The 144,179-nt window shown below is 38.6% G+C and overlaps 5 protein-coding genes across 5 annotated transcripts in view; 1 reads left to right on the forward strand and 4 right to left on the reverse strand.

The window, feature by feature from the left end:
• The window catches only part of cox4i1l (cytochrome c oxidase subunit 4I1, like), a 17,905-nt gene extending 13,558 nt beyond the window's left edge, over positions 1 to 4,347 (reverse strand). The window contains exon 1 of the mRNA XM_079806596.1: positions 4,223 to 4,347. The gene's annotated coding sequence lies outside the window, so the exon portion shown is untranslated. The remainder of the gene's footprint in view (positions 1 to 4,222) is intronic.
• Positions 4,348 to 12,242: 7,895 nt separating this feature from the next.
• prkag2a (protein kinase, AMP-activated, gamma 2 non-catalytic subunit a) lies at positions 12,243 to 72,467 on the reverse strand. Its single transcript, XM_079806522.1, has 14 exons — positions 72,006 to 72,467; positions 57,524 to 57,720; positions 50,768 to 50,819; positions 41,698 to 41,807; positions 35,504 to 35,585; positions 29,311 to 29,369; positions 23,618 to 23,663; positions 23,477 to 23,531; positions 23,008 to 23,134; positions 20,664 to 20,829; positions 19,944 to 19,981; positions 19,718 to 19,864; positions 16,447 to 16,540; positions 12,243 to 13,702 (listed from the first exon to the last, which is right to left on the reverse strand). Exons 1-14 carry the CDS (start codon positions 72,103 to 72,105, stop codon positions 13,665 to 13,667), a joined length of 1,311 nt encoding a protein of 436 aa, XP_079662648.1. The 5' UTR covers positions 72,106 to 72,467; the 3' UTR covers positions 12,243 to 13,664.
• Positions 72,468 to 78,012: 5,545 nt separating this feature from the next.
• On the reverse strand, positions 78,013 to 104,445 carry LOC307119550 (5'-AMP-activated protein kinase subunit gamma-2-like; the record flags this gene model as incomplete). Its single annotated transcript, XM_079805892.1, has 4 exons — positions 104,387 to 104,445; positions 103,476 to 103,547; positions 96,276 to 96,546; positions 78,013 to 78,035 (listed from the first exon to the last, which is right to left on the reverse strand). The coding sequence occupies exons 1-4, from the start codon at positions 104,411 to 104,413 to the stop codon at positions 78,013 to 78,015; spliced, it is 393 nt and encodes a 130-aa protein (XP_079662018.1). The 5' UTR covers positions 104,414 to 104,445.
• A 9,323-nt stretch (positions 104,446 to 113,768) lies between these two features.
• Positions 113,769 to 127,961, forward strand: sh3glb1a (SH3-domain GRB2-like endophilin B1a). Its single transcript, XM_079805530.1, has 9 exons — positions 113,769 to 114,254; positions 116,612 to 116,753; positions 119,467 to 119,595; positions 119,857 to 119,990; positions 120,938 to 121,030; positions 125,920 to 126,009; positions 126,131 to 126,231; positions 126,613 to 126,835; positions 126,919 to 127,961. The coding sequence occupies exons 1-9, from the start codon at positions 114,192 to 114,194 to the stop codon at positions 127,024 to 127,026; spliced, it is 1,083 nt and encodes a 360-aa protein (XP_079661656.1). The 5' UTR covers positions 113,769 to 114,191; the 3' UTR covers positions 127,027 to 127,961.
• Positions 127,962 to 138,174: 10,213 nt separating this feature from the next.
• nrros (negative regulator of reactive oxygen species) overlaps positions 138,175 to 144,179 on the reverse strand; it is a 6,467-nt gene continuing 462 nt past the window's right edge. The window contains exons 2-4 of the mRNA XM_079806519.1: positions 143,510 to 143,643; positions 140,894 to 141,014; positions 138,175 to 140,376 (exon numbers count right to left, since the gene is read on the reverse strand). Coding sequence (XP_079662645.1) covers positions 138,430 to 140,376; positions 140,894 to 141,001 — 2,055 coding nt within the window. The 5' untranslated portion in view covers positions 141,002 to 141,014; positions 143,510 to 143,643 and the 3' untranslated portion in view covers positions 138,175 to 138,429. The remainder of the gene's footprint in view (positions 140,377 to 140,893; positions 141,015 to 143,509; positions 143,644 to 144,179) is intronic.

The following is a 144,179-nucleotide window of genomic DNA, read 5'->3' on the forward strand; positions in this document are numbered from 1 at the left end:
CACGCCCCTCGGACACTTTGAATATCGCGTCCTTCCCTTCGGGTTAGTCAACGCCCCCGCGGTTTTTCAGGCCTTAGTCAATGACGTCCTACGGGACATGCTCAACGTTTTCGTTTTTGTCTATTTAGACGATATTTTGATTTTTTCACCGTCTCTCCAGGTACACGTCCAACATGTTCGCTGCGTCCTTCAGCGGCTATTAGAGAATCGACTGTTTGTCAAGGCTGAGAAGTGCTCGTTCCACGCCTCCTCCGTTACTTTTCTGGGTTCGGTCATCTCGGCAGAGGGGATTAGTATGGACCCGGCTAAGGTACAGGCAGTCACTGATTGGCCCGTTCCCGAGTCTCGTTTGGCGCTTCAACGTTTTCTGGGTTTTGCCAATTTTTATCGCCGTTTTATACCTGGTTTTAGTCAAGTGGCCGCTCCTCTTACCGCTCTTACGTCAGTTAAGTCTCAATTCAAGTGGACAGAGGCAGCGCAGTCAGCTTTTGACGTTCTGAAATCCCGTTTCACTACCGCGCCGATTCTTCTGACTCCCGACCCTGCTATGCAGTTTATTATCGAGGTCGACGCCTCCGAGGTGGGAGTTGGAGCTGTTCTGTCCCAGCGGTCCGCCGCTGACGGTAAGATACATCCCTGCGCTTTCTTTTCGCACCGTCTCTCCCCCGCTGAGCGAAACTATGACGTCGGTAATCGTGAATTGCTTGCCATTCGGCTAGCGCTTGGCGAGTGGCGTCAGTGGTTGGAGGGTTCTTCCGTTCCTTTTCTGGTCTGGACTGACCATCGTAACCTCGAATACATCCGTGGGGCTAAGAGACTCAGCGCTCGTCAAGCGCGCTGGGCTCTGTTCTTCACCCGGTTCGATTTCACTATCTCGTTTCGCCCGGGGTCCAAGAACGTCAAGCCGGACGCGTTGTCTCGTCTTTTCGAGTCAGCTCCTCTTTCTGAACCGGAGGAGATTATTCCCTCGGGTCGGGTAATTGGCGCGTCTATTTGGGGAATAGAGAGGTTGGTTAAGCGTTCTCTCGGTCGAGCCACCGTTCCGCGTAATGTTCCTAAGGGACTTCTTTTTGTCCCCGTTTCTTCGCGACAGGCAGTCCTTCGATGGGGACACACTTCTAAATTGACTGCTCACCCTGGCGCTCGGGGCACACTCGCGTTCATCCGCCAGCGCTTCTGGTGGCCCTCGTTGGAGCGTGATGTGCGTAGATTTGTTTCTTCATGCGTTACGTGCGCGCAGACTAAGGCTGGAAATTCTCCTCCAGCCGGTCTGCTTCGGCCGTTACCGGTGCCTTCGCGTCCGTGGTCCCACTTGGCTCTCGATTTCATCACTGGGCTTCCTCCGTCGGCAGGTAATACCGTTATTCTTACCGTAGTAGACCGCTTTTCTAAAGCAGCCCATTTCATTCCTCTCGCTAAACTCCCCTCTGCCAAGGAGACCGCCCAGATCATGGTCGATCAGGTTTTCAGGTTACATGGTCTTCCCTTTGACATAGTTTCAGATAGGGGTCCTCAATTTTCGTCTCAGTTTTGGAAAGTTTTGTCGTCTGATTGGGGCATCCGTTAGTCTCTCGTCCGGTTATCATCCCCAGACTAACGGTCAGGCTGAACGAACCAATCAGATCATCGCCCGCATGCTGCGCAGTTTCACTCACCAGAGTCCTGCGTCCTGGTCCCAGCATCTTTCCTGGGCCGAGTACGCCCATAATTCGCTTCCATCCTCCGTCACCGGACTGTCCCCTTTCCATTGTTGCCTCGGTTACCAGCCGCCGCTGTTTGCTTCCCAGGACTCTGAATCGAACGTTCCTTCCGTACAGTCCTTTATTAGTCGTTGTAAGCGTACCTGGAGAAGAGTGCGGTCCGCCCTTTGTCGAGCTAGAAAGCGCATGACCATTGCCGTTAATAAACGCAGGATTAAGAGCCCTCGCTACGTTTGCGGTCAGAGAGTGTGGTTATCCACTACAAATGTACCTCTCCAGTCCGATTCACGCAAGTTGTCGCCCCGTTTTATCGGACCTTTTCGCATTTCTAAGGTGATTAATCCTGTCGTTGTTAAGCTTCACCTCCCGCCTAAATTACGTCGGATTCATCCTGTGTTTCACGTCTCTTGCGTTAAGCCTGCCATTCGCCCTCCCTCCCGCCCTGTTCAGGGTCCTAGTATGGTTAAGGATATCCCCGTTTTTAGGGTTCGCCGTATTCTGGACATGCGCCGTCGGGGACGCGGTCATCAGTATCTGGTTGACTGGGAGGGATACGGTCCAGAGGAGAGAAGCTGGGTTCCCTCCCGGGACGTCCTGGATCCTTCCCTCATCTCTGATTTCCTCCGGTCTCGGCAGGTGCCCCTAGGAGCGCCGGGTGGCGCTCGTTGAGAGAGGGGTACTGTTATGATCCTGGGTTTTCCTTTCTCTGTCTCCCTCTTGTGGTCATTCACGCACGCACTCACTCATCACGCTCATCCTTACGCTTCGCTCATTATCTCTCTCACCTGTGTCTCCTTGTCCAATTCGTTTCCCCACCTGTTCTCTCTGTTCCCTTGATTGTACTGCTTCTTATTCCCTCCCCTTCTAGGACTTGTTGTCGGATTATTCCTTCACTGAGTGTTAGAGACTTCTACGTATCTCCTGTCTTGTCCTGTCCGTTCTACGTGGTTATACGTTAAAGCGCTGTGAGTACGTGTACTTTAAAGACTGTGAATTATCGAGCTGTGCCTGTTTGCAGAGAGACCCGTTCTGACCTGATCTACCCCAACCCACGGCTTGTACCCGCTCAACGGCCTGATCTATCTCTGCCTGGCTATAGGCAGCTCTGGGTACCAGACCTTCGGTCCTCGTGGGACTTGTGTTTCCGTTTTCCAGTTTGCTGGCTGATTCTGTTTTGGCGCTGACTGTTGCCTACATTTACGTTGATGTTTTTCCTTGGACGAGGTCATACCCATTAAAGACTATTGATTGCTATAACCCTGGTTTCCCCTCATCCTTACCTTATAACATATATATATATATATATTTTTTTTTTGTAATTATATATATATATATATATATATATATATATATATATATATATATATATATATATATATATATATATATATATATATATATAATAATAATTTGAGATATATATATATAAATGTAATGCATGTTTCTTACTAACCCAAAACCTTTGAAATGTAATAGATGTGTCAATGGCACTTCCTTGACTCTTTTTTTATTCATTTCCATGATGTGCCAAAATCTCACTTAGTCTCTAATTTTTCACTGTTCACAGATTGCCACAGTATTATTGCAGTCAGGGATGCCTAAAGAACATAAATGACCACTGACTGGACAACATTCGCTTGTGATGCCCATATATGCAATGTATCCAGTTCACTGGAGACTAATGACCTTGAATGTAGCTTTTTCGAGATCCAGTCTGCAAGGTTAATAAATGCAAATGAACAACTTGGAATGCCGTTGCTCATGACATTGGTGACATATTAGAGATATAAAAAAGCAGCGACATGCTACTGATTGTAAAATATCACATTTCATATCCATGCACCTGTCAGATATTCTTGTTTTGAATATAAACGAGCAGCAGGTAGCCTATCAGATAGAGTCGGAGGTTTGGACGATGTGCTGTCTGTCACGTAGTGGAATATCCTGCAGCCGCTAAAATTACTTCACTGGGGGCGTGACATCAATATCGAGCAAAGTGAAACAATAGAAATCTAAATATAAATTCATCATTCGCGCATTCTTTCAATATTACAAACGACAGATATTGTTATAGTGATTTACTGATCATGCAAACATACTTTGAGATGTTATCATAGCCTATTTATATAGGCAATTACATTTGATTACATTAATTTATGCACAACATGGCTTCAAGTTCAACATTTTGTAAATAGACCTATTTTAGGAAAATGTAGGCTACATATTATCCAAAAGTGAAGATTATCATTTAGCAGTAGCCTATAATTTTAATATGGCTATAGGCTAGGGCTATATAAGTAAACAAATATAAGCATAGGCCTAATTGCGTAGTCCCAGTTAAGGAATAATTAGCATGTTTTACTCTCATTCGAGAGGAACTTTTTTTAACTCTAAATAATCTCACAAGCACATCTGGAATAAAACGTTTGCTAATTGAATTCTGCAACACGTATGCTTCCATACATAATTGAGTAGGCTATTTATACATTTACTCTGTTTGGTACTCAAAAACATGGATTTACCTTGAGATATGAAGTCTGAGCTTGTCGATAAGAAGTCGCCTACGTGCTCTCTCTATGGTTTAATGGATCAGAGTTAGAGAAGCGGGTGTGGATTGTGAGTCAGGTGCTATCAGCCAAAATGAACCAATGAGCGCGAGTCAGGAACAGGCTCGTCAGAGGCGCACAGAGCGCGCACTAACCAAGCCATTTAAGATTAATGCTGCTTTCACGTGCTATCGGAATGACCGCAAATACTGGTTTCCTAGTTAAAAAATGGACACATTTGAACAAAATGAGCTCGTAATCACGACTTCAGAAGTGGGTATTATATAATACCCACTTCTGCCTTCACGTGCAATCTGAAATTTGACAATTCCCACTTTAGAAGTCGTGATTACGAGCTTGTTGCATTCAAGTGCTTTGTTGTCGGAGTGAACAGGAATCATGGTGGACACCAGGTTTATTCTTGCCTATTTATTGGGAAAATCTTATTAAAACCAACATCATATAGTGTCCCATGCACCGACAACCATGCACATTCCAGATAGTCCGCTTTCTGCTGATTCTGTCAAATGCAGGCTGTTTTCACTGTTCCAACATACAATACGCTTCATATGATTACTCTTACATGTAAATATGTACTAGCCTACATTAATGTCAAGACAAGACGACCTAGCTGTTTTATTGTTAAAAAACAATAACCACAGCAGTAGTTCTATGTTTAAAGCTTATGACACGCCCATCTCGGGAATTGGGGTAGCCTATCAAAATTATTTCCGAACTTCCCAGTGGTAAACACGACATCAGAGGGCGTGCGATTTTTACCTAGGAAACTATTATTATCGTATTTACGGTAATTCCTATAGCACGTGAAGGCAGCCTACAAAATATCCGATAGCACGTGAAGGGAGCAAGCTACAGGTTGATTCTGACTTTTTTTTAAAGGAGAGAAACTTATTTCATCTAGGACTAGGATTCACATCTAGGAATGTGGCACATCATTTTGTCCTTTTGGCGTCTGTTTATTGTTAGCTATGTTTCTACCCAGCATTAGCCGTCATTTCCCCGTCGAGATGAATAGACCCGGCCATATTCCGGCTTAACCCACTTCTAGCCAAAATAACCTTGAATTTGGTTACATACATGTCATTTTTTTGGCTAAATAACTTGCGAGATGTAGCTATGATATTCCATCATATGTAAGCAAAGTCAACAGTGATTAGCTACAAGGTGTTTGGCTTCATTTCCTTGTTTTAGACGTCAGGGCTGTGTGGATGATTATACATCGCAAAATTGCTTGTCGGGTTACAGGGAAATAACATCAGGGATTTGGGCTATAACTCTATAAAGTTCATATTTAAAAAAAATAAAAATAAAATCATATTACGTGATACGTGGATTTCTATGGCCAAATTATCGAAATTTAGCTAAACAAGTCTGTTGTAGCTTACACAATCCCTATACACGTCTTCCCTCTAGTTATTTTCTCTCTCTTTCTGCAAATAAAAGGCTTTTTAGTATAATTCTAAAAATGTAAGTAGTCGGATTGATTTACATTACAAGGTACAAACAGCAAACTTCAAATAATAGCATTTGCTCAGAGTGTGAGTGAGCTCTATATTCATATCATATGAGCCATAAGCATGGTGTATCAAATAAAACATTCAACACATTTGCAAACTTTTTTTACATTGAAAAAAGTTTGTCTAAAAGTTCAATAAATTGATCCATTTAAAAAAAGTATTGACTTCTACTTTTAGGCGCAACTGGTAGGTCACGTGACCTGCCATGCCTCCAACTGCCAGTTGTTGAATCCTGTCCCCGGCTTTACCCGCCCGCCACTGCTGCATATTACAGTTAAAATTATTCTCCTGTTGCCTTAATTATTCGGATTGGAATACTTTGTTATTTTTTAAGGCTATATAATGATTTATTTATATTTATAAACAAACAGTAGGCTACTTTGGAATAAACTGTGACATATTATACTGCCGCGATCCATCTGAGGTAAATCGACACAATCTGTCAAGTTCATGGAGGAAATTATTGAACATATTTATATAAGGTTACAGCCGCGGCTCGTCTGTAGGGCCAAAATATTAATCCCAAACAACTATAAACTGAATCATTAATGAATTGTGAATGTGTTCAGCATTCTGTAACAAATATTCTCGGATGTTCTAGACTATTTTTAATCGTAAAGTGAGTAGTAGGCTATATTAAAATTTAGCCGAGTTTAATTATTAATTAAACATTATGATACTAAAAGGGGAAGCTGGTGCCCTGCCCTTCCCAGCGTCCGTTCCCTTTCGAGGGAACTCGCACTGCATCGGGACGACGCTTTGGGGATGCTCCCTTAGCATCAGCGAATCTGAAACCAGAATGCCAACTAGGCCAATCCGATTGGCGTGCGTGATGACGTCATTGTGACGGCATACCCGGAAGTATAAAAGGGGAGCTGGAACGTAATGGCGGTAGTTATTGCTCTTCAGCAAGCGCTATCTGTCAAACTGTCTGTCTATTTACTGTTGTATGTCAGTGAAAGTGTGTGATTGAAATGAAGTGTGAAAAAGTGAGAGAGTTCAAGCAGTGTGTGCATCCTTGCCCTCGCTACATGTCGGGCTCGGATACACACCTGCTGTGTGTGCACTGCCTGGGCGTTCAGCATGCTCGAGCGGCTCTCGAGGGAGCCGCTTGTGAGCATTATGAAAGCTGACGCTCAGAGTGCTCCGCTCTCGGCGTGAGCCCCGTGGATCGGTCCCGCATCCGCCGAGGCGGTGCGGCGAGGCTGGTCATGGGGCTCACGGATGGACTGTCAGCGGGACTGGGACTGCTGAGGCATTTTCCCAGTCTTTATCTGACAGTTCAGATGTTCTCCTTCCCCGTGTGGAAGCCCGCGCTGCGGCTTCTTCCCCCGGGGCGGAGGACGCGATGTGTGAGAGGTCTGATTCTGAGGAATTAGACGTACTCAGCATCGAGGCAGTCAAAGTCATAAGCACTTCTTAAATATGCAAGATTCCATCCACGCGATTGCTGGGAAAAAAGAAAAAAAAGGCAGCGCGCAGGTTATGGGTCTGCAATTAATGTGAACACACGCGATCGGTGTGCATGAGATACTGGTTGGCTTAACGGACGAGTCCGTATAGTAAAATAAATCAGTATTTGTCTGATATGGCTGCATTTAAGTCTGAGGATTTAAATGAGATATTATCTGACTCTGAGGAGTTAGATATTCAGTCATTTCAGACCATGTTTCACTGTATTGTGTGACACTGTTTGGCTTTTTTTCTCGAGGGATGAAAGCCAATTGTATTATGACGGCTTGAACCACGTTGCTGAGGCAACGCGGGGTCTATGAGTCCGTATAAATACAAATAAAACAGTGTCGTCTGATTAATTACGGCTACATTTAATTTTAAGGAATTAAAATTAAATATAATCTAACTTTGAGGAGTTAGATATTCAGCCTATCATTCAGACTATGTTTCACCTTATTGTGGCTGCATTTAATTCTGAGGAATTAAATTAAAATATTATCTGACTTTGAGGAGTTAGATATATTTTTTATTCAGCCTGTTATTCAGATCAGGTTGCACGGGTTTGGTGATTATGATGGCATTTAATTCCGAGGAATTGAGTGTCATGTTATCCGACTTTGATAAGTTGGATACTTTAAATTCTGTCACCCAAGCGTGTTTAACTTGTGAACTGGATATTCATCTAAGATGGAGCCCTCCTGAAGTTGATGTCGTTCTCGCCGCCTTGTGGCCTGCGGGACACATCAGTTTCAGGCAATTGCTAATCGCAGTGTCCGCTCTAGGGTTGTGGCCCTGTTGAGCTGCTCCCTTAGATGAGGCCCCCTGCTGGCCAGCCCCCTCTCCCGGGTAGGAGCGATCGAGGTCGCCTCCCCTGTGGAGTTTTCGGGAATCGACGCTGTGTTCCCGCCGTCTAGTACGCTTCGGGCCACATCGTTTCCCCGTGCACGCGTGCTGCACCAGCCGCCTCTAGCAAGACTTGCGGTGGTCCAGCAAACGCGTACGCACACCGAAAATCTTCCTCGATTTCGCCCTGCCGGTAAGCCGCTTCAGGGGGTCGGGGAGGAGGCTCGGTTGACACCCAAGACCGGCCTCGAGAGGCTGGTTCCCTTAGCAGATTATCTCGGCGCATGGTTATGCCTCCGAATATATCAGCTTGGGGCCTGCGACTGTAGGAAGGGGCATACAGACTGCAGTCCGGTTACCTTCCCCTGAAGTTCAGTGGGGTGGTCTGGACGGCAGTGGTCCCTGGGCAGGTTCGGGTAATGGAACAGGAAGTTCACTCCCTGTTGGTAAGGAGGCCACAGAATGTGCTCCTCCGCCAGACAGGGAGTCCGGGTTCTACAGCCAGTACTTCATAGTTCCTAAGAGGGATGGCGAGTTGCATCCAACTTTAGACCGGAGGTACTTGAATCGTTCTCTGAGGAGATTCAGATTCAAGATGCTTAGCATTTCCTCCATTGTGATTCAGATCCAGTCTGAGGACTGGTCTGTCACGATGGGTCTGAAGAGGACGCATACTTCCCTGTATCCATCCTTCTGTGTCACAGGAAGTTCCTGAGGTTCGCTTTTTGGGGCAAAGCGTACCAATATCGGGTTCTTCCAGGCGGCCTGGTCTCTAAAATGAAGCTAGGCCACAGCATCACTGTGAAGCAGTTTAAGGTCTGCTGGGGCTCATTGCGGCTGCGTCCAACAGAATATCTCTTGGCCTGCTGCATGAGACCCTTACAGTGGTAGCTGGGAATCAAGGGGTTTTCCTCTGGGGGAAAACCATTCTGTATGATCAGGGTAACGCGCAGATGCCTTCGTTCCCTAGTCATATGGAAGAAACCTTGGTTTCTGTCCCAGGGGCCAGTGTTGGGAGCGTTCTGTTGCCGGGAATCCGTTTCAACAGACGCCTCCCTCACTGGCTGGGACGTGGTTATGGGAAGTAAACCAGGTGGCTTTCCTTGAGGGGAAATCCATTCTGTATGATCAGGGTAACGCGCAGTGGCCTTCGTTCCCTAGTCATATGGAAGAAACCTTGGTTTCTGTCCCAAGGGCCAGTGTTGGGAGCGTTCTGTTGCCGGGAATCCGTTTCAACAGACGCCTCCCTCACTGGCTGGGACGTGGTCATGGCGGCCGCTTTGCGAGAGGTCTGTGGGAGACCAGGCATTTCTCCTGGCACATCTACTGCCTGGAAATGCTGGCGGTCTACAAAGCTCTGAGGAGCTTTTTCCCGGACCTCCGCAGCCACCATGTCCTGATATGGAAGTAAACCAGGTGGCTTTCCTTGAGGGGAAATCCATTCTGTATGATCAGGGTAACGCGCAGTGGCCTTCGTTCCCTAGTCATATGGAAGAAACCTTGGTTTCTGTCCCAAGGGCCAGTGTTGGGAGCGTCCTGTTGCCGGAAATCCGTTTCAACAGACGCCTCCCTCACTGGCTGGGACGTGGTCATGGCGGCCGCTTTGCGAGGGGCCCATGGGAGGGCCGTCATTCCTCCTGGCACATAAATTGCCTGGAGATGATGGCGGTCTACAAAGCTCTCAGGAGCTTTCTCCCGCACCTCCGCGGCCAGCATGTCCTGGTACGGACAGACAATACGTCTGTCGTAGCGTACATCAACCGCCAGGGGGGACTGAGGTCGCGCTTTCTGTACAGGATAGCACGCCGAGTCCTCCTGTGGACCCAAGGGAAACTGTTGTCCATCAGGGCAATGTATGTCCCGGGGGTCCAAAATCAGGGAGCAGATATCCTGTCGAGGCAGGGGCTGAGGCCCGGGGAGTGGCGACTCCACCCAGAGGTGGTGGAGGCCATATGCAAGAGGTTCGGCCCAGTGGAAGTGGATCTGTTTGCGTCTCGAGAGACGTCCCACTGTCCACTGTGGTTTTCCCTCACGCATCCAGCTCCGCTGGGGCTGGATGCCATGGTGCAGACGTGGCCGAGGCTGCGTCTGTACGCATTTCCCCCGATTGCTCTGCTCCCGGGAGTCCTGGAAAGGGTCCGTCGACAGGGGGTCAGTCTACTTCTGGTAGCACCCCGTTGGCCGACTCGAGTTTGGTTCTCGGATATCATAGCTCTGCTAGCAGGTCAGCCGTGGGAGATTCCTCTGAGGAGGGATCTCCTATCTCAGGCGGCGGGTACGATATTTTACCCCCGCCCGGAGATTTGGAACCTGTGGGTCTGGCCCCTGAGGGGACCAGGTTCATAGAGGCTGGCCTATCGGCAGACGTGATAGAGACCTTACTCAGCTCCAGGGCTCCGTCTACGAGGAGACTGTACAGCTTCAAGTGGAATGTATTTTCCACTTGGTGCAGAGAACGTGAGTGGACCCAGTTAACTGCCCAGTGGCTTCAGTGCTGGAGTTCCTCCAAGATCGTTTCTCTGCAGGGCTTACCCCGTCCACACTCAAGGTGTACGTGGCTGCCATTGCGGCTTTCCACACTCCTTTGGGTGATGGGCCTCTGGGTAGGCACCAGCTGGTTGTACAATTCCTCCGTGGGGCTCGGAGGATGAGGCCTGCGGCTCGGTCCAGAGTTCCAACCTGGGACCTGGCAGTGGTTCTCGAAGGATTGGCTGAGGCCCCCTTCGAACCATTGGAGTCGGCTGGACCAAAGGATCTGACCCTTAAGGTGGCTTTTCTCCTTGCCAATACCTCTCTCAGGAGAGTGGGAGATCTCCAGGCCTTGGCGGTAACGCCGACCTGCCTGGAGTTTGCCCCGGGAGGAGTAAAAGCCATCTTACACCCTAGGCCGGGCTACGTGCCTAAGGTGCCATCAAGGGTGGTCAGGTCATTGGTCCTGCAGGCATTTCATCCTCCGCCTCATGTGACGGCGGAAGAGGGGAGACTTCACCTACTCTGCCCGGTTAGGGCGCTCAGAGTTTATTTGGCGAAGTCTGCACAGTGGAGGAGATCACAACAACTGTTGGTGTGTTTTGGCTCACCTAAGAAGGGATTGCCTGCGTCTACTCAGACAATCAGTAATTGGATTGTCCAGGCGATTACCATGGCCTATCAGGTGCGCAGTTTGCCTTCACCTGTGGCCGTGAGGGCTCATTCCACCAGAGGCATGGCCTCTTCGGTGGCCCTTCTTTCTGGGGTCCCCTTGCAGGATATCTGCGAGGCGGCCGGGTGGGCTACCCCACACACTTTTATCAGGTTTTATAGCCTGGATCTCCCTACGACGCCTGGTGCTAGGGTGCTCCAGTCCTAGCTGTGCCCGGTTTTCCGGCTTCACACTAGGGCAGGCGCTACCCTTCGGTGTGGCCTAGTGGGTACTCGTTCCCCAAAGCGTCGTCCCGATGCAGTGCGAGTTCCCTCGAAAGGGAACTGCTCGGGTTATGTATATAACCCTTGTTCCCTGAGAAGGGGAACGAGCACTGCATCCCGACGCCACACCTCGGCGCGCCTGGAGCGCATGCTTCAGAGCAATTACTACCGCCATTACGTTCCAGCTCCCCTTTTATACTTCCGGGTATGCCGTCACAATGACGTCATCACGCACGCCAATCGGATTGGCCTAGTTGGCATTCTGGTTTCAGATTCGCTGATGCTAAGGGAGCATCCCCAAAGCGTCGTCCCGATGCAGTGCTCGTTCCCCTTCTCAGGGAACAAGGGTTATATACATAACCCGAGCAGTTTTCCAATGTGACTCTGTGGTGAAAAATGGAACTGCAGCGCGCGCCCGCTTTATATTCACGTTCCTCGCACCAGTCCAATATGAATGACGATATGAATCCGCTTCAGGTACGTGAATATTAATCTGCAAGCGTCAGGTAACAAGTTGGCATGTCTGCTCTTCGTGTCAAATTTAAGTTTAAACGGGCTAATGTGAATAGCGTTAATAGTTATTTTGTGTATGTTTGTTCTGAGAATAAGAATGACTTTCTTTTCCTCACTGGAATTTCTCCACAACTTGTAACATTCTAAAACAACATTCAGAGGCAATAAATACTGTTTCTATATGGGAAACCCCGGCACAAAAAAAAAAAAAGAATAGGCACAATTTTTTGTTTGTTTTTGTTATAATTGGTAGGCCTCCAACAAACTCGTTGCACGTGAGCAGCATCTCCAAATGTCTTTTTTTTGGGGTTACATTTTTACTAATCATCTAAGTACAACAAAAGTTTCAAAGACTTTTTTATTACTTAACAGTGAAATAAAAAATGAATCTAAAGTATGATTATCCATTAGCATACTCATGCCAGTGATGTGCATTTATCTCTTGACATTACCCTCTCATGACAACAGCACTAACATATCTGCAAAACAAATAACGAGAACTTAAAATGATAATGTGAAGTATTACAAACAACATTGAATACACAGAAAAATATACCTTTCTCTGGCACTTGTAGATTCTTCAGACAGAAGCTCTGTGTGCATGTACAGTACAATCGATACAAACAAGAATCAGTCGCCTCGTGGACAGAAAAAAAAGTGGGATTTTAAGGTTGAATTGCTTTTCAGCACAAGTTTTACTGCATAGGGGCTTAATAGTTCTTTCCATCTCACACTTAGATATCACTTTCAAAATTACAAAAGTGTTAAATATAAATAAATAAACATTTCAATTATCATTTACAGCATCATTTCAAAAACATCAAGATAATAATGAACACCCAAAGTGAGGAAATGTAGAGCTCTTCAGTAAATACATTTAGTGACACACTAAAACAGCAAAAAGGGGCTTTTGGTTTTTGTAACAACTGCGACATTCGCTTTGATATATTTAAACATTCAATTAATCTTGTTCTGTTGGCAACCAGTAGTGGGCGATAACTGCTGGACAGAAGGCACCATAGACAGAGAGAGAGAGAGGAAACCATTTCTGTCTGCATTTACAAAGGGATTGTGGTGGAGAAAGGGAGCTGGAGGCCAAACGAAATAAACAACAGTTCCTAAATTTAGGAGGTGTAGTCAAAAGTAGAAATATGTGAGCTGGGCTCATACGGCACAAGCTGAAAATTGTATATACACACAAGGAGCAAACAGTCCTAACATGCACTGAATACTGAGATTATTACTGAACGCCCTCCAAACGCAGATACCCCCCCTCCCAAAAGAGGTGATTATGGTACAGTCCATAGTCTGTGCGCAGATCACTGTTCAGAAACCAGATGGCGTAGTTTTAGCTCTAGCTAAAAGTATAGTTATCATAGTGTGCGTGCAGAAGCTTAATGTGATATAATAGGCAGAGTTCACAGTATCCTTCTGAATAAGAGATGATCCACCTTAATCGCCCTACTACGTTCATCCATATATTAAATAATATACCAATTAACCAGTCTGTGCACTCTTAAACATCTTCTTTTGCCATCCAACAGCACACATCAAGGTCAAGTTCCTTGGTCTCTCCTCTTTCTTTCTGAGATGTGGCTCAAACTTGTGGTCTCCACTCCAGTCTCTGCCAGCAACGTCACATGACCCAGCAATCTCAGCACACATCACTCTGTCTCTGCTCCGCTGTCCTTCCTGGTCATACCTGCAAAGGTAAGAGAGCAGACAATTGGGTAAACGAAAGGTCTCTTTTTGGTTGCAGTACTGCTTATAACCACCAGTAGGCAGCTCATGAACATGTATCTTCAACCAGGGCTGTTCTGAGATCTGCCTTCCTGCCACATTTAGTTCCAACGTCCTTGCAGGTTCAGAGTGTTTTACCTAAGCTGAAACTTGACTCTGCAGCAGGGTCAGAACTTTTCCATTAAAGGGATAGTTCACCCAAAAATGAAAATCCTGCCATTAATGTGGTTCCAAACCCATAGAAATAGACTTTCATTCATCTTCAAAACTCAAATGAAGATATATTAAATGAGTTTTCAGTCCCTCGACTGAAAGACTATTCACCCAAAATTCTGAAATCCACATGAATCGAGCAGTTTAATCCAAGTCTTCTAAAAAGACATGATCTTTTTATATGAACAGATTGAATTTAGGCTTTTATTCACACAGAGCACTCAAATATGTCTGTTCAACCATACTTGCTTAATATGTGAGAACAAACCTCATTGGTTCTTGCGGAAGCTCAAACGTGCTGCGTAACACGAGAATGAACCTCATTGGTTCTTGCGGAAGCTCAAACGTGCTGCGTAACACGAGAATGAACCTCATTGGTTCTTGTGGAAGCTCAAACGTGCTGCGTAACACGAGAATGAACCTCATTGGTTCTTGCGGAAGCTCAAACGTGCTGTGTAACACGAGAATGAACCTCATTGGTTCTTGCGGAAGCTCAAACGTGCTGCGTAACACGAGAATGAACCTCATTGGTTCTTGCGGAAGCTCAAACGTGCTGCGTAACACGAGAATGAACATCATTGGTTCTTGAGGAAGCTCAAACGTGCTGCGTAACACGAGAATGAACCTCATTGGTTCTTGCAGAACCTCAAAAGTGCTGCGTAACACGAGAATGAACCTCATTGGTTCTTGTGGAAGCTCAAACGTGCTACGTAACACGAGAATGGACCTCATTGGTTCTTGCAGAACCTCAAATGTGCTGATGTAACACGAGAATACACCTCATTGGTTCTTGCTGAAGATCAAACGTGCAGTGTGACATGAGATGGTTCTTGCACATCAAGCAATCACGTATGAGCTCCCGTTTAACAAGTTTGAGTGCTGTACGTCTATCACGTAATAAACTGAGTTTAATTGTTCTGCCTTTTTTGCACCTCATCTTGAATTTGTTCATTTTGGTGTCATTTTTGCCCCAAGCTTCCGTTTCGGTTTCCATTTCTGACCCTGCTCTGCAGGAAGGGCCATCTCCAGGAGCAGGACTGTACAACAGGCCAGAATATCTTTTGATCCATGCATACTATTTGCAATATTAGCAGCATCACAGCAGCAATTAATATTCAGTGTTATAAATTCACAGCCAACAAAGCAAGCACCCAGCACACAGTGACCTCTCAGAAGGAAATTCAGAAAGTTTGAGTTTTCCGACAAAATAGAGAGAAGTGTATTATATCCCACCATGTGATTTTGATTTAGATGAGTCATCTACATGTGTAACATATTCCATTGGTTAAACAGTTCTGCTCCTACAGTTCTGTTCATCTGTCATATTTTTGTCATAAGTTTACATACCCCTTGCAGAATATAAAATAAAAGGGATCATAAATTTTTTAAATTTAAACACTGATCGGCGACATGCGAGAACCAATGAGGTGCATGTTACACCAGCACGTTGGTAGCCTGGCTCCGCCCTCCTACGTACTTCTGCTCAATTTTCATTTTCCTTCAGTACACCGTCTGGGATTGCGGTATATTCTCTGGTTTTCTCCGGTCAAATTTTAACCGGTCCAATCAGCGAATTGAGGGAGTGGCCGAGAAAGATGACGTTGATGTCGATGACGTTTGAGATGACATGCGTCACGACCAAACGTTAGTGATTGGTTATGGCAAATACAGAGTGGCTCTGGGCAGATCCAATAGTTTTAAACTTCAACAGAGTACCCGCCTTCAAGGAAGTTAACGCTTGTCAATGGAGAGTGGCCAGACTCTCTGTACAAATGAAATGTACGAGAGTCTGGTAGGACCAGGCTAGCACGTTTGAACATCTTCAAGAACCAAAGTGGTTTGTTCTCTCATTTCAAGCAAGTATGGTTGAGCTTCCGTCTACCATATTTGAGTGCTCTATATACGTTCCCTGATCAATATTATTATATTTATATCGTAATTAAATCTGTTCATCATATAAAGAGATCCTGTCTTTTCAAAATGCTTGATTCATATGGATTTCTTTTATGATGTCTTTATGACATCAGAGTTTTGGGTGAATAGACTTTCAATGGAGGGACAGAAACCTCTCTCTTAAAAAATAAGACCTACGACATTATGTGTTGAGAGGACAGAGTGTGGTTGAGTTGAAATACTGCAGGACACTATCCATCAGCAGATGGGCAGCCCTGCAGTGGGAGGGGCTCTGATGTACTGCAAGTGTCATTAATCAAAATCATATGTGGTGAAATGTGGGCGTGCACACACAAACACACACACTGTGGACATCCTTTGTCAACTGCCCTCTGGAATAAAAGCCGTTTGGTTCTGTGTTGGAAACAGTAAGAGCATGCCATCCTCGCACACATCATGAGCCAGGCAGCGGTCATGCATCGTCTCCATGACCCCAGCAGCGGCGGCGTGTTGTATGTTGTACCTGTGGCTCGGGCAAGAGAGGTTGGGATGAGGAGGGTCCTACTGGAAATGAGCTTTAGGAATGCTGAGCATTTATACCTGTGGGGTTAAGAACGAGTGCCTGGAGGATGTCCGACAGAGAGACGATGCCCACGATGCTGCCGTCCTCATCTACCACCACCAGCCTGTGCACCTGATTGAAAACAGAGACATCAGCATCAAGAGCAGCCCTAGAGTTTCTACGACACCGAATAGATCTAGAAAATCTCTACCTAGAGTAGCTCTAAAACTTGCATAGCAGCTCTAAAATATTAAGAAGCAAGAGTGAAAACCAATAAAATCTCTCAAATATTTTCTCTATAGTGAATTAGAGCAGCTGGATAGGCATCTAATATCCAGTAGCTCTAGAATCTCTCTTCTATAAGTGATCTAAAGCAAGAGTTTCTCTTACTGCCAAGAGCAACTGTAAAATATTTCCTCTAAAAAGAACAAGTCCTAATAATAATAATAAACAGAGCAATTCCAAGATCTAAATATTCCACTACAAGGAGCTAGAGCAGGGGTCGGGAACCATTTTTTCATTTTTTGGTTAATGCATTTTTCCAAAAGAGCCACAGTAAAAAATAATATTAAATTATTATTAAAAAACATGCTTTTTTTCCCCAATAAAATTTCAACAATAGTAATTATTAGGTCCATAACAAACACAAACAAAAAACAAACACATATGCAGCAAACAATAAATAAGTTGCAATATGGAATTAAGTGTGCAGGGCTTTGTGAGGTTGAGTTATAAATCCTCTTAGCCGCGTTTCCACCAAAATTACCCGGTACAATTTGTACCAGGAACTGTTTTTACAGGAACTTTTTTCCCCCGAGATCTGCTACTGTCTGCGTTTCCACTGCAGTCTAAAGTACCAGGAAGATTAGGAAAATTAGTCCGGTGATGTAGGACTGTGCGCGGCTGCTGCTCCTCCCAGTCAGCGACGGACAGGAATAATTTTTGCGCGACACTGTCTGCAACAATAACAAGGAGATGCAAGCAGCGCTGCTTTTGGTAGTTATGTATTGTTTTAATAAAGAGGTCATTAACAAAACGGTGGAAAAGAGACGAGCACTGATACTAAAGCGTATTCTGAAAGCTCGTAAAGCTAGATTTAAAATAAGACAACGTATGTTGTCAGCTATTATTACGGACATTGACCGTGAGATTGCTGAGACGAACGCGCGCCATCGGACAGATCAAGAGCAAGACTGATATTTACTGAACGCAGAACGAACCTCGCAAAAGACTTTTAAAAATGCCGGTTGAAATAAAATACTGCGTGAGTTCAACCAATCCAAATGTTCAGCGCCCAAGTCCCACCCCCGAAAGTTCCCGAACTTTGAATAAGTACTACCCCGGGAGCAGGGCCGTTTGGAGGGGGAAATATTTACCCGGAACTTCATTTAGACCCCAGTTCCTGCGGTCGAAACACACCGAGTACCACCCCAAAGTTCCTAGTTCCTGGGGAAAGTTCCTGCGGTGGAAACGCAGCTAAATTTGTGTGTGTGAACATCTACTGTGTTTACGTGAATACTCGAATACTCAAAGCTGTGCTTGTCCGTGTTGTGCTCGGAGCGCGTGCACAACATCCTGTCAGTAATTCAGTTGCATTCGCGACTTATCACGCTTTTATCATTTATTTTCGTCAACTGAAATCTGAGTGGATTATCATAAATACACATTTATTTATCGCCCCGCGCCCGCGGGTGAAATGTTTCAAAATGTCTCTTTCCACAGCAGAGCACCAGTTTCAATAAAAGGATATATTAAAGTTTGTATAGCCTACTTTTACATTTTCGCTGCTGTTCTAAAAAACGGTTTTCTGTTACCTTAAACAAGCTACAGCTGCTTGAATCCCAGTGCAGAAGCTGTTACCACAGAAACGTAAGTGGGCATTGATTGCTGTCACGACTCGTGACACTCGCGAACAGCACTGAACACGCGCGGCCGGTACAACTTGAATATTAGCTATTATCATACGTTTCATTAACTTCGGCAGGCTGTACAACAAGGGAATTGTAATTGGCTGCTTTTTTCTGCAGAGAGCGGATCTCTGTTGATGTGTCTAATTTTTTTTATCGATCATTTGTTGGTAAAGGGTGAGAGACCTGAGCCACATTATTTTTGTCAAAGAGCCAGGTGTGGCTCGCGAGCCATAGGTTCCCGACCACTGAGCTAGGGCAACTATTGAATGTTACCAGAGCAGATGTATAATATCTATTACAAAGAGCAGCTCTGGAATAGGGCTGCCACTAACGACTATTTTTATATCGATTAATCTATCGATTAATCTATCGACTAATTTATCACAATAATTTTCAACAATTTTACTTAAAAACATTTAATTTAACTTGCAACTTTGGCATTCAGTAGTGTACTATAAAAACATTATAAATGTAAACAAGCCCTTGACAAAATGTAAAACCAAAAGAGTAAAAATTTAAAAAGGTACAAATTTGTAAACCAACATAAAAAAAAAGAGATCAGCAAATACTTCTTATGTAGAATAGTGTTGTCACGATACCAAAATTATGACTTCGATACGATACCAGACTAAAATACCTTAATATCGATATTGAATCGATACCGCGGCAAATTTTTTTTACATATTTTTTACCATTCAAACTCAATAATCCGCCTGTCTGAGTGAAAGACTACATCCCGGCCGTGCTGCACTTTTCTGTTGCTTTCTTTTTCCTGAGCTGCATGAATATATTTGACTGTTCTGCTTCCATTGTTAAGTGAACGGTGGAAGCAGAGCTCACACACACGTCCTCACTCCTGCTGTCACACATCAACGCAAATTAAGAAATACTGCTCTTATTAGAGTGCTGTCATTTTTAAAGTACCGGTACTAATACAATTTCATATCGTACCCAACTTACCCAGTCGACTAAAAATATTGACGTCGACTAATTAACAGCGTCAACGCAGTCGATTGTATCGACCAATCGCGACAGGCCTACTGTAGAATATATATTATCAAGAGTGACTCCCTCCCAAATATTTTCTCAACAACTCAACGTTTCACCTATAAGGACAAAGAGTAGCTGTAGAATATCTATAGTGAACAAAAGCCGCTAAAGAATAGAAAAGAGCCACACTAGAATGAGGAGCTAGAGCAACTTTTGAAAATCTGTTTGATTGCCAAGAGCAAGGGTAACTGTTGAATTTCTGTTTCCAAGAGAAGCTATATAATATCTATTGACCAAGAGTGACTGTAGAACTAACTAGAGCAGCTCTAGAATACCTCAAACTAAGCAGGTCATAATATCAATGTTGCAGATAGATGAAGACACAAAGAAAGAGAGTAGGAAAGCTCACCTCAGCCTTGACTATCCGATCTACAATCGTTTCCAGTGTCTCTAATCTGTTGCACTTCATGACCCCTTCAAAGTACTGTGACCTGTGCATCAGCGCCTGTGTCACGCTAATGTCCAGGTTGTTGTACGTCTTTTCAGCAGCAAGATTCTACAAACACACACAAAGATAATGAATGTCTGGTGTATAGGTCAAGCGCAAAAAACAATAAAATACATAATATACTTACAATGACATCAAATTTGGAATAAATATCTACAACTTTTCCTGAAAGTCAAAAATAGAAAAAAGCCATTAAGTTTTAAATAACACAATTTCATGACTGTAATATAATATATAGTGTACAACAGTTGGGTTCCTGAAGTAAAAATTTATTTTCTCCATAGGGAAATTTATTTTTAACTAATAAACCTTTAAAGACTTTGAGACTCCATGAAGCAATGGGAATGTGTATAAAAAAATATAATAATAAAATAATTATTATAAATATATATAATTATATAAAATAAATCTAAAATGTAAAATGTGTACCTTGAATGCAAGGTAAGTCGCTTTGGATAAAAGCGTCTGCCAAATGCATAAATGTAAATATATAAATAATCAACATTTATAAATGATTATTTTGTATTTCTCGCATCATTTTTAATTTGATGCTGCTGCTCGTGAAGCTTTGTAGGATTGTAGTTCTTTCTTACCCATTAAGTACACTGTTTTGTTCCTTTTTGCCCTATTTTCAAATGCTTTTTTTGCTTCAAATCAAAGTTTTTAATGTTCTGATTCACCTCATAGCTGGTTGACTTGGTTCATGGCTTATAACGCTTTGACAAAGACTTTTTTTAAATATGGAGAAATGAATGGAAAAAATACTTTTGGAACCAACTCAGCTGAAAAAGTGGGTGGACACTTGCACTCAACAATATCTGTTTTTTTTCTTTCTCTTGAATCATACCTGACTCATCCACCACAGGCAGTGCTGACACTCTCCTCTCCACAAAGATGCTGAGTGCTTTGATGATTGGCGTGTCGGGGTGAATGAAGGCGATGTTGCTGTAGGTCCCGATGCTGAGCTCCTCCAGCGTCTGCTTCATAAAGGCAGGCTTTGGCATCTCACAGACCTGAAACACACAAACCAAAGATACTGTGTCTAATTTTGAATATTTCATAATTCACACTACATAAAAACATAAAGGGCCCTATTTTAACGATCCGAGTGCATGGTCTGAAGCGCATGGCACAGGTGTACTTAGGGTGTGTCCGAATCCACTTTTGCTAGTTTAACGACCAGGAGCATGGTCCAAAAGGGTTGTACTTAGTCTCTTAATGAGTCATGGGTGTGTTTTGGGCGTAACGTGCAATAAACCAATCAGAGTCTCATCTCCCATTCCCTTTAAAAGCCAGTTGCGCTTGCACCATGACAGATTTGCTATTTATATGGCGGAATTTGTGAGCAGAAAGACTGAACACTTCTCCAGAGAGGAATTCTTTTAGAGCTGTTAAACGATTAATCGCGACTAATCGCATCCAAAATAAAAGTTTGTATTTACATAATATATCCATGTGTGCTGTGTATAATTATTATGTATATATATATAAATACACACACATGCATGTTTATATTTAAGGGAAAAAAATATTTATATATAAAATATTTATATTTATATATAATTTACATGATATAAATATATATACAGTATATACATGCAGCTATTTCTTAAAATATATACATGTATGCGTATGTATTCAAATATACATAATAATTATACACAGCACACATAGATATATTATGTAAATACAAACTTTTATTTTGGATGCGATTAGTCACGATTAATCGTTAAACAGCCCTAAATTCTTTTATTTTTAATATTTAAAAATGTTTGTGTGCTGCTGTGCGTCCCTGAGTGTGTAATAAGCAGAGTGTACACACATTGTGCACTTGTCTATAGGTGCATATTACTAACACACCCTTTAAATAACACAAAAAATTCGGCGCAGTCGTTTTTAGTTGCCTCAAAATAGCAATGTGCCAACAATGCACCTGATCACACCTTGTTTTCAGACCAGCACGCCCATGGGCGAAGAGATGGCCGCGAGTGCATTTGCTATTTAAACAACGTGGCGCTGGACGTAAAAATGAGAACTGCGTCGCATCTGCCGTCGCATTGCACCGGGTGTATGATAAGGCCCATAGGAATTTTATTGGCTGCATGGCCTTTGTCATACAAAACACTTTCAGACAATTCTTTCCCTTGCGACGTAAAAGCTGTATTGCTCAGACATCAATGTCTCTCTTTCAAAGTCTTTATGTGACATTTTCCTGAGAGATGGAAGCAGTTTACATTGTTGAAACTTATAAAAGCCCATGCAAATGTGATCAGATCGATTCCATAAATCTAGAGGCTATTCTCTGCCTCTTCGTCTGTTCTACCCCTCCCTTTCCTCTGCACTTTTTCATTCCTTCCTCATTCACTCTAGAGGAAATGACTGGGCATTTTATTACAGCATCGGTTAAAGGTGAACTATGTAGGATTTTTGCAGTAAAATATCCAGAAACCACTAGGCCAGTGTTATATATTTTGTTCAGTTGAGTACTTAGAATATCCCAAATGTTTTCAACTATTTGTAAATCGTGAGAAAATTGCTATTTTAACCAAGGAACCGGGACGTGTGAGCTTTGCGTGTGAGGGAGTCGCCTGTCGATTGCGTCATATCTGCGTCACCCTCGGTTTCCGGTTTTATTCAGTGAAACACTTTACTCTCACTGCATTGTGAACAAGTGTCATAGCAGCCGCCGAGCGAACGTCATAACTTCCTTTTCAACACACTCAGATATATCTAATACGATAAACAGAGTTGCGTTACCTCATACTCATGACTGGAAAAGAGGAAGTGGCGCCGGCAACCGTGTCATAATAAAAGTCCCGCCAGCGACTATGCCATAATAACAGTCCCGCTCTTCAATCGCTCCTGCGGCCTTGCTCAGCTCCACAACACTCGGGCCTGCTCTGTTTCAGACTACAGTAATGTTAATAATCACATCCATGAACATGATTTCTGCCCGAGTCCTATCCTGACTGTTTCCCACCGGCTGTGAGGTGAAGACCACATGTCCCGAGATTCTGCGCTCAAACGTGCGGTCATCAAACTACGCCTTTGTTTTGAACAGGCGACCTCTAGTGGACGGAAAAGTTACATAGTGTAGCTTTAAACCCCAAACCCCGCCCCAAAAAACTGTCACCATAAAATCGTACTAAATGCACAATTTAAACACCGAATAAATATATTGATGAACTTACAAACAGCTGAAGGAATTTCAGGATCCTTTTGTGCGTCAAAATGTAAAGTGCATTTCCAGTGACGGGGTCGATGACGGGCAACCGGTGGATCTTGTTTTTGATCAGTGAATACACTGCATCAAATATGCTGAAACACACGATATAGAGACAGAGAAAGTCAATTTCACCGCCATGACCCGAGGAATAGAAGGGCGACTTCAGAGGACCCTGATGGTTTGCTCTTCCAAGGCGACGTGCACTGAATAATTTAACACACTGAAAATATGAGCAAACAGCACAATACTTATAGGAAAGTGCAATATATGAGAGGAAAAGGGTTTGTGGTTTACTAAAGGAACTCTAGCGGTTCAATACACTAATGTACTGTCAAAAAGCTGCAGGGAAAAGACAAGTCCTATTCAATATATACGATTAACCCACTGAAAGGGTAAGAGTAACATGCATGTCAACACAAAAGAACTGCTCTTACCTTGCATCTGGAGATATGTTCACTAAAGGCTTAAATGTTTCTTGTAGATAGAGCTCTGTTGTAAAAAATAAATAAATAATTAAACATCTAGAAAACAAACCAGAAAACACTGGGGAAAAAACACCTGTGAAAATGTCTTACCTCTCCACGTCTCAATTTTATGCTCCTCAAGCTCATAGATTTGTACCTGAACCAAAACAAGAGACCATTACTCAAATTACAAACATTCACATAATAATGAAATTCTCACAGTATAATAATCATAATAATAATGATAAATGTATCAATTGTCAAATTATAATATTACTATTATTATTATTATATTTAAATATAATTTTTTAGTAGCGCTATTATAAATTAGTATACAATTATTAAAATGCATATAAATATCTGAATTATAGGTTACATATAATAGAAATATTTAACTGTTAATACATATAATCTTTATAATAATAATAACTGTTGTCATTATTATAATTATTATTATATTTAAATATTATTATTATTACATTGAAATATTATAAATTATTAATATACAATTATTAAAAAGCATATACAATTCTGAATTATAGGCTAATATGATAGCAATATGTAACTGTTAATACATATTTATTTATAATTATTATTATTATTATTGTCATTAATATTATTATTACATAAAAATGTTATAAATTATTTGCATACAATTATTAAAAACATTTAAATGTCTGAATTATAGGTTACATATAAAAGCAATGTGACTGTTAATACATATTTATTTATAATAAATATTATTGTTATTATTTATATTTAAATATTACATACAATTATTATACATGATTAGTATACAATTATTGAAAAGCATATACAATTCTGAATTACAGGCCAATATGATAGCAATATGTAACTGTTAATACATATTTATTTATTTATAATAATAATAATAATTATTATTATTATTGTCATTAATATTATTATTACATAAAAATGTTATAAATTATTTGTATACAATTATTAAAAACATTTACATGTCTGAATTATAGGTTACATATAATAGCAATGTGACTGTTAATACATATTTATTTATAATAAATATTATTGTTATTATTTATATTTAAATATTACATACAATTATTATACATGATTAGTATACAATTATTGGAAAGCATATACAATTCTGAATTAAAGGATAATATAATAGTAATATGTAACTGATAACTATTATTATTATTATTATTATTACTACGTAGATGAGCATATTTTGTGATAAATAATGGTAACACTTTACAGCAAGGTCAATTTAAAATATTAGATAAAGTATCAACTACCATGAACTAACGATGAGCAATACATTTGTACAGTATTATTAATCTTTGTTTAAGTTAGTTAAAATACAGCTGTCCACTGTTCATGTTAGTTCACAGTGCATTAAATAAAGTTAATGAGTAAATGTTGACATTAAAGGGATAGTTCACCCAAAAATGAAAATTCTGTCGTCATTTACTCACCCTCAAGTTGTTCCAAACCTGTGTGAGTTTCTTTGTTCTGCTGAACACAAAAGAAGATATTTTGAAGAATTTTGTAACAAAGCAGATGGAGCAACCATTGACTACCATAGTTTTTTCCCCCTACTATGGTAGTCAATGGTTGCTCTATCTGCTTGGTTACAAACATTCTTAAAAATATATTATTTTGTTTTCAGCAGAACAAAGAAACTCATACAGGTTTGGAACAACTTGAGGGTGAGTAAATGACGACAGAATTTAAATTTTTGGGTGAACTATCTCTTTAAAATTAACTAAGATAAATACATGCTGTAGAAATATTGTTTATTCTTAGTTCATGTTAATTAATGAAACCTTATTGTAAAGTGTTAACTAAATAGGTTAAAAACTCATTGCGTTAACACCCTTCATTGGACCAACTTCATTTTCAAAGAAAATTTGAACTTTTCCTGCAACACAATCAGACATGAGCATGTGTTGACCAATGAGACAGATGAGAAAGACAGACGAGGTCCAAGTTTCGTAAAACCCAAAAAATCCTGAAACTGGGAAAAAGAGATATAGCAGTGTAGTCCTGACCCTTAAGAGCGAAAACACTGACTGAGTGAAAGTGAGACACAGATCACCTAAACAGCAGGATTCCCACAGGAGCATCAATTAAAGATTCAGGGTAACGTCTAAACCCACATGACGAATCATAAAAGCACGGCTGATCAGAGGATGCACAGGCTCCTGGTTCCATATGTTAGCTAATGATTACCGTGTGCACGAGTGCCTGCATGCGTGTGTGCACCTTTCAGTGCGTGATAATGACCGATGGGAGATGAAAATGGGTTAATGCTGAAGCTCACGATTTCTTGGAGGCTCTGGGGAGAAATGCTGGGAAGAGAGTGTTAGCGAGTGTGTGCCAGTAATTAAAGGGGGCATATTCTTCCATTAGATATAAAGTCCACTGCAAAAGAGACTTTTTTTGAAAAATATCTTACTGACCCCAAACTTTTGAACTGTAAAGTATAACTGTAAATGGTTTCATGGTAAAAATCATGGTGCGTCCCTAAAAACAGCTCACTCTTCAAAACACACCCTGCCAATTGACAAACACATGGACGTGTGGAGTTAGAGTCTATTAGAGATCGTCGTCAGTATGTAGCATACACACACGATGATAAATAATTAAGCCACAGCTGTGCTTTCCCTCGAAGCGCAGGAAGAAGCTTTACAGCATTCTCAACTACTTCCTGTCCCTGCAGAATAAAACTGATGGGGCGTTTAGATTCGAAAATAAATGAGAGAGGATGTTACATTTATTCAAAGCGATTAAGTGGTTTCTTTGACTCTGAATATGAATACTGATGAGCAGGAAGAGAAGTTGTACGGCGGATTTGAGGCTATGAATTATATAGTAAGCAACTCTTTGCGGGAGCAATTATTGGCACAAAAGGCAACAACAAACACTGAGGTGTTTCTGGGGCCATGTCTGTGTTCAGGATCACACTGAGCTCAGGAGCCAAAGTGCTGTAGGTTATTTTAAAATGACGTGAGGTTCACAAAAAGCTCATGGCTATACAAGGCCCATTTGCCAGCCGGCAAAGCTAAATGCAGCACTTTTACTGTACACATGTACACTTGCTATCAGGGAAGTACTAAGGAACCCCCCAAAAAAGTCACTTAAAGGTACAGTGTGTAATATTTATGAGGATCTATTGACAGAAATGTTTTCTGTGGTGTATAAAGACCTTACATAATGAACCGTAATGTTTTTATTACCTTAGAATGAGCAATTTATATCTAAATACACAGCGGGTCCCCTTACAGTGAAATCGCCATTTTGTGCCGCCATGTTTCTACAGTAGCCATGAACGGACAAACTTCTCTACAGAGCGCTAGTCACTCTCTGCTGTCTCAGACGACAACATCTTTGTCCTGTGTCGGCCACCGTAGCTTCCCTATGTGCTTCGAAAGGAGGGGTGAGCGGTTGCAATTCGCAACCTCATCCCTAGATACAGCTAAAATGTACACAGTGCACCTTTAAGAGAGTTACATATACATATATATTTATATATATATATATATATATATAAGATATATATGATATAACTTTCATCTTGTAGCCAAACACAATTGACCATTCGCAATAACCCGCCCCCTTTAGTTACTGTTGCTATGTCCGACAAGCCGCGCTCTCACACCACACACATTCTCACGCAATGAAAAACACATCGCAGTGCAAAAACAACGCACTGACAGACAGGACAGAGCAAGTTACTTTTAATATCAGGGCTCGACATTACCGCTTGTCCGGGACAAGTGGATTTTTTGAAGGGGCAAGTGAAAGAGAATTTTACTTGCCCGACGGACAAGTAGCCTGATAAAACGTCAAAACAAAAATAACTAGGGAATCACCCAAATGCAAGAATGATTCTGCATTCATTACTGTAAGTGGCGATTGACAGTGAATGATAACAATGTATAATGAACTGACGGTAACTAACGTTGCACTGTTTACGCTCGCGCAGCCTCTCGAGGAGAAATCAAAAGAAATGTGCACCGCTCACACAGAGAAACTCAGTTAACACACTGCCGTAAAAATGTAGAAATGTGGAGTTTATTTATACTTATAACATGATACAGTTGCAATGTCACATTACCAAGAGTGCTGTTTTCCTGAATAACATCACGACTGAAAATGACAGTTCCATAAACAATTATTAACATTAAGTCACTTACATTTTGATGCAATATTGAGTGTTTTTGTTCTATTTCAGCAGTGAAAATAGTTCCAAAAGATCACAGCAGAACGAGTGTCACAGCAACAACGTGTTAGTAAATGATCCAGCGTTTTGAATTAATCGAATCGATAGAATCAAAGATTGAATGGCCTATTCGTAAACGACCGCCTCATTCTTGAATGAATCAGCGTTTGAACAAATCGACTCAATGACTCACTCATTCAGACGGTCACCTGCTGCCACCTACTGGTGGTTTAGTTTCATCTTTCCAACATTTCTTATTTGTATATTCAAAAAATATTTTAAACAATCTCATAACATTATTTAATGCAGTTGTAATTTTTCAGTGTAAATTATTTAATTTGACTGGTAACAGCCAGTGTTGTCTTCTCATTTAATTTATTGATCCAATTTAAGAATATAAAAGGAAATCTGAATCATAGCCTATATTTAATAAGATTAGGGGAAAATTCCCTTTATAAAAGGTAAAAATATCACAAATATGCATATGTCAAAGCTGATTGAACACTGGTGAGAATATTGCTTCAGAAGAAATTTGATTTACAACACAATTATTATTATTTTTTTTTTGGACAAGCACATTTTTTACTCGGACAAGTGGATGACAGATTTACTTGTCCAAAGGACAAGCACGTGAACATGCTTAATGTCGAGCCCTGCTTTTAATATAAAACAGAGCCTCAACTCTAAAATTGTCATTTTTTTAAGTAATGTAAACAATAAATACCGTTTTGTGGCTCTTTAATGTGTGGTGACAGGTCGCTGTAGCGCTCGTGAAGCGATCATCTCATCCTTCTAGTTAATTTATAGTATTAAATAAACATGAATGAACTTCAGAAGGAATGTTGTTTCAACCGCGGAAAGACGTCAGTACACAGCGTTTTTCAAGTTCAAGTCCACCGACGTTAATCTACTAACTCTCTTGACTGCTTTGTCGGACAAAAATGGCAGATTCAACGAATTATGATTGGTCAGATCGCCTGTCAATCAAACTCCCGGCGAAGGGTGAATTGGAGTTAATTAAAAAAATTATTTGGCTCTTCCAAGCTTTATAATGAGAGTGAATACTAACTTAGATTTTGAAGGGCAAAAAAGTGCATCCATCCATCATAAAAGTAATCCATATGGCTCCAAGAGGGTTAATAAAGGCCTTCTGAAGTGAAGCGATGCGTTTTTGTAAGAAAAATATCCATATTTATAACTTAAATTATAATCACTGGCTCCCGGTAACGGTCGTACGCGAGTCTAGTTCCGCCGAAAGAGTGACATCTGACCCGACGCATGAGGTATTGACGAACACGGAAGAGCAAAGGATAGAGCAAAACAAAATACCAGTCACGAATTAGAAGTCTAAAACTTGAATTTTTTTTAAAAAAATGTGGGAGGAGCTTGAGTTTGATGCCCAGCCCTATTTGTTTTGGTGTCTACTCTCACCTAAGCTTATGCTTTGCCTACATCCTACGTCGGGTCAGAGGTCACTGGAGCTAGACTCGCATACGACCTTTACCAGAAGCCAGTGGAGTATGAAATGGTCCGAATATTTCGGGCCTAAGAGTTAAAAATAGAAAATAAATAACATAAGAAAAAGTGCATTACGTACCATGGGTGATTTGTAGTATCTGTGAAGTATGTTGATGAAGTCTGTGATGGTTAGCATGCCTGCAGAGAAACAAGAAAGACATATTAAGACTCTAAAAAAAAGAGGAATTGTGGAGATAACAGTACAAGTACAGTGGACTCGCTGAGAAGGACATGGGTTGTGGCGTTATGCCAGCCCATGAGTTAAAACAGATCTCATATAGCACCTTAATACAATTCATCCACACAGATGAACATGATACCGGAGGAGACAGTAGGTCAACATCAATGTGCTGCGTCCTAGAGAAGAGTCACACTTGAGTGATGACTGTTATAACTGAGAGGACGGTATTTACAACATTACATAAACCCTGGAAGTAAACCACTAGACACTGTGGCTAAATCCGTACCGGAGGAAAGCAGAGAGAGTTTCTGAGATGCTCACACCGCCACAGTGTAATCTCTCTCTTGATTAAAAGGTGATGAAGGGTGCAGGCGTATTTTTATCTGCTGCTGTCAAGCCGGCCCACATTGTGCCCTCGGTCTTAATCAGCAAGAGAAGAAATGAGGGATTGTGGTGGTTCAGGACTTGAGCAGTGGCAGAGACCCTCCTGTGCCCTCATGGGATAATAAAGTGTCCATCGAATGCACAGAATCAGGTCATCTGGGGACCGTTTTGCCCACTGTTTTTCAAATACTATGTACAGTATTCGACATACTACTCTTTTTGGCGTACTGTTTTTTGCATACTATATAGCAGGGAGGTTTCGGTTTTGGACGCAGTGCTGGTCTGGATGGTGTCGGTCTAAAAAACATACTTTATATCCTAAGCTTTATTTTTGTGAATTGGTGTGTTTAGACTGTTTGATTAAATACATTTGATTAAAGTTCATAGTACTGATTAACAGTCATCACTAAGTAGTGCTCCCGGAAAACCATGTGCAGCATTTTTGTAAACTTTCTGAATTATGCAGCATTGTTTGGTTTGTAAACAATATATATTTCCATTTTAATAAAAAAGGCATTAAAAGTATAGTTCACACAAAACTGAAAATTCTGTCATCATTTACTCAAAACAGTATATATACACACACACACCGATCAGGCATAACATTATGACCACCTTCCTAATATTGTGTTGGTCCCCCTTTTGCAGCCAAAACAGCCTTGACCGGTCGAGGCATGGATTCCACTAGACCCCTGAAGGTGTGCTTCAAGATGTTTGCAGCAGACCCTTTAAGGACTTCCTTTAAGTTGCGAGGTGGGGCATGGATCGGACTTGTTTGTTCAGCACATCCCACAGATGCTCGATTGGATTATGATTTGGGGAAAATGGAGGCCAAGTCAACACCTCAAACTCGTTGTGCTCCTCAAACCGTGTGGTCCAATACATTTTTCAACTAAATATCCAAATAAATCCAATTATTAAACTAAATTAACCATATAAACTAAATTACTGATCTAGTTACTGACCTAAAGCCCACACTGTCACTGTATGATAATTGAAATGAACTGATGACATCACCGTTTTCTCCGGAACGGCTATACGGCTGAATAAAATTCTGTTGCATTATTTTCCTGTTTAACACTGTGAAGCTGCTTTGAAACAATCTGCATTGTTAAAAGCGCTATATAAATAAAGTTGACTTGACTTGACTGCAGACCGGGAACACCCCACAAGAGCTGCAGTTTTGGAGATGCTCTGACCAAGTCGTCTAGCCATCACAATTTGGCCCTTGTCAAACTCGCTCAAATCCTTACGCTTGCCCATTTTTCCTAAAACATCAACTTTTCGAACACATCAACTTTGAGGATGTTCACTTGCTGCCTAATATATCCCGCCCACTAACAGGTGCCGTGATGAAGAGATGATCAGTGTTATTCACTTCACCAGTGGTCATAATGTTGTGCCTGATTGGTGTATATACTCTATATTAAAAATGATTAAAAATAAATATTTGGTTTAATTTATAGACTATAAAAAAGAGAGAATTTACTCTCACAGAAAGAAAGATTTACTTTCTATATGATAGTTTGTATCAAATTATGATTTCACCCACCTTACAGTTTTATACAGTTCATAATGGATTTTACAAAAATTGTGCATAATTGGAAACGTGTTTAATAATTAAATGTTTATTCAGCTTATTTAATATAATTTGTTTTAAATTTATTTATTTTATTTTAAAATAATGTACATAATAAAACAATCACAGTTAATAGTTATTTTCCTTATTTCATTTAATTAAAAAAAAAAAAAAATCTGTTTTCAGTTAAGTTTCTATATAGGTTTCTATTCAGCATTTCACCCATCTTAGAGTTTCATACTGTTTTTATGAATGATCAGCAAACACTCTGCAAATCAATTTGACTTAATAACAAAATGATGTATTTCTTACATATCCGTTTAACTCTCAAACAAAACAAAAGAACAGTTCAAAAGAACAATCAGCACACAAATCTGACATCAATAGTTCATGAAGTCTCATAAAGGAAGTGCGCTGTACTCAACTGACAGTGTAGATTTACAGAACAGCATCATATTCCCCTGGTCACCATGCAAATTATTCATTTTTCAGCTGAAGAGGCTTTTATAAGCAGGAGCTGGGCCCGTTGTGGTGATTGAGTTATGCTGATAGAGACTCCTAAAGGAGCTCTCAGAGGTGTGAGGTTCCAAAACCCTGCTAATTAATAGAAGGGGGAGTAGACGATGACAGAATTTCATTTTTATGTGAACTATCTCTTTAATAACTACTGTGTTTGTGCCTGAGACTGCAGTAAGGTAAGGGATTCAGCACTTCAGGCACTCAAACGGCCCTTTATTAACACGGAGAGGCTTATGGTAGAGCAGCACAGATCAGCAGCCTAGGGAGAACAAGCAAATCTACCAAAACAGCAACAGCTGGCCACATAAAGCAGGAAATATCAGGCTTTATAAGGTTGAGATTAAATTTATAAATGCATCATGTTTATCAGATATCTGACACAGTCTTTATATAGACTTGTTAAAGACTGTAGTATGGTGGTTTGGTGAGCTGTATCCTGCAGGCTGTCTGTTATGATTGTATTATCTCTCTAGAGAGGACAGATACAGTCCCTGGATATCTCAGAGGACGTCTATTTACAGTTAGATATTTGATATTCAGTGGAGACAGTCACATTGTATGGTGAGTTGTGGATCACTCATGAGTTTCCTCTCTGGTGACTCATTCATTCTCTGTGGGTGGTGTTAAGAGGGTTTCCCAGCATGACTCCTTCCTAATGAAAGGGCACGTTTTATAAGATGAAGGCACTTAAACTGGATTTTAGCGATTTTTTTTTAGATCAGAACTAAATGATTTTACCACCCGTGGTGATGTAATTTAGGATTCGCCTTTCTTTTTTATTTATTTATTCAGTCTCTCTTAAAGGTGCAGTGGGTGAATTTTAGCGGCATCTAGTGGTGAGGTTGTGAATTGCAACCATCCACCGCTCACCCCTCCCTTTCGAAGTACATAGAGAAGCTATGGGGGCTGACACAGGACTAAGATGTTGTCGTCTTAGACAGCAGAGAGTAACTAGCGCTCTGTAGAGAAGTTTGTCCGTTTAGGGCTACAGTAGAAACATAACGGCGCAAAATGGCGACTTCACTGTAAGGGGACCTGCGGTGTATGAAGATAGAAATGGCTCATTATAAGGTAATAAAAACATAACGGTTCATTATGTAAGGTCATTATACACCACACTTGATGACGCCTGGATTTCGTGGAGCTTTTATTATGCCACAGACAGGCGCTTTCGCTTTTTCCGGTCATGCGTATGTGGGGTAACGCAGTTTTATCATATTAGATACATTATTTGAGTGTGTTGAAAGTTACGTTATAATGCTACTCTTTTCACTCGAGGGCTACTATGAGACACTTGTTGCACACTGCAGTAAGCTCAATATTAGGCATGGTAAAACATGGTACTTGCGGTGAATCATGAAAACGAGATTTAAACAACAAGACTGTGTTGAGCTATATAACAATATATTACATTCGTTTTTTTGTCGATGAATGTATTCAAACAGTTGCTCACCTGTCTAATAAAACGCATAATATATTAAAAGCGTCTTTGGTGTTTCCATTGTTTCTACAAAATAAAACACTGAAATCGAGGCTAACGTGGGTGTGATGTCATTGATAGGCGACACACGGCCACAGTCCATGTCCTGGTTAAAATTGCTAATTTCACTGGATTTAAACATTCTTGGAAACATTTGTGATAATATAAGTACACAAGTCGTAGGGCTGTCAAAATGTCTGAAAAGCTAAATTCGAAATTCTTTCATAAATATTAGCAAAATTCAAATTATATTCGAATTCTAAAGGCAATATTTAAATGTTAGAGGGAAAAAGTACTGTATTGTCTCCTATGGCCACAAGCGGGTGCAAGCGAGCGCAACAAGCAAATGTAAACCAAATCAAGCATCTCGTATTTTATTGAAATGAAATGACATTCACTTTTTACAGTGCATTAACTTTTCAAACAACTGTTATTAAATAAAATACAATTTCATTAATGAGCATGTAAGGAAAATTAGGTAACAAAAGTGCATAAAACTGCAAGTGCATCAGTAACCTGAGAAAACACGCTTTAACAGACAACGTAATGTGGACACAATATGGCAAACGGACATTCAGAAACAATCCATTTCCACGCACTAAACATCTACATATTGTTGGTGAAAAACACCAAACAGTCAACTTGACCTGCAGCGAGTGCTGAGCGTTTTTTTGCTGAGGTATGATCAAGTATGTCTTGTATGTGTGGATACATAACGTTATATATACCGCATGATTTTTGCCACCAACTGAGAGGATTTTCGTCAGGAGGCAGCATATATTCTCTTTCATTTCTATCCATCTCATGCTCCAAAGCCCTGATTGCCTTCTTTTGCACTGCTCTGTTTCGACTGAATACGCCGTTGAACAGGTTGCCCATTTTTTACGCCTTTTTACAGCCGCACCGCGCTGTACTGGATAAACAAACCGCGTCAGTTACGTCATCATCATGTCTCGCGTGCCTCTACCAAAAATTCGAAAGCACAGTTTTTGCATTCGAATGTGCAGTTTTTTTGGGTAAATTCGACGAATATTCGAAATTCGATTTTTTTTTTTACAGCCCTAACAAGTCGACAAAATATATAACTTTGTTCTAGTGGTTTTTGGATATTTTAATCAAAAAATCTTACATATTGTGCCTTTAAAGGAAGAAATTCTGTGATTACCTTTATTGAGAACTATGGCGCATTAAACTGATCAAAATGAGACAGTAAAGACATTTACATTGCTACAAAAAAATTATATTTCAAATAAATGCTGTTCTTTTGAACTTTATATTCATCAAAGAATCTTGAAAAATGTATCATGGTATCACGAAAAATATTAAGTAGCACAACTGTTTTTAACATTGATAATATTAAGAAATGTTTCTTGAGCACCAAATCTGCATATAATGATGTCTGAAGGATCATGAGACACTGAAGACTGGAGTAATGAGCTTTGATTCCATCACAGGAATAAACAACATTTTAAAATATAATAAAATAAAAAATAGTATTTTCATAATTTCATAATAATACAGTTTTTACTGTATTTTTTTAAATAAATGCAGCCTTGGTGAGCATAAGAGACTTCTTTCAGAAACATTAAAAACCCTACCAACCCTAACATTTGCAGAACGGTATTATAAATATGAATAAATACTGAGTGTGTCATTTCCGCCGCATTATTTCTTCTTCTCCTGACTGCTAATTCTGCCTAGCTCATAGAAACCATTATTTCAATTCTAGTGCAGCCTAAGGCAAATCCTGAGACTCTGGTCAGCACACGCTTCTATTTTGAGCAGGTTTTGTCATGGTAACAGATAAGACTCTAAATCAGAGGACTGCTGAGTGCTGTGGAGGGTGACAGGAAGGATCATCTCCAGTCCGAATCTCTTCTAGGGCCACAGAGATCTGGATGTATGTGTTACACTCCCTTAGAGAGTCTGCCAAAGAGCAGCTCCACTTACAACCCTTGGTTAGGAAGCCGTAGATAAGGAAATCACTCTTGGAAACTGATAAGATGACAGTAACCGAAGGGTACTAAGAATTTCAATACCCAGAGCGTTTGCCATCAAAGATCAGGGTCCCTGTCACTCATATCAACATGTGGTTGCGGTTTTTGTACTTATTATCATAACATACTCACCAACAAAACTTTGTTTCTTGGTCTCCCACAGAGGGGCTGCTCGGACCCCATTGGCCACCAAGGCAAAAAAGGCCTTTTTAACCTAAACAGAAAAGGACAAAAACATATTTTATGTTACATCTAAAATATTTTTTTCCACACCAATAAGCAGTGACAGGCAGAGGGTGCTGTTTACTCCAAGTATCCAAGTTTACTCCAAGCATATTCTTTACCTCCAAAGGTGTGTCCAAGTGTGCAGTATGCACACAAATATGTTGTCTAATTACACCTTTGGAGACCTTCCACAGTTTTCGACCAAACCCATGTTCATTGCAGTCTAAGCATTCAGCCACAGGCAAAATACATTTATGGTAGAATTCATGAAAAATTCCATATAGGAAAATCGACAGGTAATGCTTTTTTATACAGCAATAGATTATTTCAAATGTTCAAGACAAGTATCCAATTACAATATCCTGAACCAGTTTTTAATGATTGTTTTAATTCTACTTTTTGACAACATAATATGAATTGTGAATAGTTTAATAATAGTGTTAAATTATTACTTTTGTTTAAAATATATTTTGTATGTCATTTTAATGTGTAAAATATCCACAATGGATTTTAAAAAAATACTACAAAACATACTATAAAACAGCTATAGTTATAATAATATTAATACTACTACTAATTGTTGTTATAATGCATATAATAATTTAATATTATAATACATTAATATAATGCATAATAACAATAATAATGATAATAATAGTGTTAAATTAATTGCATCCAAAATAAAAATATATTATTTACATAATATATGTGTGTGTGGTGTTTATAATTATTATAAAATACACACACATGCATGTACATATTTAAGAACAATTTGTTACATTTATATATAAAATATTTATATTTATATATAATATAAATATATATATACAGTACATGCAGATATTTCTTATATACTGTACATGCATGAGTGTGTATTCAAATATACATAATAATTATACACAGTACACACACATATATTATGTAAACACAAACTTTTATTTTGGATGCAATTAATCGATTTGACAGCACTAAATAATAATAATAATAATAATAATAATAATAATAAATACAATGCATTTAACAATATTATCAGTAATAATTCTAATAATAGCAATAATTTTACTACTACTACTACTACTACTACTACTACTACAAGTATTATTATTATTATTATTATTATTATTATTATTAAAATAATACCCATAATGCATGAAGAAGAAGAAGAAGAAAAAGAAGAAGAAGAATTAAGAAATATCCACAATGCATTTAACAATATTACAACCATAATAATAATAGTCTATCACCACAAATTCAATATTAATTATTAATCTTTTAATACATGAAATGTACAATTAAATATGAATTGTAATGCTTTGCATTTTCCCTTAATAATGAATGGTTATTATTTAAAAGTTTAATTATCTAAATAAGGAATTAAATAATTTACTTTAATAAATCTGTAAAAAATATTGCAAACCAGTTATCTCTATAGAAAGCAAATAAATTCTGAAGCTATTTTTAATTATATATATACACAAGTCTTGACACACAAAGAAGGGGCCACATTTTGATTCTTCCCTTATCTTTAAGCATAAATATCTCCTCGCCATGGACCCTCCATTGCATGGAATGATAACTTGCTCAATGCAGCCACATAACCTGAGGGGAGTGACCAGGCCTGTATGAACCTGTAGAGTGAATATTTCATTCCAAGCCCTTAACAAAACTCTCTTCTACACTTTGGCTGGCACGCATCCAAATCCTAAATGTCCGGAAGCTATATGTAATCCTGTGGAATTCCTTTAGCAAAAGCATTGTGATTATTAGTACTAGCTAAAGGCATCTGCAAAGCCTTTCTCATCTTGGAATAAATTCCACCAAAGGAGGATTTTGGGCGGGCCGATCCTTTCAAACACTGTCGATACGGCCATGGATCTAAACAAAGCATTAATCATGCCGTCTCACAGGCGTTCTTAAATAAATCATGTGAGCCTCTTGTCTCCCTCCTTGGGTGATGTTCCAGCCCAATCTGAGATTATTAAACATTAATTGAGTCATGGCAAGGAACATAATAAGACGTTCCCCAAGGCTGGCCCTTCTGATGCATGGAAACTGGGTGGTAGGAGTTGACGGCTAGTATATCACTGCTATGAATCAGTGATCAAGAACATAGGCTTGGATCCTCTGTCCAAAACAATCCCACTGCTGCCGGCAGCGCGAAGACCATTCATAGGATTTATCATCAAATATTTACACATATCGACGTATTGACCCTGTGGGTCCCTGCGCCTCTATTGAACATTACAACAGACCGCAATGATGCAGATGGAGGGGTTTATGACAGCATGTGCAATACTGGATAAGACTGGAAACATATGTGCCGATCACACAGTGTGTGATATGTGTAAAGCGCTGTGTGAACTCTACTGGGAGAACAGCAGAAAAAAACATCAATATATGGTATAACAAACAAACCACTAGGAAAAGAAACAAGACGGTTTAAGATAGAAAGACAGAGAGTAAGGCCTAGTCCACACGTACACAGGTATTTTTATAACCAGAGTTTTTCCTCACAAGCACGGTTTTAAAAAAATCTCTGTCCACATGAAAACGCAAAACCACGCTATGATTGGCTGCCTGATTTCCACATGAGTCCCATCCACGGCACCGATGCCATGGGCTCAGTGAAACCCTTCTACAAGTTCCTTTACTTTGGATTCAGGGACAGGTAACATGTATCTGTATGTGATAAGCGCTGTTAGCAGAGTTATTAAAAGCTACGTCCGCCATGGCATAGACTCGACTCGTGTAAACAAAAGAGATAATGGTGCACAATCTGACGTCAAACAAAGGAGAGAACGGTGCATACTTCGACTTCACAAGCCGAAATTATCAAATAAATTATATCTGAATATATTGATACAATATCGGTTAAATGCCGATCGATTTTTAAATGTATCAATATCACATTATATAGAAAATGTAATTGTGCATGCTAATTTCTCTTATTTTAACTTTTTTTTGCAGTCACCTCACTTTAATAACATTAATAGGGATGCAGATTTTTGGGGTTCGGCCGAATACCAAATCCACTGGTTAAAGCTACACTGTGTAACTTTTTTAGTTTGTTCTTAGCTAAAAACACTTAGTTCTTTCAAAAATATATGTGCTCATTAATGCATATTTACTTCTTTCAAGTAATAAAGTATTCTCGTAAGTTTATAATATGCCATTGAAAATACATACGGTAATGGGTTCGAATGCAGGTTGCCATGTTGCCCCTCCATCTTGAAAGTACATCAGCCAAAGAGGGACATACCCGTGAATTCAAGCTTTGCCTTTCGCGTTTTAACACTGGATGGCACCTTGTCGAATGTGGACGAGGTCGAACTGGAAGCCATATTAATCTTGTACTAAATCGGCCACCGTAGAACTTAAAACGAAATCGGAATTGAGAGGAAGAGAAACTAAAATTCACTGGATGGTCATATACCTTTTAACCACTAGATGGGGGAAAATATCACGCAGTGTAGCTTTAAGATTCTGCCAAATCCGAAACCGAATCCTACTCCCATCCTCAGTCCATTATCACAGTAAACACATTAATGAAGTAAACAACGTCCACAGCAGTGTAATGATGCTCATATTGCAAAATATGCTTCGCGGTATTAAAATACAGCAGTAGTACAAGCTCCCGACTGGTGGAAAGCAAATGAACGGCGCTTCCCGAGGCTGGCCGCTCTAGCGAGGCGTTATCTCTGTATTCCCGGGGCATCAGTGCCATCTGAAGCCTTGTTTAAGGCTTTTCGTAGTGTGGTTTTGGTCAAGTTTACTAAAGTAAACATTGTCACACATGTTCTTCTCGCCGTTGTTTCCTGATGGTTTATAGAACAATTACCCAGAGTCGCCCTTGTCGTTTCAAAGAACAGCGCAACGGAGAGCGCGCAGTCATTGGAGGCTCGCGCTGCAGAGACAGATGAAAGTATAAACGGGCGAGAGGGTGTTTTCTGCTGCGGGTTTAGCTGTCAACAGGCTGCGCTCCAGACTAACCCACATCACTTAGGGTGTTTTCACATCTCTAGTTCAGTTCATTTGGTCCGAACCAAGGGCAAACAATTATACATTGTAGCATTTTTCAGCTTTTTTGGTTCCTTTTCACACCACACTGATTGCCTTTGTCCGAACCAGTTGAAACGAACCAAAATGCAGTCACATGACAACATCCACATCACTCATTGGCCATGGCGTATTTCCTAAACTGCGACTGCGCGGGCTGGTTTTGTCCCTGGCCATAATCTATTGCATTGTTTGTATACACCACAATATGCAAACAATACATTTCAATAATCAAGCGCGGATGCGGCTTGAAAACAACGTTCTAATGCACTGCAAACGGCGAGCGCGCATCGCTCGTCACTTCAAGCGTAGATCGTGCTGTTCTTGTGAGTTTTCGAAAGTTGGGACCTGATATGGTCATCAAACCAAATTTCTATGAGGCTCCGCACCTCCTCACTACTCCAAGTTTGTCCGCGAGCTGCCATGCTAAAGTGCAAACTGTCAACAAACACTTCCTCATTCCATAATGCACTTTTTGCTGTTGGGTCTGTTCGAGGTCGGATCACGTTCTCACCACAAACGAACCGCTCCAGAGTTCGTTTGAAAGCGTACTGAGACCACCTCGGCCTCGGTACACTTGTTTGGTCCGCTTTTGGTGCGCACCCAAGTGCAATTGCTGCTTTCACACCTGACCAAACGACCGCACCAAAGGGGAAAACAAACTCTAGTACGATTCAACCAAACTAAATGAGGCAGGTGTGAAAGCACCCTTATGACTTGTGACTTTTAAAAAAAAAATTAAAAGCATGCCAGGTGTGGATTGAGGTAGGCCTGCTATTTTTATTTGACAAAAAAACTATTCTGGTTCTTCAAAGCTTCAAACTGATTCAGTGTATTTTCGTTTTGTAATCTTAATTTGGTAATTATTTAAGTGAAAAATATTTAGCGTAGGCCTAGGCCTATTTATTTTATTCTTTTTATTTATATTTTATCTGATCTGTATGCTGCTGTTTCACGGTAAAATAAACCTGTGAAAAAAGAGTGTCTTTTTAACGGGTCACAGACACTTGCCAATCATATTTTTATTTAATGCCAATTCAATATTATAATCTTATCAGTTAACGATTAATAATTGGATAATGAGCAGCAGTTGTCGGTTGGGAAAATTAACCGAAATGAGCATCCCTACCGCAGTGTATTTTTTTATTAAATTACATTTTAATTAATAATAGGCAACACTATGCCAGGATGACTGTCCTTCCTACCTGAAGTTGCTGCATTTTGGCTGCTGTCTGTAGATTCCTTCATGCACAACTCGTATTCTTTCGGACGCGCAAATGTTTTATGAGCGGCTATTGTTTAGGGTCCTTGCCACCATGAGACAAATCGGCATTGCAAATTGAACAGGTAGCTCGACTTGAATCGCCTTCTTTTGACTGAGAGTACTGCCAAACAAAATGTTTTCTGTTCACAAGTTCCATTTTCACTTTCTCACAGCCTACTGGATTTGAACGGTCCAGATAGTAAACACCTTGCTGTAATCAACGGCGGCGTCATTACGTCGACCAGCGGAGGCGCGTAGTGCAAGCCTAGGGTTCGGTCGAAAAAAATTCTAAGGTTCAGCAGAAACCGAACCCCGTCAAAAAGCCCAATATTCGGCCGAATCCGAACCCGAATCCGGGATCCGGTGCATCCCTAAACATTAATGTAATAAAACTGTTAAATATAATATTTAACAAATCCCAAAATTAATATCCCTTTTCATACTGCCTAAGATCACTTGTAGAATTAAAAAAAGAAAATGTTTAGCCTAAAATAATTCGAATAATGTTGTTATTTTTGAAACGCGCACACTTTAACTTTAATTGACAAAAACAATTGAGAAATATTCATTGAGCAGACAAAATCAAACTAAACAAAATTAAATCTGAACAAATGACAAAAAATTATTTGACATGATTCTAATGTGTTTTAACAAGAATAATGAGACTAAGATTATGTTGTACTTTTTCATTAACTAACTTTGAGGAAGGAGTATTTTCTAAGTCATGGATAACATGTCTGGCAGATTTCTTATCTGTAACATAAACATCTAGAGCACTTACCTGCAGCGTTGTGTCAAAGACCACTAGCTTGGAGCTGGTAGGGACGATGTCATAGCACTTATGTAACTTCATAAAACGCATGTAAATGTCGCTCTCGGATTGTTCAACAGCTGTAAAGACACAAATAAACGAAAACACAGTCAATCTGAGAGCAAAGTGAGATGTAAGTACATGTAAGCGCTAACATACTCCTAGAAGATCAAACTAATGAATTAATTATGAACGTGTGTTTTAGTATTTAAATCAATTAATAAACATTTGCTGAACAAGCTTTGAAATACCAATATTCCTTACTCAGTGTAACAAGAGAAAAGATGGCTAAATAGAACTGTTGTGATAAAATGCATGAAATTTAACATTTGAAAACATCCCATTCAAAGTAGAATATGTTGCAAGATGTTTTATCGTCTTGCAATTGTCTGATCGCTTAGGCCGTGTGCCACTGCCCACCAAAGCATTTTTCCCAAGGCTAGCATAGTTTTCCAATAGTTTTCAATGAAAACGCAACGTTTTTAAAACGGCAACATTGTGACAAGGAGCTGAGCATTCAGCAATTTTTAATTGTTGAACTTCGTGGAAAACGCAGCACTCATCACTGTCACTTTTTACCCATCCGTCCAATCACAATGGAGGGGCGGGACAAATAGGGGAATATCCGATATGTCCGCTTACATGGAAGACGCAAATGCACATATCCGATTCATATCCGATTTTTTTATTTATATATAGGCCTGAAATCTGAGAATATCAGAATCCATGTGGTTTTTCCTGCTTACACATCCGTTGGTCATCCGATCTGTGCCACACGGGAGGGAAAAAATCATAATTGGGTCACTTGAACCATGTAATGTAAATGCAGCATTAGAACAGGGGTCTTTATACTTTGTGATGTCAAGGGCCCAATAGGATCCAACTAATGAGGGAACACCTTTCCTAAAATATAATCAGTGGCAACTATATCATTTAATGTAAGACTCACAGTCTGAAGAAGAGTCATATTATAAAGATAACATGTACATTAAATATAATATAATGTAATATTTTTATTAAAAATTATTGTTATTTGTATTTTTATATTAAATGTAGCTTTATGTAATCGTTATAATATATTTATTACATTTATACTGTGTAAAGAAAATATTGAAGTCATTAAAAGATAACATGCACATTTAACAATAATAATTATAAATATAATAGCTATATAATTTAATGTAAGACCCATTTACAGTGTTAAGAAAATATCAAGTGTCATATTATAAAACAACATTTATGCTACATATAATATTAATAATATTGCCATTATTATTGCATTTAATGTAGCTATATGTAATCTTTATAATATATTACTTAATACATTTATACCGTGTAAAGAAAATATTAAAGTGTCATTGCTTTTATATTGTCATTGTACTAAAGCCAGAGTAAATTATTCAAATACTATCTGGAGAATCCTTAGAAAACACCCCAAACACACACACGCACACACACACGCACACACACACGCACACACACACACACGCACACACACACGCACACACACACACACACACGCACACACACACACACACACGCACACAAAAGACTAGTAGATCTGGCGGGCATGACACAAATGGGTGACATGAACCCACTGAACTGTGGACTCTGATGTCGCTCTCTTGTTGTTCCTTTCAGCAGCATCCGGCCTAATGTCTCCAGTTGCCATGGTAATTCTTACAGTAGTATTCTTAGACACTGAACTGTTTCTTCAGTAGCTGTCTAGACTAAAAACAACACTGAAGTGAAAGCAGTCTAGGAGAGTTGGGGCATTTCAACAAACATTGATCAAAAAGCCTAGTGGAGAACGCAGCTCTTACTGACATCGGCTGCTTTGTGTTCGCAAACACTTGATTGACAGTTTCCAGTCTGTTTTTAACCACTGCTTTGAGAAAGTTAACATCTGATCCACAACCCTGTCCGGCTACGGTGTATTTTCAGTAAGTGATCGACCTCAACAGTTCTTTCACTATGTTGGGCCACAAAAAGCTGACAGACAATGCGCGTTGACACACTCAGTGGTGTTCAAAGTATTTCTCACCATCGCTTCAGCTCTGCGCAGTTTAACACTACTGGCTATTGTCAAAGAAGCTATTAGCTCATGGAAACAATTCAAATAGAACAGTCCAGCTGCTGCTGATGATGCTCTGGAGGAAACTTTACTGAGTGGATTTGAAAAATATAAGCAAAAAAGCTTGCCGCTGAGAGAACGTGTACTTTCTGATACTTTTATTATGTTAAGACAACATGAAGTGTACATAAAAAGAAAACCCCACAAAGAGTGAAAAAAACACTGACTGTGGCGCTTTAAAACTCTTTGAGCATCTAGACCAGTATGACATGGCAACAGGCTCGACCAATGAAGTGAGTTTGGGGCGGGACTATCTATAGAGTGCAACAATGCCCGCCCACTTTTTCATCGCCCATGGTTCTGGAAGCATTTCGTATTTTTAAAAAGTCTTTGTTAAAAGTTATTAGCCATGAACCAAACTAACCTGTTATGAGGTGAATCACAATATTACAAACACTGATTTGAACCAAAAAGTATTTTAGATTTAAGGCCCACACCATATACTATAGAGATAACAATAAAGATAGTTCACTCTAAAACATGCTGGGTTAAAAACAACCCAAGTTGGGTTGAAAATGGACAAACCCAGCAATTGGGTTGTTTTAACCCAGTGGTTGGGTTAAATGTTTGCTTAAAACAACCCAATTGCTGGGTTTGTCCATTTTCAACCCAACTTGGGTTGTTTTTAACTCAGCATTTTTTAGAGTGCATCTAAAATCATTCTCAATATTAAAAAAATAGCGGAGTCCACACCACAACTATAACGATAAAGGCACATAGAAACAATTTCGTTAGAATCACATTCAGAACGATTTTATGAGCTGCTGATGAACGGTAAAAATATTGACAGCCAATCAGAATTCATTCTGCTGTAACAAGCTTGAGCATTAAAGTGACAAACAAACACATGCTTAGAACAAACAGAACGATAATGTCCGCTGCTGTGGACGCTAATATAGTTATCTTTATAGTTATCGTTCTTGGTGTGAATGGGCCTACAATAGTACAAGACTTAGAACTACAATCCCATGAAGCATTGCAAATGACAATCAACATAAAAATCATGGATAGATATAATGGATGGATAAAACTACTGATTTAAATTAAGTTAATTTGTATATAAACAATATATTTTAATCCATTGCATATACTGATTTATGTTTTGCAGTGCATAACAGAGTTATGATTTTTTTTTAATTAATTGAATGATTGGTGGAGGGTTTTTGCAGAATTATGGGTAATGTAGTTTTTCACCAGGAATTCCAGTATTAAATACGATTATTTAAAAAAATAAAGTTCAAATAATGTGGGCTGACGGCTTCAACCGAAATATATACCATCGATTAATTCGTAACGCACAGTAGGTCTGTTTATAAAGTTTTATAATATGGACAAAATCAATGGGACTTTTTGCAGAATTGTGGGTAATGTAGTTTTTCACCAGGAATTCCAGTATTAAATACGATTATTTAAAAAAATAAGTTAAAATAATGTGGGCTGACGGCTTCAACCGAAATATATACCATCAATTAACTCGTAACTCACAGTAGGTCTGTTTGTAAAGTTTTATAAAGCCGCGTTTCCACCGCAGGAACTTTCCCTAGGAACTAGGGACTTTGGGGTGGTACTCGGTGTGTTTCGACCGCAGGAACCGAGGTCTAAGTAAAGTTCTGGGTAAAAATGTCCCCCTCAAAACGGCCCTGCTCACGAAGAAGTACTTTTTCAAAGTTCAGGAACTTTCTGGGGTGGGACTTGGGCGATGAACATGCTGATTGGTTGAGCTCACGCAGCATTTTATTTCGACCTAAAAGTCTGTTGTGGTGCGCGCAGTAAGAGTTGTTTACTATTCGAATCAAAAAATGGAGTTTAAAAAATGCAACGGATGGACCGACGATGAGGTTCAGGCTTTATTAAGTGGTTCAGGCTTTATTAAGTTTATTTGCGGAGGACGAAATCCAGTGGGCTCTGGAAAGTCGCGTGCGGTCCTACGTCACCGGACTAATCTTCACAGCACTTTAGACCGCGATGAAAACGCAGACAGCAACAAGTCTGGGGGAAAAAAAAGAGTTCCTGGGAAGAAAGTTCCTGGGACAAATTATTCCGGGTAATTTTGGTGGAAACAGGGCTAAATATGGACAAAATGAATGGGGTTTTGAAATGAATAGGAACTTCTGGAACCCATGTTGTTTTTGAAAACTGTCAGCATTTGCTATGAGAACAACAATACAACCATTTTAGTTTATGATAATCATAATTTATACAAAACAAATTATCATCCACAAATAAACCCCAAACAAATGACAAAAGAAAAGCTACACAGAAAGTCTGAGTGTTTGGATCTACCACAACCAGAGGCATGACACTTTGGCCGTTGTCCACCGTGGCTATTCAAAGAACTGAATTACTGCAGAATGAATCTTTTGTTTGTTGAAAACATTCTAGCTTTCACATGCTATTGGAGCAACACGGCAGACCACGCTGGAACTTTCTATAGCCGCATACTCCAAACCAATGCCTTCAGTCATCATTTAATGAAGGCGCTTCAAAAACTAGCACATGCTATTAATACTTCAAAAAGCAGCCTGCTCTGTGCATGTCTTTTGACATATTATTCATTATTACATTAGCCTGCAAATTAGAGTTTTAAAACATGATTTTACGGTATTGGGTCACTATTTTTTGTGCACTTTTTCTGCAGCGTTGTTTCCGGAACAATTTTTTCCATTAATTTCTCCCATAGAGATTCTTTAAAAGTCTTTGATATAATATTATAAGCCATAAACCAAGCCAACCAGCTATGAGGTGAATCATAACTTTACAAACTTTAAATTGAAGCTAAAAAGTATTTGAAAATTGGACAAAAATACAAAAGGTACAAGACTGTGTACTTAAAGGATTAGATCACTTTTAAATAAACTTTTGCTTATAATTTACTCACCCCCATGTCATCCACGATGTCCATGTCTTTCTTTCTGCAGTCAAAAAGAAATTAAGGTTTTGGATGAAAACATTCCAGGGTTTTTCTGCATATAATGGACTTCAATGGGCTCCAAATGGTTCAAGGTCCAAATGAGAGTTTCAGTACAGCTTCAAAGGGCTTTAAACGATACCAGACGATGAATAAGGGTCTTATCTAGCGAAACGATCAGTTTCTGCAACAAAACCGAGCAGTATTTATGCTATTATTTTACCTCTTAACAGACAAACGTGATCATCTCTGAGCTCCGCCATAACTTCCGCTAAGTGAGGTCAAAATACGAGCATGGTCATAGATGTATACATAGATTCCTCATTAGCGCTTGCACGGATCAGTAGAATGGGGCATCTACGATCGATATATCTATAACTACGTTCGTATTTTGACCTCACTTAGTGGAAGTTATGGTGGAGCTCAGAGACGATCAGGTTCGTCTGTTAAGAGGTAAAATAATAGCATAAATACTGCTCGGTTTCTTGCAGAAACTGATCGTTTTGCTAGATAAGACCCTTATTAATCGTCTGGTATCGTTTAAAGTCCTTTGAAGCTGCACTTAAACTGTCATTTGGACCTTGAACCGTTTGGGGCCCATTGAAGTCCATTATATGGAGAAAAACCCTGGAATGTTTTCATCCAAAACCTTAATTTCTTTTCGATTGCAGAAAGAAAGACATGGACATCTTGGATGACATGGGGGTGAGTAAATTATCAGCAAAAGTTTATTTAAAAGTGAACTAATCCTTTAAGGGCTTTTAGTGATGACAATCCCATGAGTAGTGCACTATATTGAAAGTATTCAACAGTTTTGTGTCAGTAAACATTTTTGGTATTTGAAATAAGATATAAATATAAGATGAAAAAAAAAACTAAAAATTAGAAAGACAAACTTACAAAACAATAAAAATGCTGAAGTTTAAGCTTAAGTACTAAAATTACACAAACTGAAATAAAAAGCTACAATTCTAATAAAAAACTACGCAAGCACATAAAAATGACTAAAACTTTGACTAAAATGAATATGAAAAATAAAAGCTAATTCTAAATATGAATAAATACCATAATATTATAAAATAATACTAAAATAATGCTGACTTGTAAAATAGTTTACTAAGTTGAACTGGATTGATCGGAATCATGAACAAGTTGAGAACTGGAACAACCAATTGAAAAGATTGTACTCAAAAGAAAGATTAATTTAAAAATCTGACATTGCTGCTGCTCGTGAACATGCCAAGAAGAGCTTGGGCAGATTTTCATTGAAAAATACCTTAAAATGCAGTCTGTCCCTTCTGCGAATTATTAAGTCAGTGCCCTAGTGCACACCAACACAAACTCATCTAAAAACTAATCTAAAAACACCAGCCTGAGGTTTTACAGAACAGAGATAGATATCCGTTTGCATAGGGATATGACGTGTGGGAGAAGGTTTAGAGGACTTTACTGTCACCAGTGATGCCCCGAGGAAAACCCTCAACCTGCAGCCGGCACAACCTGCTCTTCTGGAAGGTGTCTGCTCTGTTTCCCCTAAAAGGTACAACAGTTGAAGGAACAGCAGCAAAAGCCTTTATAAATAAAGGCAAGACTTACACTGCCAATGCCAGATCAGTTTGGTGTGCTCGCCTCATATTGCTAGGAAAACCTTGCCGGAGGCGAAAGCACTTCAGAGGAAAATGTCCGCTCTGAAAACAGTTTCAGGGCTGGGCCATAGCCTTCACACAGCATTCCTTTTTAAGTCTAGTTATGATTATGGGACTGATTCTTTATCAAAACTGCAACCGTAAGCTACTTTTAAAAAAATCCATTCAGGTACACATTAATAAAATGCATTTATTAATTTAATAAAAATGCTTTAAATGACGAAGCAGCACCAAAAAGAACATACACCGATCAGGCATAACATTATGACCTATAATGTGTTGTGTCGGTCCCCCTTTTGCTGCAAAAACAGCCCTGACCCCTTGAGACATGGACTCCACTAGACCCCTGAAGGCGTGCTGTGGTATCTGGCACCTCCATGGATCGAACTTGTTTGTTCAGCACATCCCACAGAAGCTCGATTGTATAGAGATCTGGGGAATTTGGAAGCCAAGTCAACACCTCAAACTCGTTGTTGTGCTACTCAAACCATTCCTGATCCATTTTTGCTTTGTGGCAGGGCACATTATTCTGCTGAAAGAGGCAGGGAATACGGTTTCCATAAAAGGGTGTACATGGTCTGCAACAATAATTAGTGAGGTGGTGTGTGTCAAAGTAACATCCACATGGATGGCAGGACCCAAGGTTTCAAAGCATCACACTGCCTCTGCCGGCTTGCCTTCTTCCCATAGTGCATCCTGGTGCCATGTGTTCTCCAGGTTGGCGACGCATGCACCCGGCCATCTGCGTGATGTAAAAGAAAACGTGATTCATCAGACCAGGCCACCTTCTTCCATTGCTCTGTGGTCCAGTTCTGATGCTCACGTGCTCACTGTTGGCGCTTTCGGTGGTGGACAAGGGTCACTCAGCATGGACAGCCTGACTGGTCTGCAGCTATGCAGCCCCATACGCAACAAACTGCGATGCACTGTGTATTCTGACACCTTTCTATCAGAACCAGCATTAACTTCTTGAGCAATTTGAGCTACGGTAGCTCATCTGTTTGATCGGACGACATAGGCCAGTCTTCGCTCCACCCGTGCATCAATGAGCCTTGGCCGCCCATGACCCTGTCGCCGGTTCACCACTGTTCCTTCCTTGCACTTTTGATAGATTCTGACCACTGCAGACCGGGAACACCCCACAAGAGCTGCAGTTTTGGAGATGCTCTGACCCAGTCGTCTAGCCATCAAAATTTGGCCCTTGTCAAACTCGCTCAAATCCTTACGCTTGCCCACTTGAGGACAAAATGTTCACTTGCTGCCTAATATATCCCACCCAATAACAGGTGTTATATATTAGGAATAAATTATATTTTAAAATATATTAAAATAGGTAAGTTATATTAAACTGTAATAATATTTCATAATATTACTGTATTCTTTATTAAATAAATGCAGCCTTAGGTAGCTTAAGAGACTTCATTCAAAAATATTCAATATATTAAAATAGTTTATTAAAAAATTACATTATATATATATATATATATGTATATATATTCTTTTTTTTTTACATACAGAACTATAATGTGTGTGTGTGTGTGTGTGCGTGCGTGTACATGTTTTTCTAGCCTGGTGCGGACTTCAACCTGACTGTAGACAGAAGGATAGCGCACCAGACGTGTGTGTGTGTGTGTGTGTGTGTTGTGTGTGTGTGTGTGTGTGTGTGTGTGTGTGTGTGTGTGTGTGTGTGTGTGTGTGTGTGTGTGTGTGTGTGTGTGTGTGTGTGTGTGTGTGTGTGTGTGTGTGTGTGTGTGTGTGTGTGTGTGTGTGTGTGTGTGTGTAAAAAAAAAAAAGAGTGGTAAAATTGACCAGTGGCTGCCTGGCTGGTTAATTTCACATCCTACATCAGATTCAAAGACTGTGCATAAAGCCTGACTGGGTTTCCCTACTTCAAACATTCTCGTTGTTTAAGTGATCAATATCTGTAACTGTAAAAGGAATAAACATATTGTGGGCATTACCCTCACCCCTGAGGGACTCCTTGACGTGGGTGAGGCGTAACCAGCCAATAGCATCATTCGACGCATCTACACCCAACAGGTTAGAATGACGAATGGGGATCCCGATACATTACTGGGATCTCCAGTGAATCCGCAAGCAGCTGGATCTGAAACCTTGACACCTTGTATAAAACCCCCATGCCATTGATGCGCCAGAAATGACCAGGTGACGAGAGGGTTCGATTATGAATGAGATTAAAATAGACTAACGTTAAATTATCTCTCTAAGTGCGAGGAATAAATTAAGTCAGCAAAGAACATCACAATGTCAAGAACATCGAAGCTGCTGAGCCAGCCGGTTCAGAAAACGAACAATCACGAGGTGAGAGACATATATCCCAAAGAGGCTTACCTTCATCCTCGAGATCGAGTTTCTCCAGCATGTCTTCAGATAAACCGTGGACCTGGAGACAGAGTGACAAGAGTCAAGCACAGACGAGGCGATCTCAGGCTGCCCTCCCGTCGCGCCGTCCACACACACACACACACACACACACACACACACACACACACACTTGCAGACAGACGGAGAGGAGACCGGTGAGATCGGAAGTTGGATGTCAGAGTTTAATAAAGATACAGTAGACGATAAACATCAGCAACGCAAACAGAACTGGTTCAGGGGGGAAATATACTAAGTGCTCATGTTTTCGGGTCCATCGGTCCTTGTGGGGACAGTCGGTGTTTGCAGGCGTGCTCCGATTGTGTACCCCGTACATCCAATGTGAAGTCAGTGATGAGAGACCCTCCCCCTCCGGCTTTTTGCAAATGGACTGTTCCAGTTTGCTGCAGTCGCGAGCCGCCAACGGTCTGACAGGGAGTGTTTTAAATCAACTATTCCGCTTACTCATTTCTTGTTATGAGCAGTAGACAATGTGCGAATATAAAGGCGAGTGGAGCCAGGCTGTCCAAAAAAACTGGCTGGTGGGTGGGTGGGGATTTTGATTCATCCCAGTGGATTGAATCCTTCGAATCTGTTCACCAAAAAGATTCATTCACTAATGACTGATTCATACAGCGACTCTTTCTGCAGGTTAATTAAAGTTTACGTCAAAGGTCTCTCAAAACACTGATTTGTTCAGTAAAGGAGGTGTATTAATTCAGTATGTCCAACCAATGAAATGCTCCATCACAGCCCGCTCTAAAAAGCTATTTGTCGTGATATAAGCGCAGACGAGAATGATTCACTGAACTAAAAGATTCATTCAACAACATTGATCTGTTCATAAGAGAAACACAAGGTGCCCTATTTTAACGATCTGAGCGCATGGTCTGAAGCGAATGGCACAGGTGCACTCGTGTTCGAATCAACTTTTGCTAGTTTTACAACGGGAAAAAAACGCTTCAGGCGCATGGTCCAAAAGAGTTAATCTCTTAATGAGTGTGTTTTGCGAGTATCATGCAATAAACCAATCGGGGTGTCATCTCCCATTCCCTTTAAAAGCCATTTGCGCTTGCACCATGGCAGATTCGCTATTTACATGGTAGAATTTGCAAGAGGAAAGACTGAACACTTCTCCAGAGAGGAATCTTTTTATTTTTCATATTTAAAAATGTTTGTGTGCTGCTGCCCAATGTTTGTCCTGTGTGTGTAACAAGCAGAGTGTACGCGCGTTGTGCACCCGCCTATAGGCGCATATTACTAACACGCCCTTTAAATAACAATACTATTGACTTTAGACCAGGTTTTTATTAGTCAATGGCGCCGTCGATTTCAGTTGCCTCAAAATAGCTTAGGGTGACCACCCGTCCCGCTTTGCGTTGTACCGCACAGCATTTTCACCCCTTGTCCCGCACGTTGCATATTGAGAAAATGTCCCGCATTTTCATCAGTCTGTTGGTTTTTAATTATCATATTAAGAAAACATGCATGCGTTCTTTTGCCTTTTTAAGAAAGCATTTCATTTATTCTTTTTGCGGCATCGTTTTTCACATATTTAACAGCGCTTCGTCAGAAGTAACATCCCGCCTTTCACAAATACAACAGCCTTTTTTTTAAATCCTATCCAATGGTTGAAAAGAAAGGAGTAAACACGGTCACTAGTAGGTTGTGACGGCTGTCAATCAAAATGTGGAGCAGTGATTCGTTCCATGTAGAAAACGAATGGATAATTCGGTAAATTGGTTATATTCTTAATATATAATATAATATATAAGACTGTCAATTAACTAATTTCATGTTGCTTTATATTTTATTTGTTCATTATTGGACTTGGTCAGATCTGATGCCTGCTGCCTTTGGGCTCAGTGATGTTGAATTTCAATGACATGTAAAATGTTACATTGTGATGTAATGGTGTTTTCTGGAAGGGACTAAAGAACAAATTATTTTTATCATCTGAAAGGCAGAATACATATGTTTTTATTAAGGTTACATAGACATTGTGTAACAGTTTCAGGTTATGTTTTAGTGTCGGTAACATGTCCCACATTGTCCCACACAAACTTAGTAATTGTCCCACATTTGGTTTGTTTGATGGTGGTCACCCTAAAATAGCTACGCACCAACAATGCGCCTGAACACACCTCGTTTTCAGACCAGCACGCCCATGGGTTGCTATTTAAACAACGGGGCGCTGGACGTGAAAATGATAACTGCGTCGGGCTGAAAAAACACTTAAACCTGCAGGGAATTTGTAAGTAGGCTACTTCACATAATAAACAACAAAAGATTCAATGTCCCGGCACGGTATGTTCATGAGGAGGGGAAGTAAATTATAATTTATATTAAAGAAACATTTAAATACAGCTAACTTCCACTATTTGGAAGTTTTTAATCATATTAGGGAATTCCCCAGGTATGGAAAGGAACCTTCAGTTTTATTTAAATGACTTATTTACATAGATGAAATGTGTGATGTTTGTGCATGGAATGAAAATGTTAGTGGCATTAGAATAGAAAGATTCCATGATTTTTCTTATGTCTAAAATGTATTTACGACTTTTTTGGAAAACTTTCCCATCACTTTAATTCCCAATTTAACATACATGCTAACCAATAGAAATTATCCAGCTCTATTACTATATTTTTCACACAACTGGGATTTGGCCTTTCCCAGAGCCACATCTGGCATGGAGGGTAATTAAATGAACTGTGCCCAAATTCCTGGCTGATGAATCGGTGGGTGTGGCTGTCTGAAAAAAACTTGAGCCCTTGTGAGAAAAACAATCTCCCAATGAATATACAACAGAAGTAAACAAACACATAACAGCCGTGAGAAAGTGTTAGTTCACAAATCAGAGGAATTAAAAGTAATGGGAAAGTTTTTTTAAAAAGTCGCAGTCGTAACTCAGTGTTAGACAGAGAGCAAGAGACATTTATTTATCAGACAGCAGAGAACATTGAAGGTGTCTGACCAGCAGTGATTCTGTTCATCTGTATTGACCCATATGAGAGCCACACTCATCACATGGAACACTATATGAGAATCGCTAAGAGTGGTTTTCATGGGTTGTTAAAGATAAACAGACGTTAGTAGAAGATTTTAAGGTGCTAATTCACAATACTGTTGCGCCACCTTTAGCTTTTTATCGGCGCTGAAACAGTACAGCATAATGAGTATTTAGTCATTATTCACTATCATCCATCTTTTCAGCTCAAACAAGCGTCCTATCGACGTAAATTTGGCACAAAACATTGGTTTTACACACAAATACACATGAATGTGTACGGTAAGCGAATAAGGCCAAGCGTGAGGGAAGGAGTAAAGATACAGTTGATTACACATCTGCGGAGTGCAGCCTTGGACCTCTGCTTAGATTAGCGGGCAGGAGGCAAGGACAACAGCATTGCAGATGGTGACTGCTGTATTGATTTTGGCTTGTGAACGTGATAAACGGTCAGTGGGTTGAGTCGTAAAAATCAGATTAGATCCATCGACAGGAACTGGTGAGTTGTGAAAGTATTGTGTGGCTACTGTACGGAATCCTGTAGATTCATAATAAATGTTGACTATATATATTTATACAGTATATTAGTGCGATTAAAACAAGTGAACAAATCGCAAATTTTTCTGTGATTAATCACACCTAATATGAAAGTTTTTAATATATTTTTTATATTGTAATAATTTCACATTTAATCTCAAAGTTAAACAACATGCATTATATTTTAAATATTTGTTTAATGGCATTTTTTATGAAAGAAGGCCCCTATCACCGATGACAATACTGCTACTGGTCTCTATGAGATAGATTTTTTTCTTAAATTTTAGCCATTCTAACATTTATTAGGCTTTAAATATAACAAATCTTAATTTAGTCAACTTAAAAAGATCTTCACATAAACCCATTATAATAAATGCCTCATTTAGCTGTGCCTTTGATATCAGGGCTCAATTTTTTCTATTGGCCCAGTAAAATGAACAAAATAATAATTATTTTTGTTGGTTTTGATCCATGTAACCTGGTAAACAGTGCATTAAGATTTTCAGTTATAGGTTAACAGGATCAGAAATATAACAGAAAGTTATCAAAAACTATAAATTATAAATTAAATATAGATAAAAAAAGTTATTCAGTCAAGAACAGTGAGTGATTTTCTCATTTCCTTTTGTACTTTGAGTATCCTTAACCCTTAAATGCATACCTCGGCTCTTTAGCGACCCGAGACGTCATTCACTACCCTCCTCCTCATTCATTTTTTAAAGTTAGACATCAACCTTCTTAGTATTCCTCAATCCATTTTAAAAAATATACAAGAAAATGATAAAATTATAATTGAATGCCTGTTTTTACACTAGTTTTTTGTCAAAATTGCATAGGGTCGCTAACGATCCGAGGTGTATAAGATTGTACGTATTTTTTTTCTGCACAATAAATGAATCTATAATGACAAAATAAGTGCAATTCAGCTTTATTCCACAAGGTGGCAATGTCTGATACACAATGATGAAGTGATGTTACACTCATAGTTACCTCAGACAGAAAACGAAACAATAATAATTATAATCTGCAAAACTTGAAACGGCTCAGCTATTTACTGCAGAGCAAGTACTGAACACATTCAGATATTACTGTCACTATCACTTGATGGTGGATCTGGTGAAGGAAGCTGTCAGTGATCAAAATATTTATTTTGAAGACGTTGAAAATGAGTTTTGAGAATATGCGTCAGATCGCGAATATGATCAAAGAATATAATCTACTGTTAATGTGTGACAAAACGTAATTTTAAGACTTTTTCAGGCGATAATGTAGTTGTTTAAAGCTCAAATCTGTGGTTTATTTATAAAAAGAGTGCCTATTTGAACATGTGATCTGGCGTTTTCGGAGTTGTGAGCTCCAGTGGATCAGCGGCGCTCCACGCTCGTTTACCCCGGCGAGAGTAGCCTTTCCTCGGCTAGTCCTTCTGCTGTCTGCTGCTGGCTCTGATGTCTCTGTGGTGTCTCGAGCTATAATTCGTCTTGTGTAGATGTAACGGCCGATCTTTGGTCTCATGGATCTATAATTTGTTCCCTGGCAAATCGTTTAGGCTAAGGGCAAAGTGAAGTTTCATTACTTTTTTATTTTTAGGCTATAACTTTACGTTACAGTTGTAGCTGACTAGCACTGACTTTGAACGTTTGACTGAATTGTTTGCTTTATTTCATGTATAGCTTATTATACCTTTTACTTATACTTTTGTATTATTGATCAAACATAAACTTGCATTTAACAAAAAAAGACTGGGTTGTGTTTCATGTCATTTAATGTTATCACAGTGATAATTATATTGTCTGAACCAGATATTAATATACAGATTTTCTCCTCATTTTTGTCACTACTAGAGCAAGCTCCTGATTGGTTAAGGCGGCGCGAGTATCCGCCAAAGTTCAGATTTTTCAACTCAGGCGATTTGCGCAAATCACACGTCAAACACTTAATTCTCTCAATTCACACCGTGTCATTCGCGCGAATCGTGTCATTCGCGCCACCTCATTCGCGCGAATAGCACCGCAGAATGTCTATTCGCGTCTTTGCATTGACTTAACATGTAGGGAGAGCGGGGCACAACCTAACTCTTTTTGACTTTCTCAGTTTGTGTAAATCCACTTGGGGTATTTATTTTTTCCCACATTAATTGCACACATGTCTAGTACAATTATGTGGTTTTGTTTCATTAATACAGTGTATGCTTTTTTCTTGATTTACCCCAAAAGAATGGAAGTGAAATGTGACAACATGCCCCATAGGTGGGGTACATTGTAACATGTGGTGGGGCACAATGTAACATGACCAAATGACCGCATAAAATGTTACCTGATATAATCAAAAAAATATCCAAGACAAACTAAAATATTTTGTCAACAAAATACAATTATTAACTTTTTAAAATAAAATAATAGCATTTTTTTAATCATTAAAAATATAAGCATTTTTGAGTTTGACTACAAACACATCGCTGAATACAGCTATACAGCATAGTTCAAAACATAATAATAATTAATAATTTCTGAACATTAACATTATTGTCATTATTCACCCTTTTCTCATGGTTTCTCAAAGAATTCATAAAAGTATAGAATGTAATGGCATATTTCTAATAGGGGCTCATTGCAACGCAGTGTTACAACACACCCCACCTGCGCAACTGGGATTTAAAGCGCGGCTCATGTTTAGATCAGCATTAAAGAACGATTTCAACTGTTAAATAACAGATATAAGATTAAAATAATATCGGATTTGTCTTATTTTAAATAAACACCAAAAACAGAGATGAAAACTAAACTTAAGTAAGAAATTTACTTTTGCTATGGTTAAATACATATTTAGTAATATCTTCCAGAGATTTTTTTATTTTGGCGCTATTTTTTCTCTAAATAATGTTGATATGGCAACTAGTAAATACACTAAGTTTTGTCATTCTGGCATGCGTGGAAAGGGTTAAAACATGAGTGTTACAACTAACCCAGCGTTAGGTTGTGCCCCGCGCTCACCTAAATCACTCGCGCGAATCGCGTCATTTGCGTCCGGTGTGAACGCACCATTAGTCTTTGTCTTTAATGTTATTTGTGCTTGTATTTGGTCATTAAAACATCCACATCCACGATCACTTAAAACGAATCACTCAACATTCATAAAATAAATGATGCAGAAAATGACTCCGCAGCCATGTCAGATCACTCACCGCACGTGAGGTAGATATATATGCTGAGCGTGGACTGTGCGCTGGTTTTGCAGTGGGCGGGCTGTGGCGCTGTCCAGTGTCGAGGGGGGAGGAGGAGGAGCGGTGCACGGTGTCATTCCGACTGACTTCCAGAAGAAACGCCGAACTCTGCTTGGTCAGTTGTGTTGGAGTGGTGGGTGATGAAGAGATCCCAGAGGCTGTGAGAAACAGAGAGAAGAAAAGACATTAGATATCTATCTATTTGTCTATCTATCTATCTATGTTGGAATTCAATTTGATGTTGCTATAATATCACAGAAATTACACACTGCACCTTTAAGCTATTATGGCTGATACTGTGTATTCTGCTATATTGTCTCACTGTACCCTTTCCCTGCCTATAAAGGATGATTTAAATCCACCTGTCACTTAAAGGTTAGGCTCTACCTGTTGTAAATTCTGATCCGTGCCTGCAGAAAAGAAGGGGCTATGACCGCAGGCAGCGTGGAGAGCAGAGTTTTTATCACCTCATTTTACACTTCATCTGCTGTTGCAGGCAGCAGATTTCATGCTGTGATTCCTCCAGGCTCTGTCCTCCATACTGCAGTCACCAGTCAGATCACAGAAAATGCTTCTCAAAAAACGACCGATATTAACAACAACACTATAGTTAGTCTGGATGTGTTTATTCGGTTACTGAGGCTGCACGATTATTCCGATACATGGCAAAGTCCCAAACATGACACATTTGTCAAATTTCCCTCAAGTGTTTGTCACGCCAATCGCCTTCGTAATTGGCTTGGCTGTTTTTGGATACATGCTGCACATTCGTTGTCCGTTAAATTATAAAATCAGTCTCATAGTGGGCCCTCTAATTGCATTTTTTGTGATTGCTTCAGCTTCCTGTTGTTTGAACGTGACCCAGTTCTGCATGCCATCCTCTCCCATGGCTGGATTCGGTTGCAGGGCCTTAGAAAAAGAAGCTTGTTCTCACAGGGTGGTGTGTGGAGGAAACTTATTGAGTTTCTGCTTTGATGAGTTGATAAGAGGAGAGTGAAATGTAGCACTGCCAGCAGAGTCCAGGATACCATCAGCAAGCCAATGAGGTAAGAATATATTTCCCACCAGAGAACAGCCAACATTACACTGTTAAAAAAAAGTCTGTAAAAATAGGGCACAATGTACTGTATAAATATGAAGGAATTTTCCGTATTGGTTTTTTACAGGTGTTTTACTTGTATTTTGAATTACACATCGCATTAGTTTGTGTTTTAAGGGTTAACGGAAATTTCCGTAAATGCTGGATAATGTCCTGCCAGAAAATACATTCTTAAATAAATCTATCTATCTATCTATCTATCTATCTATCTATCTATCTATCTATCTATCTATCTATCTATCTATCTATCTATCTATCTATCTATCTATCTATCTATCTATCTATCTATCTATCTATCTATCTATCTATCTATCTATCTATCTATCTATCTGTCTGTCTGTCTGTCTGTCTGTCTGTCTGTCTGTCTGTCTGTCTGTCTGTCTGTCTGTCTGTCTGTCTGTCTGTCTGTCTGTCTGTCTATCTATCTATCTATCTATCGTATCTGTCTGTCTGTCTTCTATCTATCTATCTATCTATCTATCTATCTATCTATCTATCTATCTATCTATCTATCTATCTATCTATCTATCTATCTATCTGTCTGTCTGTCTGTCTGTCTGTCTGTCTGTCTGTCTGTCTGTCTGTCTGTCTGTCTGTCTGTCTGTCTGTCTGTCTGTCTGTCTGTCTGTCTTCTACCTACCTACCTACCTACCTACCTACCTACCTACCTACCTACCTACCTACCTACCTACCTACCTACCTACCTACCTACCTACCTACCTACCTACCTACCTACCTACCTACCTACCTACCTACCTACCTACCTACCTACCTACCTACCTACCTACCTACCTACCTACCTACCTACCTACCTACCTACCTACCTACCTACCTACCTACCTACCTACCTACCTACCTACCTACCTACCTACCTACCTACCTACCTACCTACCTACCTACCTACCTACCTACCTATCTATCTATCTATCTATCTATCTATCTATCTATCTATCTATCTATCTATCTATCTATCTATCTATCTATCTATCTATCTATCTATCTATCTATCTATCTATCTATCTATCTACATTTACATTTATGCATTTAGCAGACGCTTTTATCCAAAGCGACTTACAACTGAGGAGTACAGGAAGCGATCCATCATGAGGAGGCAGCAAAACACAGAAAGTGCCTGAAGTACTACGTTTTGGACATCGCACAGAGCATCACACACTAGGGCAGGGAAGAAGTAGAGGAAAATAGAAGGAAAATAAGGAAAAGGAAAGGTGTTTTTTTATTTTTTATGATAAGGTTAAGTGCTCGCGGAAGAGGTGAGTTTTCAGCTGTCGTTTGAATGCTGTCAGTGATTCTGCAATTCGGATGGAGGTGGGAAGATCATTCCACCAGCAGGGAACGGTGAATGTGAATGTTCTGGAGAGGGATTTTCTGCCTCTCTGTGATGGTACCACAAGCCGTTGCTCCTTAGCTGAGCGAAGGCTTCTGGTGGGGGTGTGGAGTCGTAGAATTGAGTCAAAGTATGCAGGAGCGGAGCTCGTGGTGGATCTGTAAGCGAGCATAAGCGCCTTGAACTTGATGCAAGCAGCGAGTGGTAGCCAGTGCAGAGAGATGAAGAGTGGTGTGACGTGGGCCCTTTTGGGTTCGTTGAAGAGAAGACGTGCTGCTGCATTCTGGATCATTTGGAGCATTTCGATCGCACATGATGGAAGTCCAGCCAGAAGCGCATTGCAGCAGTCAAGCCTAGACATGACCAGGGCCTGGACGAGAAGTTGTGTTGTATGCTCTGTTAGAAAAGGTCTGATCTTCCTGATGTTGTGGAGCGCAAACCTGCATGAGCGAGCTGTCTTTGAAATGTGGTCTTTGAAGGACAACTGGTCGTCAAAGATTACGCCAAGGTTTATTCCGGGAAGAACCTAGCTGGATGGTGACGTCATGTTGTATTGTCGGATTGGCCGGGAAGACAAGCAGTTCAGTCTTTGCCAGGTTGAGATCTATCTATCTATCTATCTATCTATCTATCTATCTATCTATCTATCTATCTATCTATCTATCTATCTATCTATCTATCTATCTATCTATCTATCTATCTATCTATCTATCTATCTATCTATCTATCTATCTATCTATCTATCTATCTATCTATCTATCTATCTATCTATCTATCTATCTATCTATCTATCTATCTATCTATCTATCTATCTATCTATCAGCCTGTCCTCTATCTATCTATCTATCTATCTATCTATCTATCTATCTATCTATCTATCTATCTATCTATCTATCTATCTATCTATCTATCTATCTATCTATCTATCTATCTATCTATCTATCTATCTATCTATCTATTGTGGGTGCAAAATGCCAAGTGAAGTTGATTGATGAGCATATTTGGAAAAAAGATAAGCATTTATCAAGCATGAAAGAACGATCAAGGAATCCATTATAGATGTGCAATGAGAAACGATTAACAAGACATCCTGACTACCTCAAGTCACTGCACCAAGCCATTATCTTCCCCCAGTCGAGACCACACGGGCATGGCAATGGCTGTTGAATGAGCAAAGAGCTTATTTTATAGCAGTCAGGCATCAGCCCAGTAAACACAGCACATAATAGGAAATAGGCAGAAGGGGTGGGGAAACGTATGGAGGCTGAAAAAGAAGGGCTTCGCGATGATGTCATCAGGCTAGCAATAGCCCCTCACCCCACCCAAATGCATCCACAGGGATTTTATATTCCCATTTTCTGCACAAATTCACAGAGATCATTTACCATCAGGACCACAGAGTCACATGATCACTGCAGCAGAAAGTGTGCTGGATGTGAATGATGGGTGTTGCACGGGCAACCCATTCGATTCCCAGCTGAACAGAACACACCCAAAGGCCATACTTACAGGGCTAATCAAATTAAACTGTCCTCGTGAGCAAGACAAGTGGCATATTTATGAAACCATGTTGCTATCAAATCTTTTTAATATAATTATGGATAGTAATCAAATCAAAATATGGCTGGAGACAGGCTAAAGGCTACTTGCATCCTTGATATTGTGTTAAGTAAGATATCCAAAACCTTGTTATGTTCAATTCAAACACATATTAAGCATATAAATACCGAGGTGATTTACCTCAAACGTGATTGCTCATTCTAGAAGCCTCCATTGCATCATTAAGCTGACGTGCGCTTTTCATAAATTACCAGGACGGAATCACATTTAAAGCCTCTGAGGACGATTTAATGGCTGAACTGAGGAAGAAAGCCTATCTTTTAGCCTATTTAGCGGAATCTCAACCATTTATCGTCCTACAGAACATATTTACGTTTCATCTTATCAAATATGACATTATGCAATGAGGCCACAGATAAAAGTGTAAAGAAAAAGGTAATTCCATGCAGATGTTAGAAGAATCTTTTAGATACAAAGACACCAAAGTCTTTAAATTAAAAAAAAAAAAAAAAAAAATCGGAATAATGTGCATTGATGTATGATTAGACTAAGAATGTGTATTAAGAAAGGAAACACTGTCCATTTTGATTCTGTTTTGACTGTAGGATGTGAACTTCACTCTGTAAAGATAGCACAATCCTGCACACACACACACACACACACACTGCCGTCTACCCTTCCTCTGCTGTCATCATGACCTCCTTTGATGTTTATCCTGCAGACTAAGGTTAACAGCATTCATCCTCTGTGACCGATGACCCTTGACCCAGTGTCAGAAACGTTAACCCAGCATTGCATACTTATAACCCCGCTCACGGGCAGAACACTTACTCAGTGAGCCATGACAGGTAAATCAATATTCCAAACACAAATCTTAAACTGCACTTGATATTATTTTAAAGGTGCAGTATGTAATATTGCCAGCTAGTGGTTGAAATGGGTACTGCAGTCCAAATTCTAAAATATTGGAGAGGGACATAGTGGAGCCTATGGACAGAGAGCTTTTTAGATGGATTATTTTGGGTAGAATCTACAATCTCTGACCCAGTTTGTTTGCTGGCTTCCGCCGCTACAATATGCTGTGTTTTCCGCCAAATGGCAACCCAGGGTGTTGAAATACTATTGGGTAAATTGGCAGCGGGAGGGGTCACACATGCACATTTCAAAGTAGAATAACGGCCTGTAGCATTGTTTTTCGGATAAACAAGTAGGGTGAAATTCACCGAATATTTGTGTGTACAATCTACAAATCGGCCACAATGCTGGAAAAAAGTACACAGCAGTAAACGGGTGACACTCTAAAACATCAAGAGTGTGCTATTGACACATCCACTCACACACACGCACTTATACACACACACACCTATGAAAAACTGAGCCTATGAACAGCATTTTGAATTTTTAAAAATCACAGCTTCATCGGAAAAATATGAAACTTGGTGACTTTTCTAGCATTAAGTATGTTAACACAAAAAAAAATTGAGGGCATGATTCGAGCATGCTAAGTGGTCGTAAAAAAAATACTCCCACTTAAGCTCTTTGGTCAAAAATGACCCCCATAGGAAATGAAAAACATCTGCAAGAATACAAACATTCACAGAAAAAATCTATATTTCTAACAAACAAAAAAATATCTAAAACTTTATAATAGTTTTTGAGATTTTTTAAATATATATTCAAATCCATCAAAAAAAAATCATTAAATGTGTTCAAAACAGAACTATGGAATTCTCAAGCCTCTCCATAGCGACCTCTAGTGATTACACCCATGGTTGCATGATTTCTTAAATAATTCCAAAAGAGGGTGCTAATCTGCCTTCAAAAAAATATTTTGAAGGCCTAGTCTCTATTTTAACCTGAAATACTCCAATAATAAAAAAAATAATAATAATAAATTACCAAAAAATTTTTTTTTTATCATTTTCAATGGCAAAAATAGACCATAATTATTGCATAAATATTAAAGAATACCATCAAATCAACTCAAGAAAAAATATTATTGAAGAAAAATAAATTGCATTGGTTTTACTGGGGTGGAGGAAGTTTAATTTTTAGGTGTCTGGTCACTTATGACCGGGAAGACAACCAATGCAACCCCTAAACGAAGAGCACCAGAGGGTTAATAATAAAATGTTTATCCATTAGGGGGTAGGTTTAGGGAGGGCTTTATTGTCCCAATAAGGCGGCATCCATTTAAAGCTGCAGTCCGTAGTTTTTCCTCTTTGTCACCATCTCTGTTCGAAATCCGCAATTGCAGTTATTCGCGGAATTATCAACTTTATGTGAATTGTGTCTCGGCACGGCACAGCGCAGAGGAATCCAATGTTTTGAGGAGAATGTGCGGCTATCAGTCACCGCGAATGTTTGAACCTTTCTGGATCCGCCATCAAATTGATAAGTTTAATTATATCAAGTGCTGTGAGAAAAGGCTATAAATCTCCACCTCCAACATCCTCACACGCAATATTGCCTACTAGCCGGGACACCTTCTTTACAGACAGATGTGACGAAATGACGCAAAGACATGCTTAAATCCTGACAGTCGTTTTTTAACGCAAAAAGAGGGTTTTGCGCTGGCGCAAGCTGTTAGTAAATCTGGCCATAAATATCATCTAACTATACCCCGACGTCATCATACTCAGATTCTAGTCAGAATGTGAGTCTCAAACTGCTCCATTGGGCTGTGATTATGGGGCGAAAATGCCTCTGCACTCAATTGGATAGACCTACAACCAATCAGAGCGACGCATAGTTGTCAACAGAACTCGACTGCACACACGCTGAAAGAAGTAGAAGAAGAAGAGGAGCATAAACGATCTTTGCTGGTGTTCTGTAGTAAAAACAGAAGTACTTACCAACACGATCATCATTTTTGAGAGAAATAGTAAAGGTGAATGTATATACGAACAAGTTCTCCGTTTAGGAACGAATTCAACCCAAGCGCTCTTTGGTGACGTGGATGATTACGTTACAGTTGATCCTCTGTCCATCATCGTATAAAGCCTGCCCTGACTATTTCATTGGTCCAAACATCTCAGGTTCGAGCATAGTTGCACCACAATGGATCATGTCCAGACTGAACTTCCCGACCTCAAATGTTGTGGGCGGGGCTAAATTCGACTGGCATCCAGGCTAATCTAACTATATAGTAAAATAGCCGCTGCCAACATATTATGGTATTTTTGTGCTTTAGTACAGTCAAAAAAAACAAAACAAAAATACAGCACCTTAATGTAAGTTTGTTTATTCACACAACATTGGTTGTTAACAGGTGGCAAGTAATACATCAAGTACACCAACTACACACTTCCCAGTGGCCTGAGCAGTCAAATCAACCAGCACTGACCTCTTCATTTGCCTTGTTTCTTTGCCTGACTGTCTTTTTCACTGAACAGGAAGCAAAGTCTTTTAAATATGTTAGATGAGTAAACATGTGCATTATGTGCTTTTTGGTACTGATGTACTTCTAATGTCATATAAAGTGACATTTTTGGGTGAACTAACCCTTTTTCACATGTGGGTAAAGATTGTATTGTTGAAGATATCATTAGACATGCAGACATGAGAACAAGCACATTCTCTAAAGGTATAAGAGCAGTGAAGAAAGGATAGCAAATGTGTTAAAGACGTAATACAGACAGAGACATGGATCTTATTAAATTTCCAAGGATAGTTCTGGATAAACGAGGCCAGAGTATGCTGAGCAGCGCCCCCTAAAGCTATTTATTCAGAACTGCATATGGTAAAAAAAACTGGGACAGCTGAATGGCTAGATGTGAATATAACAGCAGGCTGTTTTCTAAGCCTTTTAGCAAGCCATCAAGCTATTTTTCCTTTTAGTGCTGTGGGGTTTTTTTTCTAGACATCTGGCCACTTCTCAGAATATTGCATGGAAAAGTATTCCTCATAATTCAATGCATATTTTGATTTTCTCTTTCATTTGTACTAATATCACCTGTAATTATTTGATTAGAATGCATTTTACACAAAACATTTCAAAGGTAATTAAATTATTTTTTTATTTATAAAATTGTATTCATCTAAAAACATTTAAAAAATAAAATGTTACTTAATAAATTGAGATTCTAATCATTAATAAAATAAATGAAGATTACTGCACATAATGAGACAAGTTTTTGAAACTGTATTAAAAACATTTTATCATAGATGATTAATTACATACTGCAGTACTCTAGTATTTCCTCCGAACATAGCCAGTGTGTCCTGTGAATCAAAGTGCGTGGTCAGAGTTAAAATACGATGATAAAGCTGTTATAACTGTTGATTTGGATTGTCTCTCTGCCTGGTGACATTCACCCATGTGTCACAAAGTCCAGGCTGTTCTCCCAGCAGGCACAATCTTCATGTCATAGTGACGCCTGTCAAAATCCATTAAACTGACCAATAGGATTGCATTTTCTCCTGCGGTGTGTGTGACATTCACAACACGTGAGAGTTAGCGCTTGCTGCTCTCATTTTCAGCACACGGCCGCTTTTAAAGAAGCAAAACTCGGATCTGATCCGAGCATTATTTTTAGAGCCTAGTCTTTATATTTGGATTTGAGAAGCTGTCATTTAACGGGTGCAGAGGCGATTCACAGTTCCTTTATCACACTCACTAGGACTCCAAGGGACTTTTTGGCAAAGAAACATTTTCTTGAAAGACATCTTCTAAATAAAATGTGTTGCCGTGAGGTTGCTATGTCATGACTAAAGGGGTTGCTGTGCTGCTTAACCCAAACACATAGAATGATGATGTGATGCCATTATTCCTGTGATGACAAAGATGAATTTTTAACATCATGATTCCTGTCTTCAGTGTCACATGATCCTTCAGAAATGTGGCCTAATATTTTTGTTGTGACTGTGATACTGTACATTTGTTCAGGAGTCTTTTTTATGAGTACAGAGAAGCATTTCTTTGAAATAGATTTTTTTGTAACATTATAAATGTATTTACTGTCACTTTTGATCCATTTAATGCATTCTGGCTGAACAAGTATTAATTTCTTTAAAAAAAAGAAGAAGAAAAAAAAAAAGAACAGTAGTGTAATACTTGTCTTAAAGGGTTAGTTGAAAATTCTGTCATAATTTACTCTTATGGCGTTCTACGACTTTCGTTCATCTTCGGAACAAATACATTTTTTTTTATGAAATCTGAAGGATTTCAGTCCCTCCATAGATCCAAATGAATTGACCGATTTAGTCAAAATTTAAAAAAAAAACACGATATTATATGATGGACAGATTTAATTGAGGCTTTTATTCACATAAACATTCAACTCACAGGTGTGGGAAACAGAAGCTCAAGCATGTTCGCATGACATGGAAGAGCAAATGAGATTCATTCTTGTGGTAAGCAGCACATTTGAGATTCTGCAAGAACCAATGAGGTTCATTCTCGTGTTACGCATTGCGTTTGAGCTTCCGCAAGAACCAATGAGGTCCATTCTCGTATTCAATGCACGTTTGAGCTTTAGCAATAACCAATGAGGTTCATTCTTGTGTGTAACGCATCACGTTTGAGCTTTAGCAATAACCAATGAGGTTCATTCTTGTGTGTAACGCATCACGTTTGAGCTTTAGCAATAACCAATGAGGTTCATTCTCATGTTACGCAGCACGTTTGAGCTTCCGCAAGAACCAATGTGGTTCATTCTCATGTTACACAGCACGTTTGAGCTTCCGCAAGAACCAATGAGGTTCATTCTTGTGTGTAACGCATCACGTTTGAGCTTTAGCAATAACCAATGAGGTTCATTCTTGTGTGTAACGCATCACGTTTGAGCTTTAGCAATAACCAATGAGGTTCATTCTTGTGTGTAACGCATCACGTTTGAGCTTTAGCAATAACCAATGAGGTTCATTCTCATGTTACGCAGCACGTTTGAGCTTCAGCAAGAACCAATGAGGTTCATTCTTGTGTCTTACGCATCCCGTTTGAGCTTCAGCAATAACCAATGAGGTTCATTCTCATGTTATGCAGCACGTTTGAGCTTCAGCAAGAACCAATGTGGTTCATTCTCATGTTACACAGCACGTTTGAGCTTCCGCAAGAACCAATGAGGTTCAGTCTTGTGTCTTACGCATCACGTTTGAGCTTCCGCAAGAACCAATGAGGTTTATTCTTGTGTCTTACGCATCACGTTTGAGCTTCCGCAAGAACCAATGAGGTTCATTCTCGTGTCTTACGCTGCACGTTTGAGCTTTAGCAATAACCAATGAGGTTCATTCTTGTGTGTAACGCATCACGTTTGAGCTTCCGCAAGAACCAATGAGGTTCATTCTCGTGTCTTACGCTGCACGTTTGAGCTTTAGCAATAACCAATGAGGTTCATTCTTGTGTGTTACGCAGCACGTTTGAGCTTCCGCAAGAACCAATGAGGTTCAATGTCTTGTGTCTTACGCATCACGTTTGAGCTTCCGCAAGAACCAATGAGGTTTATTCTTGTGTCTTACGTATCACGTTTGAGCTTCCGCAAGAACCAATGAGGTTCATTCTTGTGTCTTACGCATCACGTTTGAGCTTCAGCAAGAACCAATGAGGTTTATTCTTGTGTCTTACGCTGCACGTTTGAGCTTTAGCAATTACCAATGAGGTTCATTCTTGTGTGTAACGCATCACATTTGAGCTTCCGCAAGAACCAATGAGGTTCATTCTTGTGTGTTACGCAGCACGTTTGAGCTTCCGCAAGAACCAATGAGGTTCATTCATGTGTCTTACGCATCACGTTTGAGCTTCAGCAAGAACCAATGAGGTTCATTCTCGTGTGTTACGCATCACGTTTGAGCTTCCGCAAGAACCAATGAGGTTCATTCTTGTGTGTTACGCATCACGTTTGAGCTTCCGCAAGAACCAATGAGGTTCATTCTTGTTTCTTACGCATCACGTTTGAGCTTCAGCAAGAACCAATGAGGTTTATTCTTGTGTGTTACGCATCACGTTTGAGCTTCCGCAAGAACCAATGAGGTTCATTCTTGTGTGTTACGCATCACGTTTGAGCTTCCGCAAGAACCAATGAGGTTCATTCTTGTTTCTTACGCATCACGTTTGAGCTTCAGCAAGAACCAATGAGGTTTATTCTTGTGTGTTACGCATCACGTTTGAGCTTCCGCAAGAACCAATGAGGTTCATTCTCGTGTCTTACGCAGCACGTTTGAGCTTCTGCAAGAGTTTTTTTTCTTGTGCGTCAAGCAGGTTCGGTTGATCTTCTGTTTATGTTTGCTGATCAATGTTTATATGTGAATATGGGTGAGTAATTAATGACAGAATTTTCATTTTGAGGCGAACTATCTCTTTAAATGTGCACCATATTGTAGCGCTGTAACTGTCTGTCAAGTGATGTGTGAGTGTATTGTTTTTTCACCCTTTTTTTAACGTGTTTATTTTTTATGGACTCTAGAGTCTGTGTGTAACAGGTCTCAGATCAGTGAGGGACATCTTCCAACTGTCATTTGCACTGTCCTGACATTTTCAGCCGCTAACTGCTAATCTGTGTCTCTTTCATCCATCAGTCTGTCAGCTTCTCAATATCACTCCAACACCCAGCCCTGTTCACAGAGGGCAAGTATGATCCACTCTATTCATCCTTCTCTTGCTCTCTCCCTTCCCTTTCCTTTCTGTCAATCGTTTTTCCATCCGCCGACTGTTAGATACAGAGTGAAACGTGATCTGTTGGTTAATGTAGATAAGTGGCTGGTTGAAGTGGGTACACTCAGTTACAGCAGCTCACTAAGAAGCAAAAAAGCTGCATTTTTATGGAATGCACTGCCATACACGGCAATGGTCATACCACCCACCAATACCAGCAAGTAACAACACAATTCCATTAAGTCTCTAGGTATAATTAAATGTGGGTGGCCAAACATTTAGTCCTTTTGGCATCCCTTAATTATTTTCCTTTAAAGCAGAGATGGTTTAAAAGTAATACATACCATGCTCACCTAAAATACAGAAAGTAAACAAGGTGAAATTAAAGTGAATATGATGGAAAGACTATTGGAAGCCAATATAAAAATGTAATTTCAACATTATATGTCACAATATCTCCCTGTATGACTACATCCCACAATTCGACTTAGTTTCTTATTTTAAACTCTTTCATTTTAATCACACAATTACTTTTTTCCCCCAGAGGATGAAATAGGTTTCCATAGAACTGGTCACACTGCTGTGATATCACTGACATTCCCAAACACTGTATATGAACAAAACATGACATCACATGGCAGATGTTCATTCCAGCAAACACTGTTTAGACAGGCTGTTTGAGGTTAACACAAAAATAAAGAATAAAATGTCATTTAATGTATATGTTTTGTGCGTGAGACCCAATTTGCAGCGGCAAACCTCTGTTTGCCCTTGTTATTTCCTCCCAGCACTGTCATTTTTATATTTTAATGAGTCCCACTGAAACTCACTCTCAGCAGACTATAAATAACAACTCCCATTATTAATAACACAGGACTAGCCCTTCACAATCATTAAACTCAAAGAAGACAGAACATCCGATTAAGAAAAGTCCCACCAGTCTTAACAGCTTTAATGATTTTGTTGATCCACATTGCAGACGTGCTTAATTGTTGGAACCGAACAAAATCACCTATTTGGAAGCATTACAAAATACATATATTAACGTGAGAAAGTCTGGCAGATCTGGTAATCTTATTGCAAGAGGTTACATTGACAGATTGCACTGAAAAATTAATTCTTGAGGCTTCTTGCCATAAAATTTACTGGTAAAGGGTTCTGCTCACGCTCTTATTGTGCAAATCCATCAACACACAAAGGAAATGAGACTCTTCAATCTCTGAGATCTGAATGCATCGGCCTACTTATGTTTGAGTGCAAATATAAGACTGAAAGAAATGTACGAGGTTTTTCAGAAGACAGGGAGTAATTTTCATATATACAGGCTTTTCACTGGTTATTTGCTTCTCATAAAGTAAGAAGATTTGAAATACAGTGACCCTAGACACCTAAAAAGGACAATGTCATTGCATTAGATAACAAAATATCCAACTATGGGCCAGAGCTACGAAACAGGGCAAATTAGCGTGAGAGCGCAGTTCCAAAAAAACTGAAGACACGCAAATTAAAGAACACAGATGCAGCTGAATCATTTCCATAATGACCAACGCAATCTACCAAGAGCCGCGCAAACTAGCATCTGATTTAAATAGATAAGCGTCACACGATCTGGCCATCCACGTGATGTAAAAGAAAACGTGATTCATCAGACCAGGCCACCTTCTTCCATTGCACTGTGGTCCAATTCTGATGCTCACGTGCCCACTGTTGCCGCTTTCGGTGGTGGACAGGGGTCAGCATGGACACCCTTACTGGTCTGCGGCCATGCAGCCCCATACGCAACAAACTGCGATGCACTGTGTATTCTGACACCTTTCTATCAGAACCAGCATTAACTTCTTGAGCAATTTGAGCTACAGTATCTCATCTGTTTGATCGGACCACACGGGCCATCGTGCATCAATGAGACAACTTTTGATAGATACTGGACCACTTTTGATAGATACTGACCGCTGCAGACCGGGAACACCCCACAAGAGCTGCAGTTTTGGAGATGCTCTGACCCAGTCGTATAGCCATCACAATTTGGCCCTGGTCAAACTCACTCAAATCATTATGCTTGCCCATTTTTCCTGCATCTAACACATCAAATTTGAGGACAAAATGTTCACTTGCTGCCTAATATATCCCACCCACTAACAGGTGCTGTGATGAAGAGATAATCAGTGTTATTCACTTCACCTGTCATAATGTTATGCTTGATCATACAGTATATATACACAGTATATAGAGCCCGATCACATGAAAATGCGTATAAATAATACGAGTGTCCAATGTTTTGGAATGCATATGGTACGCAGTTTTTCGCCCCATCCTACCAAAGAGTGTGTCATATACACGCCATTAAGTGCATATCATATGCACACGAAAAACTGCGAACCAGTTGGCGAATACATTCCACGACATTGCAAACTCGTACTATTGATACGCATTCTCATGTGATCGTGTTGGTATATAGCGCACTGTATACAAGAAAAAAATATATATATAGTGAGTGTGTCTTGTATACAGTGCATTAGTCCTGTTACCGATTAATGCATATTAAACTCACATCAAATACAGAAAGCCCCCAAAAAAGTCACAAAACTTAAAGTGAATATGGAATATGGTTGGAAGTCTATGGAAGCCCATTAAAGTGAATATGGAATATGTTGGGAAGTCTATGGAAGCCCATTTCCACCTCTATAAAAAGGTAATTGCAACCTTGTTTTTCATATTTCAAATATGAAAATTTCTTGTATTTATTACTTTTTAATCATTTTCTTTAAAAAAAATAGCTAGTCACGTGAATAAAATACATGTGAACAAATTACATGTTTTGACAATCAAATCAAAACTGCCATCTTACTGGTTCCCAGGAGGCTGTGGGGCTCTGACTGTCGTCTCCCAGTCCGCCCCTCTTGGTCCTTGCGCTTTTTGATCCCTCTCAGGCTGCTAAATCGTTTCATGGATGGTGAGTGTGTGTGGAAAGGCTGTGGACAGTGCAATAGGTCATGCCGTACTCATAGACAGTGCTGGATCTCTTCAGTTAACTCCAGGCCTTAGGTCAGTATCACCCAATCTTTGTGCCAGTGACAGGTGCTCTTCGAGGATTATTCCATGCTCTTCAACCAAAGTCCTTCCTTCAGAGTTCTTCGACTTCTTTTTCTTGCTCCTTTCTCTCTGACAGACTCCAGTTCTAAATCAGTGGTCGGCCGGCTGCAGATTGTCAAGTGCAGCTGTGTGTACGCCAGCATGTGTATGTGTGTGTGTGTGTGTGTGTGTGATGCCTTCAAAACAGCATGTGTAACAGGGAGACTGTGCAATGAAACCGACCCATGCTTGGTTAGGAGTTGCTAGTGATTGGCCAAACAGCAGTAAACCACACCCCCTCATGAATATTCAATGTCCTTTCATTTATATTAAGTGTTGTAGATCTGCATGTTTTGAGTTTAATGGATTCTTATTATAAGAAAAAGCAAATGAGAAAATAAATATAGATAGAAATACATTTCACCCTCCAGTGAGGCAACTTAACTTGTGGTCTCTGACCTGATTTAGAGTCCGTTGATTTGAATAAAATCACATTAAGGCGAAAAAACAAAAGTCAGGGAACCATAAAATAGGATTTAACCTTTCCGAATCCTTTGCCAAACTGAAATTAATTTAACACCGTGGGAGAACATTCCTGTTTAATGCAAGGTGAAGTCTTATTTCTATTTGCTCATTAGTGGTGCAACCTACGGTTTAAAGTAGTACAGAGTAATACATCGATTTGAGCAGAAAATAAATGATATAGAGTATAACATACTAGGATGATTTCTGATGGGTCATTTATGTATATATATTTATATATACACAAATAGTTTTAATCATTAATGTCACATTGCTGCTGCATGACACTTACACTTGTAAGTAATGAAACCTTATTAAGCTTTGAAGGTGTCCCTGCATTATTTATTGGTAGCGTACATTTGTCTGTTCTACTCTGGCTGTAATGAAAACTGACCTTTACTTAAAATAGATGCAGAAAATAACAGAGCACATCTGTATCTTGCCCTAACAGCGCAAATCTGGAACTCTCCAAAATAATACCCTAGTGAAATCCAATATCTGGGTCATGAAGGGTGTACCGTTCAAGGAGGAAAAACAATCTCAGAGACAATCACTTTAGCTAATGAATTTATGTCCCTGGTGATAATTGCCATCAACATCTGATCACCCCCTTCTTCCTGTACCATCATAAACAAATCATTCTCTGTCAGTGCACTCAGGCATCAAATTAATCACCTAATAGTGGGGTAAAGTCACACTGTCAGGCTTGACGCCAAGAGATACTTGCATAAGCAGAATTAGATGGGCTTTGAGTAATCACCTCCCATTTTCCAAACTCTCCGCTGTCGTTCCTTGTCAGGGGCACTTAGGGACCTGCTAAGCACTTCTAAAGACGCTCATTTTGGGCCCAAAAAGTGCCTTTGGTGAGAGGCGAGCAGCTAATTCCTTCAAAATCCACTGTGCTTTCACGTCTTCAAAGTCTCAGGGTCAACAGGACACTGGAAAGCACGTGGTGTTGGTTTTTAGGACAAAAATGCAGTCATTATTTTAAAAGCTGGGTCTCTTGTGCACTCTAGACCCACTACAGACAGCCGATCTGTTCTTAAACCAAGTGAGCTGCCTATGTGACTGGTCCTACTTGCACCACTCCAAGCGGGATTCGAACCTGCGTCACCGGCATGGGAGGCTGGCATGTTAAAGGGTTAGTTCACCCAAAAAAAGACCTCCATTCATCTTCGGAACACAAATGAAGATATTTTTGTTGAAAGCTGTTGGCTGAGAAAGGCTTCAGATAGGCCTCCATTGGCATTCAGTACATTTACACTCCCAAGACCCATAAAAGGCACTTAAAGCAGCACTAGGTAGTTTTTGCTCTCGGGGTCCCCCTACAGTTGGGAAACAGTATTGTCCTCTACTACTGTCGTAAACTGTCATTCTACATCAGGGGATGCGCACGTGCATTTGTTGACATGACAACTATGATAGCCCTGAACACTGCAGGAGTTCACATGCAGGTGTTCTGCTTGCGTTGCGTGTGAAATGTCTTCATCCCAGGTACAGTGGCATATGTTTCAGCATGTCATATGAATATAATTTCATGGGTTTTATTTTTTTCAAACGCCAAATGATCGCGATGCTCACGTTTACAAGCCAGCGTCATTATAGTAGCCTAGTCTATTGGTTACCATTTTACGGAATCTATATGATACTTCAATTCAATGTTTGAGTGGTAGGTAATAACCATATATCGTCAATATTATAATATCAAGCTACCCTAGATGAATCTGCAAATTTGAAAAATCGATTTGCATTATAGCTTGAGGCAAGACAAATAAACCAATATCACAGACATGTCAGGTATCCTGAAATATGATTTTGTACGTCTTATCATATGTATTTACTTGCAAGAATGTTGCCCCTCCTCCTTCAGCTCACGGCAATGAGCAAACGCTGGCCCAATGTTGATCCTCGTCCTGCCTTTAATCCGATCACTTTCTCGTTTCCTCTTTTTGATTTCCTCCGACAAAACCTTTGCTTTCTTATTTTTCTGTGCTGCTTCGGCCATGACTATAACATTCGGCAAACAAATGATAGTTGGGCTCACACGTCCGAATTTAAGGAAGTGGGGGTGGTGGTGGAAGTGACGTATATGCCGTAAAGCAGTCGAATTTTGTAGTTCTTTTTTTTCTCGGGTTACTACCCGAAACCCGAAGTTTAAAAGTACGATTAAAAACGATACAGACCCCGTCAGGCTATGGCAGACGTGTCATTCAACCTATTGTAAGTCGATGTATCATCACAAGAGGTTTGAAAATATATTATAAAGGTTGAAAAGTTACCTAGTGCTGCTTTAAAACGTCGTTACAAAGTCCATCTCACCACAGTGACTCTACAATAATTTTACGATGCGACGACAATAGTTTTTGTGCGCAAAAAAAAATCTAAATAACACCTTTATCCAACTTGTTCTTGTCTTCCGTGTGTGCCTCCAAGACGCATGCGCGAGAATATTACGCAGATCCGGCGTTCGGACACATGACCCAGAAGCGATTTGTTTACAAGCAGAGGAAGACGCGCGTATCTAAGCTGTTGAATTCTACATTGATCGTGCTTTAGGTCTCGGCGTAGTTCTCAAAATGGGGTTAAAGTGTGCATTTCATGGATTCCCGAACCCCGGCGCTACGTCATATTCTCGCACATGCGTCGTGGAGGCACACACGGAAGACAAGAAGAGGTTGAATAAAGTTGTTATTTGATTTTTTTTTGCACAAAAACTATTGTCGTCGCTTCGTAAAATTATTGTAGAGCCACTGTGGTGAGATGGACTTTGTAACGACGTTTTAAGTGCCTTTTATGGGTCTTGTGAGTGTAAATGTACTGAATGCCAATGGAGGCCTATCTGAAGCCTTTCTCAGCCATCAGCTTTCAACAAAAATATCTTCATTTGTGTTCCGAATATGAACGGAGGTCTTACGGGTGTCGAACAACATGAGGGTGAGTAATTAATAACAGAATTTTCATTTTTGGGTGAACTAACCCTTTAACAAGGACACAAATGACCTCAGCCTCTAGCATCAGTCACTAGTGCGCCTCTGGGGCCAGTTGCACTAGCTGTGCGTTAGCCAGTTTTACGTAAATGGGCACTAAGTTACATCTTATGCACTACAAAATATTTTGCATTGCACCATTAAACTGCGTAACTCGACTCGGAAGCCTCCGATTAGGAATAATGGTTGGAATAAAATAGGAGACAGACCCAACTGCATTAATAAGTTCTTGTTTTACATGACAGACTTCAATTCTTCAACACAAACCCGTCCAAAACAGTGCACCGCTGTGTGCATCTGTCCCATCGGTCCATGTTGTGCATCATACATGTAAAAAAAACGTCATAATCAATAAATGTAATTTCTTATGTTTTTTTTTCAGTGTTAAATCCTTGATTTATTGAAATTTCATTTCGAATAGTTTCTGAATGTTATTTATATATAAAAGCACTTTTGTTATTCATGTTTAAGTATCGAATTTAATGACAACGTATTTTTACCGTTAGTTACATGAGGCAAAAGTAGTTAGAATGAAGGATAAACTGAAATTCACAGCATTTCAACACAACTGGAACTCACGTATTCGAAGGCTTTTGAATCATTGAGGTTAAACGTCATATTATGCGACTACGTATTACTTTACGAAGAGCTTATGACCTACTAGCTACATTCTGCCTTAAGAACAAATGGTGCAGCCGAAAAAAGTACAAGTTAGTTACAAACTAGTAGTTACTGAGCCTGTAGTGTGGACTTTACATTCCAATTTAAGAAAGAACTTACAAACGGCTGGTCCAAACCTACCCAGGGGAGTGATGTTTACTTACACAGCTCTACTGCATAGACAACATTTTAAAGCTGTTCCAAAAGGTAGGTGACAAGATTATGCTGCCTTATAGGATAATCTTTGCTAAATCCTAAGGAAGCAAAGAATGTGTTGCTCAATGAAAAATGAATCTATGATTTTGAGATAAATGTTGGCTGTTTGTGTGCCATTCAGAATGGAATTAAACTGCAATTAAATTATTAATGCAAGGAAGCATAATTAAAATATTAAAATATTATACTACGGGGGTGTTGAATAGACCCTTTTCACATTTCCAGGTGTCTCAGAGCAGAAGTCGTCATAGTTGGGTTAACTTTTATAGCGGTGGATGAGAGAATACATTTAAAAAAAAAGAATTCTGTGTCCACTTTTTCTCAAATAGCAAAAGAAAATCTCCACAATAGTGATTTCACAACTTTCAAAAAGAGGGGGGAAAAAAGAGTGAGACTGATAACGGCAGTGAAAAGAGAGAAAGATGTTCATTTTTATAATCACTCCCATAGACGCTGTATTAGAAACAGCCTCACAGCAGTGGTAAATTGTTTTTTTGTAATTTGATGCAAAAGTAATATAATACAAAATATTGGTGTTATAAATGTACATACATAAAAAAAAATGAAAATATAAAAAAAAACGTTGCAGGATTTACCGTTAAAATGCGTCATCACAGTCTGTGAAAAGGGTCTATGCTTGAATCTGATTGGTTGACGAACGTTCTAAGGCGTGCAATTATTTTTAGGGATCGCACGGCTAAAGTAGTTCCAGGCAGGTCTTGACCGCATTACAGTTCAATATCACTTCTCCAAAGGACTTCAGTTATTTCAAAGGTCCTTACAGCCAACAACTTGGCTGGCTATCACCAGACCAAGCTCAATTTAAGATTGAACATTGGTCTGGGGAGTCTGCTATGTATTTTCTACTGCACAAGAGGCGTGATCAACGAGCATAATTCAAATGACTCTGTACGCAATTGGATAGTCCTTCAACCAATCAGACCACAAGAGGCGTGATCAATGGGCAACGACCCATTGCTATCCGTAAACCCGCCAATAGCGTGCCAGATGGATAAGTCAGTCTGTGATTGGTTCCCGCAAAAGTGTAACAGAAGCAGTAGAACTAAATGTACAGGTTTCCAGACTGAGCTCTAGGGCGAAATCAAATCGCCGGCAGATCAGGCTGGGTTTACCCAGTCTAGCCTAAAACAGCAAAATAACCAAAACCCTCAACAAATGGAAAATTATTTCCATGTTTTGCCACAAAATTACGTACAAAAATACTCTCTTTCTCTCTGCTCTCCCACTCAAAGGCACACACCTCCAGTGCAGACACACACTCGCAGAGAAACGTGTTGTCAGCGATGCTCTGGTGATTTTATCAGTAAAACAGATTAGCAACTTAAAAGCTAAATTTATCACTAGCGAGGTAATAACGGCACTGTTCTTCTAACAGTATTAGTAGACGATGCTGCCGAACACTGTTGAGAGACGCACAGACTGAGGTAATTCACATACGCTTTTGCTCTCTCTCTCTAATAGTGATGTATGCAGGCAGACGGATGCAGACAGATTAATCAAGTTCCAAAATCTCAAAAGTTGAATAATAACTCAAACCATAAGCAGACAGAAAGTAGCAAACCCATCTAACATAACAGTGATAAAAGAGTCCAGGGAATGGTGCAGGTTGAATCACAGACAGAAACGAGATGATTAATAACGCACAGCAGAAACAACTGAACTAATAATGACGGTAACCATGGAAACAAAGGAGTGGCGGGAAACTGAACCAAAGAACACATCAAACACAAGCAATAAACAAACTGAAAATGTGACAGTGACGGGACCGCATTACCACCTCGGGTGTGCATTATTTTTCTAATTATTCAACGGCCTGTCATCAAATTATTCCCTATTTGAAAGTGTACACAATGTATAAATATAGACAGACACATTACAGTTCAAAGGCTTGTAGTCAAAGTCTTTTATGCTCACCACTGCATTTATTTGATCAAAAATGCAGTAAAAATTGTGATATATTATTACAAATGAAAATAACTATTGTCTTTTTTTAAATACATTTTTTCCTGTGACGTAAAATCTGAATTTTCAGCATCATTACTTCAGTCTTCAGTGTCATGATCCTTCAGAAATCATTCTAATATGCTGATTTGCTTCTTATTATCAGTGTTGAAAACAGTACTTCGAAATATTTTTGTGGAAACCGTGATGCATGTTCATGATTCTTTGATGAGTAGAAAGGTCTAAAGAACAGCGTTTATTTTAAATAGAAATCTGTTTATAAATTATAAATGTCTTTACTGATACTTTACCTTTTATACATTGATCAATTTAACATGTTCTTGCTGAACAAAATTATTAACTTAAAAAAAAAAAAAGCATACTGATCCCAAACTTTAGAACGGTAGTGTAGGCATGTTTGAACCTACAGTATAGAAATTACTTTTTACTTTACAAATTTCATTCTATTTAATAAAGCCGCATTTCCACTGCAGGAACTTTCCCCAGGAACTAGGGACTTTGGGTGGGTACTCTTGTGTGTTTCGACCGCAGGAACCAGGGTCTAAATGAAGTTCCGGGTAAAAATTTCCCCCTCAAAATGGCCCTGCTCGCGAAGTAGTACTTTTTCAAAGTTCAGGAACTTTTGGGGGTGGAACTTGTGCGCTGAACATGCTGATTGGTTGAGTTCATGCAGCATTTTATTTCAACCTAAAAGTCTGTTGTGGTGTGTGCAGTAAGAGTTGTTTACTATTCGAATCAACAATGGAGTTAAAAAAATACGACCGATGGGCCGACCACGAGGTTCAGGCTTTATTACGTTTATTTGCGGAGGGCGACATCTAGTGTGCTCTGGAAATTCGCGCGCAGTCACCGGACTAATCTTCACAGTACTTTAGATCGCAATGGAAACGCAGACAGCAGCAGGTCCGGGAGAAAAAAAGTTCCTGGGATAAATTGTTCCGGTACTTTCAGTGGGGTCATTTTTACTTTCCAGTGTTCATTACCTGTGTTGAATGTCTTTGAATTGCAATTCCGTTAACTCCTCTTCCTTTCATTCCAATTCAACTTCCTGTGGAGTGTGGCTAATTCTATTTCACACTCATGAACTGAAAGGGAGCCAGTTCTTCAGTTCGGAACTCTGCCCAACCCATGTAGCTTGGCAACACGCTAACATCAAACTCTAGAATACATTATGAGTTGTATCTCTCGAGTGGTGTGAAATGCTGCCCAGTATATGTAGAGCATTCCAAATCACTCACTTATGAGGTTCTGTTTCAGTTGGCACAGGCTACTTGTGTAGGCAGCAGACAGGAAGACAGTTCACAAGAGCGATTGTGTCCACAACCAAGTGCTGACCTGCTCTTATATGATGTCAGTGCAGGAAAAGCCTTCCTATTCCATTTGCCTGATTTAATAAGCTTTCATATGAGAGTGGGCCATGCCAAGTCGCTGGAAATCTCTGTTTTCTACTGTAGGTCACCTTGTACTTCTGGAGTCAAGCCAGATTAACTTTTCCAGTCAGACAGCCAACATAAAAGAACCAGTTGTGTCTCGGCCAAAAAGCTGTGCTTGAACACACCAAAAGGACTAAAGGTGACTGTCAAATAGCATGTGTGTTCTGCGCCTGAGTGTAAGGAAATAACTGTCAATATTAGCAGGTAGCAAATATTTGTCATTCAAAAAGGGAAACCTAAACTAGGACTGCAGATTTACAAACGTAAACAACGTTACCATTTTGAATATCAATTAGGCTGATCACGTTCTTTATTCGAGGTGGCTCATATTGTTATGAAAATATTAGTGCATTGGGAAGCCCAGGTAAGATGATGTAAAATTAGAACAACCTTCTGTCTGTGCCATCTTCTTTTATTGCTTTTCAACTGAACAGCCAATCAGAGCGATCTCTCTCAATGGATGCTGATTTAACATTCTGCCAGAAAAAAACTAAAAAACAATGGGGTCTAACTAGCGCCAATGGTGCAAAACACACCACAAAAGCTGGGCTGGACGACACTCAACGATGGTCCGACATTGGCCGTCTTTCTGCTTGTTTTGAAGGTCATACAGGTTTGGAATTTGTCTGGTTATCACCAGATCAAGCTCAATCTTTTAAAGGAACACTCTTTTTAAAAATAGGCTTATTTTCCAACTCCCCTAGAGTTAAACAGTTGAGTTTTACCGTTTTCTAATCCATTCAGCCAATCTCTGGGTCTGGCGGTTGCACTTTTAGCATAGCTTAGCATAGATCATTGGATCTGATTAGACCGTTAGCATCTCGCTCAAAAATGACCAAAGAGTTTAGAAATTTTTCCTATTTAAAACTTGGCTCTTCTGTAGTTACATCGTGTACTAAGACCAACAGAAAATGAAAAGTTGTGATTTTCTAGGCCGATATGGCTAGGAACTATACTTTCATTCCAGCGTAATAATCAAGAAACTTTTAGAAAATCACAACTTTTCGTTTTCTGTCGGTCTTAGTACACAATGTAACGATAAAACGGGAAAATGAGCCTGTTTTCAAAAAAAAAGTGGAGTGTTCCTTTAAAAGATTGAGCTTGGTCTGGTGATAGCCAGACAAATTCCAAACCTGTATGACCTTCAAAACAAGCAGACAGTTGGCCAATGTCGGACTGTCGTTTAGTGTCGTCCAGCCCAGCTTTTAAACTCAACTGCTTAACTCTAGGGGAGTTGGAAAATGAGCCTATTTATAAAAAAAGTGGAGTGTTCCTTTAAGAATGAACATTAGTTTGGGGAGTCTGCTCTGTATTTTCTACTGCACAAGAGACGTGATCAACGGGCATAGTTCAAATGACTCTACATGCAATCAGACCAATGATCCATCGCTTCTCATATCCGTCATCGTGTTAAACCCGCCAATAGCGCGCCAGGATAAGCCGGTTTGTGATTGGTCCCCGCAAATTTGTAACTGAAGCAGGATAGAAAAATGTACAGGTTTCCAGCCTGAGCAGGGTAAAATCAAATAGGGCTGGATTTACCCAGTCTAGTTTGGAATAACAGAATTAACCGTTTTTTTTTTTAACTGAACTGTTCCTTTAAGTTCTCAGAGGTCAGACATGCATGTTTCTGTCGGTGAGAAATGTTCTAGAAAGATCACCACAACAGAAAAGACACGTGAACCGCCAGTCTGTACACTCTTTCCTAATAAGGATATGCCCATGCTATACCTTTTGACAGGAAAGGATGTGCAAACATAGCCGTTTTCTGTAAATACACTGGGGCTCTTTGCATCCTCTGATCCAGCGATGAACAGTATTCCCAGATAAGGCCTGAATGAGGGTGAGGAATTCACTGGCACAATGACAGCACTGAGACATTCCTCAAACATTTTCTAGATGTTATCCACATGTTTGGTTACATGTTGGAAGCTGAAAATGGCACAATAATGAAAACATTGTATGTGTGTATATATATGTTTGACAACAGTTCTTCTAACCCTAATCGATGGAGTGTGTAGCTTTTCATTTCTTAAACAACCAGGAAGACACATTGTGGCCATATTCCAGGATGACAAAGATTCATCAGGCTCAAATTGTGAAAGAATGGTTGGGAGGGAGCATGAAGAATCATTTTCACACATGAATTGGCACCTCCGAGTCCAGACCTTAAATTCATTGAAAGTCTTTGGGATGTCCTGGAGGAGACTTTACAGAGTGCTGGACTCTTGCATTGTCAGTACAAGATCTGGACCAAAAATGAATGCACCTCTTGAAGGAAATAAATGTTGTGATGTTATTTCCATCAAGAGGTGTATCAATTTTTGGTCCAGATCTTGTATTGACAATGCAAGAGTCCAGTACTCTGTAAAGTCTCCTCCAGCACATCCCAAAGACTTTCAATGAATTTAAAGTCTGGACTCAGAGGTGCCAATTCATGTGTGAAAATGATTCTTCATGCTCCCTCCCAACCATTCTTTCACAATTTGAGCCTGATTAATCTTTGTCATCCTGAAATATGGCTATGATACATCTTCCTACATGGTTGTTTAAGAAATGAAAAGCTACACACTCCATCAATTTACATTTACATTTATGCATTTGGCAGACGCTTTTATCCAAAGCGACTTACATTGCATTCAAGGTACACATTTTACATTTTGTCAATTCTTGCTTTCCCTGGAAATCGAACCCATGACCTTGGCGTTGCTAGCGCCATGCTCTACTGTTTGAGCTATAGGAAAGCTAGTCAATTGAGGTTAGAAGAACATAACATATAACATGCTAGAAACATAATAATCACTGCAATGATGATCCAATCATAGACTTTTTTTGGGCCGGGCAGTATATATTACTAATGAAAGAAGACCTACATAACAATTGAATGAAATAAAAAACAGATTGTATTCAGTTTTCAAATTAATTTTCAATTTGAAATAATAAAAAAGTTCATTGTTTCATAACGAATTTGTTTAGTGAGAAATGAATATAAAATTCTAAAATAATAAAATGTGATCATAATGTTATGCCTAATTGGTGTGTATATTTTCAGTATATACAGGAAGACCTACATGACAATTGGCAGGTCAAGCTCTCACTAACACCACCCCTCTGAAAAACAAGCATGCATTTTCCCAGGGAAATTGTCTCTGTGAGTGTAGATGGAAAAAAGAGTTGCAAAGAGAACCTGAATATTTCAGCAGGGTCAGATGATTCCTAAAGGGTTCTTATCACTCTCTCTGTGCTGACAGGAACAAAGCCTGCACTCCACACATCCCGTCCTAAAATTAACTCTTGTCTGTCGCAGACTGGATTAGTGCTGATGAAATCTTTGGGTTATACCCCCTAAAGGCCAGTTCACACCAAGGACGATAACTATAACGATAAATGTATAGTTTTAAAACTGTTCTAAATATAAAAGAATAGCAGAGTCCACACCACAAGAATAACAACAACAGCGCCGAGAAAGTTGAAATCACTGAGCTAATCAGAATCCATCCTGCTTTTTAGGAACGGATGACAGAATTGCAACGGTGTGGACGCTAATATAGTTATTGTTATAGTTATCATTCTTGATGTGAATGGGCCTTAAATAATCCTGAATATTCTAAGAGGACATTAAAAACACCAAAACTACAAAACAGTGACCAGCCATTTACAATATAGGAGAACATTATGAATCCAAACCAACTGATAATTGTCCTAAAATATGAAAGTGCAATGATAGCATGATAATTCGATTATACCATGATATTTTGATATATAGCCTATATCAAAATATCATAGTACAATCTAATTATCGTGCTATCATTGCACTTTCATATTTTAGGAAAATGATGGCACTATATGATACCCATATTATACATGATACATCCATTGTACTCTACTTTAAAGAAAGAGATCATTAAATTGCTACCGTACAATGTCATTTACAGTACTGAAACGTATGTACCATGCAGTTTTGTTAATGTTAACTAAACCTAAAATTACTAAAAATTGTTTTAAATAAAATTAAATAAAAAACTTAAATGAAAATTAGAAATGTTGCCTTGGAAAGTAGGCTACTAAGCTAATTAGAAATACAAAAAAATTTAAATGACAAAAGTACATACAAATAGCTAATTCGCCAACTCAAACTAAAATGAAAACTGAAAATATAAAATTAAAATAATTAAAAATGTTAATAAATGCTGTAATAGTACACAAATAACAGCCTATTAAAATACAGCATTATAAAAAATCATGGTAATACCATGGTACTTTTTTTTTTATATTAAAGGGTTAGTTCACCCAAACATGAAAATAATGTCATTTATTATTCACCCTCATGCCGTTCCACACCCATAAGACCTCCGTTCATCTTCGGAACACAAATTAGAATATTTTTGTTGAAATCTGAAGGCAAAATCAGTGTTTTGAAATCGGTTATCACTAGCCTATATAAGTCGTTATTTAGGTTTTTTTGGCGCACCAAAAATATTATCGTCGCTTTAAAATATTAATATTGAACCACTGTACTCACACGGACTGATTTAAATATGTTTTTAGTACATTAATGGATCTTGAGAGCGTAAATTGCTTGGCTCCGTATAGTATGGAGGCCTCACTGATCCTTCAGATTTCAACAAAAATATCTTCATTTGTGTTCCGAAGATGAACGGAGGTCTTACGGGTGTGGAACGGCATGAGGGTGAGTAATTAATTATATTATTTTCATATTTGGGTGAACTAACCCTTTAAGAGCCAATAGGCCATGGTGGTGGAATAATCCAGTCTATTTTGCATTAGTATATTGAAACCAATTTATAACTTTTATAACCAATTATAATTATAACATGTAGGCCTACTTCCTTTTTTTACCCACAGATGGTGATAAAAGAGGAAAAATGCCTTATTTGGTCCGTTTAGAGGGCATCGTGTCACACAGATGAACTCGGACAAGTGTGTGACAGTCCACTGCTGAGATAAGGCTGCTGCGACTCGTTCATCGCAGGCATCTGTCAGCTGAACCCGGAGCCGCACGCTGTTTATTTAACTGTTGCCTGGCGACAAGTGCTGTGAGTCATTGTGAATAAGCGCTCTAGGGTCTCAGAGCTCCGGCGGTGAAGTGAGTGAGAATGCGTGACAGGTAGAAAAAAAGCCCACTGACTCGCTTTAGCGCTTCTCTCATGTGCTTGAATGCTCAATATCATTCTCTCTCTCTCTCGGTCATTGTCTTTTTTTCTTTTCTCACTCTCACGTGAACACATGCCCTTATGCTGAGCTAGTGCAAGTTACACACACACATATATAGGCTACATAATATACATATGTAAATATGATTCAAATATGATAATCAAGGAAATAGCAATATTTTTTATATATTTAATGCAGTATGTTAAATTATTTTTTTTGGCTGGCAGAAGCATGAAACCGATTCAATTGGTTGGTTTTAATATTGCTTTTGTTTACTTTTGTTTGAAACATTTCTAACACTGTCCTGGGTCACCATCTGCTGCAAACCCATTGGAGAAAGACTGTGCTCAAACAATCTTGCAATAATTGTGTTTACTTTGTCTCCATCTAGTGGTCACACAGGACCATTCTAAATTCTAGGAACAGGAACAAAATTCTATCTGTGAAAATGTTCAGACATTAAGAATTTTAATTTAAGGGAATGAAGACTATTATTCAGAAATGATGTGTTAAACTGATTAAAAGCGACAGTATGGACATTTATCATGTTACCAAAGATTTATACTTTAAATGAACGCTGTTCTTTTGAACTTTCTATTCATCAAAGAATCCTGAAAAAAGGTATCACAGTTTACACAAAAAATAATAAACAGCAACATTGATAATAATATGAAATGTTGCTTGAGATCCAAATCTGAATATTAGAATGATTTCTGAAGGATCATGTGACTGAAGTACTGAAGTAATGATGCTGAAAATTCAGCTTTTCCATCACAAGAATAAATTACATTTTAAAACATAGTAAAATAGAAAACAGTTATTGTAAATTGCAATAATATATCACAATGCTGTATTTTTTAACAAATAAATGCAGACTTGGTGAGATTAAGAGACTTAAACCATTTTTTTTTTTAAATCTTACTGACCCAAACTTAATTAATATAATATAATTAGTGCTGTCAAACGATTAATTGCATCCAAAATAAAAGTTTGTGTTTACATAATATATGTGTGTTTACTGTGTATAATTATGTATATATAAATACACACATATGCATGTAAATATTTAAAAATATATATTTATGTTTATATACAATATAAATTATATAAATTCATATACAGAATATGCATGCAAGTATTTCTTAAATATATACATGTATGTGTGTGTATTCAAATATACATTATAATTATACACAGCACACACACATATATTATGTAAACACAAACCTTTATTTTGTATGTGATTAATCGTTTGAAAGCACTAAATAATATAATATAATTATAATATAATATAATATAAATAATATAATTAGTGTTGTCAAACGATTAGTCGCAATTAATCACATCCAAAATAAAAGTTATGAAAATAATAATGTGTATTCAAATATACATAATTATACACAGTACACACATATATTATATAAACACAAACTTTTATTTTGGATGTGATTAATCGCAATTAATCGTTTGACAGCACTTTATATATATATATATATATATATATATATATATATATATATATATATATATATATATATATATATATATATATATATATATATATATATATATATATATATATATATATATATATATATATTAGTGCTGTCAGTTAAACGCGTTATTAACGACGTTAACGCAAACCTAATAGGCTTGTTTGAGATGAGCGAAATCTGCGCAGAACCGATCACCGGTGATCAGCGCGAGATGCATGCCGGTTAGAAAAGTGTCCGAGGGCGGTCCGCCTTGCTCTGATGTCATGCCGACGTATGTCAAAAAACTCTCGCGAGCGAAAGGCGGATGTGTCGGATTTTGCAGTCGAGCGCAGCTGCTCTCCACAGACTGCGCGGAGCAAAAGCATGATGGGAAACGACTTGCTGACGACACAGCTTAATGCTTATTGGTTTAAACAACCGTGATGTATGGTTCTTTTTCGAAATGTTTGATTTTTAAACTCTGATATCATGTTTTTATGAGTGAATATTCCCAAACTCTCTAACAAAGGCGATCTCTCTGTGGGTTATGTGATTGTTGTCATATTTATATAAAAAAATATATATATACAAACATGTATGTAGGCCTAATTCAAGTAAAAATGATTGATAAACACGTCTTTCGAATGGAAATAAATAACAAAAACTTTGGGTGTCTTGTTCATAATATTTATTTTCATATAAAAGTAACAGAACTTAAATTACATCCAGTTTATCAGCAACAAAGCGCACGAGTGTGAATCCCGCGATATCCGCCTTTGATCTCGCAGGTGTCGGATCCACTACGAGAAGAGAGAACTGTCCGGCTTGCCTGCACTTTTTTCACTCCTCCCCTCACTGCAGCCGCCTAGTCTCGGCTGAATTTCAGGCGAGGCGAGGCGCATCTCAAACAAGCCTATTTTAACGGCGTCAATTTTTTTATCGCGAGATTAACGTTCTTTTTGGTCTAACAAACTTTGTAGTTTTTTCACATGCTGTTGCAACAACTAGTAACGTTAGAAAAACTACAACACCACTCCGGATGTAGCTAGACCGGAAACAAAACATCAGGCACGCTGCGGCTGCCCGCACTCGTTTGGGCCATTAAAAGATTAGACGTGGATGGCAAGCGTGAGACGCCGAAATGAGAAACGTATTAAGCCATGGTTTAACTCAGGGGTCTTCAACTAAAAGTGCTTGTCTTGAGCGCTGCTTTCTGCTCTGACACCAGACGCGAATGAAGCGTTTTGCGCGAGTGATTTAAGTCAATGCAAAGACGCAAATAGACATTCTGCGGCGCGGATTAAGCGGCGTGCATGTCGCGTCATTCGCGTCCGGTGTGAACGCACCATCAGTCTCTTCTTCACTGCATGCTTGACCGCGCGTCTGGGTCTGAACGTAGTAACTGAGCATTGCAACGTTAACTGTTTCATTACGTCAAAAGGCTTCGCGGTCCGGATTCGGACCGGAGTCCGCTAGTTGGCGACCCCTGGTTTAACTGCACTATAGGCGGAGTCCTAGGCTGTGTTCGAAATCGCCCCCTATACCCTTAAATAGGGCACTATTTGAGTGAACATCCATTTTTAATGGTGTCCGAAACAATAGTGGACGTCTTTGAGTGCACTTATTCAATCCCACCATGCACCGCAATAACGAGTGTACATTAGATGTACGCCGCTGGAGAATATGCTTGTTCGATGCCCGATCGGCGTATGACAGCAAAGTCCCGCGAGAGCATTTCGAGAGCAAACGAGAAACAACTCCTTATGCGTTTGAAACGTTCTCTCACTCAACCAGACGGTGTACTCTCAACGCACTGAGAGTCGCGCACTGAATGAATGAACTTACCGCTGTCCGATTCGCCCTATGTACCCTCATTCTCCATTACTCCACTACTCCAAAAACCAGCCAACAAGCTTAAAGTTAACCCTACAACTCTTTACTTGTGTGGCACTGAACTTACTTGGAAAGGGGAATAATAAAGTAACTAATAAGCATTTAATTAAAAAAAAAAATAATAATATTTGTAGTAGGCCTATATATTTCATACTTTATAGTAGGCTACTATTAATATTATGGGCGTCAGAAGCAAAAAAAATGTCGGTGGGTCCTTTAACAGAAACATTTTACTGGAGTAGATGCAATTTACAAAAAATATATTTAAATATATCGGCTTGTTTAAACGTCTGGTTGAGGAAGACAGACCTACGGAATACACAATCTTCATCAGTAGCGATAGTGTAGGGGTAAGAGGCTTGACGATAAGATTTGACGCAAATCGATCAGAGGTTCGAATTCGCCTTTTGCCAAACTCGCACTGATCCTTTTTTCCATCATATATCAGATCGGAAAGGATTTTATTTTCTATGAATATGAAGAAAATATTAGAAAAGTGAAAATAAAGCTACTAACGCGTTTAATCAGTGTTTATCAGGGTATGTAAACAGACGTGCTCAATTAGAGACGATAAGTGAGTGGGCCCAATATCATTGGTCTTAAAAAGTGTGTGAGTCGATGCCATCTCCTGGCGAAACGCGGGAATTCATTCAATGCACGGCGCGACTCTCACAGTGCATTATGGGTATTCTCTAGCCGTCGAGCATACATCGGTTGCAAACTCGTTATTGTGGTGCATTGTGGGATTGTATGAGTGCACTTAATAACGTCCACTATGGTTTCGGACACCACTAAATGGCTGTTCCCTCAAATAGTGCCCACAGCTGAATCAATCATCCATCCATCTTCCGAACCGCACTGGTCCAGCCCAATATCATGCATACAGGTATAAATGATCCTTTTTAAGATGATTATTATATTGTTTGATTAAGGTTACATGCTAGTTTCCGTAGCAGAGTTCAGGATAAATCTTTTCATTATTACTGGAGCTGCCAAACAGCAAGCACAAACTGCAAAAACGGCTGCCTTTCCGGCGACTTAGTGTCCGAAATCACTCACTCGTTTTCGAAGTGGACTATATCAGTGGACTAATGTAGGGAATAGTGAATGAGGGTATAGGGGGCGATTTCGGAAACAGCCCTAGTTTACCTTGCATGTGCACTTTGTAATTTTATTTTGTATCACCCTGTTTTGATCCCTTAGAAAGGGCTGTTGAAGGGGCTGTTTGTGCAACAAAGTATTTGTTTCACCCTTTTATTGATGGGCAGTGTTACATTGTGTGAGCGATTATTTGCTCCAAGTGAGAATGTTGGTGTGAAATCGAACACTAAAGTATGCCAATGTTGTTTTCAATAAAACAAACATTTGAACAAAGCAAGCCGATCCACTTTTCTATGTTGATAAGAGCATTAAAATAAGAAAAAATAATGGGACAAAAAGAAATCAAGGGACATTTAGAATAAATAAAAATGTGCGATTAATTGTGAGTTAACTATGACATTAATGCGATTAATCGCGATTAAATATTTTAATCGTTTGACAGCACTAATATATATATATATATATAATGGGATCTTGACTATAGACGTATCAAGAATGCAACATTTACATTTTGTCCAGTAGGTGGAGATACAACCAAACAATCAGATTGTGGCACATACACGCTTCAGTGTTTAGAGGATGACACAGCATCAGTCCTTCCTAATCACCATTCTCGATATACGGCCATCCTCATCTCCAGCTGCTTGTGCTGAGGAGCTCTGAGGACGTCTTAGAGTCCAGGATTAATTTCAGTTAATATAATGAAAGCAACCGTGATTGAATTATGTGCTTTCTGCATTCTGATGTCACCGTCTGGGTGCAGCCCAATTCCCGGATATAATAGGATTTGAATTTCTCCGGCAAGAGTGTCATTTCCTGAATGACAAACACTGCTTGATCAGAAGCTGCTGTCCATCAGTGTTCATCAAGCTCAGAGTCGCTGGCAAAAACACGTCCATCTTGGCTAAACACACACCTGTCCAGAAAGACAACTAGCCCTGAGATAACCAGGATTTTATCAATGCTGAAATGGATCCATATCCCATATCTGGCTGCACTTCTAGAGAAACGTGTGTGTGTACATGCACCAGATACACTCAGCAGATAAAAACCTCATTATTCAGATCAATATAATCAAGTAATAAAAACATAGCCCAGAAACACATCTTCCTTTTCTCTCGAGTGCCTCTAATGTTTTAATACTCTCTCTTGATGTGTTTTATTCTGGCCAGCTCTGCCTTACAATCAGACGGAGGCATTCAGTGTTGCTCCAACTCAGTATTGAATAATAAATCAATAGGCTACTGTTGTTTTCGGCTGATAGGAAAGTCTGCCAGCCAGAGCAACTAATGGCTCGTCGGAGAAGCATAGTAGTGCTGTTATATAAGTGTATGTGTATGGCGAAAAGTATTCCCAACTGTGTGTATTGACTTGTGTGTGGTACACCCACACACATACTCACCCACGCACTGCAAAATACACATTTACACTGCATTTTGTTTCCACTGCATAACATCTGGACTTTTTTTTTAAATCTGAAATTACTTGTTACTGTAAAGCTACACGAAATAGTGTCCTGATATAAACAAGCGTACAGCGTTAGTTCTGGCAGGCCACGTAGTCAAGCTCCGCTATCAGCTGATTGGGAAAATTCTAACTCCGCCCCTTTCAGCTGATCCGATTCCTATGCACTTAATTGGCATCTCTCAAACAGGGCGCCTTACTTAAGCATAGCTTCACTTCAATTTGCCTGCTTGGACGCTTCTGCTGCACGCTGCTTTGCAACCCACCTCCACCCCAGCTCCTCCTTAAAGTGTTTAACTTAATCAATGTCATTCGGTTGTCATTGATGCCAACTCTGTTCTAAATGGCTCTGCCCTCCCAGTTTAAAATGGGAGGTTGCCCCCAGAATCTGCTGCTGTTCCCTGTCTTGGCTTTTCATGGAGCTCATGAAAAGGATGGGGAATTTAGAACAGAGCCATACCGCCAAATGTAAATTTTTACCAAATATGCAATAAAAAGTTGACTAAATCTTTGTCTATGGTGTTTTTGACTTAAGTGGACCTGTCTGAATTTAATTTTTATTTTAATTAAACAATTTAGAATAAAGAAATGTTATAATATTAATAGAAATATACATTTTTGTATATTTATACATTTAAAAAATATTTTACATATAATTTAAAGTGGGTGGGATATATTAGACAGTGAACATTTTAACCTTAAAGTTGATAAAGTGTTAGAAGCAGGAAAAATGGACAAGTGTAAGGATTTGAGCGAGTTTGACAAGGGCCAAATTTTGATGGCTAGACGACTGGGTCAGAGCATCTCCAAAACTGCAGCTCTTGTGAGGTGTTCCTGGTCTGCAGTGGTCAGTATCTATCAAAAGTGGTCCAAGGAAGGAGCAGTGGTGAACCGGCGACAGGGTCATGGGCGGCCAAGGCTCATTGATGCACAAGGGGAGCAAAGGCTGGCCAATGTGGTCCAATCAAACAGACGAGCTACTGTAGCTCAAATTGCCCAAGAAGTTAAGGATGGTTCTGATAGAAAGGTGTCAGAATACACAGTTTGTTGCGTATGGGGCAGCATAGCCGCAGACTAGTTAGGGTGCCCATGCTGACCCCTGTCCACCGCCGAAAGCACCAACAGTGGGCACGTGAGCATCAGAACTAGACCACGGAGCAATGGAAGAAGGTGGCCTGGTCTGATGAATCACGTTTTAAAAATAGGTGTGCCAAGCTTGTAGCATCATACTAAAAAATACCCGAGGCTGTAATTGGTGTCGAAGGTTCTTCAACAAAGTATTGAGCAAAGGCTGTGAATACTTATTTACATTTTGTTTTTCTTGTGATAAATTTGCAAAGATTTCAAATCTTCTTTCACGTTGTCATTATGGGGTATTGTTTGTAGAATGTTGAGGAAAATAATTAATTTAATACATTTTGGAATAAGGCTGTAACATAAAAAAAGTGGAGCACTGTGAATACTTTCCAGATGCTCTGCATAACAAAATGTATAATTAAGTTATAAATATGTAAATGTTATAATATGAGCAGAAAAATAAACCATGACCTGACCTACTTTCACTATTTTCACCTAACCCACTTTTTTCACTTTACCGTGGGACTACAAACCAGTTCTACCCACACATTCAAACTCAGGCATACACGTAATCACGCTTAATCATCTAATTATATGTCACTCCAAACTTCTTCCAAGACAAGCTTTAATTTTATAATTATTGATTACACTTTCAGTTTGTGGGAACGAAGTAAATTTCGTCTGATTAATCTTTTCCTTGTTGAACAGACTACCCAAAGACAACAGCAAAATACCAGGTGTCAACAATGTTTTGTGTGCTTTTAAATAACAGTCATTTGAAATGCCAAGTCACATAGACAGTTTAAAGCACAGCTGCAGTAAAATAACTGCATGCTTTCTAAATGATCTTCAATACTAAACTCCTAAAAAATATTAAAGGGTTAGTTCACCCAAAAATGAAAATTCTGTCATTAATTACTCACCCTCATGTCGTTCGACACCCGTAAGACCTCCGTTCATATTCGGAACACAAATGAAGATATTTTTGTTGAAAGCTGATGGCTGAGAAAGGCTTCAGATAGGCCTCCATTGGCATTCAGTACATTTACACTTCCAAGACCCATAAAAGGCACTTAAAACGTCGTTACAAAGTCCATCTCACCACAGTGGCTCTACAATAATTTTACGATGCGACGACAATAGTTTTTGTGCGCAAAAAAAAATCTAAAAAACACCTTTATCCAACTTGTTATTGCCTTCCGTGTGTGCCTCCAAGACGCATGTGCGAGAATATGACGTAGCGCCAGCGTTCGGGAATCCATGAAATGCACACTTAAGCCCCATTTTGAGAACTACGCCGAGACCTAAAGCACGATCAATGTAGAATTCAACAGCTTAGATACGCGCGTCTTCCTCTGCTTGTAAACAAATCGCTTCTGGGTCATGTGTCCGAACGCCGGATCTGCGTAATATTCTCGCGCATGCGTCGTGGAGGCACACACGGAAGACAAGAACAAGTTGGATAAAGGTGTTATTTTGATTTTTTTTTTGCGCACAAAAACTTTTGTCGTCACATCGTAAAATTATTGTAGAGTCACTGTGGTGAGATGGACTTTGTAACGACGTTTTAAGTGCCTTTTATGCATCATGGGGAGTGTAAATGTACTGAATGCCAATGGAGGCTTTCTCAGCCATCAGCTTTCAACAAAAATATCTTCATTTGTGTTCCGAATATGAACGGAGGTCTTACGGGTGTCGAACGACCTGAGGGTGAGTAATTAATGACAGAATTTTCATTTTTGGGTGAACTAACCCTTTAAGATATAATTCTTGGGTAACTTTAAATAGTTTATATGTATTACATGTAACTAAAAAACAGCTATTATGCATCACTCCCCCTCCTCTTGGTTCTGATCGTTAAATCAGACTCACGTGGATAACATATGTGACAGCTGAATTCATTATCAGGGTCTTATGCATTAAGAAACACCCACGCCTGCATTAAATCAGCACACAGCGCAATTACCAGAACGATTACACACCCCGGGCTGAGCCAGACCCAGACAACCTGTGAAAGGTTTCACTAAATGCTGACTCACACCACACACTGATGTGATAATGGCATTCATAGCATCTCATTTCACCAATGGCAACAAATGTTTTGATCATTTATTACAGATTTCAGTGGATATGGATGCTGGTATCTGGATACTGGTACAATAATTCACATTAAACATTCTTTTAGTCTGGCTGAATGTTAAATTCATAATCAAATTAGTGTGAGTTAAGTAAGTTTGACGAGCAAGAGGAGCGAGAGCCGTGAGAGAGTGACGCGAGGCCGGTGAGTGAATGATGATGAGCGCCAGCTGTGCGTTACACCAGTCTCGGATCTCTCACGGAGGAGCTCGGATGCATAAAAGGAGGAGCGACGACAGTGAAGGACGAGAGAGGAACAGGCCTGGATTTTACGTTGTGTTTTGTTTACGTTTTATTATGTGTGTGCGCGGCAGTCGCAGTTCGTAGACATGAGGTCTTCCCATGTCTAAGAACTGTATTACAGCAAGCTCAAAGAATTAACATCTCAAACTCTTACACTGGGCCCTATCATACACCCGACGAAATGCGAAGCCATGCGCGACGCAAGTGTTTTTTTGCTAGTTTCAGCTGACGCAGTTATCCTTTTTGCGTCCAGCGCCACGTTGTTTACATAGCAAATGCACTCGCGCGCATCTGTTCGCCCATGGGCATGCTGGACCAACAAAAACCTGGTCTAAAGTCAATAGCGCAGTATTTTTATGTTATTTAAAGGGTGTGTTAGTAATATGCTCTTATAGGTGGGTGCACAACGCTTGTACACTCTGCTTGTTACACACAAAGGGACGCGCAGCAGCACACAAAAAATTTGTAAATATTACAAATAAAAGGATTTCTCCCTGGAGAAGCGTTCAGTTTTTCCGCTCGCAAATAGCGAATCCGCCATGGTGCAAGTGCAACTGGCTTTTAAAGGGAATGGGAGATGAGACTCTGATTGGTTTATTGCACGTTACGCCCAACACACATTAAGACTCATTAAGAGACTAAGTGCAACCCTTCTGGACCATGCGCCTGGCACGCCGGCCGTTTTTTCTGTCGTTAAACTAGCAAAAGTGGATTCGGACACGCCCTAAGTTGTGTACCTGTCCCATGCGCTCAGATCGTATAGTGTCCACTGACTAGATTTATGGACGACCGCCAACTCAACAACCCATTACCAACCATATAATTGTAGAGCACTACATAAAACATACTTTAGATTTTTTTAAAAACCACTCAATAAAATAGTACAAGTTTCTTGTGGGTTTCTTGCATTATAAACATCACAAAATAAAAATGTTTGCTAAATTGTATATACGTAGATTGTTCCAAAGATTGGGGTTGGTACAATTATTTAATGTTTTTGAAAAAAGTATTCTATTCTCACCAAGGCTGCATTTATTTGATTAAAAATGCAGAAAAAAACTGTAATATTGTGAAATATTATTACAATTTAAAATAACTGTTTTCTATAGAAAATATATAAAAATATATATATTTAATATATTTAAACATTTAATTTATTCCTGTGATGGCAAAGCTGAATTTTCAGCATCATTACTCCAGTCTTCAGTGTCACATGATCCTTCAGAAATCATTCTAATATGACGATTTGGTGCTCAAGAAACATTTCTCATTATTATGAATGTTGAAAACACACTTAATATTTTGTGGAAACCGTGATACTTGTTTTTTCAGGATTCTTTGATGAACAGCATTTATTTGAAATAGTAATATTTTGTACACATATAAAAATCTTTACTGTCATTTTTGATCAATTAAAAGCATCCTTGTTGAATAAAAATGTGAATTTCTTTCAAAAAAATATATATTTTGAAAGGTAGTGTGCATTCAAAAGTCTCTATAAATGGTCTTGGTGGAATAGGGCTTTTTAAGATACAAAAGTGTTTACATTATGTTACAACAGAAGTATATTTCCAAAGAGGGAGGGATATGTGATTTGTCATCATATGACCACTTTAAATACTTTTTCATATCTTAAGCATTCTGGCAGCTGTTTAAGAGATGGACGATATATGTGTCTTACCTTTCCTGGCCCGAGAGAAGAGTTTGATGCTGACTGGAGATGTAGAGGGATTTGTGGACTCTCTGGAGGACGAACGGAAGATTCCAGTGAAGCTGCGGCGACGTGAACACTTGGGCGAGGAGTCGTTGGAGGAGTAGGGGAAGATGGATTTGGGAGATCCAGGGCTGTTTCTGGACCGGGGTGGGGCAGACATAGGGCTAGAGGGGCGGCTAAAAGGACCCCGACTGAAGAAGGCTTTGGTCGGGCTGGCTGAACGGCAGCTAGGCTCCCCCTGGAGAGAACAATAGATGAAAATACAATCACACGCAAAATTATGACAACACAATCCAGTCAATGTAGATTCCAAGCTAACAAAAATATGTTCTAAAATATTTTCGTTTTGCGAACACCATTCAGTAAGAAAAACATTACTTCTGAATGTTCAAAACATCCAGTTTTTTTCTTGGTTATACGAACGATAATGGAACATTCCATTTGATCATTTTGCAAACATTATGGGAACATTACTTTTGAATGTACTCTATAGTATAACGTTTAAAATGATAGACAAACTAAACTCCAACTAAAAATTTTCAGAAAAAAAAAATGTATAAATGATGTATAAATAATGTTTTTGTATGAGAACATTATTGAAGACCAGATGACTTTGAACGAATGTTTTATTAACGTTACTGGAATAATGTTTGTTCATAATTTTGAGAGAACCTTGCTAGAACGTTCCCTTTTAACTGTGTTTTTACATTTCCTGAAGAAAATATGTCCTTAAAACAAGTCATATGCACAATTCTATCAATGAGCCTTGAGAGATATACTGACCTGTGAGATTTTACATCACAGAACAATGACATAAATGTTTGATTAAAGGCACAATATGTAATATTTTTGGATTAAAATATCCAAAAACCACTTGAACAAAGTTATATATTTTGTTGATTTGTGTACTTACATTATCACAAATGTTTCCAATAATGTTTAAATCCAGAGAAATAAGCTATTTTAACCAGGACATGGACCGTGTGCGTGCATCGCCTGTCAATGACATCATATCCGTGTTACCCTTGATTTTCCGTTTTATTTTGTAGAAACCATGGAAACATCAGAAACCCTTTAATATATTAATGTTTATTAGACAGGCCAGCAACTGTTTGGAAACATTCATCGACAGAAAAAGAATCATTGTTATATAGCTCAACACAGTTAGTCTTATTGTTTAAATCTCGTTTTCTTGATTTACCGCGAGTACCATGTTTTACCATGCCTAATATTGAGCTTACTACAGTGTGAACAAGTGTCTTATAGTAGCCACCGAGCGAACACACAGAGTAGCATTATAACATAACTTTCAAAACACTCAAATAATGTATCTAATATGATAAAACAGCGCTGCGTAAGCATGACCGAAAAAAGCGGAAGCGGACGTCTGCGGCATAAAAGCTCAGTGAAATGCAGGCGTCATCAAGCTACGCCTTTGTTTTGAATAAGCGACTTCTAGCGGCTAAAAAGTACATATTGAGCCTTTAATAGTTTTATACTGTACAATTAAGAATAGTCACAAAATCGTCAACTAATTCTTACAGACTAGGCATATTTAAAAACATTACTGTGATATTATGCTTGCTGACCATTGAGGGTATGTTTGAAGGTCAGACAGACATCGAGATACTGAATGAAGAGACGTCATAACATTCAGATACATGTGAGTCCTTGATGTTTCCATCGTTCATTCACATGGGAATTTCACACAGCAAAAACAGCCAGACAAAGCCACTGAAAACTGTTTAGACAGCCAAAAGAACAGATGGCCTTGTTTTGTCAAAAGGCTTTTGTTAAATCAGAGAAGCTCACACAGTGGCATAAATACCTCACAGTACTGTATACCTAAACACACTACATAACTACAGCCCCCTCTCGCTCGCTCTCAGAACACAACAAAGTGGGATTTGTAGTTGACGTCTGCAAAGATAAAGGGACAGTTCACTCAAAATGAACATTCTCTCACCATTTACTCACGCTCATGCAGTGTTGTTACCTAAAAAACTATTAAATAAAGCTGAAATAAAATAAAACATAAACAGATGAAAATCTTGGTAGCTAACTGAAATAATTGTAAGCACTAAAATGACTAACTAAAATAAAAGTAAAACCAAAAAAACTACGAATAATACCAAAATAGCACTACACTTATGTTGTACCAAACCTGTACGACCTTATTTCTTCTGTAAAACACAAAAAGTGAATTTCTGAAGTACACCTAATGAAAACAAATGACTATCAACCAAAAAAAAGTATCATAAAAGTATCATCGTGTATTCCATCTTGTATTCCATAAATATGGGTAGTATGAATTAAAAAGCCGCCATGTTGTTCCTGTCATGTGACCTACCAGCATCAGTTGCATCACTTTACCTCCATTCATAAATCCTCTCCCACAGCTTCATGGGATAGTAAAGTCTCCATCGAATGCGCACTTCAGAATCTCAGCGGAAGAAGTAGGTCATCCAGGGGACTTTTCGCCTACTGTTTTTCAAATACTGTGTATTCGGAACATACTACTTTTAGCGTACTGTTTTTCGCATACTATATAGTAGGGATGTATTAGATTTCGGACGCAGCGCAAGCGCAAGGAAATAAAAAACCTAAAACTGAAGTTGTTTTTCACTGAAAACCTTGAGCTCCGCATTAGTTTTTCTTTGTATGTTCATGAGAAAAAGTAGCAATGTGAATGAATCATTCTTTTGAGTCGGATCTTTTCAATGAATCATTTAGTCAGTTCACAACACTAGTCTAAATGATTCATGAATCAGGCTGATCTGGTTCTTGAGTTCAACTCACTGACTCAATGATTTGTTGCAGAAATCATTATCAGTGAATAACAACTTTGTTTGGGTCCGCTCCTCACACAAAAACTACCACATGGCTTCTCTTGAAATATAGAACACGATTCAAAATTGTATAGTTCATCATTCAAAATTTCTTGTTTGTGTTCCACACACACACACACACACACACACACACACACACACACACACACACACACACACACACACACACACACACACACACACAAGAAAGTCTTGCTAGTTTGGAATGACATGAAGGTGAGTAAATGATGAAAGAATTTTCATTTTTATTTGAACTATCCCTTTAAAAGTCTGTTAGTGAAGACCATGAAAGTCTAAGATGAAAGAAAAACTTTGCTTTGTACACTTAACAAAAGGAAAGACTTTTTGTATTCTGAGACCCTCGGTTGTCATGGAAACATCGGACTGTTTCTGTGTTGAAGAGCCGATGGAAAAACATCTTCACTGACGTTGAGTTTTCATGGTCCTGAACCTTTGATCATGAGATAAGTGAAACATACTGACACAGCAATTTACTAGCTTTCAATTCCCACTACCCTTATTTTGGCTCTGATCCAGAATCTAAGGCATTCTTGTGGCCAACGTTTGAACAACACTATGCATTTCATTTGCACACAAATGTTCGTCCACACACCAGTGGTTCTGCATTGACCTTGTCGAGGGTTAATCAAATCTGTTCAACAAAGAGAACTATTAGCTAATATCCCGAGTGCTTACAACTAAAAACATTGGTGAAGCAGTGAAGTGGAGCAGATTATATCTAGTCATAAAATGTGTCCTCCAAAAAAAAAAAAGCTTCAAAGGAGCCCTTCAGATTCAGAGACTCCAACTCACCTTCAACAACAGATAGGAGGCACTGAATGAAAAACACCACTTTGAGACCTGTCAGGAGATTTATCTCCTCTCTAGCCTTGCCTCGCTGGCCTCTATGGGTGATTGATTATCAGATATGATGATTTCCCAGAATTTCTTTGGAATGTTTACAAAGGTAACGACTGAAGAGCAGATCCTGAGTTACTCACCAATATGAGTTAAGCTTAATGACTACAATTACAGAGGCACTGAGAAGCATTTGGATTAAAAGCTTCACTCATAAGCTATACAGTAAGCTAGTCTTAAAGGGATAGTTCACCCAAAAAATGAAGATTACCCCATGATTTACTCACCCTCAAGCCATCCTAGGTGTATATGGCATTCTTCTTTCAGACTAATACAATCTGAGTTATTTAACAAAATGTTCTGACTAATCCAAGATTTATAAAGGCAGTAAATGGCAGCCCAAAAAAGTGCATCCATCCATTGTAAAAGTATTCCACACGGCTCCGGGGGGTTAATAAAGGCCTCCTGAAGCAAATCGATGGGTTTGTGTAAGAAAAATATCCATATTCAAAACTTTATAAAGTAAAGTATCTAGCTTCCGTCAGACCGCTTACGTATTTAACTTATGAAGAAAGTGTAGCTCCTCTCGCAGTTCAAAACTCTTACGCTACGTCCGACGGCATATGTCACGCCATTTACGTTTTTTTCCTAAGTTGAAAACGGAAGGCGGTCTGGCGGAAGCTAGATAAGGTATTTTCCTTTATTCTTGATCAAATAAATTCAGGCTTGGTGAGCATATGAGACTTCTTTCAAAAGTATAAAAACAAATCTATACCCAAACTTTTGAGTGTATATTATTAAAACTTAACAAGTGTTTTTACTGAACAAAAATATTTGCTTCTTTGCCAATAACGGAGTGTCTACAAAAATATGGACGTATTTAGCATTTATTAAATGCTAAAGTGACCATTGCTGCACTGTGAATCCAATGAGAGGTCATTACGGGCAAAAAGTACCATGGTAGACATAATTACAAATCAGGTTATTAGAGCAGACTCATATCCCATCAGAGTGACAGCAGAGATTGGGGACACGGAGGATTCAGCAGCTTTCAGACAGCCAACACAAATGGAATGAATCTGCATTTTTAATCTCGTCGCATTTTAACAACCTTTCCATTTTGTATTACCAGATCATACACATCACAGCTCACTATAATGCTGATCTACAAACACTCTTTGATTTGATATCAGTTTTCACACTACACTTTCTCTGAATTGAAGCCAAACTTCAATGATATAGGACAGTTTAGGGGTGGGCGATATACTGTACACATAGAAATGATTAAACGGTAGATATTTGTCAGCCGATAGAAATTTTGGACTAGTGACATTCCCGTTCTGTGCCACCTCACAAGCTTATCGATTGAATGTTTTTTTAACTGTTCAAAAACAATAAACAGCTGTGTCCGAGAGACTGTTTTTGAGCACATACAAACTGCTGCTCATACAGCATGTGAGTACTGAACTTAGCGCCTAGAGTTCTTTTAGAGACTTACTGGCCTTGAACAGTCAAACACACTTATATGCCAAGATGTCTTTGCAAGTATCCTCACAAACACAGTCGTTTATGTCTTAAGTGAACGTAATGGTTGAGAAAGAAAGCACATGTATCAGTATTAGATCAGTGCATTCACTCTTAAAGTGACAGCAGCCTAGTTTTTGCTTGTAATTATTTTCTTTGTTCCTATTTAATCAGTGACCGCTTACTTTTTCAGTGAACTTGAGTGTTTTTACTTTTGTTAATTAGGCTAGTATTTGTTTTTTGTATGTGATTTTGCAATTGGTTTATAAAATTTCAATTCAAATTTTATATCACAGAAACTTTATTTAAGTCAAAAATAACTATATTGTGCTATATGATTCATATTGTGAAATACGTTTTGGTCATATCACCCACCCATAGGACAGATAGAGACCAAATTTCAATCATAACTCAATTTTAAATATGTGTAGCATTTTGCTACGTGATGTCATAGTGATGACTAATTGCATAATTAAAACAATGTGTGATACACACACGTGTGCAATTATCGACAGCCTTTTAAATTACTTTAGAATAATTTCTTGTTCGTTTAAATCACCATAACACAATATTAGAGAACTCAGTGCCGGGGGTAACATTGATAAGTAATGTGCATTATGGAATCAGATTACTTTTTTGATAAAGTAACACATTACTTTATAAATTTAAACATACATTTTTTAAAATTCTCTCTCTTCTCAATAATGTATGACTTAGACATGCGCACTCAGTAGAAGTACAAATGAAACAAAACACATTACTTTCAACTTTCAATTGAAAGAGTTGTACAGTAGGTAATATAACCTGTAACGTTAAGAGATCTTTTGAATGGCATACATAGCTCTAGGGGTCAGGCAATATTATAAGTGGTCAAAATATAATAATGTTTAAATGTGTTTTTAAAAGAAAATAAAGATGCATGTCATATATTGCCTATGTTGGTGATTGCATTACTGTGTTAAAGGGTTAGTTCACCCAAAAATGAAAATTCTGTCATTAAGAGTCACTTGAGAGTGTACCGTGCATGCATTGTGCCAATTGAGGCCTTTCAGAGCCATCAGATTTCAACTAAAATATCTTCATTTGTGTTCCGAAGATGAACGGAGGTGTTACGGGTGTCAAATTAATGACAGAATTTTCATTTTTGGGTGAACTAACCCTTTAAACACTACCAAAAAAGAACACCAGGGGCCAGATTTACTAACAGCTTGTGACAGCGCAAACCCTCTTTTGGCGTTAAAAAACTACTACTAAATTAGCGCTGAAAAGGCGTGGACGGGTTATTTTTGAGTTTCCCTTTCAGGCGCAAAATTCATGGGAGGAGAGTATTTAAATGAATCAAGGTTTGCACTCTTCAATTAACTGGTATTTGCGCCATTATTTACCGGCCAAAAAAAGCGTGTCTACCTTCATATGCTCTCGGAATTATCGTAAATACGATTTTCCTATGTAAACATTGCATATGAACGCCCTCACATTTTAAACTTTAATGCAATGAGCTCGTAATCACGACTTCAGAAGTCAGAATGATCAAATTTCTCCATTGCACGTGAAGGCAGCATTAAACCAGACACCAACGGGTAGATTGTGCTGGTCATTATGGAATTGAAAATAATCAAAGATATGCTGTTCTCGACCCCCATCTGGCCCCAGACCTGCAAGAGAGCGAGCCTCAGTAGGTAAGAAAAAGGAATGCATATGTAACGTAAAACATCACTTTTCATAAAAAGTAACAAAGTAATGTAATGAGTTACTTTTTAAGAGAGTAACGCAATATTGTAACGCATTACTTTTAATAGAAACTTTCCCCAAAACTGCCGAAACCAAGCACACACATTAAAAAACATACACTAATATGTTTTTCACTACAGTGATTGATTTCAAAACAGCAGTGTTTACTGTTGGCTCAGCCTTGTGCGTGTTTGGGTTGTGTTACCTTGTGCACGCCGTCCTTGTTCACATGTTCCGCATCTCCTTCCAGGAACGGCATGGCGAAGGAGCTCAAGTCCTGCGGAGCACAAACAAACAGAGTGATTGAGCTCTTTAAAAATCGCTTTCATGACTGTGGCACCTCTCATTTACTCCATAAAAATAGACATAATGAACAATTCACTGATCTACTGTTGCTTTTTTACTAAATAGATCAAAGGTTAAGCTCTGCAGTACCCAAAAATCATGAGGAATTATATAAATAACAGGCCGAGAGGAAAGAGAATAAACGGTTTAGACAGTTTAACAGAAGCACATCACATATGACAGATGGAGACTCGGTGGGTGATCCATCTAACCTGTACAAAACCCAACATGCCCACCCAGAAATGCACGAACAATTTGGAAGGAAAACTCACAGCTGATCCAAAACGTCTCCACTGTCCTCCTTCTCAAAAACCCACCGACTTTTATAATCAATCACTGTAGCATCGTGCGTACTTTCGGACTTCATCACCGTCATGTAATGACAGCTGTGGTGGAAAACATCTACACAGCCTCTGTCATTTAAACCGGTTTTTAAAGTAACATGATCTCATGTGACCGCCCTGCAATTTTTTCCCGGTCTGTGTGAATGTATATGTGTAACCTGTAATGCACAGATTAAATCAGGTATCACTTAACCCTGGAGAACGGACAGTGTTTTCAAAGAAACTCCAGTGGCATCAACAAGCATTTGTTCAATGAAACATGTCATTTTACAAGGCCACCTATAAGAACGAGTCTCAAAACTGACTGCGTGAAGGTTAAAATAAGATAAATGCTGTCCGTTTATTAAAGTTCTACAACCAGAATAATTCTAGCACAACATTTGCAGAGCTAAACGAAGAAATTGAGCACAGCAGCCTGCAAACTTACACAGAGGTTCTTCAGTTCTTCGTCCATTTCGCTGCTGTTTGCTAATGTAGAATCTTGCACCTAGTACCTAAACGCACTTTGGCAGTCACCTAAAGCTTATTAAATTCTCAGAATTCTCTGTAAATGCAACGCAGTGACATTTCAAACAACAGCAGAGGCTTTGCACAGTTCACTGAAGTCACTGAAGTGTATTACCTTCATCCTCATTACACAAGCCGCTATTGTACTGCAGCCACACAGAAGACGCAATTGTTTAGCAGTCACTCCATATATCCGAGATGTATTAGTGTGATTTGTACCAGTTTAAAATCCCTTTGCTAGCCTGACTTTTTACCCACTACACAATTACTGTAACTGATCACATTTAAAGAAAACTGTTGTTAGTGAAAGTTTCATAGGGCACTTTTCTTGCAGTACATCCGTTTACTTACTGAAATCAATACTGATAGAAAGCATTAGTGGTCGACTGATATAGTGTTTTCTATGGTTAATTACCAAAAGAGAAGGTTGGAAATGGCAAATAAATGTCAATTGATGGCCTTTGGATTACCTTTTTGTCATCATCTTTACTAATAATGAATAACACTGTTAAATATAATCTACATTATAAAGTTATGATGATGCCTAAATTCACATGTACTATATCATTATAGTTTTTAGTGTAATTTGTGTGATTCGTTTTTTTGTGTCATTTTTAATGAATAAAAAGTATTTAATTATTGGCCATAACATGAAAATAATTATCGGCTTATTGGAATATTAATATTTGTGCAATATCAAATACACCTGCTCATGCAAAGCACATTCAATATATGAAAAAAAGCTGTAACATAGCTATAACATAAAGAAATGATCAGCTACCAGAATATTAATTTTGATGCACTCACTAACAAATATGGTAATTTCAAAGCACCTACTTCACATTAAGGTTAAAAAATATTATACACACACACACACACATATATATATATTTAAAAAAACACATATATAATATATAGCAAAACACACCAAACAGGAATAAAGATGAATAATATTGATAATTTAAATGTATTTTATAGAATTTTTTTAATACTGTCCATAACATGAGAATAATTATCAGTGTATCGGAAAATTAATCTGGGTGCATCCCTAATAATCAATATGATAATGTCAATTCAATTTCAAGGTTCAAAATACATTGAATATAGGAACAAAGCTAAAAAAAAAGCATTTAATCAATTTAATAAGTAAATCATACAGTTTAGGTCAACCTCAGTGAATGACACCTGGAATCGTTCATGTTTCTCAGTATAAGTGCTACTTTTAACCCCAATTTTTACGTATTATTAAAAAAAAATGTAAATGTCTAATCACTTTGAAAATCCTTCCCCTTCTCCCTCATTAAAACCCTCTATTATAGCTTGACTCATGTTTCTCCTCAACATGCAAATCTTCTCTTGTCTCACAACGGGTCAGTCATATCCATGGTAACAGGACTGACTTTTAAAGCCTGAGACAGCACTTCCACTCCCAGCTGATAGAAATGTGAGTGAAAGCCAAGAAAATCAAACACATGACTTAGAATTCAAATTAACGTTCTTGAAAATGTTTCACAAGACTCTTGCTGATTAAAAGCAACATTAGACAACCAACAATGGTTTGATTTCAACAGTATGTTCTGATGAAGTTGGCTGGATGTATTGTTTATTGCCACTACATGCCATTTACCTTATTTCCCAATGTACAAACCAATCAACAACAAAAAAGCAAACATCATCCTTCTTACAGATAGATCCGAGTCAGTTTCCTTCTAGGAAAGAAGGACCACAGCCAAAGTAGAAAAGCCGTCTGTCCTGTAGACGGGGAGCTTAAGGTACCCCGCCTCCAAATCCTTGGAGCCCAAGACCAGATTACATATTTGCAGGCTAGAGATCAGGGCGAAATATTACCTCTGTAAACAAGCACTGGAGAGTGATCAAATAAATAGCACCCCCTCAAGATTCACAGCGGTCTTGTATCGAGATGTAAGCACTCGGAAATCCCATTAGACGAATCCAGGGTTACTCCAAGGAGCAAGGGCAGTCATAACTCACTGATACGATAAAGCACCTCCCCTCAGTAACATGGAGGTCAGTGGGGCAGGTCTGGGGATGTGTGTGTTTATACCTAAATATACTTAAATACAGGAAGGTAACAAGGCTGGCTTGCGAATCAGTCTGTTTGTGTATGGATAAACAGAGAAGAATACAGACTAGGAGAGAGCTTCAGCCTGACGGGGTCCGCAAACCATTTTAAAACATGACAAATCATTAAAAAAAATTGCATCAGGCAATTATTCAGCATCTCACTGCTACCATGAGTCACAAATGACAAACTTTAACAGCATTTGTGAATCTAGAAACACAAAATACAAGCGCTTTTGATGCCTCTTTTGTTAGTGTTTAAACTGACAGCAGATTGTGTACAGCAGATTAATTTAAGTACAATATTTGAGACTTGGCTTCTCAGAAAAACACATTTTCCTTCTGAAGTTCAGAAAACCGAGATCAGGGGCCTTGTGTAATGGAGGCCAGCTAGTAGTCGCTGTTCGAGTAAAAACCTCACTCCTCTGATCTCAAGACACGATCTAGCGACTGACGCTAGAGATTGTAGTCTTTAGCCTCCTTGTTAAGAGTGTCCGACTCTTATGCCGGTGGACCCGGGTTCAAGTCCCGCTTGGAGTGAGCAGTTCAAACAGGAGGGGTTGCATTGGTGCCGTGACCCGGATGGGAGTGAGGTTTAGGGGGGTGAGTGTAACGGAGGCCAGCTTGTAGTCGCTGTGCAAGTAAAAACCTCACTCCTCTGATCTCAAGAGACGTTCTAGTGACTGACACTAGAGGTTGAAGCTTTTAGCCTCCTTGTTAGCGTCCGACTCTCATGCCACCGGACCCGGGTTCGAGTCCCGCTTGGAGCGGACAGGTTCGAACAAGAGGGGTTGCACTTGCAAAGGTCAAAAGGCACAGCAAAAAATCATAACTCAACCAGGGGACACAAATGGTCTCAGAAGACATCAAAAACATGGGAACCCTTGTGAAAAAGCAAACCTTTAAAAAGAGCACTTATTATCGAAATAATACGCTTTATGTTATATTTATGTGCAAATGGAATGCAATGTTTTCAGACACTTAATGCATGTTATGTTTATGTCATTTTAATAAATGCAATTAGAGTGCTTTTTTGACCCACTTAAACGGTTAGTTCACCCAAAAATGAAAATGACCCTATGATTTACTCACCCTCAAGCCATCCTAGGTGTGTATGACATTCTTCTTTCAGACAAAAATACAATCGGATTTATATAAAAAAAAAATATCCTGGCTCTTCCAAGCTTCATAATGGTAGTGAATGGCAGACCTGATTTTGAAGTTCAAAAAAAGTGAATCCATCCATCATAACAATAGTCCATATGGCTCTAGGGCATTAATACAGGCCTTCTGAAGCAAAGCAATGCGTTTAAAAAAAATATCTATATTTAAAACTTAATAGACTAAAATTACTAGCTTATGACAGATGACCGTGCACATCGATTTCTGGCAAAAGCGGTCAAATTGATGAACACGGTGTAGAGGATAGATCAAAACGTCTAAAACGAGAATTTTTAAAGAGAAATGTCGGAGGAGCTTGAGTTTGTTGCCCGGTCCTATTAGTTTGAACTGCAAGGCTGAAAAGTTGAAAAGCTTACGCTACTCCTACATCCGACGTCATGTATTGCGTCAGGGTTTAGTCTTTTGCCGTAAATTGACTTGTTTAGGCGGCCTGTCGGAAGCTAGTTATTTTAGTGTATAAAGTTTGAAATATTGATATGTTTCTTACAAAAAACCATTGCTTTGCTTCAGAAGGTCTTTATTAACCCCATGGAGTCGTATGGATTACTTTTATGATGGATGGATGCGCTTTTTTGGACTTCAAAATCAGGTCCGCTATTCACTACCATTATAAAGCTTGGAAGAGCCAGGATATTTTTAATATAAATCCGATTGCGTTTGGCTGAAAGAAGAATGTCATATACACCTAGGATGGCTTGAGGCTTTTGAGGTGAACTAACCCTTTAAGTATGATCATCTGTTATTTTCTACCACTTAATCAAGCCAATCTTCTTTTAAAGACTCTTAATTTTATAATTACTTCTATTCTTTGAAATATAAAGTGTACTGTGGAATATATTGACAAGCATTTGTGGTAAAAGAAAATATACTTCAATGTCATCTGCAAGAAGTTTTAAAAAATACAGTTTTGGGACGCCTGCCTTTACATGCACATGAACTTTAATGACATCCGTAGAGTTTAATATGTAGTTGGCCCACCCTTTGCAGCTATAACAGCTTCGACTCTTCTGGGAAGGGTTTCCACAAGGTTTAGGAGTGTGTATATCAGTATTTTTGACCATTCTTTTAGAAGTGCATTTGTGAGGTCAGTCACTGATGTTGGACAAGAAGGCCTGGCTCTCAGTCTCCGCTCTAATTCATCCCAAAGGTTGCACCAAAATCGCTCATCCATGTCTTTATGGACCTTGCTTTGTGAACAGGTGCACAGTCATGTTGGAACAGGAAGGGGCCATCCCCAAATTGTTACCACAAAGTTGGGAGCATGAAATTGTCCAAAATGTCTTGGTATGCTGAAGCATTAAGAGATCCTTTCACCTGAACTAAGGGGCCAAGTCCAACCCCTGAAAAACAATCCCACACCATAATCCCCCCTCCACCAAACTTTACACTTGGTTCAATGGATTTAGGCAAGTACCGTTCTCCTGGCAACCGCCAAACCCAGACTCGTCCATCTGCCTAGATCTGCTACGGGATTTATGTATGTCTATTTATGCAGCAGCAGCATATCTTACATGCTCACAGGACAGTGTCAATTAGCAGTAGCAAGTCTAAACTTGAAGCAATAATCAACAGCAGCAGCGTAGAAGATCTAGTCCAAATACATTGCCATATTCAATAACATGCTAAAACAGTTGTCATGATTGAAATGTGAGTGCACATTCAAAACATCAAGTGCACTTTTTCACATAGTTCAACACTGAAAGAATCTCAGTTTACTACACTATTGCTAAGACACCTGCCACTGAAAAAGCAAACATAAACCGCAATCAAAAAGATATATGCGTCTGTTTTTGTGTTAATTCAAAATGTAGGGAAATCACTGAACCTATTTCTTATGTACACAAAAGTGCATGCGGGTTCATCCGGGTTGATGACATCTAAAAGTATGTGTGTATGTAGTAACAATGCTGGCTTTGTGACCTTTAGCTCAGTCATTTATTTACCAACATGTATTAAGAGCAGTAAATGTGGTTATATATACTCTAATAGTTCACCAATTCAAACTTGAATGGCCATAAATGTCATATGTCAATATCGCAGAGTTGATATTGGACATTTTATGAGTAATAAGAACAGTCTCAGCCCTGATTTTCCTATTAATCCTCAATACAAGATTCATAAAACATTAAAACGTGCATTCAATTCATCTGTTCAAAAAAAGAGTCACTATATAAAGATGTTTATCAGCATATTCAGGGAACATTTTCAAAGTGTTGGTCTAAAGATTGTTTACGGTATGGCTGCAGAGGAAACCATGGCACATATTTCACATATACCTGTTACAATGTCAGGAAACTGCCAAAAATGCCACGATGCAACAAATTATGCAGCGATGACAGGCCCTGTTCTGTACTGAAAAATATTGTTTATATATTCATAAGATTACTCCGTACTGACACTGATCTGATAATGACACTAAACAGCTAATTAGCAGGTGATTGCTGAGTGGCTCCAGCACTGAAAGAAACAGACTTGCGATTGAGCTGACTGAACCAAAACACTGATTATTGTGCAGGGATGTCTTTTTAATCTAATAATTACACTTACTTCTTATGCTGTGCTATTATTTTATTTCCAAAATAATAAGCAGGAACTCTGACTGTGTAAAATGTCACATCTGTCATCTGTTTCTATACAGGATCTGATCAGTATTAGTTCATATAAAGTGTGTTTCCATGAGCATTTGTTCAGGAAAACCACACATTAACTGATGGTCAGCTGTGGTTCTTTAAGCCATTAGAGAGGATGACTTCATGTTGGAGTCAGGCGTGGCATTGAAATATGGTCAACCTGGTCAAAACATATTCATTGCTATTTAAGTAAATAGGTGGTTGATTTGAATATAATGATATGTTGTTTAGGAAAGATAGCCCGACCTATACACACACACATACATTTTATTTGTCTGTTTTCATATTATTAATATTATTAATTATTCTCAGGAGAATTAATGTCAGGCTATCTTTCCTAAACAACATCATTATATTCAAATCAACCATATATAAGCATATAACACACACACATACACACACACACACACACACACACACACACACACACACACACACACACACACACACACACACACACACACACATATAGCTACTTATGTGAATAGGTGGTTTATAATGAGTATGTTGTTTAGGAAAGATAGCGTGATATTAGTTATCATGAGAACCAGGAATTTGTATGTTTATATGTGTATGTTTTATTAATAATAATGATAATAATAATTAATAATATGAAAACAGACAAATAAAATATATTTCACAGTATTTCCTACACAACAACAATACAATTTACAATTAAATAAATATATGACACTTTTATAAACAATATTTACTTAAATATGCACATATTCAGTATAAAATACTTAAAGTATAAAGTACATTTATAAAAACACATACTAATCATAAAACCATCTTGAGGAATACATGGGCTTTTCTCTAAAAAGTACATATTTGGGACTGTGGCTATAACAATAATAATAGTAATAATAATAATTCATAAATAAATAAATGGTAGCCTATAAGACATTATTTAACAAATGTAAATACAATCTAAATACCTTTTTAGCCAGATATCACAACTTATTGGACATATATGACAAACAGACAGTTTAAATATGAATATATTCAGTAAACACAAGATAAAAACATTATATTGACTTTTGAAATAACCTTCTGAAAAGTCAAACCAATTTGCAGCTCATTTCACAATGTCAATGCGAAACCACTGCGAGCTGAGAGAATGTGAATTCAATTTGAATGTGTTTGTATCATGTCCCAGTCCATGTCCACAACTTTTGGCTTGAATCTGTGAAAGAAAAAAAATCTGTATCATCAGATATGAACTTACAGGCATGTGTATCCGAAGCGATCTTCTCTTTCTAGAATTTTTCTTCTCATCTTTCTTAGAATCCATTGCGTTGCTGCCCATTTCCCAAAATAATGTTTTTGTTATTTGGCAAAGGCTTATTTAACTCTGACAAGGAGAATAAAATCCATCGCTCCTGCATATGAGAGCAACATAATAATAATGATCTGTAGGTAATAGGCTGTTACAATTTTAGATTGTATATAAGCCTCTCGTACGAAATTATACTGGACTCATTTCTTTCGGTTTCTGAAAACAAACACTTCCCTCGTTGAATTAAAAAAAAAAAGCTTGCAGGTGAGAGATCAGAAAAGGTGACGAGGATAAGATGCTCTCCGGTTCTCCCTGTGGAAGAATCGGTGCGCGTGTGTATCAAGCATGATGAAAACCGCGCCGCATCTACCTGTCAGTCAAATGACGTACCATGTAGGGGGCGGGGCTACAATGCATATTTATTTGTTACTACGGTTACAAGCGCGGATGCTGCAATGAGAAGGAAGTATGTTTTTTTGTTTTTTTTTCTCGAAGATGGGGAGAAACAATACAGGTCTATTTTTGAAAGTCATGGCTACAAAAAATTATAAAAATACAGGAAAACAAATAAACGGCGAGGCATGGTGTCACTGTCACACTATGGGGAATATCTGGGAGAATCCGCGATTTAAGTTGTGCAGAAAAATTAATGAAACAGCAAGTGTATAGAATATCAAATAATTGTTTTGACGAGCATTTAGGCTATTGCATTAATATTATTGTATTATTGTAAAAAATAATAAATTGTAGCATGACAGCTTGCCTGACCTGAATGTTATGGACAATGTCCTTGTCCTGAAAACAAAACCTTTCAGTTAATATTTAATTCCATGTGGGAAAACAAGATACAAATAGGCTATATCTATATTTAGCCTATTAAATATAATAAAAGTTCTGAAACACCCATTTAAACAACAAATGTTGGATTTAATATCAACTTCAATAAATATATCTGAAATGTATTTTATTTGAATTATGTCAAAAGTCAAAACCCTCCCTGGTCAATCCATTTCCCCTCTGCTATTAAAGTCTTATCTAAATAACAGACAGATGAGCAGAACACATTCTAGAACACTACTCATGTTACATGCTGCCATCTAGTGATGATAACTAGTTATGCAATGAAAGAATTACAGGAGGAATGTTGCTATTCACACTGAACAATGAACTAAAAAGTTGTTTAAAGGCCAAGTATTAGCACATATAGCCTTTCATTTTTACCATTTAGACAGACAGACAGACAGACAGACAGACAGACAGACAGACAGACAGACAGACAGACAGACAGACAGACAGACAGATAGATAGATAGATAGATAGATAGATAGATAGATAGATAGATAGATAGATAGATAGATAGATAGATAGATAGATAGATAGATAGATAGATAGATAGATAGATAGATAGATAGATAGATAGATAGATGATACACGATTTAAACAATAAAACTTTGAGCTATACACTAATCATAGGGGAACCATAAGTGCTATAAGTGCTTAAGTGCTATAGCACCAAATCTTGGTGCTTCAGTGGTTCTTCAGCGGTTCTTCACCGGTTCTTTAAATGACTGAGGTGCGTGCTATAGCCTATAGCACCGTTACCATATACAGAACCTGTTAAGAAAAGTGGTTCAAGATCCACTTTTAGTGCCATATAGCACCATTTTTTAGAGTGTATAACAAGGATTAGTTTTCTGTCTGGGAATGTATTCGTTGCTCACCTAATAAAACACATAATATATTAAAGCGTCTTTGGTGTTTCCATGGTTTCTACAAATTAAACCGGAAATTGAGGGTAACGTGGATGTCATTGATAGGCAACGCAAGGTCCGTGTCCTGGTTAAAATTGCTTGTTTCTCTTTATTTAAACATTCTTGGAAACATTTGGGATAATGTACACAAGTCAACAAAATATATAACTTTGTTCTATTTTAATCCAAAAATCTTACATGTGCCTTTAATTGAGCATTTCCAACAGCTTCAATAATCTCACTCATCCGTAGCCTACAAATCAGGTTCAACTTTTTTGGTCCCGTAGAGGGCGCTATACACACATAAATACATAGTTACACACATCCTGATTAAAACTAACTAGAAGAGTAAAGAGTAAAGCATGCCATGCCATCTTCATTCTTCACATGTGAAAACTCTCAAACACAAAGTCACAAACATGGTCCAAACCCTGAAGCATGAGGGCAGACTGGGCCTTAAAACAAAATATCACGATCCCTGACCAACGCGAAAGAATATTTTGCTGAAAAATGCTACCGTTAAAAGTTCCGAAAGTGTTTTGGAGTGTATGGCGAAACACACAATTGGACTCATAGACGGTTAACGTTTTACCGGACTTCTCGAGGTCCCGGTCCTATTCTGTGCTCGCAGTAATCAGATCCGTGGGTGGTTCTTCCTCTTCTCCGGCTGTTGCTTCAGTCATACTTTCAGAAAAATATCCGGCCGGTGTAAAGGCTAACATTGATGCCAACACGTTTATTTACACCATCCCGACGTGCGCACTCTCTTTTAATAAATAGTTTTATATTGAAAAATTAAAGATGGATTTTAACGTGAAAAGACTGGCAGCGGACGCTGGTACTTTATTCAGTCGGGCTGTACAAGTAAGTGAAGATTCACTGTAAAGATGCTTGACGTTTTTATTTTAGATTTTATTTCAATTCTTTGGTCCAACACACTTGAATTGTGTACATTAAGGCGCTTTGTGAGATTTCCAGTGTTTATCACGCTGCATTTCTATCTCTTTCTCTTTCTCATATTCAGGGCCTCTCTTTCTCGAGCTGTAAAGCGGTTTTGTTAATCGACTTAGCAGTAAAATGTTTTATTTCATGATTTTACTGCAAAAGCAAACATTAAAGTCTCTGTTTTGTCGATTAGACATGCATGCGTTGTTATATGGCCAAAATACACACTGACATTTTTACATTGTGTCCAGATTCAGTTTGTGAGGCTAAAGCTAACGGGCTAAAGTAGAGTTTAATCCGGCAGAGCTCAGCACAAACACACAAAGGCTGTCTTAAAACTTACTGAGCTGTCTACCCAGACAGTATTTTTATCCATCATCATTGAGATGGACAAATGTCCTAAGTTAGCTTAGTAGGATGTGAAAAGTGAACTGCGGTTAAGTTGTTTTATATTTGACATTCGTTTTAGAGCACTGGGCTTTTTGTTTTTGGGATGTACATCTTCAGTACTTTTTATATCTGTTTTAATTGGTTAATAATAAATATATATTTTGGTACCACTTTTAATGTGTCCATACTGGTTACATTTACTATAGTAATACAATAAATTAGGCATAATTACATGCAACTAACCCTAAACCAAAACTTAATCCTACCCTAACCCTATAGTAGGTATGTACTTAATTAATATTACGTAGTACTTAAATGTATAATTACACTGTAACAGGGACACATTAAAACTAAGTGTAACCATATTATTAAATTAATATGTGAGTAATAGAAACAGAGAACATAATGGGCATTTTCGCAAATGTCAAACAAATCTCAAATATAAATCAAATTTTACCGCTGAGATACAGCCACTCTGCATAAACAAACACCCAAGTGTGTTTATCAAGTGTCAAACACTTGCCTGTTATTGGGAGTATAATTCTGAGATTTGATAGGGCCTAAACGTTTGGACATTTCCTTTTATCTGTCATGAACACTTTGATGTATTTCTAGATACTTTCATTTTATATATGCACCTTTTATTCTTTCAAATAAACAATATACAATTGCATATATTATTCTAACATTATTGCATATGACCAAAGTGTGTTAAGGGAGAAGGTTACAGTAGCTTCTATTACAGTAGCTTCTATACAGTCTATTCGATCAGACCAAAAGGGCCAGCCTTCGCTTCGCACGTGCATCAATGAGCCTTGGCCGCTCATGACCCTGTCGCCGGTTCACCACTGTACCTTCCTTGGACCACTTTTGATAGATTCTGACCACTGCAGGCCGGGGACACCGCACAAGAGCTGCAGTTTTGGAGATGCTCTGACCCAGTCGTCTAGCCATCACAATTTGGCCCTTGTCAAACTGTTTTAGGATGATAAGAAACTGTTTGACTCTTGACTGTGCATTTATTTTTATAAATTCTATGATTTTCTCACACATATCGTATGGCTTAACCACATGGTCCCAAGTCTATAGAGTCTATAGAGTGTCTTTATAACCGAGCCTTGAAAATCCTGGACAAGAAGAGAATAAAGTATCAAGCAAATATAAGATTTTAAGTTTTGCTCATTTCATCTCCCTGCACTTGGTTAAATTGGTCTTCAAATGCCTAAATAATGCTGCTCCCTTACCCCTTTGCAAAATAATAACAAGACAGCAAAGTGGCATTAGTAGCATTCCCAAACTGCTTTTTCAGTAAAAGGGGCGAAATTATGGAATTCTCTACCAGACCACTTGAAATGTATCCCAACATTACCCGTTTAAAAAAAAAAAAAAAATTGTGGTTAATTCAAGAACAATACTGCTCACATGTAGTTTTTTTTTCCTTCTTTTTTTCCCCTTTTTATTGTATTGCATCTAGTTTTAGTCTGTAAAGCCCCACTAGGGACAAGTGTTGTGAATTAGCTTTAGCCAAAAACACTATGATGCATACATCAGATGAATGTTCAAGTTTATCTATGTCTTTTGTGTCTGTCCCTATCCAAATAAACGAAATAAATAAAAATAGAAAAAACTCCCTCCAATCCTTACGCTTGCCCATTTTTCCTGCTTCTAACACATCAACTTTGAGGACAAAATATTCACTTGCTGCCTAATATATCCCACTCACTAACAGTTTGGTGTGTGTAACTACTTAAAAATGTTGAACATTTGGTGTTACATGTGATAACACTTTACATTTGTTTCAATTTGCCTTGATTTTTATATTTGTGACAGTAAAATTGACCCTTTTCTTTTTTTTCTTTTTTTATGTCTGTTGTCTTCACATACAGTTCACAGAAGAAAAATTTGGCCAGGCTGAGAAGACAGAGTTGGATGCACATTTGGAGAATCTGCTCTCCAGAGCTGAATGCACTAAACACTGGACAGAGAAGATTTTGAAGCAGACAGAAGTGCTACTGCAACCAAACCCAAGTAAGATCCATTCAGTGATTAGATGATTAATTAGCTTTGACGTCTGCATCTAATCAGCTGTTCATTATTTCACCCAATGGAAACCCCCATTTTGTTATATGTATATGTTTTGACCTTTACATCCTCTTTTACAATTTAATTGCTATATTTTTCTTAGAAGGTTCCTCTTCTCTGGAAACCATCCATATTTATTCTTTCCTCATAGTGTTCAAATCTCACAGAAATGCCAGAAAGTCCATGCAACTATAACTACAGCTGTTTAGAGCCTCACTATGGTGCCACACCACTTTGAAAAATCAGCAGGACAGAAAAACACTCAAACAGGAGGGAACAAACAGTTGAACACAGATCTAGCACGCACACCTGTCTACTCAATCACATCTAGAAAATCACTTTCTTTTACTCTTCTTTTTTTATTTAGAGATTGCTCTGCAAGGATGCAACTATGATGCTGTAGTATTTAATATTTTAATTATTTTTACATTTTTACATGTAATAATTATTGTTATTAGTCATTTCATACAATGGAAAAAAAGAGGAAAAAAACTGGTAACATATTACAAGAAGGTTTTATTACATATTACAAACAAAGGATAGTTCACCCAAAATGAAAATTCTGTCATCATTTACTCACCCTCAAGTTATTCCATACCTGTATGAATTTCTTTGCTCTGCTAAACTCAAAAGAAGCTATTTTGAAAAACATGGGTAACCAAACAGTATGGAAAAATACTATGGAAGTCAATGTGGTCCATCAACTGTTTGGTTACCAACATTCTTGAAAATATCTTCTTTTGTGTTCAGCAGAAGAAATAAATTCATTCAGGTTTGGAACAACATAAGGGTGAGTAAATGATGACCCATTTTTGGGTGAACTATCCCTTTAACTTCAGTTAATGCAGTAACTAACATTAACAATAAGCAATACATTCGTTACATTAATCTTTCTCAATGTTAGTTAACAAAAAGACACATACACACAAACAATATATATATATATATATATATATATATATATATATATATATATATATATATATATATATATATATATATATATATATATATATATATATATATATATATATATATATACACTGACAGTTGAAGTGAATAACATTATCTCGTCATCACGGCACCTTTTAGTGGGTGGGATATATTAGGCAGCAAGTGAACATTTTGTCTTTAAAAGTGTCATGAACTGGCTTTTTAATTTTTTTTATACTGTTATGTTCGCTTGGTTTTTACATTCAAAAACATCATAATGAATAAGTAATAGGCTATTTTCTGTCATGGTTTTGAGGCTCTCTCAAGGCACGGCCGTTTTTGATGGGCGTGCCGCACTGAAGACTTGGAAGTAAACGCCCACGGCTAAGATAAGATAAACTTTGAATATTTAATGAGATTCGGCTCCCACATGAGTACGTGTGAGGCATTGTTTTGAAAGTGTGTGACAAACGGCAACCGGAACAAACACAATGATTCATCTCTCATCCACCCGCAATTAATATGAATGTTATTTTATGTTACTTGGCCCGCCGCATCGGTGGATATACGTGCGCGCCAGTATGTTGCAGACAGCATGATCAAAACTTCCGCGATTGTATTTTTCCTTCAAACATCAAGTCAAGAGAGTGAACAACGCACATCAAGAAAGGAATGTTATTTCACTATTTATAATGATATGTATTGGTAGTCCGTCTGGAAAACACATAGCCCCGGGACACTGTGACAGTGGTAAGTTATGTTTAGTTAGACATGTACACAATGTAACATTGTATTTGATCTGTAGCAATGCAATACTACCACATATAAAAAAAAATACTCACATTAGTGATTAGCTTCATGCATTCATGTAATCATCCTGTCTGCAAATCCAGTCTCTTATTTACAAACGAATCCGTGGTGAAATGAACATACGTGCAATGTCTTCCCCACGTGAGCTGGAACTTAAAATAAAGTTTAACCACTCATTCCTAATATTATAATCCGGAGGAAGCTTATGCAGGGACTGTGTTCTACCACAACCAGGCACAGCTCAATGTATTACTCTCTTCGCCATGTTTATAGCTTGGTAGCGCGATCCGTTTAGCGCCACGAGTCGGTGGGCGGGGCTACAGAAGCAGACGTACATATCTATCTGTAGAGGCGGCATTTCTGCATCCTATTACGTCAGTGGTCGACATATTCTGAGAGCTCTCGTTTTCTGGGCCTGGTGTCAATAAAATCTTTTCTTTGACTAACAAGGACGTTTTCAGCTCTGAAACTTACAGGATATTCTTATATCACGATGAACTTTTATATATCAAAGGCTCAAGGGAAAGTTGATTTCTCAGTTCATCACCCCTTTAAAGTTGATGTGTTAGAAGCAGGAAAAATGGGCAAGTGTAAGGATTTGAGCGAGTTTGACAAGGGCCAAATTGTGATGGCTAGACGCTTATTGGGCCCATGCTGACCCCTGTCCACCGCCAAAAGCGGCAACAGTGGGCACATGAGCATCATAACTGGACCACGGAGAAATGGAAGAAGGTGTCCTGGTCTGATGAATCACGATGAATCATAATGTTATTCCTTAATGGATATATATATATATATAAACAAAATGAATGAATCATAGAATTTTATGTGGCATTGATCAATAGTAAAGAGCTAATATGTAACAGGTTTTTGTATTGTAATGTTGTAATGTTTTTGATACTATCTGCATTTTCAGATGTCAGAATAGAAGAATTCTTTTATGAAAAACTAGAAAAGAAGGCCCCAACACGGATGAACAACCATGAGCTTCTGGGTGAATCCATGATCGACTCTGGGAATGAATTCGGGCCTGGAACAGCCTACGGTAAGCACCAAACACAAAGACAATATAGTGCCCTAATTACCCATAGTACCTCATTCAATGATACTAGTCCATTGACAGTACCCCATTTCCCCTTGCTTGAATGTAAACGCCTACTAAAATATTAGTAAACTGTCAGCTAGTTGAGAATGGCCTCAAGACATCTCGCAGTTTTGATCAAATATTTCCTATTTTGATTTAATTGATCTCGATGATATTGAATTTGAATAATGTGCAGTTGATTTGGTCCGTTTCTGTCCACAGGAAACTCTCTCATAAAGTGTGGCGAGACGGAGAAGCAGATCGGAGGAGCAGAGCGAGAGTTCATTCAGAGCTCTGCCATCAATTTCCTCACGCCTTTCCGCAACTTTCTAGAAGGAGACTTCAAGACTATTTTGGTGAGATCAGGCAACCCCAGCAACTGAAACACTGATTTCTGAAACATATTTTTCACGTAAGATCGGCCGTGGCCATTTGCAAAATGAATGTGTCTGGCTTCCGCTATAATCAGTTATTTTTAGCTGTACAAAACAGTTTGTTATGCTATTTTCATGTATTGTCATAATTATAAACACACTGATCTGTAGCACATTTTTGCCGTGTACTGCACGTTGTTATTCTTCTTATTTCCCTATATTCTTGCACATTCAGAGAAAATAGCTTACTTCTGCATTGAAAAATAAGGTGGATATTATTTAGAAACATTGTTATGTACACCTCCGTTCAAAAGTTTGAAAATCCTGAAAAAAATGTATCATGTTTCCACCAAAATATTAAGCAGCAGAACTGTTTTCAACATTTATGATAAAAAACCTTTCTTGAGCAGCATATCAGCATATTAGAGTGATTTCTGAAGGAATCATGTGACACTGATGCTGAAAATGCAGCTTTGCCATCACTGGGATAAACAAAAAGAAATCTATATGAAAATAGAAAAGTTATTTTAAAAGGTAAAAATATTTCTCAATTAGATTTAATGTGGAAAAAAACTAAATACTTGTTTAGTATTGCAGTGTGTGTTATAAATGTTTTAATCTGTGCATCATTAATTTTTTTATGGATGTGCCCTCGTAATCTTTAAACAAAATAACTTCTGTTACTGTTTACTGGCGTGAGGGCGGGACAACCTGTCAATCAAATGAGATCACAGCACTACTAAACCACACAATGATCCAACGATCCAATCTATTCCCGATAGACAAAATCTACTCCCGCCCTTCATTTTTTCCTGCTGGAGATGCTGTTTCACTCAGATATACAGCATAATAGTGAAAAAAAGGCAATTCTATGGCAATTTCCGTTTCATCACGGCTTCAACAAAACAAACTCTTTTGCTCCTTTACAGAAAGAGCGTAAACTGCTTCAGAACAAAAGACTGGACCTTGATGCCGCAAAGACCAAGCTAAAGAAAGCCAAAATGGCTGATGCCAGAGCTCTGGTGAGTTATTATTGCTTCTACATGAGTTAAAATGGTATGTAGTGAATGTAATGTCACTGAATCTCCTACTGGAAATGACAAATATAAGCTACAGCCTAGAAACTAGTAATCAGAGACGGCCTAAATGCAGCTCTTTACTGTTACTCTTGTATTTGTTTCGGCACATGCAAGCCTCTCAGATCTACCCCTCCGCCAGGGGACGCTGGCTATGTTGCCAATTTCTCCTTCATGGTGGATTTTCTCCATGTGAAGTGGCTGAAGGTTGGTCTGCGTGCGTTTTACTGCAGTGCCAAGTTCCACTCCGCTGTACAAGAGCCACCTTTAAGACATGCTAGTTCCTCTTTAAGCTGTTGATTAAGCTCTTTTGTCCCGGATATTAGCAGCGTGTGTGTTTCCAGGTTCCTTTTTTCTTGTGCATATAGAGTTTGGAAAGAGGATATCCATGTTTGCTCAACATTGTGATGACATTTCAAAACTGCTCTTCGCCCTTGGCCCCAGTTTCACAAGAGAAGTAAAGAAGTGCTTCAAGATTGTCTCCTCATGACCAGCACTCAACCTACACACATATATATACACCCACATGCACACATCAGTACTCAAACAAACAGCTGCCCTCTTCCAAAATGGGAAGTGTTTAGTGTGCGTGGATACAGTGAAGTGAGCAAGTAATTCTTAGTCAATTGCTACAAATAGTTCATATTCCCTGCAACAGCAGTGATTTGTGTTGCATCCTCAATCATGGTAACCATAGTTTTTGACAAAATACCACATTATGATTCTTGTTACTACAATAAAACTGTTAACTTGATATTTGCATTACTGTAATCAAAACAAAAAATTAAAATGACTCTGAAATTTGAACGTTTTAGTCGCAATAACTATAGTAACTGTGGTATTTGGTGGAAACTTGGGTTACCATGCTAAACTTTCCTCAGTGGTGCTAGCTGCTACTGTTGTGGCTAGTCTTTGTAGATGTTTAAGTGTTAATGCTCAGTTTTATCTCTAAATATATTATTGCTGTTTTCAAATGCTGTGCAGATGTGGACAGAGGAAGTGACAAAGGTAAGGAGAAAGTCCTGCCATTTTGGATCCTCTGTGAATCTTGGCGCTAAAGCGAAAACTGTAGCCTGCACTCAAGATGATTTTCTCTCTTCATTGAAAAACTGGAAACTGTGGATCAGTTAGACAGCATTGCCTGTGTTCACAATGCCTTTTCTCTGCCTGTAATTTCCAAGATAATTTTATGTTTCTGGTGCCATGCAAGATTCCTCAATGCCTGATTAAAAACATATCAAAATATCTTGTTCTGGCTAATCAAAATACCTTTTCTTAAAAGTTAGCAATGTGCTAAGCTAGTAGGCTAACCTTTTAGTTTGCAAACTGAAAACACAAAGTAGATTCAGGGTCCACACAAAGGATCTTGCATGAAACTTGCTTTCTGTTAACTAGTTTATTTTTATTATTCACTTTTATTAAAGGGTTAGTTCACCCAAAAATGAAAATTCTGTCATTATTTACTTACCCTCATGTCGTTGGACACCCGTAAAACCTCCGTTCATGTTCGGAACAGAAATGAAGATATTTTAGTTGAAATCTGATGGCTCTGAAAGGCCTCCATTGGCACAATGGCACGGTTCACTATCAAGACCCTTAAAAGGTACTAAAGACGTAGTTACAAAGTCCATCTCACTACAGTGGCTCTAAAATAACTTTATGAATCGGCGATAATAGTTTTTGTGCGCAAAAAAAAACCTAAATAACGACTTACATAGTGATGACGATTTCAAAACACGGCATCATGAAGCTTCGAAGCGTTATGAATCAGCGAGCCGAATCATGATTCGGATCGTGTGTCAAACCGCCAAACTGCTGAAATTTGGCGATTCAAACCGCTGATTCGACTCACTGATTCATAACGCTTCGAAGCTTCATGATGCCGTGTTTTGAAATCATCATCACTATGTAAGTCGTTATTTAGAGTTTTTTTGCGCACAAAAACTATTATCGCCGATTCATAAAGTTATTTTAGAACCACTGTAGTGAGATGGACTTTGTAACTACGTCTTTAGTACCTTTTAAGGGTCTTGATAGTGAACCGTGCCATTGTGCCAATGGAGGCCTTTCAGAGCCATCAGATTTCAACTAAAATATCTTCATTTCTGTTCCGAAGATGAACGGAGGTCTTACGGGTGTCCAACGACATGAGGGTAAGTAATTAATGACATAATTTTCATTTTTGGGTGAACTAACCCTTTAATGCCCATACCAGTGTTATTTTAGTATTATTTATATACTATTAAATTACTTATAAATCATATTTTTATTATTTATATACAGTTATATATATATAAATATATATATAATATTTACACAGTGGGGAGAACAAGTATTTTTATACACTGCTGATTTTGCTGCTTTTCCTACTTACAAAGCATGTGGAAGTCTGTAATTTTTATCATAGGTACTCTTCAACTGTGTGAGACGGAATCTAAAACAAAAATCCAGAAAATCACATTGTATGATTTTTAAGTAATTAATTTGCATTTTATTGCATGACATAAATATTTAATCACCTACCAACCAGTAAGAATTCCGGCTCTCACAGACCTGTTAGTTTTTCTTTAAGAAGCCCTCCTGTTCTCCACTCATTACCTGTATTAACTGCACCTGTTTGAACTCGTTACCTGTATAAAAGACACCTGTCCCCACACTCAATCAAACAGACTCCAACCTCTCCACAATGGCCAAGACCAGAGAGCTGTGTAAGGACATCAAGGACACGCAATTATTAGAAAATGGAAGAAGTTCAAGATGACGGTCAATCTCCCTCGGTCTGGGGCACCATGCAAGATCTCACCTCGTAGGGCATCAATGATCATTGGGAAGGTGAGGGATCAGGCCAGAACTACACGGAAGGACCTGGTCAATGACCTGAAGAGAGCTGGGACCACAGACTCAAAGAAAACCATTAGTTACACACTACGCCGTCATGGATTAAAATCCTGCAGTGCACACAAGGTCCCCCTGCTCAAGCCAGCGCATGTCCAGGCCCGTCTGAAGTTTGCCAATGACCATCTGGATGATCCAGAGGAGGAATGGGAGAAGGTCATGTGGTCTGATGAGACAAAAATAGAGCTTTTTAATCTAAACTCGACTCGCCGTGTTTGGAGGAAGAAGAAGGATGAGTACAACCCCAAGAACACCATCCCAACCGTGAAGCATGGAGGTTGGAAACATCATTCTTTGGGGATGCTTTTCTGCAAAGGGGACAGGACGACTGCACCGCATTGAGGGGAGGATGGATGGGGCCATGTATTGTAAGATCTTGGCCAACAACCTCCTTCCCTCAGTAAGAGCATTGAAGATGGGTCGTGGCTGGGTCTTCCAGCATGACAATGACCCGAAACACACAGCCTGGGCAACTAAGGAGAGGCTCCGTGAGTACACCTCAAGGTCCTGGAGTGGCCTAGCCAGTCTCCAGACCTGAACCCAATAGAAAATCTTTAGAGGGAGCTGAAAGTCTGTATTGCCCAGCGACAGCCCCAAAACCTGAAGGATCTGGAGAAGGTCTGTATGGAGGAGTGGTCCAAAATCCCTGCTACAGTGTATGCAAACCTGGTCAAGAACTACAGGAAACGTATGATCTCTGAAATTGCAAACAAAGGTTTCTGTACCAAATATTAAGTTCTGCTTTTCTGATGTATCAAATACTTATGTCATGCAATAAAATGCAAATTAATTACTTAAAAATCATACAATGTGATTTTGTGGATTTTTGTTTTAGATTCCAACTCTCACTGTTGAAGTGTACCTATGATACAAATTAGACTTCCACATGCTTTGTAAGTGGGCAAACCTGCAAAATCGGCAGTGTATCAAATACTTGTTCTCCCCACTGTATTTAATATATACCAAATATATTTTTTTAAATCATTTTGTGTCCTTTTTGTCTTATTTATTTACCATTTTAGTTTTAGTCATTTTAGTACTTAAACTTTTTTTTCAGTTAGCTGCCATGGCAACATGTTAGATTTACGTTTACATTTCTTTAGTTTTTTAACTAATATTCTATTTTATTATTTTATTATTTATTTTATCAGCTTTTTTTACAATTACCGAAAAACTATTTTTAATAGTTTTAGTTAACAACACTGGGTAATACTGCATCTAAATTCACTTATTTCCTTATATTCTATTCACTTCATTATCTCAATGGAAGCAGAATGTCATCCTAGTATTTTGCAACTACTGCTTTATAAAAAAAAGTGCATATTCCTATACTTGACAAAAGACATGTGCATCAACTATTATCTGCTGCTGTTTACATGTTTTTATTGCGTAAACATATTTTTGAAAACAAAGAAAATGCTATCCTTTCCTGTAATGCATTATGAAACTCCTTTTTATATACATGCAGTTTTCAAAAAGCGCATGGTAAGGATACATCCAGTTATTTGAGAAGCTGTTTCACTCGGATATACATCACAATAGGGAAGAAAAGACTTTCACAACTTCCGTTTCATGCTGACTTTAAGTCAAGTATATGACATTCCTCTTTCTTACTTTATAAAGTTTTAAATATGGATATTTTTCTTACAAAAACGCATTGCTTTGCTTCAGAAGGCCTTTATTAACCCCCTGGAGCCGTGTGGAGCAGTTTTATGAAGGATAGATGCACTTTTATGGACTTGCAAAATAAAAACGATGCAACTATTACTGCCATTATAATGCTTGGATTAGCCAGGATTTTTTTTTAATATAACTGATGATTTTATTCGTCTGAAAGAAGAATGTCATATACACCTAGGATGACTTGAGGGTGAGTAAATCATGGGCTAATTTTCATTTTTGGTATTCCTTAACTCTTTCTCTCTCTTTCTCTCTTTCAGGCCGAGCAGGATCTGAAGATGACGCAGAGTGAGTTTGACAGGCAGGCAGAGATCACCAGGCTTCTTCTGGAGGGAATCAGCAGTACACATGTGAGCTCTCATATGAAAACCTGCCGCCCACTGGGCCGCCTGCCAATTCACATCTCACAACCCCTCAGTTTTACTCTAAAAACCTAATGTCTGACCTATAACAAACCACATCATCTCCTAGGCACATCATCTCCGCTGTCTAAATGACTTTGTGGAGGCTCAGATGACGTATTACGCCCAGTGTTACCAATACATGGTCGATCTCCAAAAGCAGTTCGGAAAGTAAGGCATAATCAGTATATTTTTCTGTTTTAGAATCATTTAAATAATTATTTAAAGGGATAGATCACCCAAAAATGAAAATTACCCCATGATTTACTCACCCTGAAGTCATCCTAGGTGTATATGACCACTCTTCCAAGCTTCATAATGGCAGTGAATGGCTGTTTCTGTTTTGAAGTCCATAAAATGCATCCGTCCATTATAAAAATAACTGTCGTACGCGCGTTCACGAGAGACATTTTTAATATAACTCTGATTTTATCCGTCTGAAAGAAGAATGTCATATACACCTAGGATGACTTGAGGGTGAGTAAATCATGGGGTAATTTTCATTTTTGGGTGAACTATCCCTTTAACTCATCTGGACTCCCCCCCCTCCAGCTTCCCTACGGCTTTCTGTTCCAACAACAACCAGTCGACGGCCAGCGGCGGGGCCAGTGTCTCCGTACCCATCCTGCCACTATCAGCCCCTCTTTCTTCCACCACAGGCAATGCGTCTTCAGGTTTCACCGAGCTGCAGAACTTCAGTGGGAGCCGTAAAGCACGAGTGCTGTACGATTACGATGCCGCAGGCAGTAACGAGCTCTCCTTATTGGCCGATGAGGTAGGCGGCACATTTGTGTGACACTGATTTTGAATAATGCTTTCTTAGTTTGAATTCCTAGCAGCATGTCTCTTTTCTTTCAGGTGATCATGGTGAGCAGCGTTCCAGGCATGGACTCTGATTGGCTGATGGGGGAACGTGGGACTCAGAAGGGAAAAGTGCCCATTACCTACTTGGAGCTGCTAAATTAAGAATAAAGAAAACGAGTGTTGTTGGAACCAAAACAGATCGGTATAGTGTTATCCAGCTCTGCTGTGTACCGTATATGCAAACTTGACATCCAGTGGTGCTCACATGCAACAGTATTTCATTGGATGTGACTTGCAGTCCCAGTACGGGAAGAGGTTCTAACCGGAAGACTGTTTACAAATGAATTCATGCAGAATATTTGTTTTTTTAATGCTTTTGATATGACATGTTTACTGCCAACATGCCTTGTTATTATACGAAAACTGCAAAAGTGACTTATTTGAGTATTTACATGTTTACAACAAGAAAGTATTAAGTCTTTTTTATGAATTTTAAAGTGGCTTCCATTATGTACATGAACTCCTATAAGGTTTTTGAACATTTCAGTGGAATTCCTGTAGAGGTGGAGATGTGAATATGCCATAATTTATTTTCAGGGTTATACAGCCCCGTCGTAGCTGACATGTGCCTCAACTATTATCTTCTGCAGTTTACATTTCTCTTTATTGCGTTAAAAGTTTGAGCACACAAAGAAAATGCTTTATTTGCACGTAGACAACCTTTCCTGTTATGCATTATGAAACTGTGTCCTTTTTATATACATGCAGTGCAAGGTGCATGGTAAGGATACATCCAGTTATTCATTTCATGAAAAAAACTGAAATATCTTTACTGATTACTGTAGGCTACCTTTTTTATACCCATGTGCCTTACAATCATCTTGAGGTTGTTTTTAAAATGTTTAAAGCAACAATGCTCTTTTTTTTACACATTTATGCCACCCTCTAGCTAATAAAAGCACACTTTTTTAGTTTACTCTTAACATTTACAATTACAAAAGCACAGGTTATCTAACTGCTTAAATTCTGTGATTAATACCATAGATTTATAAACAATGTTTTTATTACATAATAAACAAAATGTGTAAATTTTTTCACTTCTGTGTTTTGATTCTGAATTATTGCCTTGTTTGTCTAATTTCATGCACACTATTTCATGTTTGGTATTGCTATTCATTTCATGTTTGGAATGACACACTGTAATATATAGTAGGCCTATGAATGATACATAAAACAGAATATCAGAAGGGGTTTTTAACTTTTTACCTTCTCAGTGACTCATTTGATCAGACTGCGAGGTGCCATTCAATTAAAAAAGGAACAATACAACTGGATTTAATGCGTAAAATAGCCGTTTTTATTTCAAAGATGAAAACTGGACACCACCTGCTGACTGAGACATAACAATGTGAACATTTTCACATACTATTTTCAAGAAAAAATGTTGTGCACGTAGTATGCTAATTCGCACACAATATATCTGTATGTTGACATATTGACAATATGACTGTTCTCTCAAACGTCAGTAGAGGTCAGGCTTTTTACTTGGTAATCGTTTCAGGTTTCTAAATTAACCTTTTTGTCAACCTTTCCGATTAGGAAAGTACCTTAAAAGTACACGTAAAGACATTATATGCATGAATTCATTGATTCATATTTTTTAAATGTAACTGTTTTATAGTTTTTTTTAACACTGTAAAAAGAATCAGTCACTGGCTCCTCGTTCAATAAAACCAAGCGTCAATATAGCCTACTATATAAACATACTGTTGTTTATGACTTGATGTATGGTGAAGATGACAGAACAGTCCATGTGTTGGTTTTGCTCTTGTCTTGTTTTTTTACATGTCTATGTGTGTAAACCATGGTGTAAACACTGCGTGGATGGTCAGCGGGGAGGGTTAAGAGGAAGTTGTGCTCAACATGCTGTTGACTTCCTGTGCTGTTGTGGCTCAGCAGGCGTTTATTCTTGCTGTCCGTTACTCAGCCTCACATGCCGAGAGGGCATGCTCAGTTCCTTCCCGAAAACAGCAGTGTGAGGTGAAGTGCTCCTTTTTGCTTCTGCATTAAACTCAAACCAAAATAATGTTAAAGTCACTATGAATTTTTAAAAATTGAATGTTGCAGTATCTATCATAAATTATGCATTGTAAATGCACGTGCTGTCATAATCTTTAAATAAAATAATTTACCCTCCCTCTTGCAGCTACATCTCTTCTCTGATGACGTGTTTGCTGGCGTGAGGGCGGGACAACCTGTCTCTAACATGAGATCGACCAATAGAGTGGTGCCGGACTGCCGGTATGACGTCACTTTGTTGGCCAAACACGGACACGAGTTAGCATTTTAGCACTTACTGTTCCCTCACCTCAAAGTCAATGGGATTTTTGAATGGGGTTTTGGTTAAATAGCTGAAATTAGGTCTGTGGTGAACACAAGCTCAAGACATTTTCACTTTTTATTCTATGACATAAAATACATCAGTATTACCCCACTTCATCGTCACCACCACCAAGCTTCCGGCAACTCTTTCAGTCTTCGTTCAAATAAAATAAAAAATTCTGAAAGTGAGTTAGGATAGTTTGCAAGAGCGTGATTATAAACACAACGAGTCTGTGAAAGCGGACTAGTGCTTAGATGACGTGAGTGCTTAGATGTGATGATGTTTAACATCCCAACGACTAGGCCTGTCGCAATTGGTCGATACAATCGACTGCGTCGACTCCGGTGAAAAATGAACCTAGGTAGGGGTAATTAACACATGGTTGCCGAATAGATAGTTCTCTGGGATGCGTTTTCATGAAAATCTAATGTAAAGAGTTTTATCTCTAAAAACAGATTAGCTTATAACGCGAGTGAATGGGGCACAGAGTAAGTAAAATTAAATTGCTAGTTTATACCACTAAAAAGGCTCAAAATAGCCTCACACTAACACGGTAGCATAATGAGGGTCCCTACATGCAAACCGAAGCATTGAGAACTTTGTAAGTGTACAAACAGTTTAATAAGAAGATACTTTATAAAGACAGTACAATACGCGTACACAGACAGGAGCCATCTTGGAAAACAGCCTCGACCAGTCGAGCCACGAACACTGTGCTAAGTGAGTTGGTCGATAGGAATTAAGGCAGCTTAGCACAGCATTCGTGGCTCGACTTGTCGAGACTGTTTTCCAAGATGGCTCCTGTCTGTATACGCGTAATGTACTGTCTTTATAAAGTATCTTCTTATTAAACTGTTTGTACACTTACAAAGTTCTCAATGCTTCGGTTTGCATGTAGGGACCCTCATTATGCTACCGTGTTAGTGTGAGGCTATTTTGAGCCTTGTTAGTGGTATAAACTAGCGATTTAATTTTACTTATTCTATGCCCCATATGCTAGCATTATAAGCTAATTTGTTTTTAGAGATAAAACTCTTTACATTCGATTTTCAAGAAAACGCATCCCAGAGAACTATCTATTCGGTAACCATGTTTTAATTACCCCTAGGTTCATTTTTCACCGGAGTTGTCCTTTAAAGGGCCGGACCTTATATTCTGTGTGAAGCAGGGCAGGAACATGCCGGCCAAGTGAGTTTTTAGGGTTTTTTAACCCTAAAACAATGATTAAAAAAAATGAATAGTAAGTTCTGTCATATTATTCAATTACTTTTACAGTTTTTTGCCATGGTATTGATTCAGTAGGCTATCGGTATTGAGGTATTTTAGTCTGGTATCGTATCGAAGTCGTGGATCGTGACAACACTATTCTATTAAAAAGTATTTGCTGATATTCTCTTTTTTTGTTATGTTGGTTTACAAATTTGTACCTTTTTACATTTTTACTCTTTTAGTTTTACATTTTGTCAAGGGCTTGTTTACATTTATACTTTTTTATAGTACACTACTGAAGGCAACATTGCAAGTTAAATTAAATGTTTTTAGTAAAATTTTAAGATTAAGCTTGTGTTCACCACAGACCTTATTTCAAGCTTTTAGATCCAATTAAAAAACGAATAGACTTTTAAGTCGCGTTTCCACCAGGATCTTTTAGGGGTGTTTCGACCACAGGGACCAGGGTCTAAATGAAGTTTCGGGTAGAAATGTCCCCCTCAAAAATTCCCTGCTCGCGAGGTAGTACTTTTTCAAAGTTCAGGAACTTTTGGGGCTGGGACTTGGGCACTGAGCATGCTGATTGGTTGAATTCCCTCAGCATTTTGATTGGTTGACTCTTATATCTATATTTTATTTCAACCACCGTTTTTTAAAAGTCATTTGCGGTGGGTGCAGTAAGAGTTGTTTGCTATTCGAATCAACAATGGAGTTTAAAAAATACGACTGGGACAAAATGTTCGGGGTAATTTCGGTGGAAACATGGCTTTACAAGATGGGAACGGAAGTGATAAAATGCCTAATCATTTCCAGGTTTTGGCCTACAAAAATATGTCATCCCTGCATCACTCTATTCTTGATGGACAAAATTAAAGGTGCGTTAAGCGATATCTGGTAACCGATATTTCAAATGACCAAACCCCAAAAGGGTATCACCCCTATTTTGATAGCTCCTCCCCACACATACGTACGCAACCCAGGCAACAACTATGGCAGAATCTGCTGTGCCAGCCGGCCGAGGTCATCAATAAGTGAAAGCAATGTGTGTTTCTATGGTAATCCAGTGGCCTGGTAGCTGAACAAACTCAGGGTTACAGGATTAGTTTCGAGTGGACAAAACCAAACCAATCCAATCCGGCTTTGTTGGTACCATGATGCTGTTCATCAGCTTTCTCTGTCAACTCAGGCTTTGATCCTGAGTTTGTGGAGCCGATGTTTATATTTCAGGCACATGAAAGTGTGACATCAGCAGTGAACAGCCAATCACATGCCAATGTGATTCAAAACTCATGCTGAAGATTAAGAGATTGAAGAATTTAAAAAATTGAAATGCATTTACACAGAAGGAAATGCTTTTCCATGAAATAGGATAAATAAAGAAACATTGTACTACAGTTCAAAAGTTTTGGGTCTGTAAGAATTTCTTTTTTTGGGGGGGAAAGAACTTCAGCAAGGATGCATTAAATTGATCAAGTGACAGTATAGACATGTATAATGTTGCAAAAGCTTTATATTTCAGACAAATGCTGTTCTTTTGAACTTTCTATTCATTAAATAATCCCGAAAACAAATTGTACACAACTGTTTTCAACATTGATAATAATAATAAATGTTTCTTGAGCAGCAAATCAGCATATATTAGAATGATTTCTGAAGGAGTCATTTTTAAAGCTTTATTTATTGTACAGTTTATTACATATTATCTGTAATATTCATTTAAACTAAATGCTTAATCATTTATAAACTAAAACTGCTTGTGTGCAGTGGATAAAGGGTATATTATTTATTATAAAATAAATAATTATTTTATTAAGTAATCATCATTAAAGCCAGACAATATACAATATTTTTTTTAAATCATATAGTGACCTTTAATTCGGAGCAAGAGAAACTGGGGGAGTGATGTTATTGCATCGCTCACAGCTGATTGGTTCAAATTCAGTTTGAGGTCTCTTATCCCGTACATAACCTGCTCTGGAGCAGGTTAGCTGGAGCTTATGTTACTATGATGATGAAGAAAATATACAGCTAAAAGCCAAGCCACTTTCATGGTACCTAAAACCCAGGATTCTAAACTGAAACTTACCTGGCTAGCCAGCAAAACTGGCTTCATGGTACAGGCACCAGGTCGAATGTTCAATAAAAAAAGTCATCCCTTCCATTCCAAAAACACAAACACAGTTCTCATTAACAACTCGATAACACGAGCATGGCAGTTCAACTAACGAATATATTACAATAATCACAGGATTCATGGGTTATATCGATCACTAAAAGAGGAACCAAAGGAAACAAACATATATTTAGGAGATAATTATCTTATTTTTTGGGCACACTTTGTGAGCTGACGCTTAAAAACAGACTTATAGGATGTGGAAATGAATGGGTCTCTATCATAGCTGAAGTGAAAGATGATACGATTGCAAATGGACAAACAAGCGAACATGACAAGAAGCAAAAGCAATGTTACTCACCTATCGAGAAGAAATAAAGCAACTTCGGCGTCCGATTGCAGGCCTTAGCGTTCCTTGAGTTCTCTCCAGCGCTGGAGAGCTGATCCGATATTTACACGGGTCCTACTTCTGGCGTGATCGTAAGCCTTCTTTTGTTCCACAGACATTTTCCACTTTTGTTTTTGATCTGCCATCTCTCATCGCTCGGCTACTGTGTGTCGTGTCTTTTGAATAATGACGTGCACTGAGAGTAATCTCTTCTCCCCTTCATTAGTAGACACGCCCCTTACTGCTGATTGGCTACAAGTTTGTTTTGGTACTTGGCCCGAGACACTTTTATAAAGCAGTTTTGAAATATTGCGTACCCCACCTTTAAGTCCTATTCTACATTTTTTCTTGTTCGAGATGCCGTTCACTCAGAAATGTCACAATAGGGGAAAAAGGCTTTCACAACCTCCATTAATGTATTTGCTATTTTTTACTTTTTTATTTTTTGGAGTCAATTGGTTTTTAAAAGTTAATATTTTGGCTCAAAACATTACAAAAATGATTGTTTGCTTTACCAGGGTATATATACTATGATATAAACTACCAATAATATTATGGTTTATGTCAAAAAAAAAATGGACAGACATTACCATGGTACCATGACAGACAGACATTAATTAACCCTTTTTTTAATATATATATTTATATATAACCCTTTATTTATATTTTGTTATTATTTTATTTTATTGCTCACCGTGGTGCAAAAACCACTGGTATAAATCTGAAAGTGTGTGTGTTTTTAATTCTTGTATACTTTCAGAAGTATATTTTAAGTATATTTTGAGAAATCAACTTTCCCTTGAGCTTTTGATATATAAAAGGTTATGGTAATATAAGAATATCCTGTAAGTTTAAGAGTTGAAAACTTCCTTGTTAGTCAAAGAAAAGCTTTTATAGACACCAGGCCCAGCAAACGATCGATCTCAGAATGTGCCACACCTTGACGTCATCGTGTGGTGAAACATCGCCACTGCAGAAGAAGATCAACGCCTACTTCATCACTGCCTGTTTAGCCCCGCCCACCGATTTGCGCATGTAACATAGGCCTAGTGTTAAACCATCGAGCTACAAAGCAATAAACATGCCGTTGAGGATTACAAAATATTGTGCAGTGATTGGGTTCAACAGTAATGTAACATGTAAGTAACTGTGTTCATTCTAATGCCTGATCTGAAATGGAGTCAGATGGTCTTTGTGTGTCAGCAAAATCAGACCAGTGACTAAACATTAGGGATGGGCGATATCTTATCGTTTGCGATATACCGGTAAAAATTCTCCCCACTATAAGAATTTGTCTTCCCGCGATAATAACGATAAAGCCTAGTTGATGGCGCGACCCATCCGCAATCTGAAACTGTACATACAGATGTATTTTCACTCGCTGAGCACTTGGGCTGAGCGCTTAAGAGATTCACTCTGTCTCAATCGATCGGGAAAGCACACTATTTCAGTTCATCTCAATGAATGCGCAGTGTATTTGACGCACAGTAAACACTAGTGTGAGGCTCGCGACTGAGAGCGCTCAGTGTTTCACACACACTCAAAGAGAGTCTTATACCACACAGAATTGATGTGCTACATGTAAACAATATCCTTTGTTGTATTTTCCTGCAAAATAATGGCGTTTATTTGGAATTATTCAGCCTTTCATGAACAGGAAGAAACGAATGCACAAACGGGAATCTCATTGGCTGGCGTGCACCTATTACTGTGCCTGTTTTGATTTCAGCAAATCAGTTTGAATGAGCGCTGACAACGTGATTAATATTCATGAACCCAGAAGCTCATTATTCCTTAGTGCAGTTTATTTTTATTAGTAGAAGAATTCGTGGTTTTATTATTTTATCAACTCAAATTACTGAAGTTCTATCATTAAATCATTATTTTCAACTTTTTTGTAATCTGAAGACAATTTTGGGATAATTACTTTTGCTGTTTCTGCTATTTTTACCACTGTTTGCACCATGAGTGTATGAACAAATACAGAATCGGTTTACATGTAAAACTTGTCATTGATTTGAATTATTATTGTTTGTATTGTGTGACGTTTTTCAGCACAGTTGCACTATTTAAACATTACCTGCACTTTTACAGAAGACAATTATATCTGCAACTTTTCCATTTCTGAAAAGGTTGGTGTGGAATTTTACATAAAAATAAATAAATAAATATAAATATATATATCTGCAACTTTTCCCTTTCTGAAAAGGCTGGTGTGGAATTTTACATAAAAATAAATAAATAAATATAAATATATATATCTGCAACTTTTCCATTTCTGAAAAGGCTGGTGTGGAATTTTACATAAAAATAAATAAATAAATATAAATATATATATCTGCAACTTTTCCATTTCTGAAAAGGCTGGTGTGGAATTTTACATAAAAATAAATAAATATATATATATATATATATATATATATATATATATATATATATATATATATATATATATATATATATATATATATATATATATATATATATATTTTTTTTTTTTTTTTTAATGTATTATAGGAGCCTATTTGATGACATGTACGTTTTACTTTAGATCATTGTTTGTTTTTCTGAGACTCAAGAATGCATGCAGCTCTCACTTGTATCCAAAAATATGGGGAAAGATACTACATTTATCGTCATTGATATCGTTATCGCAATAAATACTAGAAAATATCGGGATACATTTTTAAGTCCATATCGCCCATCCCTACTAAACATCAACTTGCGTTGTTTCTCCTAGTAGGATGAAAATAATCTGTTATTTAACGGTGATTAAATTCTATAAAGAAAGCTCTCTTTGCAATCGTTAGAGCTGCGCGCTGAAGCTGTCAACAGCAGAGTTTATCAGTGACGCGTTTATCAGTGACTCCCGTTTTATTCAACACATCTCTTAACTATATCACGTTTGCACTATAAGTGAAGATGAAAGCATTCCTTAGTGTACAGAAACTGAGTTGCAATGACGAGATCACTGCTTTCATGCGCTCAGCATGTGCGTGATCGGCTACAATGTTCATCTCTGCAACCCTTCATGCCACAATCTTAATATAATGCCATAGATCTAAATATAATGCCATAGACACTTTTCACGATTAGTTAACCATGAGAGCTGTAATAGTAAAAATGCGCCAAAAGAGAGAATAATACTCTTTCAAATGAAAAGACATTAGCCAATCACAGCAGTGGGTGTTTACACTGAAGTCTCCCAGCGGACACGCCCCTTATAAATTATGATTATATAAATTATAAATTATGACAAGTTTTGATGTAAAAGGCATTCTAACATTATAAGTGCACCCCAGGAAACATCATAAAACAATTTAAAAAAAAAATGCAGTTCATGACCCCTTTAATCAGTTACTCATTCAAATATCAAATCACTCTAGGTTTTTTAAATGTTGGTTGTAATGGACACATCACCATGCCACATTCAACCACATCACGAGACTTCCCTCTGGTACAAATAAAACAATTCATAATGAAAATGAAAAGCATTGCCAGTAAATGCTGACAATGTAATATGAAGCAGTTACATCCGTTTATACATCGCCGCTTGCTTTCTCACACCAAGCTTCAATCAAAGTAGTTTCAGATTCTCAGATTAAGGAAACTGCACATTGGTACATTTTTTATTTCCTGTCAAAAAATATGATTTTGGCTAAACATAATCCTGTTTAAGTGTTTCTATGAGAAATTACTCTTTGGAGACAACAATTCAACTTTTATTCTTACTTTAAAATAATGACGGCATACCCATAGCACTCCTTCTTTCCCAACCCATTTTAAATGCTGACTTTGATCCAAAATATGGCAGATGTGCTTTTGAGCCCATGCCTGCGACTATGCTCCCTAGTTTCTCTTTTTCTCGCTCATTCTCTGTTCAAACCACCATGACCCAGAGAAACACCACAGCGGTATTCTGGTTACACTCTGGTTTAACATGCACACACGGCTCACTGCGTATACAACACATAAGCACTCTTACTCACACACACTGCCAGGTTCCCATGCTCACTGCCTCACTGACATTTAGCTTTCTTTTTGTCTTCTTGTCACACAGTTCGTGCCACAGAATCATGAAAAATCCCACGTAGGCTGATGTGCTTGTCAGCGTGGTTTAGGTTTAGTGGTCTAACCCTGATGATCCCTGCAATGAGAAGTCTAACAATAAAATCTTGCATTGGTCAATGTGGATATTCACTGTGGCCACATTATCAGCTTTTGTTTGTACTTTAGTAGTACATGATTCAGTTATACAATATACAGTAGCCTATATAAAAATTATATTTTTTCATATACATTATACACTATACACATTTTAAGGAATGTAATCGCACAAATGACTGAACTGCTAGGTTAATATTTCAGATGAAAGATGAACATGATAGCGTTCCTTTACGTCCTGCTGAAACTACCTCTGAGAACTCAGCATGGAGCAAAACCACACCACCGCCACCCCCCTCTGTGATACCGAGAGCTGGGCAGTTGCTACAGGTCTTAGCAAAACAGGAAATTTCATGTTTCCTTTGCTACTTTTAGCAACTGTTCTTAACGCGCAACTTCTGCGAACCTGCAGCAACTCGAGCAAATCTGACTTGGATTATTATACAATAAAAGGCACAAATGCGACCTCTCTTGTAGTAGGTGATCCCCAAAACAAAGATTACAAGTGCCAATTGCAAGTAACTTTCAAACTATATGCTGTAGGCAAAATGTAAGAAAGTGAAAATTATTTTATCATAACTAACATCATCTACATAATGTTGACCTAAATAACTCTTCATTGAGACGAAAACTATTAATATAGGGTACACAATCAAAATAATGAGAACAAAACATTGTGAAGTGTTAAATTCCTATCAGTAGTCGTGTATGGTCCTTTTAGAGGCACGTTTTGTGAAATGTTTATGTATTTAAATCAAGAGCATAGTAAAATATTCAATATTCAAGGTAACCAAATGTTGATCATTAGCCAATGAAAACCCCTTATTGATCAACCACTAATGTCTGTGGTGTGTTTACAGCCCTGATTTGAGATTTAACCCTCACATATTTAATTGGGGAACTTGTTTCATTAAATAATATACTTAATATAAAAGCGCTAGAAAGGTCAAGGTCAAGGTTTCAATTGCCAAGGAACACATATACCAATAAAATGCCTAATGCACTGGAAATAGATTTGGATCAATCTTTTGCCAAATGAATAAATGCAAATTTAAATCAAAGACTGAAAGTTTAATTGCAACTTTTGTTTAAAAATATACATATCTTTCACATTTAAAAACTATACAGCAGCCAGATAGTTTCATACATTTTAATGATGATAAAATGATATACATTCACGTTTACAGACCAATATGGCCTAAATCTTTCACATTAATATCACATTTCTGTTCAGTTATGTCCAGTTGTCTGAGAGTGGCAAAGGGGATATTTGCCTCTTATTTCATTAGTTTGACAATAGCATGTTTCTCAATAGGGATCCGGCCTCCAGCATCTCTTTTTAATAGCGCGAGGCAACATTCTTGGCTTAAAGGTGAGCATGTAAATGACAGAAATACCCATGATGGAAACACTGACTGTTACAAAGAGAAGGATGTACCACACAACAGACTCCTCATTTCTGGTACCACCACAGTGGATGGCGTCCAAAAGGACAATATTGTGACGCCTGTTGTTTAAGTCCAAACAAGTAATCTCTGAGAGATCTACAAAATTGATGTCTTTATTCTCCCCGAAGGTCCTGTACCAGTCTAAATGGCAACAGTTGAATGCATTTCCATTCATATAAACCGTCTGCAGTCTTTGAGCTAACATACTAGCGTGTTGGGACTGGATGGTCGTCAGCATGTTATCCCTCAAGTCCAGAAGTTTCAGGTTTAATGCCATTAGAGATTCAGGAAGTTCTAGTAGTGAGTTTCTACAGATGTTTAAAGACTTCAAATGGCCGTACGGAGAAAAGTCGAAGTCTTGAAGACCGGTATTACCAAGTCCCAAGTGCTGTAAAGTGTTTGTGAGACCTTCCAGAGATTCCGGTTTGAGGTGTAGGTCTGGATTGTTGGAAAGTTCCAGATGGGTTAGTGGCGTGCCCTTGAATGCTGAAGACGGTATGTTTTGAATGCTACACCCAGAAAGATAAAGCTGTTTTAGGGAAACCAAGTTGGACCACACAACACATCCTGAGGAACTTGTGTACTTAGGCAAGTAACACACATCCACATTGTGACTGAGATCTAATGTGCTAAGATTTGGTAGACTGGCAAATATCCTAGATGGAAGGTTCTGAAGGTCATTTGAACTCAGATTCAGATGCGTGAGATTATTTAGCTCTGTAATGGAGCGTTGGCTTGCTCTTAGCTCGGTTAACCGGTTTCGGCTCATGTCCAGTTCATAGAGGGTGACTGGCAGATCTTCAGGCGTCAAACTAAAGGACTGTAAACAGTTACTTCTCAGTCTCAGCCAGTAAAGATGCGGCATCTGTTGAATGAATCCTTGGGGGAAGTAGTTCACCTGGTTTTCACTGAGGTCCAGGAGCTCCACCGAGGAAAGATCACCGTGAAGGTTCTCATTCCAGATCTCCATTGTGATGTTTCTCACATTTTGCCCCAAGTTGTAGTACTCAACCTTAGTGGTCCAGTTTGAAGAGGTGTCATTTACAAAGTGTTGGTAAAAACCAACTCGATTACTGGACAGCAACAAGGTTCTTATTCGGTTGTGTGTTGGAAGGAATGGAAAGAACAGCAAGTGGTTGTCGGAGAGGTCCAACGTGTCCAGCTGAAAGGTCTCATTCAGATCCTGATTGGTTATGAACCATTCGATCGAATTGTGGCTGGCGTTTAGGACCAGTAGTTGGGTCATCTCAAAGTTGACCAAACATGGCAAGCAGTTGTAGGCCAGGTTCAACCTCTGGAGTTTTCTCATGTGATCAAAAGCTCCACTGATCTCAAACAACAAATTTCTCTCGACGTTCAGCTCCTTGAGCTGATAAAGAGTTCTGAATGTGGACTCATCCAGCCTCAGCATGGCATTCCGGGACAAGTATAGAGACTCAAGCGAGGACAGATTCTGTACCAGCACAGACACCATGTCCTCCGAGAGACCATTACCCGAGAGATCGAGGGTCTTTAGTTTGGATAGAGAGCTCAAGGACTTGGCCACCTGCTTGTGCCCATAGTGAAGCTCATTGTCTGCTAAATTGAGGTTTTCTAATAGAGGCGATTCAGAGAACACGCTCACTCCCACCGTCATTAGCCGATTGTTGGCACAGCTCAACATCCGTAGAAAAGGATACCTAGAGAGGCAACCATCTTGAAGATTTAACATGAGGTTCTTGTCTAAGAAGATCTCCTCGATTTGATGTGGTAAATGATCTGGTATGGTGGAGAGATGACAGCTGTTGCACAGAGCCGTGTTTTGGATCTGGAGGAGGACAGAAAAGAGAAGGAAAGACTGATTTAGATTATTCTTAAACAATGGAAAAAATTTAAATAGTAGCATGATGATGCGACTCAACATTTCCACTCCTTTTCACTTGCTAATATGGAGAACATCAAAAATAGATGAACAAGAAAATTTAGCCCGCTTGTGGTTTGCTGATTAGACTTCATAATAGCCTATACATGGTAATAAATGTTTTGTCAAGTAACCGAAAAATGTCCTTCATTTGCTAACATCTAAATTCAAGTTAAAAATAATATTTAAAATGTCAAAATCAACCTGAATACATCAGGTTACAAGTCATTCAAGTTAAAAAATAGCTTGTTAAGGTAACAACTGTAACAACATACTTTAAGATCAAGCATTTTGAATATATTTTCCGTTTTGAAACTACTATGTAATATGTTTAAGCAACATGGCCATTTCCTTTAGAGTGAATCATCTCGTGCATCAGAGTTCATCTAGGTGTATTTGAACAGTCTCCCTTTTTCTCACATACCAGTCTGCAGGGGAAGGTCTGCGGATGTCCTGAGGCTGAAAGTAGGACCAGAAGCAGTGGCACCACGGCGTGACAGACCACGATGGACAAGCAATCGAACACCGGCATCTTAACATGATCACTAGGATGGAGGAGGAATAGAGTATTAAAGCATCATCACTACAAGAGTAAATATTTATTTATTTAAAAGATTGTATGTATGCACACACATCATATATAGCTTTTTGCTTTTCTCATAGTAAAATAACCTTTTTTTTTTGGCAAATAGCGTTTGGTTCTCTCTCATATTTAAAATATAAAATATTTTCCTCATATTTGTTTAGTCAAGCATGTAGGGTCATTAAAACAAATATCCTGTCTGGACATCACTTTTTGGCCACTTCTGTGTGTGTGTTTGTGATACCTATAATGTCATATTTATTTTATATTGACCTATAATAGTACAATAAAATAAAATGGAAATATATGTATTTTGTAATGTTTGGAGTAAGTTTTTCTTTCTTTCTTTTTGAAAGAAATTAATACTTTTATTCAGCAATGTTGCTAAATTGATAAAAAGTCAAAGTAAAGATGTATATTGTTTGAAAAGATTTCTATTTCGAATAAATGCTGTTCTTTTTTACTTTTTATTCATCAATGAATCCTGAAAAAACTGGTTTACAACATTGATAATAAATCATCATATTATAATGATTTCTGAAGGATCGTGACACTGAAGACGGGAGTAATGATGCTGAATATTCAGCTTTGCATCACAGAAATAAATGATAATTTAAAGTATATTCAAATAGAAAAGCATTATTTTAAATTGTAATTCTGTTTTTGAAATATATAAATACAGTAAAATATACAGAAATACAGTAAAACGGGTCATTTGTGATTTCAATTCAAAATAACTGTTTCTATTTTAATTTGTAATATATTCTTGTGATGGCAAAACTGAATTTCCAGCATCAATTCCCCAGTCTTCAGTGTCACGATCCTTCAGAAATCATTCTAATATGCTATTTTGCTGCTCAAGAAACATTATTATTAATTGAAAACCGTTATGCTGCATTTATTTAAATTTCTTTAAATGTCACTTTTGATCACACACATATAAAACATAGGTAAAAGACATTATTATAAAAAAAATAAAATGAAGATATGAGACAGTAGTCAAAAGCATAAGCTTTCACATGGAATAACTTTGTCCAACATGAAAATGCATCGGAAGAGTCCTTTATGAAATTGAATTTAACTTTTTGGTCACACTTTAAAGTGTAACAGTTTATTTACATAAATAAGTTATTTCACAAAACAGTTATTGCGTTGATCTGCTTGAAATGACACATTTCCAATGCTATTAGGGGCAGTTGTGGCCTAGCGTTAATGGTTAGAGAGTTGGACTTGTAACCCAAAAGTCACTGGTTAAATTTTCAATAGCAGGAAATGACTGAGGTGCCCTCGAGCAAAGTCACCTAACCCCCAATCGCTCCCCGGGCACCACAGTCAATGGCGGCCCACTCCTCCGGGTGTGTGTGTGTCTGTGTTCGCTACTCTCTACTAGTGTGTGTACTAACTTATATGGGTTAAATGCAGAGGATAAATTCAGAGTATGGGTTACCATACTTGGCCTTCTTCCCCTCACTTTACCTTCACCTATTGAATTTTATTTAGGTAACATAAAAGAACAAAAATACTATAATGTTTATCTCAAATCTTTTAAAAACTACATTTTTTTCTTTCAGACACTCTTTCAAATTATATTTCAAAACAAAGAAATTGCTTTGACGTCTAGTGGTCTACATGTGGCACGGACAGCGGAAATTCGTGGCTACAGTTGACAAAATGTAATGACAAATGTGATATATTGGTTATAATATAAATCAGATCGGTTAGGCTGAGGACACTCGATCACAGTCGTCAATTGATTTAAAGTGGCCCTAAAAATATTGAGCTTGAGTCACACTTAATGAATGAATGTTACTGAATTAGGTATCAGAATACCAACCCAACCAATTTAAAAAGAAAGATTCACTTCAAGCAAATATTTAAGATTTTATATATTATTTTTATTTTATTTTTTAAGTTAAGTTTCGAATAACATAAAACAATACCGTTCAAAATTAAGATAAAATAATATTTTGACATTTTCTGGATGCCAAACCTTACTGGAACATGCCCGCAGTAGTTAATGTTATTATAAACTGCCCTTACTGTGTAGGACACCGGTGCGAAAGAGACTATTGACTTCATACACCCACTAAAAGGACCTTATCATTCGGTTAAAAGTCATCGCAAAAACGGCACAGAAGTTCCTTCTGAGAAATCTAAAAAGTCATTTGTTTGTATGCCAGTTGGTTTGACATTTTATCATCTAATTTCTTGACCTTTTACGTGTGAACAATGAGCCCAAATACCTCTGGGGCCACTGTATGTAATTTAGAAACAATATTATTCTGAAAACACTTCCGACTAGTTTCGATCACCACAAAAATTGTTAATATTGCGCGCTCGAGTGAGATACGACAGGTTACTTCAGGTGACTATCCATGCAATGAGTGTCCGTTAAACATTTAGCCTGTCTGTTTTATATTTACACACAATCTCAGGTGGGTTTATGAGCACACTTACCCCGGCGGCCAAGATCGCGCCCTCCGCTCCTCTGTGAAGTTCACAGAAGACCATTACATCGGTTTGCGGGGAGGTTCTGTTGGCTTGGTCCCCTCGGAGATGCAAAGTGCTTGACATCTGCATCTCTGCAGTGTCTTTAGTAATAGCGGAAGCAAGCAAGCAACGGAAACGCAGTCACATGAAGCAAGCCAAGATCATAATTTCACACAGACACACACACACTCACGCTGCAGGGTCAGAAATATGCACGTTATGTATGTAAAAACTGACCACATCCCACAACAGTAAAAGTATTTCAGTTTCAGTAGACTAATGGAGCAGGAGGGGGAGCATGAAATATATTTAGCTGTCCTCGCATTAAAAATAACACGAGGGAAAATTATTGAAGTGAACCATGGCGCAGGAGGTGCACATGTAAAACTATAGATGCAAAAACATTTCACCTTATTTCAGTACCGACCACAAAACCTACCAAGTGAACACACCCAAAGCACCCACTACTGGTTTCACTCATCAGATACTACTCAAGAGGAAACCACCAAGAGCTCACACCCTTCCTGCTAGAAAGATGCAGGGCAGGCCCATCACTTCTGCGCGTTGAAACCGTCGCAGGCTTGCTGTTTGTCACAAGTTGTGCTATTGTGAAAACGTGTGAAAACGTTGACGCGTG

This window comes from Gobio gobio, assembly GCF_949357685.1.
Source record: "Gobio gobio genome assembly, chromosome: 23".
NCBI lineage: Eukaryota > Metazoa > Chordata > Actinopteri > Cypriniformes > Gobionidae > Gobio > Gobio gobio.

Bases quoted from the DNA above. Each gene is read 5' to 3' on its own strand.
- sh3glb1a (XM_079805530.1), top strand. From the start codon at position 114,192: ATGGATTTTAACGTGAAAAGACTGGCAGCGGACGCTGGTACTTTATTC. The intron at 119,596-119,856 runs GTAAGCACCAAA...TTCTGTCCACAG, and splicing joins CGGGCCTGGAACAGCCTACG to GAAACTCTCTCATAAAGTGT. The intron at 126,836-126,918 runs GTAGGCGGCACA...CTTTTCTTTCAG, and splicing joins TCTCCTTATTGGCCGATGAG to GTGATCATGGTGAGCAGCGT.
- prkag2a (XM_079806522.1), bottom strand. From the start codon at position 72,105: ATGAAACGATTTAGCAGCCTGAGAGGGATCAAAAAGCGCAAGGACCAA. The intron at 50,820-57,523 runs GTGAGTGATCTG...CTCTGTCTCCAG, and splicing joins ATATATCTACCTCACGTGCG to GTCCACGGTTTATCTGAAGA. The intron at 19,982-20,663 runs GTATGATTCAAG...TTTGACTTTCAG, and splicing joins GCCTGTGGTGGATGAGTCAG to GAAAAGTTGTAGATATTTAT.